This window comes from Thermothelomyces thermophilus, chromosome 1, assembly GCF_000226095.1.
Source record: "Thermothelomyces thermophilus ATCC 42464 chromosome 1, complete sequence".
Taxonomy (NCBI): domain Eukaryota; kingdom Fungi; phylum Ascomycota; class Sordariomycetes; order Sordariales; family Chaetomiaceae; genus Thermothelomyces; species Thermothelomyces thermophilus.
Window position 1 is genome coordinate 6,914,147 of NC_016472.1, and position 138,621 is coordinate 7,052,767.

At 46.8% G+C, this 138,621-nt stretch overlaps 18 protein-coding genes and 1 non-coding gene across 19 annotated transcripts; 10 read left to right on the plus strand and 9 right to left on the minus strand.

Annotated features, from left to right (window-relative positions):
- Positions 1-479: 479 nt before the first annotated feature.
- Positions 480-2,901, plus strand: MYCTH_2313964 (uncharacterized protein). Its single transcript, XM_003659986.1, has 2 exons — positions 480-756; positions 849-2,901. The coding sequence occupies exons 1-2, from the start codon at positions 529-531 to the stop codon at positions 1,812-1,814; spliced, it is 1,194 nt and encodes a 397-aa protein (XP_003660034.1). The 5' UTR covers positions 480-528; the 3' UTR covers positions 1,815-2,901.
- Positions 2,902-7,577: 4,676 nt separating this feature from the next.
- MYCTH_2297808 (uncharacterized protein) lies at positions 7,578-10,291 on the minus strand. Its single transcript, XM_003659987.1, has 3 exons — positions 10,149-10,291; positions 8,186-10,055; positions 7,578-7,926 (listed from the first exon to the last, which is right to left on the minus strand). Exons 2-3 carry the CDS (start codon positions 9,926-9,928, stop codon positions 7,606-7,608), a joined length of 2,064 nt encoding a protein of 687 aa, XP_003660035.1. The 5' UTR covers positions 9,929-10,055; positions 10,149-10,291; the 3' UTR covers positions 7,578-7,605.
- A 1,100-nt stretch (positions 10,292-11,391) lies between these two features.
- MYCTH_2297809 (uncharacterized protein) lies at positions 11,392-12,527 on the minus strand. The gene is made up of 2 exons (XM_003659988.1): positions 11,815-12,527; positions 11,392-11,730 (listed from the first exon to the last, which is right to left on the minus strand). Exons 1-2 carry the CDS (start codon positions 12,315-12,317, stop codon positions 11,625-11,627), a joined length of 609 nt encoding a protein of 202 aa, XP_003660036.1. The 5' UTR covers positions 12,318-12,527; the 3' UTR covers positions 11,392-11,624.
- Positions 12,528-13,465: 938 nt separating this feature from the next.
- MYCTH_2297811 (uncharacterized protein) lies at positions 13,466-15,768 on the plus strand. The gene is made up of 2 exons (XM_003659989.1): positions 13,466-14,045; positions 14,165-15,768. The coding sequence occupies exons 1-2, from the start codon at positions 13,739-13,741 to the stop codon at positions 15,556-15,558; spliced, it is 1,701 nt and encodes a 566-aa protein (XP_003660037.1). The 5' UTR covers positions 13,466-13,738; the 3' UTR covers positions 15,559-15,768.
- Positions 15,769-15,875: 107 nt separating this feature from the next.
- On the plus strand, positions 15,876-15,946 carry MYCTH_t15. The gene has a single exon. It is a non-coding gene; the product is annotated as a tRNA-Gly (tRNA).
- Positions 15,947-16,380: 434 nt separating this feature from the next.
- Positions 16,381-22,105, minus strand: MYCTH_2297813 (uncharacterized protein). The gene is made up of 2 exons (XM_003659990.1): positions 18,291-22,105; positions 16,381-18,230 (listed from the first exon to the last, which is right to left on the minus strand). Exons 1-2 carry the CDS (start codon positions 21,990-21,992, stop codon positions 16,572-16,574), a joined length of 5,361 nt encoding a protein of 1,786 aa, XP_003660038.1. The 5' UTR covers positions 21,993-22,105; the 3' UTR covers positions 16,381-16,571.
- A 1,265-nt stretch (positions 22,106-23,370) lies between these two features.
- MYCTH_2297816 (uncharacterized protein) lies at positions 23,371-24,784 on the plus strand. Its single transcript, XM_003659991.1, has 5 exons — positions 23,371-23,827; positions 24,074-24,253; positions 24,330-24,481; positions 24,536-24,632; positions 24,692-24,784. Exons 1-5 carry the CDS (start codon positions 23,815-23,817, stop codon positions 24,712-24,714), a joined length of 465 nt encoding a protein of 154 aa, XP_003660039.1. The 5' UTR covers positions 23,371-23,814; the 3' UTR covers positions 24,715-24,784.
- A 1,016-nt stretch (positions 24,785-25,800) lies between these two features.
- On the plus strand, positions 25,801-29,180 carry MYCTH_2297818 (uncharacterized protein). Its single transcript, XM_003659992.1, has 2 exons — positions 25,801-26,321; positions 26,410-29,180. The coding sequence occupies exons 1-2, from the start codon at positions 26,111-26,113 to the stop codon at positions 28,848-28,850; spliced, it is 2,652 nt and encodes an 883-aa protein (XP_003660040.1). The 5' UTR covers positions 25,801-26,110; the 3' UTR covers positions 28,851-29,180.
- A 555-nt stretch (positions 29,181-29,735) lies between these two features.
- MYCTH_2297820 (uncharacterized protein) lies at positions 29,736-31,609 on the plus strand. Its single transcript, XM_003659993.1, has 5 exons — positions 29,736-29,914; positions 30,099-30,129; positions 30,187-30,470; positions 30,550-30,933; positions 31,051-31,609. Exons 1-5 carry the CDS (start codon positions 29,876-29,878, stop codon positions 31,282-31,284), a joined length of 972 nt encoding a protein of 323 aa, XP_003660041.1. The 5' UTR covers positions 29,736-29,875; the 3' UTR covers positions 31,285-31,609.
- A 1-nt stretch (position 31,610) lies between these two features.
- On the minus strand, positions 31,611-33,704 carry MYCTH_2297823 (uncharacterized protein). The gene is made up of 2 exons (XM_003659994.1): positions 32,203-33,704; positions 31,611-32,117 (listed from the first exon to the last, which is right to left on the minus strand). The coding sequence occupies exons 1-2, from the start codon at positions 33,384-33,386 to the stop codon at positions 31,736-31,738; spliced, it is 1,566 nt and encodes a 521-aa protein (XP_003660042.1). The 5' UTR covers positions 33,387-33,704; the 3' UTR covers positions 31,611-31,735.
- A 21-nt stretch (positions 33,705-33,725) lies between these two features.
- Positions 33,726-34,780, minus strand: MYCTH_2297826 (uncharacterized protein). Its single transcript, XM_003659995.1, has 2 exons — positions 34,612-34,780; positions 33,726-34,539 (listed from the first exon to the last, which is right to left on the minus strand). Exons 1-2 carry the CDS (start codon positions 34,634-34,636, stop codon positions 34,154-34,156), a joined length of 411 nt encoding a protein of 136 aa, XP_003660043.1. The 5' UTR covers positions 34,637-34,780; the 3' UTR covers positions 33,726-34,153.
- A 417-nt stretch (positions 34,781-35,197) lies between these two features.
- MYCTH_2297828 (uncharacterized protein) lies at positions 35,198-37,925 on the plus strand. Its single transcript, XM_003659996.1, has 5 exons — positions 35,198-35,417; positions 35,488-35,567; positions 35,631-35,726; positions 35,839-36,134; positions 36,199-37,925. Exons 1-5 carry the CDS (start codon positions 35,386-35,388, stop codon positions 37,633-37,635), a joined length of 1,941 nt encoding a protein of 646 aa, XP_003660044.1. The 5' UTR covers positions 35,198-35,385; the 3' UTR covers positions 37,636-37,925.
- A 583-nt stretch (positions 37,926-38,508) lies between these two features.
- MYCTH_2123711 (uncharacterized protein) lies at positions 38,509-39,181 on the minus strand (the record flags this gene model as incomplete). The annotated part of the gene is made up of 3 exons (XM_003659997.1): positions 38,509-38,664; positions 38,729-38,768; positions 38,838-39,181. The coding sequence occupies 3 exons, from the start codon at positions 39,179-39,181 to the stop codon at positions 38,509-38,511; spliced, it is 540 nt and encodes a 179-aa protein (XP_003660045.1).
- Positions 39,182-39,994: 813 nt separating this feature from the next.
- MYCTH_2297831 (uncharacterized protein) lies at positions 39,995-41,775 on the plus strand. The gene has a single exon (XM_003659998.1). It carries the CDS (start codon positions 40,265-40,267, stop codon positions 41,501-41,503), a length of 1,239 nt encoding a protein of 412 aa, XP_003660046.1. The 5' UTR covers positions 39,995-40,264; the 3' UTR covers positions 41,504-41,775.
- MYCTH_2137349 (uncharacterized protein) lies at positions 41,687-44,274 on the minus strand (the record flags this gene model as incomplete). The annotated part of the gene is made up of 3 exons (XM_003659999.1): positions 41,687-42,821; positions 42,874-43,121; positions 43,682-44,274. 3 exons carry the CDS (start codon positions 44,272-44,274, stop codon positions 42,091-42,093), a joined length of 1,572 nt encoding a protein of 523 aa, XP_003660047.1. The 3' UTR covers positions 41,687-42,090.
- A 2,514-nt stretch (positions 44,275-46,788) lies between these two features.
- Positions 46,789-48,649, plus strand: MYCTH_2297835 (uncharacterized protein). The gene is made up of 2 exons (XM_003660000.1): positions 46,789-47,538; positions 47,612-48,649. Exons 1-2 carry the CDS (start codon positions 46,818-46,820, stop codon positions 48,514-48,516), a joined length of 1,626 nt encoding a protein of 541 aa, XP_003660048.1. The 5' UTR covers positions 46,789-46,817; the 3' UTR covers positions 48,517-48,649.
- A 1,657-nt stretch (positions 48,650-50,306) lies between these two features.
- MYCTH_2076935 (uncharacterized protein) lies at positions 50,307-56,147 on the plus strand (the record flags this gene model as incomplete). The annotated part of the gene is made up of 4 exons (XM_003660001.1): positions 50,307-50,348; positions 50,557-50,735; positions 50,886-55,322; positions 55,446-56,147. The coding sequence occupies 4 exons, from the start codon at positions 50,307-50,309 to the stop codon at positions 55,861-55,863; spliced, it is 5,076 nt and encodes a 1,691-aa protein (XP_003660049.1). The 3' UTR covers positions 55,864-56,147.
- Positions 56,148-56,440: 293 nt separating this feature from the next.
- MYCTH_2297839 (uncharacterized protein) lies at positions 56,441-58,739 on the minus strand. Its single transcript, XM_003660002.1, has 3 exons — positions 58,212-58,739; positions 57,953-58,146; positions 56,441-57,897 (listed from the first exon to the last, which is right to left on the minus strand). Exons 1-3 carry the CDS (start codon positions 58,318-58,320, stop codon positions 56,566-56,568), a joined length of 1,635 nt encoding a protein of 544 aa, XP_003660050.1. The 5' UTR covers positions 58,321-58,739; the 3' UTR covers positions 56,441-56,565.
- A 16,750-nt stretch (positions 58,740-75,489) lies between these two features.
- Positions 75,490-76,334, minus strand: MYCTH_2297841 (uncharacterized protein). The gene is made up of 2 exons (XM_003660003.1): positions 76,287-76,334; positions 75,490-76,207 (listed from the first exon to the last, which is right to left on the minus strand). Exon 2 carries the CDS (start codon positions 75,941-75,943, stop codon positions 75,590-75,592), a length of 354 nt encoding a protein of 117 aa, XP_003660051.1. The 5' UTR covers positions 75,944-76,207; positions 76,287-76,334; the 3' UTR covers positions 75,490-75,589.
- Between the last annotated feature and the right edge of the window lie 62,287 nt (positions 76,335-138,621).

Here is a 138,621-nt window from a genome sequence, read left to right on the forward strand (position 1 = left end):
GCGGGTACACTAGTGTAGTGTAGGCGCGCTCTCGGACATGACCAACAGGCCGACCCGTTGATACCACCACGACTCGCGCGGCGACAAGACCCCAGCTCCGAGCCATTCGATTTTCCCCAACGGTTGCTCCGTATCAGCACTACCGAGAGCGAGCAGGCACAGAGGCGCACTGCATGCTTTGTAACTACCCTCGCCAAACGATCCCCCTTCCTTCCTCCACTCCTCCCCAGGACCCCATGCCCCTTGTCGTCCTGTCAACAACCTGCTTGTCCTCTTGGCTGCCCCAGTATTATTAATCGCCCCAGAATAGTTACTCCTGCGGCTTACACTATTATGCGCTCGCGCAGCTTCTGGTGAAAACGGAGTTGCCTACGATACGCCCTGTTTCCGTCAGCCACCCTTGTACTTGTTGTACTTGTTGTACATATATGCATTGGCCCCCTCCATGCGCGCTCGCTCTCACTTACATGCCTACCTCTCACTACACCTGCTATTGCTTCCTTCCCACCTGCCCCTCCCATGACGATGATGGACAGCCTACCTACCCCTCCAAACGAGGAGCATACCAGACCTCAGGGGTCGAAGCGGCCCCATGCAGCATCCAAGCCTATCAAGACAGTACATCGGACACTGAAGCGGACGAGTACACATAGCCACCCTCCGTCACCAGCCAAGGAAAGCCATTCGCAGCACAGCGATGGGAGGCATAAGCGAGTATGGAAGGCCTGCGAGAGGTGTCGCATGAAAAAGACAAAGGTAACCGGGCTCGCTCTTATATATACTTTTGTATTTGTACACCTTGGGGATTGTCACTGGCCGTAATCTCCCTTACTGACACGCAATGTTAGTGCGATGGAGAATTTCCTTGCAAGAGGTGTAAAGACGACGGGTTAATATGCACGGCTGGGACTCGAAAGAAGACCGAGTACAAACAACTACCGCCGGGGTACGCCGAGGTGCTGGAAAACACGCAGTTTGTCCTGATTGCCACGGTCCAGAAGCTCTACTCGATGGTGCGGAACGGAGAGCCCTGGGACCTGGGGGAGCCCGAATTGAACGACCGTGGTCAACCTGTCATTCACAACGTTGCCGCCAAACTCGGCTGTTTACGACCCAACAGCGACCTGGATCTTCCCGTTCATTCCATCTTCCCCGAGGATGAGGCCGGGATGGCGGAGCTGGCTCGGCAATTGCAGGAGCACGCTGCGGCATCATCAGCGTCATCGTCATCGTCATCATCATCATCGTCGTCGTCGGCATCAGCCGGCGACGCATCGCAGAACAGCAGCGGTAGCAATAGCAGCTCCGGGCAAGAGACCGAGTCTAATACCGCCTGCAACCGGACAGATCGAGCCAGTTCCTCTGCCGCCTCAGACGCCGAGCATTCGGATTTCGATCTCGAACCCGACTACCGCAGGGCCGCGTTCGGCACCGCCAGCGCCGTCAGCTTGTCGCCCGCCAGCCTCAGCTACCCCGACTTTGACCTCTCCCCGCCGCCCGCGGCGCCGTCGGACGGGTTCCCGCCGAGCCAGCAGTCTCCCACCGTCCCCGCGGCTCCGAACAACTTCCAGTGGATGAGCCGGCCGTCGTCGATGGATTTCACGACCCAGCAATTGTGGATGGCGAGTCAAGGTTTCGTGGGCACGGACATGATCTCCTCGGGAGTCCTGGGATCTAACTACACGGCCAAGCCCACCGGCTTCTCGTCCTCCTGTCGGAACCCCGAAGTTATGATGGGAATGGGCGACCCCATGATATTCTCCGGGTTCGAAGAAGACAGTTTACGACCACTCTTTTCCAATACAAACATTTAGGGCTTCGAATTTCTCTCTCTCTTTTTTTTTCCTTCTTCTTCTTCTTCTTCCTTTTTTATTCCCCTCTTGGGTTTATGAAACCTGGGAGTCAACAGGAGGATGGGACCGTGATTTGCTTTGCTCTTGTTTTACGTTCGGGAGGCGTTATTGGCGCAGGCGTACGGAAAGACCGGTGAGGATCTCAAACACAACACGGGGCGTCCCAGGAGCGGTTTGGCTTGACCCATTGGACTGTACAATTAGAGGCATGAGCTGGGTTGAGTGGTGTGAGCACTTTGCGTCTGAATGCGCGTGACCAGCGGAAGGGGTGATAGGAGAACGGCTGACTTGACAAAGCCGTCACTGCCGTTAATGCCAAAATTCATCAAAAACCGCTGCTTCCTCTCGTCTCTCCCATACGGCGGACCTCACATGTCTTTCTTCGACGACGACGACGACGACGACGACGACGACGACGATGACGATGTGCACCCCTGCCTCAGCCCTACGGCTACAACGATGCGTAACCTGGCGGCGGCCCAGCCCAGGTGCATGACGACAGCATTATTGTTCAATTCATGATGGATGCACACAAAACTCACAACCCCGCTCCTACTAGATTTGGAATACAGGAAACAAGGGGAACCAGCGAGAAGTCGTCGGTGACTTCGCCCATCGCACAACTCAAATCCACAGCCCCACCGAAAAAAAACGGACAAGATAACGGGCCGAGCGTGCGTTTGAGACCCATCAGGTTCCTCCGTAACGCGCCGAAAAGTGCCCGAATCCACGGAGCTGGGTTTACGGATTAGTGATTTCTGGCTGCTCCGAGGCTGCCTTGCTTTTCCGTTTTGTCCAACAGTTTTCGCCGATGTCCCTCGGAAACAGGTCAGATGTGGATTTGGCCATGATTCATAATCCGGACTCTCGCATTTCTCAGCTGACAGCGGGAGAAGTCGGGTCTTTGTTTATATATTTTTTTCTTTGGTCATATGGGTTTTTTTTCGCCCCATAGTCCTAGTATAGATAGATATATATATAGGGGGAAGAGGGAAGAAACGAGGAAGAAGCATGCATACCAATTGACATGGGCGTTACGGAGTGCCTCAAAACGTATCGGAACGGTCAACGAGACGGATCAACAGAGGAGCCAAGAGCACCGTCTCGGATCTTTTCTGAAAAACAGCCACCAATCTCTCCGGGATTGCGACGGATTTGATTGTCGACAAGGACGCAGTTTTGCCTCCCCATTTGGGGATCATCTCGGTGTCAGCCAAGAGGCGTCGTCATGCTCGGCGAGGGGCCACATGCCGTAATCTCAGCAGCCCAAAATACGCGATACGCGGAATGTAAAACGCGGGGTTGGCTCGGTCGGAGTTTTCTGGGTTTCATGGCCAAACCTTGGGGGAGCAGTGCAGCCAACCAGGCGGGCCATAAGGCGTGAGACAACCCCCGAAGCGGTGGCCGACTCCATGCAAGACAAAACATCGAAGAATGTGTGTTCCCATCATAATATCACCAATAGAAAATATCCCAATGGACTTCCCGAGGCGCGGCTTTGTGTTCATGGGGTCAGGCGGATTCCGCCCTTCGAATAGGACGGAGGAACGTGCCCTCACGATCGGGATTTTCTGGACCCCGAGTCCCGGCGCCGTGAATGCTCCGCGGGCCTCCGGGGCCTGGATCGTCCCGCAATATTGGGGTAACCTCTTTACCGTAGTTATGTCCGTACTGCGTCCCACCCACCGCGGTCGAATCCAGGGCAAAAGAGTATGTATGTACATCGCTCTTCTACAAAAAAACCAATCGTACGGTCAATAGTGCAGTAGTCTCGTCTATGCTGCATAAAGATGTGGAACTAGAGACAAAAGAGCAGAGAGGAACACGAAACGGGGCGCAGCACATGCCCGCTTGAGACCACCTGATGAAGAAAGACGGCCCGGTTTTCTGGTCGCTAAACGGAACGGAACGACAGAGGCTAAGCGCCTGCAATTGGACCCTGACCAAACCGGGGTGGAATGAGGGAGGGAAGGGGGTGAGGAAGGGGGGTGGGTGGTTGGTCATACTTCGTACGGCTGACTACGCAGTACCAAGGTCTGTGAACAAGTAAGGTAGCTAGCTGTAACTAGGTCCCTGCGAAGGTCGCTGTCTGCAGTAAGATTTTGGCCAGGGAGAGCATGACTCCAGAGACGGCGCTCAGCAGCACTGACTTGGTGTGGGAAGCTCACACACACCCACCCCCCCACCAAAAAAAAAAAAACAAAAAACCGGCGCCAAGTTGCTGACGGAACCCGGGCTAAGTCCGGCGAGTTAAGTCCGTTGGTCATGATGAATCATCGCCGAGGTCCATTCCCATCTGAAAGCAAGGGGGAAGAAAAGAAGGAATGGGGTGGGAACAGATATCCCAGCCAGTCATAGTCACGAATCGTTTTTGCCCAGCGGGAAAAGCCATACCAACTATCGCCGAAAAAAAAGGTGGGCAGATCTCGGCGGGCGGGCTGCTTTAACGCCGATTGAGCATTTGGAGCTTTCTGGCCGCGCGCCCGATTCCCGTTTCGAAACGAAAGAGAGGGCTTTTTTTTTAAAAAAAAAAAAAAAAATCCTTGGAGAATCCACCTTCAGGTCGAGGGAAGGCGATTGGAGGGAAAGCTCTTGGCTGCGACAAGTTCCAAGATGCAAATTGTACGGAGGACTCCATACGGAGTACTTGAACCGACATTCTTTTTGCGCGAGAGGAACCCCTGGTGGATCCCCCGCGGGTTGCCAACAACCCACTGGAAGGCGGAACTCGCTCCGGGACGGGCCAAGAAAACGTGCATCGCCCGAGGGCACGGCGCCGATTGAAAAGCCAAGCCGGCTAGCTCTCGGCCGAGCTTGGAACGATGTACAAGTTCTCCACTGCTCTCTCGATAACCGAAAGCGAGGCAAGCGAAGGTAGTTTTCTTTTTTCCGAATAGAAGACGCACCCTCGCACCCACACACACGCTCGCTCTCTCTCTCTCTCTCTGTGTGTGCGTGTGTGTGTGTGTGTGTCTGTGCCTTGCTTCTTTTTCGTCCTTTCCTCGATTTTGGGTCGTAATATGAGGAAGCTCTTACCGGGAGAAGAAAGGAAGGCAGGAAGGAAGGAAATAGAATGAAGCCATTGCCTGACGAGGGCGAGTGTCACTTTCCCTCTCAACGTGCGAGTTCGTCAAGAGACAGGCCTCGTGCCACAGCTGACGCCTCCCCGAATACCGTAAAAATAAGGTACTACCTTCTCCTACCCGATTGGGGAAATCGATCGTCTCTGTGGAGTCCCGACGTTGCTAGGTACAACGGCGGTTGGTGAAGCGGCAAGACGTCGCAGCCCGCTGCAGGGTTAGGCATATTCTGTATACATGCTGCGGTACGAAGGCACACTACACTACAAGATGAATGTATGGACAATACTCTATAGGTGGCATGTATGTACTGCGTAAGGTATATCTATGTGCCTCATGCATTCCAACCAACGTCGTTGCCAAGGTCTTGTTATGCGGAGCTGCCCTTCAGGATCTCATTGAGAGACGAAATACACATTGTGCTGCCCCTGAGCGGGAATATCGCGGAGCGGCATGCAAGCTACGCAGTATGTAAATCTGCGGTGACACAACACTAGCGCATAACCACCTGTGAGCAGCCCATGATGCTCTCCCAATGTGTAGAATTCTTTGGCTCATCCCTGAGAGAACGCTACCTGTTGATTGACCGCCCAGAGGTGGGGAAGATGCAGCTTACCTCACCTGACCTTGAGTGGGTTTCGAAACAATATCCGGGAAGCAACCCTCGCACTTGCCCCCTCTCTTCCCAACCCAATCACAAATCGACCTTCCCGTTCATGGCGGCTGTGCGCGCCAAGTCGCCATATGTAATCCGTACAGCCGTACGTACATACATAGTTACATAATATATCAGAGAAGAAGAAAAAATTAAAAAAATAACCAAGTTCTACAATTTGTCAGCGCACGCCTCTCTTTATTCCGGCTGACTAAACATCTACTCAAGAGCCGCGTGCTCTTCTTTTTCCCCGTTCTCGACTCTTTCGAAGCCAGAAGCGGACAAACTTATTTCCCTCCCAACGTCTTCTCCTAAACTTACTAAACTACTAAACTATCCGTAGTTATAATAAGTCCCTGTTTTACTGTGTAGGAGGCAGTGGAGGCCGGGTGAATGTCTCGGGCCAGCACCACCCGCAGGGACCGAAACACACAATACTCTTACACAAGCGCACAGAGGGAAAACCAAATCAAAATACCGGGTTTATTGGTCCATGTACTGAAAGTTTCTGCCCTTGTATGTATGTACACGCAAGTACCTCACTTATCATAACAGTGCCTGTGTCGGAGCCCGAAACCCGAAACATGCATACATACTACATGCAGCTGGGCGTTCCAGTTTGCAGGGTTATCAAGGATCGACTTTCGGGATCCATTCTATAGTGTATGTACGCGTACGAATGAAGGCGAGCGAGGCCGAGAGAGGTGTGAGAGTGTGCATGCTTGCGAGTGTTGTTACGGAGTTAGTGCCATCTGTAACCTGTACTTGGTCAGTGTACATTTATATACTGTACATACGTAGTGTTCTGCGCAGGTGTCATGACCGAACAAAGCCAAACCTACATACGGAGGGTCGGGAGAGGTCTTGATGAGATCAGACGAAAGAAGGACCAGCCGTGTGGACGGGGGGAAGAAACAAGAAACGTCCATCTCAGCTCGGGTACCTTTCAGGCTCGTAGTTACGAGCAGACGGGCCGACAGCAGTCTCGATCATTGTCAGCAGGATCGACCCTGATCATTCCTATACTACTCTACTTCGTCCTCTTATCTCGGGAGTAGACTTAAGAAATGACCACCCCTGGCGTATGCATCCCTTGAAAAGCCAAAGAAGATGGAGGGGATCTGCTCAGTGAGATGAGGCTATATCGCTCGAGAAAAAAAAAATGCGTCTCGCGGCTTTGCCCCGGAGCAAGCAGACGCCCGTAATATGGGTTCGCATACGCGCTCCTCTTGCGCGTCCGAGAGAAGTGCCCGTCTGTCGGGAGGGCTGCCTCATCACATCCCGCTTATTAGCGATCCAAGGGCCATGTTGCTGGTGTGAAACCACCTCTCCCCCCGGGCTGATGGAGGGGCCCAGGGTCTCAGTCTCCGACGATTGCTGACCAGCTGGATGAGTGTACGCATTGCTGAATTGCGAGTATGTATGTCCCGTACAGCATATCCCGGTACAAAGAGGGACGGATAACAGTTCGGGCGGAAGGGGGAAAGGCATTTTGAAACACTCTGTAAAGAGATCCGCGTCGTTGGTGGGGTCATGCGTCGAGTTGGTGTCTGATATTGATATAAGAGCAACGGATGGGGCCTAACAAGGAAACGAATCTCATCCGACGCCACCAACAGAGGTCGAAGACAAGTTCTCACGATTAGAGACGACTGACCATGTTCTCAACCGAACCAGATGGGCCTAGGCAGTCCGTTATCAATTACCGTCCCTTTTTCTGGAGATCCACAACCACTACAAATACCACCGAAAATCGGGGATACGCATCCAGATGGAGGATTGATAGATGAAAGAAAGGAAAGCAAAGAAGGCCGAAAGAGCCATGTCCCAACCTCCATTCACTCGACCGATCCAAGCAGACGACTCCGAGCCTCATATACCCGAAACCCATTCAAAACACACACCTCAACCGGCAAGGCGCCAAAAAGCGCAAAGAAAAAAAAGGGAGAAAGGAGAGGGTGAGAGTGAAAAAAGAAAAGAGAGAGAAGCTAGCATGGATCAAGGTTTGGAAAGAGGACTACCGATGAATATCCACCCTCTCGACCTGCCTCACATCGTCCGGCATCCGCACGATGCACAGGGCGACGCAGAACTCCCCCCACTCGCCGCGGGTCGCCTCCCGCACGGCGTCCTGCAGCTCGCGGCCGTAGTGCTCGCGGTAGGCGCGCTTGACGAGCGCCATGTGCTGGGCATCCCAGTGGTACCGGACGAGCCGCGAGATGAGCAGCTCGCGGCGGAGCTCGTCGCGGCGCGAGGCCGTCAGGGCGTGGTGCAGCAGCATGGCGTCGCGCATCGGTTTGTTGATGACGCCGTTGAGGATGTGCGCGAGCACTTCGCCCTGTTTGGCGGGGAAAAGGGAGCGTGGGGCGGTTAGTGCATGATGCTAAAAGCGGAAAGAGTAGGGGAGGGGAAGGGGGGAACGGGATGTAGGGCGAGGAGGGAGGAGGATGGGGAGAAGTGAGGAAGGAGGTGAAAGCAACAAAGAACGAACGGGGAAGAAAAGAGGGGGAAAAAAGAAAGAAAGGAAGAAAAGAAGGAGGGAAGGGGAAAAGAGTGAAAGAAGAAAAGAGAATGGGAAGAAGAAAAAAAAGACTTACGACCAGGTTCCCGCTCTTCTTGAGGGCGTCCTTTGCGAAATTGGCACCCCTGTACTTGTCCTTGTACTCCCTCAGGACCTCCCTCAGGTGGGCGTCGCTGCGCTGGGTGACGATGGAGATCATGAGGCTCTCGCCGCCCTTCTCGCTGCGGACGGCGTGGTGCAGCTGGCGGACGTCGTCGTCGACCAGGTCGTAGTCGATGCGCAGCGGGCGGCCGTACGCGTCCACCTCCTCCATGCGCTGCTCGTCGAGCACCATGAGGACGGCCTTCTTGAACTTGTCCTCCTTGAGCTCGGTGCGCATGCACTTGGTCAGGCTGTTGGCGTACTTCTTGTCTCTGAAGCCCTCCTTGATGCGCCGGATCTCGTCGTTGGTGCGGCCCATGAGCGCCTCGATCAGCAGCTCGCGCCGCGTCTTGTCGCCGTGGTACCAGAAGTTGGCCCAGTATGCCTCCGACTCCCACCGGCCGAGCGCCGTCGCGTAGCACACCTTCATCAGGTTCGGGTCCTCGTCCTTGAGGCGGGCGCGGATGTGCTTGGCAATGTTGACGCCCTTGCGCTCGGCGCCCGTCTTGACGATGCGCTTGTACTCGGCGCGCAGTTCCATCACCTGCTCGTGGGTGAGCCCCGGCAGGATCTCGATCAGGGGTTCCGTGTCGGGCGCGCGCCTCTCGCCCTTGAGCGCCTTGGCGAGGCGGGCGGCATCGTCGGCCGGGTCGTTGAAGCGGGCGCGGCGGGCGCGGCGCTTGTCGCCCGCGCGCTCGTCGTCCGAGGCGATGGGCGAGAGTGCCTCGAGGATCTGCGGGTCGGCGGTCGGGGGAAGCATCGGGGAGGGCATGGGGGACAGGGACTGCCAGGTGCCGTGGTAGGCCTCCAGCAGCGGGGACACCGGGGCGGCCGAGACGGAGAGGCCGGCAGCGGGGCGAGGGGTGTCGACGCTCAGGGTCGACATGCGCGCCGTCGGTGGCATGGGGGACCGTGACCGGTCGCGCTTCATGGCCGACTTGATCGGCGAGGGCGGATCGGGGCTCGGGGAGCGGCCGGGGCCCCCACCCGGCCCGTGGACGTCCAGATGGGTCGCGTTATACCGGAGCTCCTCCGGTGGCTTGGCGTACTCCCACGGCTTCGGCTGGGCGTATCCATAGCTCTCCGGGCGCGGGGACGGAGGGGCTTCGTACTTGGAAGGGCCGGGGAGCTTGCCGTAGGCCAGGTCTTCCTCTAGCTTCTCCTTCTTGCGGCGGCGCTCGCGCTCCTTTTCCGACTCGCGGTCCTTGCCCGCCGGGAGGGAGTCGCGTGACTGGCGGGAGGGTGACCCGGGCTCGACCGTCACGATCTTGGCGGCGTACTTGGGAGGCAGGTACAGGTCCGGGCGCTGGCGGCCCCTGTCGCGGTCCGAGTCGCTTTCCCGGTCGCGCGGCCCGTCCCTCTCGTAGCCGTAGTCGACCTCGCGCCGCGCCTGGGCGTAAGGGTCGTCGCGGTCGTCGGCCGGCTTCCCGCGCGGTGGTGGATAGTAGCCCGCAGCGGCGTCGGTACCGGCCGGCCATCTCGACAGGCGCTCATACTCGTAGGCCGCAGAGGCCGGGTCCCCCCGCAACGAGTCGGTGGAGCCCGGGTACGGAACCTCGACCACGTTGGGCGAGGCACGGGTACGGCTTCGGTCGCGCCCCCCGTCCTCATCTGCCCCGCGACGCCCGGGAGAGCGGGAGCGGCCACGACGGCTGCCGTCGTCCACCTGCAGCGACATATCGCGTAGCTACCTTATTCTGGCAGGTTTGTGGTATTTGTCTACAGCCCAGCTGCCAGCCGAATCCGAAGTGACTTCTCAGCCGCAGCGTTTGCTTGTTGTGCTTCGGAATGCGGGGTGTCCCAAACTGTTAATCCTTCCACTCAATCTCAGGCTCAGGGCTTGGCCAAGTTTTGTTGAGGAGGGGCTGGAGGGGCTTAAAGAAAACACACAAACATACACCAAAAGAAGAAGAAGAAAAAAAGAAAAAGAGCAAAGAACCAAGACAGCACTGGATGCCGATTGACGACAGGACGTCTTATGATGCTTGAAAACGTCTTCGAGCCCAGGGCAAGAACTGTGGTCTTTTTAAGCTTTTGCTAGGAACAATCACGACGTGCCACACCGGAAAGGCCGAGCAGGGCATGAAGGCGCGGGGCTCGAAACCCCTGCGCATGATTGAGGCTGGGGCTGGGGAAGCTACACTGTAGTCAGTGGCTTTGGAAGGTATGTAATCCGTATGTACCTTGCAATGCTAGCTCAGAGGTAGCTGCACAAGGCCCTCTTTCCCGTGTTTCACTGGCAGAAGGCGGGCCCAAGCCTATACTTCCGCTGTTGCCTGCCACGGGTCAAGTTGAAATAGCCAGTCGGGCCCTCCCCCCCCCCCACCCCAATTGGGACGATTTGTTGGACGGAGCACAAGAACGCGTGCTACACCTACGAGCCAGGTACGGCTTCGTCCGGAAAGCCAAGACCAAGAAGGATGCTCTCTTCTGTCGTACTCCGCTCTTCAGCCACGCTCGGGTCCCGCTCCCGTGCTTCTTCCCGCCGGCGACATGGCGCGCGAAAAGCCGAGAGAGCATCGGGCTTAGCTCACCCCTCTTGGCGGCGTACCCGATGTGGGTATTCTCCTTCTTGGCGCGCAGACCGCTCCGCGAAAAGCTCCATGCGCTCCCGGTCCCGTGTCTGGTGGAGAGCGGGGCCGATGGGTTACCCGGCCAGCCTTGTTCTGCAAGCCACGACCCCGTGAATCGCTGCGGCGGCCGGCTGATTACACATCTCCGGTCCAAGGATTGTCGAGAGATTGGTCGACGACGGATTCCGCAATGCTGGGTAATTGATTGTCGCTCGTTGAGGTCATGGGCGTGTCATCGCTGGTCCCGAAGGGAGCTGCCGCTTTTGGTCGACTTGGGTGGGCTGACTTTCATAGCAAACACGCTTTCCGAATTCAGATGGATGACTGTTCAATGAGAACAAGTTCGCCCGGTTTTTTTTAACTCGAGTACTTCGTGCGGATTGTCAGTTCTCGATCATGGACACGGCATGCCCCAGAGACGAGATGGAATCGGAGGGATCACAGTCCCTCACCTTGAAAAGTCATTCTTCGTTGCAGTTAGCCGTTTTGTCAGCTGTGCCACGACCGCGATGGTACCTGAAAAAAGATTTATTTGCCCTGCAACTCCTGGCCTGTTTCCTGGTGATTCCATAATTCTCCCGCACAAAGAAAGTCCTCCAAGAGCCGACCCGCTTCCTCCGCGATGCAAGTGCTACGTGGACAATGAACCGTGCGGTATTAAAAAAGTCAAACCCAATCTTATCCCGGACAACATTCGAGGCGCGTCAGATAATGAGATCGCGGATGCCAGGCGCAGCCGAGTTGAAGTGGGCGTTAGCGTCGCCGTCTGTTACCGGTAGCTCGCTGCGAATTTGGAACGCTTCACACACGACGCTTTTCGTTTTGGGCGTGACTTCCGTCGTCTTGCGTATCCCGAAATGAAACTTGCGACGGGCTGGCGCTTGATTCTAGTCGAATGGCTCCTTTCCTGGAAGGCAGAACACGGAACATTGGTTAGCCTCAAAGAGATGTTTTTTTCCACGGAACTAGGGAAAAAAAAAGGAAGGCGTACCTCCTGAAGAGGCTCTTCCACATCTCCATCACTACGACCACCAGAATGAAGGCAGCTACCAAGCAGACAACGAGCACGTCATTGTGCTCACGAGGGGACAAAGCCTGATGGCACGGAATGGCAGACTCGGAGGTTTCAGTGGTTTGTGATTCGAAAAGCTCAGGGGTATTAGGGTCGTCTTGGGCCGGGTGAGGCACAAATACGGCGTCGGTCTCTGGTTCCTCCGGTCTCTCTGCGGGCGGTGGTGGCCGGTGTCTCGAAAGAGGAGGGAGGACATTGGGCTGGGCCACTTTGGCTGGAGGCAGCTCGTGGGGATTGAAGCCTTGTTGTGGTTCCGCCTTCTCGACGGTCTGGCTTCCTTGGGCAAACCAGGGTTCTGGCGCGAAACGATTGATTGCGTGGTCCAGAGCTTCGCCACCAGGCCCCGGAAGGAACCTGGATACTGGCGCGCATATCGCGAGTGGCGCGACGCCGAGCGTGAGACACAGGCAGCTCGCCTTCATCGTAGCGCGTTAGTTACTGCTCCTCTATAGGGCCCGACAGCACAGTGTCGATGCTGAACGAAGAGCGGCGGAAGCTGTGGTGGGAGGCTGTTGTGGAAAAGGAGATGTATGGTACATAACAAGACGAGATACCCGACCAATGGATAGCAGAATGGGATACCGTGGATGATGATGGCTTTGTACTCAAAAGGTTATGATGGAACAGGAGAAAGAACCGCCGATCCGATGATCTCATGCTTCGCAGGTCAACATAATAAGTAAAGTACCGACCGGCTAAGGGGCATCCGGCAGCTCTGACTCGCCGCCGATTGGGCTTGGTCTCCATAAGCCGAACGGGGAAGGACCACGTACGGATCATGTATGTACATACATAGGTAATTACTACGCTTGACAATTGGGAAAGAAGCTGCTGCTGCGGTTGTCAGGGGCACTTCAGCTGTTGTTACACAAGAAGACCCAATTGGGTAGGCCGATTCGTGCCTGGCTACGGAGTACACTAAGCCCCTGTCTTGATGTGCCAAGATAAGCATATATGAGTCAGTCGGCGTCTCGACCAGCGACTCGACCGGCGACGTGCAATATGTGTGCGCGTGCACATGCAAGGCAGTGCTCACTGTATACTACTGTTCAAAAGCGTATTTATGTCCGGACAGACATGAGCTGGAGCAAGATTGGGCTCACCATTATTAGTTCAGGTTGTTTTCGTCGGCCTACGGATTTCTCCGTTCCTCCATGCACCCCAGGACTTCTGCCAGCACCTCTCTGCGGAAATGCTACGTAAGCTCCAGCGCCGGTGAGAGAGTCGCCCGCAACGGGCGATCGTAGTACATACGTCATGAGGGCTGGGGTTGGGGAAAGCTGTGTGTGCTGATGCTCGCGCAAACTAAATGCGGAAGCTGTCTGCCTTCGGTTCTGTTGTCCATCTGCGCGCTGATTTGGGGTCAAACGGATCACCGTTGCCCTGACCTTGATTTTGTCAGAAATGCCTCCTCTAACATGGCGGACCGCGAGTTGAGGTTAATCTGGATAATACGACCTCCAGACTTCAGTCAAATATGTCATGTGGTATACCATAGTATAGTAGTGAGAGCTCCAACACTCGGCCGTTTTCAGTTGGTATGTGCCGTGGGTTGATGCAGGATCGGAAGCTGAGGGCCCACTAAAGCAGCGGGGCTGCCCAACCCATGCCAGTGCTAAGAATTGGCCTGCGCGTGTTCGAAGCTTGTTTTCCTCGAAACATGGAGTGCGCTTCACGTCAGGGGTGCGGAGTAGTCGTTAGCCACAACTCACACCCAAACACGCGCACACACACACGCACTGCAACTGCAGCTGCAAGTTGGGAAACGGGCGGTATCCGTGTGCCATCCCGACATCTCTATTCCGACAGAGCGCTGTTCATGGAGCACCATCCTAGTTGATCCATGGCCCCTCCCTCGGGTCTCCATCAATCGGCCATCCCCTCCGATTCCGAGACGCCGTTCCCGCCGCTGGTCCGATCGTCGACCGTGCCCGCCGGTCTCAGGTCACGCCGCGCCGACCCGTCGCATCTGTCGCCCGAAGACGCCTACGCACCCTTCTCCCCGCCGCACCGCCTCGCGAGTCTCGACAGAGGGGTGAATGCCTCCGGTGCAGAGTCACGCCGAGGCCGCATTAGGCACAAGGATCCCAATCGAAGCCGGAGCAGGCGCCGGAAGCGCTTCCAGAAGCTGCTCTGGGTGAAGCAGTCATGTGCGCAACGCCCCGCCGCTTCTTTCTTTCGCTCTCTTTTTTTTTCTTTTCTTTTTTTTTTTTTTTTTTTAATCCTGAGCGGTCGGACTACGAGGTGTGCTGACGTCTCCATGGAACAGACCCGGACAACTACACCGACCAAGCAACCTTTCTCGAAAACCTCCAGCGCAATCCCCGCGTCCGGCCATACGACTTCTGGCCTCTAGTAGCCGACTCGACCGTCATCGTGCAGCACGTCTGCTCCGTCATAATTTTCGTAGTATGCTTCGTGGGCATATTCCAAGAGCGCGTCAGCCCTGTTTCGGTGGTCGGATGGAGCAGCTTTGCGACATTCCTCGGCTGGTTGCTGTGGGACTGGTGGGTCACCAAGGAGTCGACAAGCGGCCTAGGCGATGAGGATGCCAGGGCGCGCATGATGCGGGATGGACGAGCGTACAGGGAAGACCGCTCGCCGCGGCCGCAGGACTCGTCCGGCCTCGACCAGCCGGTGCCCAACCCCAACACTGCGAGCAACTCGAGCGTCTCGAACCTCCCATCCGCGGCGAGTTCGACCTCAAACCTCCTCCAAGACCACTCACACCACCAACAACCACAACAACCACAACGACCCTCCCTCTCGGTGAGTGGCGCTAGCGGCGGCAGCAACAGCAACAGCAGCAACAGCGGCAGCAGCAGCAGCAGTAACAGCGGCCTCCTCATCCCGGGCCATCCCCACTCGCGCTCCGTCAGCTCCGTCGCCTCCCAGGCCAGCGCCGCGACCACCGCCGCCGCTCGCCTCGGCCCCGATGGCCCGGATAACCACAGCCATGCCGGCGATCCGGCTCCATCTCCTCCCCTGGCCCGCAATGGCCGCGCCTACGTCCGCCTCGGCACCATCAAGTCGGCCATCCTCATCTACTTCACCCTCCTGGGCCTCTCCCCCATCCTCAAGTCCCTCACCCGCTCGACCTCCTCCGACAGCATCTGGGCCATGTCCTTCTGGCTGCTCGCCATCAACGTCTTCTTCTTCGACTACTCGGGCAGCAGCTGGGCCGCCGGCGGCGTGGTTGCCGGGACGCACGGCGGCGGCGGGAGGAGCGGCAGCAGCAAGCGGATGCCCGTGGCGTCGCTGTCGACCAACGCCGCGCTGATGGCGTCCACGGTGCTGGCGAGCCGGCTGCCCAGCACCGGCCAGGTGTTCAGCCTGACGCTGTTCAGCATCGAGGTCTTCGGCCTGTTCCCCGTCTTCCGCCAGTACGCGCGCCACCGCAGCTGGCGGTACCACGTCGCGCTGACCGTGCTGCTCGTCCTCGGCGCCGGCGCCGGCGTCGGCATGATCCTGGGCGACGGGAAGGGCTGGCCGTGGAAGAAGGGGCTCCTGGGCATGCTGGTCGGCTGTCTGATCGCCGCCCTGGCCATGGGCGGGTGCAGCTGGTGGCTGATAGGGCTGCAGAAGTACAAGAACGAGATATACGGGCCCTGGGATCCGGCGAGGCCCATTATAATAAGTCGGAGGCATTGGGATGACGAGTAAGGCTGGTCGTGGTAGTTTTTGCTTTCTTGTGAAAACAAAGCTATCTATCCTTCTTCTATCTTGCGTGTGCTGGATCCTAGCTATAATTGGAGTATGGAGCATGTTGAGTGCATCGGTGTCAAGTCGTCCACTTCCCCCCCCCTCCCCCCCCGCCGATCTCGTCCCAAGGACTCATATTTATTCGAGTCACCTGCCTATGGCGAATGGCGGTCTTCCCTTTCAACAAGGGGTTCTCAATAAAATTCGGTTCGGGGCAAAGTCGAGCTCCCCGTTGTTAAACCCCCCATCAGACAGGATTTTACAACCATCACAACACAGCGTCAGTGGTTTAGTGGTAAAATCCATCGTTGCCATCGATGGGCCCCGCGTTCGATTCGCGGCTGACGCACTACGTTCACCATATTTTTCTTCCTCCCTTTTTTTCCCCCATAATATATATACTCCGTCGATGTCATATTTGCCGGATCAATAAGAGAGCAGTCAAGTCTAGGAACCATCCACTTGAAACCATACGCTGCAGGGTAACAAAATCCCACTGCTCACTGACTTCTGTCCAGCAAGTGACCGGAACGCTGCACCCGACTAACATACACCAACGATCAACCAAACTAGGATCGCGCCAAAGGAGATAACATAGGGGAATCGTGAAATCACTGCCGCATCAGAAAAAAAAAAAGACCAAGGACCCCGTATCATCAACCGAGCAACCGCGTAAGAAGCAGGAGTAATGAGGATTGAAGAAAGAAACAGACAAAAAAATTATGAAATCCCTCTCAATCGACTCAACAACCGTCTTTCCAAGACAACAAACGGAAACCTCAATCCTCCAACAAGATTGAGCTTCCACATCTCGTAAATCAAAGGAGTACCGTCATCGCCAACCCAACTGTTGGCCTTGTTGTCATCACTGTCATCATCACTGCTGTGCTCACTTCACCTTCTTCCCATGGTGTTGTAGTTCATTCGCCCGTCACGATCATGACCATTTCCTCTCCATAATCCCCGTCTCAGCATCATTCCGCGTGTCCGTCATTCAACAACATCTCTAGCACGATCTGCCCGCCGGGCACCTCCGGATGGCTCATGCAGATCTTGACCGTGCCCTTGGAATCCTGCTGCGCCCCCGTGGGAGGCTGTAGCCCGGCCAAGCCGGCACCACCACCACCGACCCCGCCAGCGGCAGTCCCCGTGGGACCGCGGAACCCGAAATCTAGACAGCGCACATCGCGCCCGGCAATGATCTGCCGCAGGCGACCGTTCTCGGCATTACGCACCTCGACGTAGTCGTCGTTGAACAGCACGAGATATTGGCCAAACATCGTGGCTGCTTTCGCCTTCTTCTGCTTGCCCGAGTACTCCATGATGAGGGTGCGGCTGATCTCGCCGTGCTTGTCCACGTAAACGGCGCAGTCGTCGTAGGTGAGCAGGAACTCCTGATCGTTCAGCTTGAACATGCCGAGCGGGTGTGGCTCCTTGATGCGCGAGGCGATGTTGGCGATGGCGGCCTGGCCGAGATCGCGCGGAATAGATTGTGTGACCTTCTTGTCGAGCGTGAGCAGTTCGAAGCCCTTGGCAGTCGCGACTGCGATGTAGTTCTGGAAGAGATTGAGCGAGAAGCACTCAGTCGGAATGTAGAAGGCATCGTAGTCCCGGAAGGACTCGGTCGTCCCGCCCGAGCCTCCGCGGCGGCTACCGAAGAGGCGAGATCGCTTTTCGCTCGCCTTTTGGAACACTGGCTCGAGGACTCTGAACGTGTTATGCATACCCTCCTTGCGCTTGTAGAAGACGAGCATCCTGTCCTTCATGCGGGCCGTCGCAAAGAAGGCCACGTCCTTGGCAAGACGTTGCGGCGCGCGGCGCGGACTGTCGTGCGCCGGTGCAGGGAAATTCGATACCGGCGCAATCACGTCGAGCGGGTACGAAATCAGCGATCGATCCGCGATAAGGAGGCAGACAGAGAACTCCTCCAGGACGGCAATCTGCGTAACTCTGTTGATCTGAACCGACCGTGTCCAACCCCTAGGGTTCGACACCTCAGATATGTAAACGCCATAATCGGTCCCAATGGCGATGAGAGACTTGCCAAACGCCGTGAAACCGCAGGCGCAGTTCACCATCGCCCGACACACCGGAGGCGGGCCTCTCCCCGGGCCGTACACCTGCTCCATCTCGCGGATCGCTCTGTCCAAAGGCGTGCCCCTGATCGACACGCTGGGCTGCCTTCCCAAGAGTGACGCCGAGTCATACGCGAACGCGCTGTCCGCAATGACGCGCAGGCGGAACGGCTCGGCGTTTTGTGCATGGAGCGCTCTGGCATGCCTGGTCTTGGCCTCGATTATGGCCGAACACCAAGCGGCGCGCTCTTGAGCCGACGATGCATAAAGCGTATAGATATCGTGACCAAGATGCTTGATCCTGAACGGATAAATAATCTTGCCGTCATCGGCCCCTGCCGATGTGAGCCGCGATACCGTATTGAGAGAACTCATGGACGGTCCGGTTGCGGTATGTTCAATTCCGGGCCGGTCGCCTCCATTCGAGTTCACCTTGTTAAGCTGTGTCCCGGAACCGGTTGCCGCTGTGGTTCGAGCCAAAGGGGCCGTCAAGCCCTTCTGCTTGGCGACCGGGTCGTCGTTCATGCTCTCGAGGAAGAGCAGGGGCATGGGGATGGGCTGGATCATTCGGCCGTCAGCATCGTCAGACAAACCTCTGAAACCTTGGTGTACACGTACCTCCTTGGACACATCATATTTCTTATCGGTCCTCCCGTCCTTTGAGGGTACTGCCTTGGCAAGAATGAAGTAGTGGTCAAAGAGTAGGGCATGGGTGTCAACCCAGCGGACACCTTTCGAGCCCTGTCTTTGCAGGTCGCCCTGCTTGAGCAGCTCTCGGCCAAGGTGGTCGAGATTGAGGACGGACTGGAAGCCAGGTCGCAGAACCAGCATGGACTGCAGCTCGAGCAGCTCAACCTTCCTTGTCATCTCCGCTACTTTCTCATCGCACTCGTGGGTGACCTTCTTGATCTCTTCCAGAGCTCGCTCGAGATTCGTCTTCTCCTCGCTCTCCCCAGGCATGTTCTTCTTGACCGTTTCGAGAAGGAGACCGTATCTTTGAAGCCTGGTGATGGGCGCCTTGACAAACGTTGTCCACTCCAGACGTTTGGAGCGTTTGTGGTCTCGGACCACATCGAGGAACTGGCGGAAGAGCAGGTTTCTGGCCGCCTCTTTCCTGATTAGATACGAGGCATACGGAAACGACGAGCAGTACTCGATATAGATCGGTCTGGCTTTTCGAATCCACTCTCTGAACAAGTCGCTAAATCCGACGATCCACGGGCCTTGTTCTTGTTGGCGGTATTTGAGCTGAGCGAGCAGATGCTCCTTGTTGATTTGCTGGACAGCATCCACCTTGCCGAACACAGCGTCGATGAATTTCTCCATCCGGTTTTCCGCGATGATGGGCGGCTGCCACGCCCGGAGCCAGTCGCGATATAGCAGACGAAGAACGTCGAGCTGGCCCATGTATTCCTCCTCTCCTGTTACGATCTCATGCAGGACATTCTGCCGCTCGACCTCCTTCTTGGGCTTCGACTGGATCTCCTCCTTGGTCACGCCATGGAAGGTGGCCCAGTCCAAGACGACAACGTCCTCTTCGGACATCATATTGTCGAGATTTACCTTCTTGAGGGTCCTGCCACAGGTGTGAGAATAACACCTCACCGGTATGCCGTTGTCGTGCAACCTGGGCGCCATCCCCTCGTCCTCATGCAACTTGGGCGCGAAGCACCCAGAGCCGGTGAGCTGCACCAGCACACCGGAGAGCTGTCCTGCGCCGAACTTGACCCATTCTTCCTCGGGAATCAGAATGCCGGTGGCGAACATACAATCGACCACCCTCGCACTTAGCAACTCCGCATCGGCAACGTTCATGGTCGGCACCTTGGCACAGAAGAGCTTAAGAACGCCTTCTTCAATCGTCTTCCTCTTCAGATCCGGTTCGCCCTCCGCCATTTCGCGAATCCAGGATGTGATGCCACTCAAAGCCCAGGGCTCCGCACAGCGCTTGAAATCCGCGGCCGTGAGTTTCGAAGGCACAAACTTCCTCTTCCGACCGGTGGGCAACGTGATCATATCATAAGCGGCCAGTGAGGACGGCGTTCCAGTATCATAGCTCTCGTATGGTGCCGCGGCGCCGTGCTGGTAGGAGTGTGCATGCGGTTGGGACATATGCTTGAGCGCTCGCCTCCGCTCCTCAGTAGCATCTGTTCGGGACCGCGCAGGCGCCTGGACCGGGGGTGTGGTGCTGTGGTTCGAAAGCGATATTGACCTCTCGACGGGAGGTTGGGCGGAATGTTGACCTTGGTAGAGGACAGGTGTGTCGGGCGGGTAAGGGAGCCTCGAGTCTGCGCTCAGGGAGTAGTTGTGCTGGTAACCAGACCTGACAGAAGGTTGTGGTGAAACCTGCGAGCCGCCATCTGCAGTCTGAGAGGGGAGGGCAGGCAACGGACGGTGTGAGAGGCCTGGGTGCCAGAACATTTGATCATAAGGGTATTCCTCCTTGGGGGGAGAATCGCTCCCGCTGTGCCGAGAATGGAGGGATGCTCGCTCATCGCCGTCGTCGAAGCTCAAGCGACGAGTCTGAGGAGGGAGAAGGCCGCCCGTGCCTCCGTAATCGACCGACACATCAGAGAAAGGCGGGTACTCGGCTCCCTGACCCTGAGGCATCGGCAGCGGACGAGGGGCGTCCTGGCTCTGGGTAATTGCCGGTGGGGAACCGACCTCGTTGCCATACTGCAGATTCCCGGCGTAGCCGCCTCCGTACATGCCGAGATCCATTCCGCCGAACTCGTTGCCTGTACTCACCTGCTCCTCAGGAGGCTCGGGAAGCGGCGAGTGCGACCGGAGCGGCTGGTGAGAATGTTGCTGCGCTGACTGCTGAGACGGCGACTGGTGCGGTTGCTGCTGCTGCTGCGGCGGCGGCGGCGGCGGGGAGGCGAGTGGTTCCATATATGCCGGAAATGTGATTCCACCAAACCTTCGATCGTCCATATCGTCTCTCATCGCCAGCAGACCAGCTGCACCTTCTGGGTCGCTTTCTTCAGAATCCCAGGTGTAGGTGGTGTTGGTGGAGACCACGGTGTTATTGAAGGCGGACGAGGCATTTGACGGGTACCGGTTCACGCCCGTGTCGGAAGTCGTCCTCGACGAGGTAGAATTGTACCGATGCGCCTTGTCCAGAAGATCATCCGAGGCGGCACCATTGGCGGTCTGGGGCCGCTGGGTGTGCGTTATACCCAAATCGGAGACAATGTCCTGAATCAAGCTCTCTTGAGCCACCTGGAAATCAGTCTCGCCGCCACCATTGATTGTCCAGTCTGATTCCTCCGGCAAGTCATCCATCGGGCGACTGGGAAGCGGCGCATTTGTCGGATGCCTCTGGACCTGAGGCGATGCCTGGGAATGAGTTGGGGGAGACGGCAGCGGCGACGGCTGAGAGTTGGATCGAGACACCCGGTTAGAGAAAGAGTTCGGGTCTGGAGAGTAGGCGGGCCCAACGGGCATCAGGGAGTGCACAGGGTACGGTGTATGCGCGGTAGGCGCAGAGTATGCTGGGCTCGACCCGGCCGTGACACCGTTGCTAGCATACGACGACCCGGAGTATTGTTGACCACCATACGATGTGGGATATGGCGATTCGTACTGAGGCGAGACGGCGGACGGCGCTGCTGCGGGTGCATATTGCGGACTGTGCAGCGCAGGCTCATATCGTTGCGGGGCCGAAGGCGTGGTCGCCGAAGAGGGTTGTGATCCGCCGGCGCCATAAGTTGACGGCGGCTGAGGGACGTATGCTGTGGATACGTGAGGAACGGCAGGTGTGGTATAGTTTCCGTAGCCATAGTTGTTGTACCCGCCGGTGGATTGCCTGTGGGAAAGGGCCGAGTTGGTGTTCGCGTATGCTGCGGGGTTGTATACCGGGGGCGTGTAGGTCGTCGGGGGGGAAGTGTAAATTGGGCTCGTGGACGGTGTTTGCCGCAAGTTCTGTGCGGGGTGGTACGGGAGTGAAGTCGACTGCGAGCGAGCAAAGGCCTGGGGGTTGTATGTCGAATGCGACGGGGGAGGGGGCGGGACCTGGTATTGACGCTGGTAGGTAGCTGCTGCTGCGTTGTGAGAGACGTAGCTCGCCCGGTTAGCGGCCGGCTGGCTCTCAGCAGTCGGTCCAGTTATGAAGAGCTCCTCGTCGGCCCTGCCTGTGCTACCCGTGTATGACCGTTGGGGTCGAGTGTTGGGCTGTTCGAAGTAGTTGGCATCATCGCCGCTGTTGAAGCTCAGTCGCCGCGCGGGGTATCCGGCAGGCTCCTGTGGAGGGGTGGCAACAGAATATTGCGCTGGCGGCACATGGCCGTACCGGCGCGAGTCATCGCTGCGAAAGGACATGTCGCGCTGGCTGGTGGCAGAGAGCCGTGCTCTGCAAAATAGAGATTGTGTGCTTCACGGAAGCGACAAGGCAGGTGCGCAACTTTGTCGGTTGATCGTGGGTAACTAGCCTAGTCACCCCACCGGCGATCGCGTGGGCCAGGGCGGCTCAAGAATCAATCGTCCGCCCTCGTGCGTGGTCCCTCGCGGACAAAGAACACGGTGTGCGCTCGAAGGATCGTCAAGACATGGATGTAGTAGGTTTTCGCTGTCGGAAGAGGAGCCGACACAGGGTGCGGTCGCGGGTGGGTAAGGCAGGTGCCCGCAGGGTCGAGTGGAGCACGAAGGGACCTAAGAAGTCGCCCGTTTCAGGCACATCGGAAACCCTGCAACGACGCCTCTTCCAAGACTCTTCTTGCGGATGTCTGCACTCGAGTCGTAAAAAAGCCAATCAAACTGCCAAACTCTGTCGTGAAATGGAAGCGAACAAACGAATCGTCGTATGGAGATTCTCCGACGTCAGTTCTGCAGTATTTTGGGATGAGTGGGTGATAGTGGTTTGTGATAGTGGTTTGTGAGAGGGCGAGAGGACCAGGCTGTGAGTGGCAGCCACAACGTTGGCTACCTTCTTACCCTGGGCTACAACACTAGCGTGGGCGGACTGGGGCCCCGCGCAACTTGCGGCACCGTGGCCAAACACGGTAACCGACAACACTCCGTAAAAGAAAAGCATAAGTTATAGTACTATGTACAGCCAAGGCAGGCAGCAAGTTTGTCAATGGACCTGGAGCAGGGTCGCATGGAATCCACCGAATGAAACAACAAAATGGTCGGAGATGGAGGTTCTCGAGTATGATTAGAGTCGCCCCATAGGCTACCAAAGCTTTTTACAAATAAAGTACTCTGTATCAGAGGTGCGGCGAGTTTGTTGTGCTCTTGGACTGGCAAACTAGGCGTTTCGGTTGGATCGGCATCCATGGGTTGAATATGCCGGCGTCGGGTGAGTGAAGAAGCGCTAAATTCGACACGTCCGCCCTGCACATCCGTCCGTTCATACATACCATGCGCCGTAATGCCCTGCAGGTCGAGTCGGCCAGCTTCTTCTTGCCTGGAGCCGAGGCTGCGCAGAGCCCGACCAGTTCAGAGCTGGAACGATATTTCTATCGTTAACGTTTTCAATCCTTGAAGGAGCTGAGCTTCGCTGATAGCCGGAAAACGGTACCCCGCCAGACGAAGAGCAAATCACGCAATGGTCTTGCATCGTGAGAGAAAGTAGGTATGTACAGAACATACATCATAAGTCCGGCTTATCTCACAACGATCTTCGTGTACCGCTTCCACTTCACCCCGCTCCCGTCTCGCTGAGCAAGGGTCTCCATCGTTGCGAGGGAGATCAAGGGACCTAATACGAAGAAGTAAAATGTACGGATTATTTTTTTAAAAAATCCAAGACAAGACGGTGGTTTATGAGTATATGAATGAATGGCTTTAAAGCCTTGCTTCCAAACAATTTTTCGCTCATGGCACAACACGCTGGATGCCCAGGCTTCAGGTTCTCTCCCGTGTTCTTGAGTGGTTTCTAATTTGGTTGAACCCCTGGCGTTCGTATGACCGCATGCGGTGCGGGGTCGTTGAGTTCGGCGTTGCGAATCTTCGTCATAATTCCGCCCCACCGCGTAACAGCGAGCAAACCCTCGGAACCCGAGCACGCAAAGGAAGCTTTATCAGGAGCTCTTCTCAGAGGTTCCCACTTGTTCTCTCACACATCTCGCCCGCCTTCTCGACGACTTCTCGGAAACACAACCGTCTAAAACTAAATACCAACTCGCACACTACCGTCACAATGGTCAAGGCTGGTAAGTCAAACATCTTTCTCGATCTGCCCCGCCATCTGCGGATGCCCCACGGTTCTGGTCGAGGCATGTCCCGTATGGGAGGGGTTAAAAGAGCTCATCCCAACCTCGACTCGCAACCTTGATGGACACTCCAAAAACCACTGGACGAACCAATCCCCCGGATCCCTCGGCGACGGTACCCTGCATTGGACGTGCAGGCGGGATTGGAGCAAATAGACGAGCCATTGCTAACATGTACGCGTCCAGTCGCTGTCGTCCGGGGTGACTCCAAGGTCACCGGCACCGTCGTCTTCGAGCAGGAGTCCGAGTCCGCCCCTACCAAGATTACCTGGGACATCAGCGGCCATGATCCCAACGCCAAGCGTGGCTTCCACATCCACACCTTCGGTGACAACACCAACGGGTGCACCTCGGCCGGCCCGCACTGTATGTGCTCCGAGCAGTCCCTCGGCCTCGTTGGCCGTCTGCCAGGATACGGACAGCTGCTGAAGCTCTTTTACAGTCAACCCCCACGGCAAGAACCACGGCGCCCCGACCGACGAGAACCGCCACGTCGGTGACCTCGGCAACATTGAGACTGATGCCCAAGGCAACTCCAAGGGCTCTGTGACGGACAGTCTCATCAAGCTGATCGGCCCCGAGAGCGTCATCGGCGTATGTCTCACAAAAAATGACGTTTCGAGCAGCAAAGTACTAACAGATAGCCAGCGCACCGTCGTTGTCCACGCCGGCACCGATGATCTCGGCAAGGGCGGCAACGAGGAGTCGCTCAAGACCGGCAACGCCGGCCCGCGCCCTGCGTGCGGTAGGACACCTACTACCTTCCCTTGTGTCTTGATGTCAGGGCTGACCAAAATCTCTCAGGCGTCATCGGCATCTCGCAGTAAACAAGTCGAGATTAGTTCCAACCCAAGAGTGAGAGGAGGAACCGCAACCGTTAGGGGGGAATCAACTCGAGCTTTTCCGCATGCTGGGTGGGAGGTACGAGGCTCTCTGACTGCGGCAACATCTCTTTTACTCTTTGGCCTTAAATAAATCCAAAAACGTACACACGTTCCAAGGTGATTATCGTGCAGTTGTACGATTGCGTAGTAGTGACCATGGACCGGTGCAAGTCGCCGAAAGACGGAGCGTGCGGGGTAGCTGTGTCTCCTCGACCAGAGCCCACAGTGCGCGGTAGTTGGTGGCCCGCGGCTCTCCACGGCTGGCTGACAGCCCACCTAAAAATACTGGTTCCCATGCATCAGTACTTCGTCGTTCGCATGTTGCCGTGAGAAGATAAATGCCATGATCTACTCAACGGTCCTGGAAAAAAATGGAGAATTGAGATCTAATTTCACTTTCTCCCCACAGTACACTACTGAATGAGCGTACTTGCGACATGCGGGGCTTCCGTAACAATTCAATGCAGCAGGGAAGAGCGGCAAAACTCAGGTACTTAAGTAGTTTGCCAACAATGATTCCACTCTACGAATGCAAATACGTCGAATAGTGCCGCCAGATGCAATGCGCTTGTCAAAATGTAAGCTACGGGGATCTGTGAGCTGCTGAGTCACGGTATGAATCTTCTGCAAGTATACCACGAAATACATACATCCAGTACTGCGCATATCCGGTGTTAAACATGCCATTTTCGGACTTGTGGGGCCAGCCCAGTTCTGGCCTGATGCCCGCTGGAGACCCCCTGAACGTTTCCCTGGGGAAAGCTGTTCCCCACAGACAGCTGCGAACCAATCCAAATTCGACCTGAAAGCTGTCAAAATGCCAATTGCTGGCCTTACCTAGATCCAAGCTCCTGTGTCTCCTTAACTGCTTCAACATACCGCTACTCTCTCCTTTCCCGTCGTCGTCTCCCGCTATATCACGGTACGTATGCAATCTTTGCTCTGTGATGACCGTTCTGCATTTCAAACCCTTCCCCTGTTTACCACAGCCCGCGAAAGTGCTGCCAAACCTCGGTCACTCTGTGTATCTTACAGTGACTGGAGGACATCGGATCAACATGTCGTTGAGCTCGCTCACTATGGCCAGCGGCAGATGATGCGGAGTTCCCTACACCTCGAGGTTTTTCGATTCAGCTGTTTTTTTTAAAAAAAATCACCCTCAAACACGCAAGCCTGGCATGATTATGTTACTTTTGAGCTCAGGCAAAGAGTCGGCACTGGATGGACAGCGGTGTGTTTGAGGAACTGAGCTAACGAGAGTGGATCAGAGGCGGCTCCCATACACTATATATATACCTACCTAAACCTACTCCCCTAGGGCCGGCCTTCGCTCAACACAATGTCTCTCCTTGCCAACGTCAAGTCGGTTCTGAGCGGAGACACGCTCGTGCTCACCAGTCCTAACAATCCTGCGGCGGAGCGGACGCTCTCGCTGGCTTACGTCTCCGCCCCTCGTCTGAGCAAGGACGGCGATGAACCGTATGCTTTTCAATCGCGCGAGTTTCTCAGGGCCTTGACGGTCGGGAAGCAGATCAAATTCAGCGTCTCGTGTGAGTGACAATTCCATTCAGGGTTCCGTGCCGGCCGAGGTCCGGTACTCTCGCCAAAGCTCCAGTGGCATGCTCACCTATTCCATAGACACAATTCCCAACTCTGGCCGGGAATATGGGACGGCTCTCCTCCAGGACGGGACGCAACTTCCGGACGCGGCGGTCCAGGCGGGCTGGGTCAAGGTCAGGGACGATGCTGGTCGAAAGGAGGAGTCCGAGGACATCCTCGCCAAGATCGACACGTTGCGCAGCTTGGAGGCACAAGCAAAGGAGCAAGGCAAGGGATTGCACGCCGGACCCGGCGGCGTTATCGAAGTCCAGAATGATCTCGGCGGGCCGGAGTTCATGAACCAGTGGAAGGGCAAGACGGTAGATGGCATCATCGAGCGCGTGATCAGCGGTGACCGACTGCTGGTCCGCCTGCTCCTTACGGAGAAGAAGCATTGGCAGGTCATGACGCTCATCGCTGGCATCAGGGCGCCTTCAACCGAGCGTGTGAACCAGTCGAACGGGCAAACGCAGCCCGCAGAGGAGTTTGGCAACGAAGCCCGCGCGTTCGTGGAGCAGCGCCTGCTCCAGCGGCCGGTCAAGGTCAAGATCGTCGGTGCGAGCCCCCAGGGACAGCTCGTCGGCGCCATTCTTCACCCTCGGGGAAACATTGCCGAGTTCCTCTTGAAGGAAGGCCTGGCTCGCTGCAACGACTTCCACTCTACCATGCTCGGAGCCGACATGGCTCCCCTTCGCGCCGCCGAGAAGGAGGCCCAGGCCGCCCGCCGTCGCCTGCACAAGGCATTCGTGGCCAAGTCTACGGAGAGCAAGGACCACGATGCGACCGTCACCAAGATTATTGGAGCCGATACAATCATTGTGCGGAACAAGGCCGGCGTCGAGAAGCGCATCAGCTTGAGCAGTGTCCGGGGACCTCGTGCTGGAGAGCCCTCTGAGGCTCCTTTTAGAGACGACGCGAAGGAGTTCTTGCGCAAGAGGCTGATCGGCAAGCATGTCCGCATCTCGGTCGATGGGAGCAAGCCTGCGAGCGATGAGTTCGAAGCCCGCGAGGTCGCCACCGTCACTCATAACGGCAAGAACATTGGTCTTCAGCTCGTCCAGGAGGGCTACTGCTCCGTCATCAGGCACCGCAAGGACGACACCGACAGGGCTCCCAACTACGATGAGCTGCTGGCAGCTCAGGAAGCCGCAAAGGAACAGAAGAAGGGGATGTGGTCCGGCAAGCCGCCCAAGGTCAAGCAGTACATCGACGTGTCGGAGAGCCTGCAAAAGGCCAAGCTGCAACTGTCGACACTGTCGCGGCAGCGCAAGGTTCCGGGCATTGTCGACTTCTGCAAGTCCGGGTCTCGCTTTACCATCCTGGTGCCTCGCGAGAGTGCCAAGCTGACGCTGGTCCTCGCCGGTATCCGCGCGCCCCGGGCTGGTCGGACCCCTCAGGAGAAGGGAGAGCCATTCGGACAGGAGGCCTTGGATCTGGCTAACAGGCGCTGCAATCAGAGAGATTGCGAGATTGACGTCCACGACATTGACAAGGTGGGCGGCTTCATCGGCGACCTGTATGTGAACCGGGAGAGCTTCGCCAAGGTCCTCGTCGAGGAAGGGCTGGCCACCGTTCACAAGTACTCGGCCGAGAAGTCGGGCAACGCTGCCGAGCTGCTGGCAGCGCAGGACCGCGCAAAGCAGGCCAGGAAGGGCCTGTGGCACGATTGGGACCCATCCCAGGATGTCGAGGAGGAAGGCGAGACCACCACCGCCGGCGAGGCCGCCGCGGACGCTTCGGTGACCATCGACAAGAAACCAGAGGACTACCGCGACGTCATCGTCACCAACATCGACTCCAACGGCAGGATCAAGGTCCAGGAGATCGGCAAGGGCACGGACGCACTCGAGACCCTAATGGAGGAGTTCAGGCAGTTCCATCTGAACCCGACCAACAGCGCCACCATCAAGGACGTGCCCAAGGCCGGCGACTACGTGGCCGCCCAGTTCACCGAGGACGGGGAGTGGTACAGAGCCCGCATCCGGTCCAACGACCGCGCGGCCAAGGTGGCCGAGGTCGTGTATATCGACTACGGCAACTCGGAGAAGCAGCCGTGGTCCAAGCTCCGGCCGCTCAACCAGCCCCAGTTCACGGTCCAGAGGCTGAAGCCGCAGGCCGTCGACACGCAGCTGTCATTCGTGCAGCTCCCGGCGTCGCCCGACTACCTCGGCGACGCCATCAACTACCTGTACGAGCTCACCGAGGGCAAGCGGCTGGTGGCCAGCTTCGACTACGTCGACAGCAAGGAGGGCGTCAGCTACGTGACCCTGTATGACGGCAAGCCGGAGGGCAACAACTCCAGCGAGTCGATTAACCGCAGCGTGGTGCTGGAAGGCCATGCCCTGGTAGCGCGCAAGCTGAAGGCGTGGGAGCGTAGCAAGGTCTTTGAGCCGGTCCTCAAGAGCCTCCGGGAGGCTGAGGCCGAGGCCAAGGAGGGGCGCCGCGGCATCTGGGAGTATGGCGATATCACGGAGGACTGAAGCAGTGCAGGTGGTGATTCGTGTGACTGCGGATATGACGAGCATGATATCCCGCATCATCAGGAGAGCGAGTATCTCCGGGAGGAGCGGAACCGGTGGATAGGAAAGGGACAGGAACTTGAGTAAAACCGCGCCGCGTGTTCTAAGTTTGCGCGCTTACAAAACCTTGTGTAATCGCATGACCTTGCAACCGTTGTCCATAGCATTGGGGCAAGATGATGAGGAAGAAGAAGAAGAAGAAAAAAAAGCAATATTGCAGTCCGCGTATCATGGACAAACTCGTGATCAGTTGTGTTGGGGGCATCGGATACGTAATGCGAAGCAAGGGAGCGTTCTCCGCGGCGCGGCGCGGAGGCGCTTGGTGGACCACATTCTGCTTTCCCGGCTATTTGAAAGGCGGGTGGACCCGTCACCATTGCCCCCAATCAGGGCAAGGGATGTGGCGCGCTCTGGGTGACAAGCTTGGTTGGCGCGGATGAGTAAAGGAGCTCCAAGCTCCTGATGAATCTTCGAGACGGGACCCGGCATCGGCCAAACGTCGGAGTTCAATCGGGCGATGCGCGGGGGTTGCAGTGCACGAGGAAAAAGATGGCTTGACCTGTTTGTATGATCAGCAAGCACCTGTATGGGTTTTGAAGAAAGGGTGAACGAAAAAGTCGCTTCTTGTTTTCTTTGGATTTACTGTAGTGATCGGACTTTATTACAGACGGAGAGGACGGACCAAAGAATGGTTTCTCACTCATAACAGCATCGAGTTGGGCCCCGCTGCCGGCGGCGGGGCATTGCGGCAAGGAGGGGCAGAGAGGCCAGGGGAACAAGGGTGTTAACGTTATGACGAGAGTGTCGCCCCACGTTCCAGGAAGGCGAGAGATATTATCCGTCGACCCTCTTGGTCCCCCCCATTTATTCTTCCAGCAACAACAAACAAACCTGCAAACCGCGAAAATTTCCTACGCCTAGTCCTAGGTCCAAAAGCTTCACGCCTTTATACCCGTTGTCTTTTCGCCGATTCACTTTTGCCCATCATGGCCAACTCGCTCGAGCAACTCAAGGCTACCGGCACGGTATGTCGATGACTTCAACTACCCCACCAAACCCCTCGTTGGGGAAGAAAAGTGGCCGATGGCGCCCATCGTGCTGGAACGGCTGGAATGACCAGCGCGGCGTCGTCGGGTTGTCGCGAAGTTGCCGGTCGGTGAATTTTTAGTTGTACAAAACCTTTTGCTGACACTGCTGTCCGTCGAATAGGTCGTTGTTAGCGACTCCGGTGACTTTGCCTGTTAGTCTGCCCATCCGAAACCCCTCTTGTCGAGCGACCTCTGCTCACAGTCCGTAGCCATCGGCAAGTACAAGCCCCAGGATGCCACCACCAACCCGTCCCTGATCCTCGCCGCAACAAAGAAGCCCGAGTATGCGGGGCTCTTGGACATTGCTGTCGCCAAGGCCAAGGCCGAGGGCGGCTCGATCGACCAGCAGGTTGACTCGGCCCTGGACCACCTGCTCGTCCAATTCGGCAAGAAGATCCTTGAGATCATCCCCGGCAAGGTCTCCACCGAGGTCGATGCCGCTTTCTCCTTCAGCACAAAGGACTCGGTTGACAAGGCGCTTCACATCATCAAGGTATGTTTCCGATCCCCGGCTCCCCTTTCCCGGACCGTTCGCGTGGACGCGTGCCTGTGCTGACTTCGTCATCCCACAGCTCTACGAGAAGGAGGGTATCAGCAAGGACCGTGTCTTGATCAAGATCGCCTCGACATGGGAGGGTATCAAGGCGGCCGAGATCCTGCAGCGGGACCACGGCGTCAACTGCAACCTGACGCTCATGTTCTCGATCGTCCAGGCCATCGCCGCCGCCGAGGCTGGTGCCTACCTCATCTCCCCCTTCGTTGGCCGTATCCTTGACTGGTTCAAGGCGGCCACCAAGAAGGACTACACCAAGGAGGAGGATCCGGGTGTTGCCAGCGTCAAGAACATCTTCAACTACTACAAGAAGTTCGGCTACAAGACCATCGTCATGGGTGCCTCCTTCCGCAACACCGGCGAGATCACCGAGCTGGCCGGCTGCGACTACCTGACCATCTCTGTACGTTTGCCACTGAGTTCTTCCCCCGGCCCCCCCAACACACACACACACACACACACCAAACACCAAAACAGCGCTTGTCTCGGTGTGCTCCGGTGATGCTAACTCCATCAACAGCCCAGCCTTCTTGAGGAGCTCATCAACTCGACCGAGCCCGTTCCCAAGAAGCTCGATGCCGCCGCCGCCAGCGCGCTCGACATCCAGAAGAGGACGTACATCAACGAGGAGGCCAACTTCCGCTTCGACTTCAACGAGGACCAGATGGCCGTCGAGAAGCTTCGGGAAGGCATCAGCAAGTTTGCGGCCGACGCCGTCACCCTCAAGGGTCTCATCAGGGCCAAGCTGGAGTAAATGGTTTCGGTCCAGGAGACGGACAGATTGTGGTAATGGATATTTGATGACTAGTCTAGAATGGGCCGGACTGCTTGGGCATGCGCTCGAAACAAAAAAAATGGGTTATCGTTAAAGCAAGAATGCTCAGTCTTTTCGGTTTGGGTGATGGGACACACGAGCAAGCCCGCCGATATATACACACACACACACAGTCGGAATAAACTCGGTAAATCCAATTTGTAAACAAACCTCATTTTGATTGTACAGTGCACCAGGAGTCCGAGAAGCACCTTCCTCCTCTCCTTCACCAATCTAGTGAAGCATTCAGGCACGTATGCCATGTAACTCACATCACCGCCGCGCTGTCGACCATGCCTAGCCCTGCAACATACGCGACGGGGCCCCCCTCGTCTTTTCTGGTCTCTATTTGTTTTTTGTTTTGAATCGTTTTCCCTGAAAACCCCTCCGCCTAAACAACATCTGCGCAATCTACTTGTTCAATCCTGTGTTTTATTCCATCGGCCCCGGATTCAATAACCAACGCGGTAAGCTGCCTGCCGTGGCCGCACCCCGAGTCGAGACCGAAGGCGTACCGGATGCCTTTCTTCGCACCCTGGTCTTCCGCTTTGTCCTCGTCTTCGGCCGCATCGTTTACGTGGTCTTTCCCGTTCTTGTCCTTATGTTTGTTCTTCTTGTTCTTCTTCTTCTTCTTCTTCTTGGATGATGACGGGGAACCGGAGTAGGGGGAGATGTCGACTACAGGGTCAACTTGCAGTCCTGCTTTGGCGTCGTGGCCGTAGACGGCTACGGTGCGAGGGGCTGTGGGGGGCAGGTTGTTCTGATAGCGGTTCCTGAAGAGATTCATACTTGATTAGGGACTGGGAAGGAAAAAAAAAAAAAAAACAGGAGGGAAAGAGAGGTAAAGGGAGCGCTTACCAGGCGTGGCTCCATGGCTCGCCGCCATGGCGGTCGGTGGGGATGGCGACCGCGGCCCGAACGCTGGCGGGATCAGTCTCGTCCATGTCGGTTTCCGTCTCGTCGATTTCCGATTCTGGTTCATCACGAGCATGGCGTCTCCCGTCTTTGTCCTTGTTTTTCTTCCCCTTGCCCACGCGCGGGTATATTAGACTCCGCATGTTCATCACCGCCCAGGGGTCCTGCTTCTCTGGTGGCAGGCCGGGAACCAGACCGCCGTGGATCACGACTAGCGTGCTGGCGTTCCATGGGGGTGAGGTCGCGCCCGGAATGTTCCCGACGCGGAGGATCAGCGGGAGTGACCGGATCCAGGCGAGCTGGGAGCGGGTTAGGGAACGGGCGACTCGGCGAGCGTTGGCCTTGCGCCGGGTCTTGGTCTCTGCCTTGCCATCCGCTCCCTCTTTCCCGCCCACTTCGTCTTGTTCATCATCCTCTTCGGTCGCCGGCCCCGGCGTCGACTCGCCATCGACCGAGAACCGGCCAATCTCCCGGGCGGTCGCTAGCACCTTGTCGTCCTGGTTGCCCCTCACAGCACTCGCTCCGATCTCCATGGCCAGCTCGACCACGCCCTTGCTATCGGGTCCCTTGGTGACCATGTCACCAGCGAGGATAAGGTGGTCCCCGTTTCTGTGGTCAAACCCAATCTTGCGCAGAAGGGCCTCGAGCGCCGCACGGTGCCCATGCACGTCGCCAACGATGACCAACCTCTTTCCATTCGTCCTGTCCTCTCCGTCTCCCAGCGACGGCGGTGGGTGAGACGGGACGTGCTCTCGGGGAAGATCCGCGATGAGCAGCGGCGGGTCATCCCTGAAGGACGGATGCTTGTTTGTGCCGTATTCCATCGCGAGCTCGCCGAACTTTTTGGCCTTTTCCCGCTCGATCAGATCGAGCAGGACCTGGGCTTCTGAGGGACCTTGGTGGTGTTGGTGGGGCGATGTAGCAGCACCTGGGCCCGCAGACGTCATCCGGCTTCTGTCGGTCGAAGCGCCGAACGGCCGCACGCTGGTGAAGTGTCGCAAGACCGGCAAGTGGGAGGCGAAGAGACACAGTGTCAGGAATGCTAGGCCGGCGATGAGCAAGATTAGGGGCCGACTTGGTCCCCGGCGATGGCGAGGGAAGAGCTGGGCGATTGACTGTGGCGCCATCAAGAAGACTAGGATGCGTCTTAATAGATCAATTAGGTCGTGCAGCCCAGATCAACCGTCACAGTATCCAGTTTCAGAGAGCAAGCTTGCCGCATGGTCACACGGCTGTTGTGATGGTTGCGGTTGTTGTTCGCTTCGCTTTTTGCCGATTCGAGGTCAGAGTGTTAAGTTGTTGCACATGGGGAAGTCTGACGTGGCAAGGGCCGAAGCTTAAGAGTTCTCTTAACACGCTTGACGTATACGGAAGGCATCCAAAATGCAATGACCCAGAATTCCGCGAGTCGGTACCGGTCCTACAGTCCACATGGTGCGGCCAGGTGATCCGCGAACGTACTAAACTTGGAGTTGCAGCAAACATGGGTTTCATTTAATGTATGCAACAAAACGAGTTGGTCTGGGGGACTTCGGCCATCCCTCGTTATCGATCCGTTCTCGAATGGCAATTCTTGTCTTGATTTCCCGGACTCGACACCATGACCCGCCCCAGTCGTCCCTTACCCGAGCATTTATGGACCTCTTTGGGTCACGAACAGGAAGTTCTCAAAATCCATCCAGCAGGCCAAACGGGATCTTGATTGAGCCGGAGGCAAGAAACACTTGCATCCCAGCCAGCTTCACTGCACGCCATGCCTTTGACCACTTGGTATGGTGTTGGTGTAAAGTTCGTACATGTACAGTATCATACAGAAGAATCAGGTTACCTTGAACGCTCTCGAACGCTCTCTCACGCTCTCGCCCGGCTCAAGTCGTCGGAACCGCCGTCCTTGTCATGACTTGGTCGACTTGTCGGCCGATGCCGCCGTAACCGCCGCCCTGTATTTTTGGTTCTCCAGTTCTCTCCAGTCCTGCGGCTCCTTCTCGTTGCCATCTGTCTCGCCCCGCGTCCCCGCAAAAGCCGACTTGCCGGCGTACAGCTGGTACCCCTCGCCCGTCTTTTCGGTCTGCTCGAGCTGGCGGAAGGCGACGGGCTGGTTGCCGCGGAAGCGCTTGCGCATGTCGATCATGCCGCGACGGCACTCGCCAAAGCCCTTCTTGAGCTGCTGGCACTTGAGCGGGAGGGTGTTGACGAGCGGCTCGCGCAGGCACTCAGCGGCCGTGTGGCGATGGACCATGACACATTCGGACTCTTGGAGGCATTGCGCCAGCGCGGCTCCTTGGAGGAGGCGTTAGCCTTTGCCTGGCAATCGCAGAGAAGGGGGGCCGGGGATGACGGGTGGGCGCGTACTTATTTCTTTACATGAGCTCGGCATCTTGTCTGCTGTGGATGCTGCGTTTTGATTCTCGAGATTCCAAACCAACTATCGAGTACAGTAGGAGTGACTTGAAGAGCAGCCGGGGGCGCAAAGTGGCACGAGCTCCGGGGGGGACTCCAGTACGTTACAGCCGTAATTAGTTACTTCGTAAGTTCCTTACGCATCCCATAAACATCTGGCATACAAACGTGTTCAAACACATCAGTTTCTACGGGAGTCGGTCACAGAACGACGGTCAGTGCTTCGTATGCTAGGTACCTGGAGCAAGTATTGCTCAAATTACGTTCGATAGTTACCTTATCTATTTCGCTCTATTTATCCTTTCTCTTGCAAAGATGTAAGAATCGAGGAACCGAAGGCAGACATGTTAAATACTCGGAAATACATGTAACTAGAGTACGGAGTAACTACTCCGACACTCGGTGCGAACCTTCTTGCAAGCTGCTGAAGTTCAACCAATCAACAGGGCAGGGATCAGAAGGGCGGCGCAGCAGACCAACAGTTTCGCATGTGACAGGTGATGTCACAAGGGACCCGAGCGTTTCAACCGCCCTTTTTGGAAACGCCATCCCCCCATCCGCGCCCTCCTTCCCGAGACGACTTTGGAAACATTCACGAGTTCTGACATAGGCTACCTCATCAATTGTAACTGTCTTAGCATCATATCGGTGCCATATCTCCCGCCTAGTTTTGGACACTCCAGGCGTCAATGACGGGGTAGACAGAATACCTCGTGAGCTGCCAAGATGCCTGTCCCCTTTCTGGGGCGCCTCAACGTGTGAGACCCGCATCGATGTGTGCTTTGGTGCTTTGATTTCCCAGAACGCGTGCTAACCCCAAACCAACAGCACCGAATATGCTGCCCTCGTCGGATCCTTCCTTCTCGTAGGCCTTGAGGCCTTCGTCCGCATTTTCACGCTCGCGCTACGTGAGCACCCGCCCCTGACCATCAACAACGCCCCGCCCCGCTCGCCCGTCTAACAGCATGCAGCGCCGTGGCTACTCGACCTATGCTACAGGATATCCCGTCGCTTGTTTAATAAGTTGACCAGTCCTGCGCAGAAGAGGGCAGAGCGGAGAAGGAGGTGTAAGTATCCGGCACTGGCGCCCCGGCAGAGAGAGAAAGAGCGAGAGAGATGAAGAGACGAGAGTCTCCCACAATGGTACAGACACATGAATGCTGATCCAGGCCAACCCAGCCATCTCCACGACGATCCGGAACGCTTCTGATTTTGTCGACCTCTGCGCTGCCTTTGGATACACAGCTGAGGAACACATCGTGCAGACCAAGGATGGGTACTTGCTGGGACTCCACCGGCTGGCGTGGAAGAAGGGGGAGGAGCATGTCCGAGCGAACCGCGGCCCCAAGAGCGTCAAGAAAAGGGTCGTCTACCTACATCATGGGCTCCTGATGAACAGCGAGGTCTGGGTCTGCCTGACCGACGAGCAGCGGACCTTGCCGTTCCGCCTGGTCGAGAAGGGATTTGATGTCTGGGTAGGTCTCTCGTGACCGGGGGCCAGAGAAGAGGGATGCTGAGCAGCCACGCTGACCATGGCAGTTTGGAAACAACCGCGGCAACAAGTACTCCAAGAAGTCCATCCATTCGTCGCCTAACTCCGTCAAATTCTGGAACTTCTCCATCGATGAGTTCGCCTTCCACGACATTCCCGACAGCATCAACTACATCCTCGAGACCACTGGCCAGGAGTCGCTATCCTACATCGGGTTCTCCCAAGGCACTGCTCAGGCCTTTGCAAGCCTGGCGGTCCACCCGAGGCTCAACGATCAAATCAATGTCTTCATCGCTCTCGCTCCCGCCATGTCCCCGGCCGGCCTCTCCAACGGGGTGGTTGACGCGCTCGTCAAAGCCTCCCCGCAGGTCCTTTTCCTGCTCTTTGGCCGCCGCTCCATCCTCAGCTCCGCCACCATGTGGGAGTCTCTGCTCTACCCGCCGCTCTTTGCCAAGCTCATCGATCTGGGTCTGTCCTTCCTCTTCAACTGGCGCACCCATAACATCAGCATGTCCCAGAAGCTCGCCGCCTACCCTCACCTCTACTCCTTCACCAGCACCAAGTCGGTCGTCCACTGGTTCCAGATCATCCGCACCAAGTCATTCCAGATGTACGACGACGACGTCCCACCCTTATCCCCCTTCTCCTCGGCCGGCAGCAGGAAGTACACCAAGGTGGCTAGGTACCCGACCCGCAACATCCGCACGCCCATCGTGCTCGTCTACGGCGGCAGCGACTCGCTCGTCGACATCAAGGCCATGCTGCGCGAGCTGCCGCCCCAGACCATCGCCGCCGAGATACCCCACTACGAGCATCTCGACTTCCTGTGGGCACGCGACGTGCACGAGCAGGTCTTCAGGCACGTCTTTGACGCGCTCGAGAGCTTCACGGGGCCGGAGCACACACGCGAGGAGTACGCGCGGTATCAGTTAGCCAGGCAGAATTCGGATTTGGCGGCACGCGCGGGTGCGAGTGGCGGCGGGCACGGTGGTAGTGCCGTCGGGAAGAACACGCGGGCGCATGTGGCAAGAGGAAGCGACGTGGCGGATAGCGACGTCAGCACGGCCGTGGGCGGGTGTAGCACCCATGAGGAGGAAGAGGAGGAGGAGGAGGAAGAGGAGGAGGATGACGAAGAGAACGAGAGCGAGGTGGGCGGTGGCACTACCTTAGCAGGCAGAGCTGCCGGGGCCAGGGTCGGAGCGGGTACGGAGACAGGGGACAGCTCCGGCTCGCCCCTGCGATCGCCTAGCCATGCCGGCGGGCAGAGCCCGTTGAGGGCCGTCGCCCCGCGACTGGGCGACGCGCCGCCGGTGGCGGATGCGAACGTCGCTGTGGAGCGGCCGGAGGATGCCGCGCCCCCGGCCGCGGCGAGCTTACCGCGCGTCACGGTGGCGGCACCCCTCGTTTCCCAGAAGGGGAGCAGTCAGCTGAGTCCGGATTCGATGAGGGACGGGAAGGGCATCAGTCTGGGGGCTAGTATGTGATCACTGCAAGCCGGCTGCCTGCTTTCATCTCTGGCCATTTGTTTTGTTCTGTCTATTTTTTCTAGTCTGTTTGGGGTGAATATATTTACTGACTCTGTCTGAATCGTGACAGGCAAAGCGGTGGGCGGCGTGACTACCGGGGGGGTTGAGGTCGGCAGATTGAAGGGATCGTCAGGAGGTGCGGCCGCGGCCGCGGCCGTCAGGAGCCCTGCCGGCGCCCGGAGGCATTCTGTCCGTGCCAAGAAGTAGAGAGTCGAATGGAGGGAGGGACTGGGTGTTTTGAGACCTGTTCACATCCGGCCGTGCTGCACGAACTGGTGTAGATGAGTAAGAGGACCGTGGGAGAGAGACGCTATATTGGGTTATGAGTTAGGTTGAACAAGGAGTGTTTTGCGCACGGGGCAAGATGCGCTTTCTAATAATTTATAGCTTTGCTTTTCAACGGACTTTTTTGTGGTCCCGATTGTAACCTCTGTTTCTCTGTCTGAGATGTTGGTTAGGGCGTGGTTTGTGGCTGGCGAGGCAGTCAAGAAGAACATCAATGGCCGGGGGATGCCGCAGTCCCGGTTGTAGACGTGGATGGAAGTTGTGGTGAAATACCTGGCTGCACACTGCGCTCTGAAAAGTACATGCAATCTCTCCCGGTCTTGCTATCGCATCGCTAAGGTCGATCCCACGAATTGGCAGTGCATACCCAAACGCTCCCTGCATGATTATCCCAGGCATGCATGCACATTCCAAAACATTCACCAATTTGAACGCGCGTCCCTGTATGTCCAGGGGCTTGGTTTAGTGGCCGACATTTACTCCCTGGGCAGCATGTCTTGCCCTGAGTCTCTTATGTTCCCTCCTCCTCGCTGTTCATGTCGTCTATCAGGCGTCATCCCACTCGCTCCATTCGTCGTCGGCGTCCTCCGAGGAATTTTGTCGCTCGATAGGCTCCAAATCTATCCATGGATGCTGGAGGCGGTCTGAAAACATGGGCAGCTCAGGGGTCGATTCCCTCAGCTTGAAAGAGAGCAAATCAATCTGTTAAAAACGCACCGTCAGCGTCGTCCGGTTTGTTTCGTCCCGCCAACTCCAACTCTCGCACCTTCCTCTTGAGGGAAGCCGCCAAGCGCTGCTCCTTTGTCCTCGGTAGGTCCAGAAACTTCCTCTAGATTGGGTTTCCATGCGGAGTGGAGAAGTCGTTGAAGAACGACCGCAGCCGCAGCTCCGTCGGCCCCGGGAGCTGAGCGAGTGCGTGGTGCCAAGACGCAGGGAACTCGCCCTTCGTCCATGCCATGGCCGCGATGGTTGCAGGGACGATCCCCTCGAGATCGGAGCCGCCAGCCAGGATTCTGATCTTAACTCTTACGACGACGTCGTTGTCGTCGAAGTACTTTCTGTCCCACGGCCAATCGACGATGAGCTGTTTCGCTTCTTCTCGGATGTGTTCCTTCCAATGGGAGGCGATCCGCTGACAGACCTCTTCCTTGTCGCAAAAGATGCGGTTCGGTCTTAGTTTCGTTGAAGAATGATAATCCTGCCTTCGCTCGAGGGGCATAATGTGTACAAGGGGACTAATGGGTGGAAAATAGTTTGCTGAGTTGGGGGTGAAACAGAGTTCGTTGGACACAGCATGCTATATATGACGCGGATAATTGGGAGTATTAATTAGCCTCCAGGTCAGAATAGCTAACGTTGAGGGCGCCATAAAAGGTAAACTGTGCACCACGGTTGTCTTGTCTTTCCACATTGAAAACCGAGTAACCTCGGCTCCTTCCCTCGAAGCAATTCGAGGGAAAGCATGGTTTGCTGGAAGGACCCCAGTAAGTGGTCGGGTACTGCACCCAGGCTCATCGAGGCATAGGTGTTCCGAATTAGGCAACCGATGTGTCCGCAAAATAGTTCCTTGCGCCTTGCGGCCTCAAGACAGTCCTGCCACCTGCAGCATCGGTAGGCCAGTATAACGAGCCATAGAAAACGCTTCTAAGAACTCGAGCCTCTTCAGAAAATTGAGTGTGTGTTTCGGTTGGCGTCGTCGACATGCTTTTTCAGGTTGATGACTTGGGCCATATGCGCTCCACTTTAGTTTCGGTTACTGGAGGCCCCCGTTAAACTCAAAGCGAGGTGAACCGAGACGACGCTCGAAGCACAACGCAGCACACGACATAATTGATGTACGAAACCTGCTCTACAGAATCAAGCAAAACCTATCGTTTATCTCGATCAATATGGCGGACTGGGGCAAAAATAAACCTTGAGCGGACCCTGCCTGTGCACATATTCTTCAGGAGAAATGTTGTAACCATGTATCCGAAAAAAAAGGACCCCGATTAAGTGTACGCCAATCTCGGTTTTAGCGGATCCTCCGTTCCGGGAACTTAACCACCACAACAAGCACTTTTCCAGCTCGGGTTATTGATTTAGACTGACAAAGACGTAGTTATATGTGAGAGAAACGCTGGAACTCATATTACAGAGAGAGAACCATGTGAAATCACAAGGCATCAGCACCGGTTCGGGACCGCGCGAGGCACATTCGATTTCCCACAAAACTTCTTCACTCTCTCTACCCGCTCATCTCTCATCTCACACTCAACCCCCTTGTCATCATATCTCGCTCACTCACACGCCAAACTACATGATGACATCCACGCCATTAAGTACGGTCGCCAAGGAGGCCGCAAAGAACGCCGCTGCCTTCACGGCGGGCCGCGCCGCCTTCAAGCCGCGCTTGACCTACGACGTGTCCCCCAACATCCCGCGCTCCTTCTTCCTCGGCCACCACCACGCCGGCCTTGCCCGCATGCGCCAGACCCTGTCCACCATCGGCCTGATCATCGAGTGCCGCGACTTCCGGGTACCCATCACCTCCTGGAACCCGCTCCTCGAGCAGTCCCTGGCCGCCTCGTCCGCCTCCGAGCGCGCCCGCATCATCGTCTACACCCACCGCGACCTGGGGCCCGACGACCACCCCCCCGTGTCCGTCTCCTCCACCGCCGCCCGCCACCTCCGCGACTTCCACCTGCGGCACAACCACGCCGTCGAGGTGCTCTTCACCGGCACCGGCCCTTCCTACAAGTCCCCGACCGGCGCCCTCCTCTCCGCCGTCAAGCGCGTCGCCCGCGAGCGCGACAGCCTGACGGGGCTGCGCGCCCTCGTCGTCGGCATGCCCAACGCCGGCAAGTCGACGCTGCTCAACGCGCTGCGCCGGCGCAGCGGCATCGGCAGGCCCGCCGCCGCCGCCGCCGCCCCCAAGGTGGCCCGCACCGGCGCCAACCCGGGCGTCACGCGCAAGCTGAGCTCGCCCGTGCGAATCGTGCCGCCCGAGACGCCCGACGACCCGTCGCTGCGCGGCGTCGGCGAGGGCGTCTTCGTCGTCGACACCCCGGGCGTCTTCATCCCGTACGTCTCCGACCCGGAGAAGATGCTCAAGCTGGCGCTGGTGGGCTGCGTCCGCGACGGCATCCTGCCGCGCGAGACGCTGGCCGACTACCTGCTGTACCGGCTGAACCTGGACTACGGCACCGGCACCGGCGCCGGCGGCGAGCCCGCGTACGTCGCCCGGCTGGGCATGGACGGGCCGACCAACGACGTGACCGAGTTCCTCGAGGCCGTCGCGAGGCGCCTCGGCAAGTTGGCCAAGGGAGGCCGGGCCAACTACGACGCGGCGGCCGAGTGGGCGGTGCAGGAATGGAGGAGCGGCGGGCTCGGGAAGGCCCTCTTGGACGAGGTCACTCCCGAGTCGCTGGCGGCGGCCATGGAGGAGGCCAGGGAGACGGCGTTGAGCATGAATCAGGCCAGGAAGAAGGACAAACAGGCTAGGAAGGCGAGGAACGAAGCCAAGAGATTGGGTATCTCGGACGCTGATGAAGGGGATTAGATTAGCAAGCAAGCAAGCAAGGGGAAGAGCGGGATCTGCGGAGGCTCACTTTCTTGCGTACTATTATGGATGTAATATTAAAAATTGGATTCTGTTCGGCCCGGGTTGAATGAAAGCTTGGCCACATACAAGCTTCAAAGATGGCTCCCATGACGGACGGACAAGCCTCTTTTCTTCGCGACTCAGTATGAAAGCAGTTTATTAGCCCCCCCCCCCTGTGAATACAGATCGGAAACCAAAGTAAAAACGGCCAAGACGAAAAAGGATATCCCTTAGCATATTTCTCGACCGAAGCGCCGCCTCTCGCAAGGTATATATTATCAAGCCGTACCATCATGTCCGTGACAACCGCCAACCCATATCGTAGTAACCCTTCCCGCTCCTATCCCAACCTGCGATAGCCCCTGGCCGAGCTCGATCGGGATGCCGTTCGCTGGAAGAACGAGCAGTGAAGAGAAGAAAGAGCTGAGAACACCTTGACGCCCGTCCCATGCCCCAATACCATTAACGCCATCAAAATGCAGACCACAATACCATCCATTTCATGTATACAACGAGCCACAAACGCCGACGGTCTTGTACCCGCATCATTGGGCGTACTGTTGTTGCCACTTGACCAACCGCCGAGTCAAACTGTCCATCATCTCCATGCAGCCGAGCTCGTTGAAGTCCTTTTCCGGGGCAGAGTTCTCCCCTTCTCCTAGTGCTAGCACAGGCGGGTTGTTGGCTGCGCCCTCCGACGGGGCCGCGGGCTTCTCCGCGGCCGTCGAGGAATTGCCATTAGTGCCGTTTACACTTGCCGTGCCTGGTGCTGAAAGCGACTCGCCCGCTAGCTCCAGCTGCGTCCGCGAGATAAAGTCCAGCAGTGCCGCCGCTCTCCGCTTCATGTCGTTCATGGTGATCTTGCTGCTCATTCCGCCTTTTGATTTGGCGTTTGTCTTGCCACCACTCTCTCCACCTGTTTTCCCGCTGCCCTGCGCCCCGTGATCATCTTTCTGAATGTCCCGCGACTGTGACCGTGCGGGCGAGTCGTCGTCGTGTCCATCGCGGTCTCGTGTGTACTGATTGCGGCCCTTCTTTTTGTGCGATCTCTTTTTATCTGCCTTTGTCTGAACGGTAATTGTAGGAGGTGTATCCGGCGCCGGGTTTGAAGCAGCCGGTGGCTCCGTTGTTGCTGGTGACCGGGCGGCGTCCGTGGCGGTGGCAGTGGCAGTGGCAGTGGCAGCGGCAGCGGCCGCATTCGAGCCCCCAGAGGCCTGTGCCGATTTGTTTGTAGCTGCTCGGGTCGCCAAAGGTACTTCTTCGGAAGGATCCGAGTCTGTCTCTGTGTGAGTGCTAGGTAATTCTTATCTGAGCTTGACAACGCTTACCATCTCCTCGCCGACGATCGCCTTTGCCCTTCCGTTTATTCGCAGACTCGACCCGCTGCCGCTCTTTCTCCTCTTTCTCCGACACCTTTTCGAGTCGCAAATTCCGCCCGGCCGCTGCACTCCGCGACTTTGATTTCGTTGCCCCGTTGCGCCCAGTAGTTCCGGCCTCATCGGAGTCGTCGGCATTGTCCGATAACGGCGATGCTGACCGGGAGGTCGTCTTCTGTCGTTTCGTATTCTCTGGCTTGCTTTTTCAGGTTGTCAGCAACGTAGCATGGCCCGGAGTGACGGACCAACATACTCTTGGCTATCGCTTCTTCCCCGTTTGGGCCGTCGATTTCCGCTCTCATTTGACTCCATGTGAGCATCCTCCTTGCTGGCCTCAATTGCCCTCCTCAGAGCCTCCGCTTCGTCATATCCAGCTTCTCTACTATTCAACGTGGACCGCCTCTTGGAGGTAGTCGCCGAAGACCCGCGCCCGTTCCTGGTGTCCTTTTCTTTGGTCGGTGAGCGAATCGCTTCCTTATTCAGAGACGCCGACCGCGACGAAGTCCGGGCGTGTCGTTTTAAAGGAAGGTAGTGAGAATATACGCTTCTGCGAGCCATATCGTTAGCGCACCAAATTGGCGATAAAGATAGGCCAGGAGTCAGGAGTAAGGGTAGCCGCATGAGACATGATCGTCAGTGCACCGCCCAAGCGGTCCAAACAGCCAAGGGTTCGGCCCCAAGCACCACGCGACTCCCCAAACCCTAGAACCAACAAACGCGAATTTCCAAACTCTAGAACCAACAGGGAAAGAGTACTCACCCGTTGCTTGCTGTCCAAAGCTTGTGCAAATCCTGTCGGCACTGCTCGCAGAAGTATTCCTCGGGACTCGATTCCTCTGTCATGATTCCGACGCAGCCGCCGTGTTGCCAAACTTTGCAGATGTCGCACTGGACAAACAATCCAGCGGTGTCATCGGTCACGTCGGCCGAGAAGAACGGCTCAAGGCCATAGGCATGTTTGGAACCGTGCTTGGAGTCTTCGTCGAAGGGCGGAGGGCCTTGATACTCTTCGTTCCCGCAAACGCAGCGGACGGCCTCGTCCTCCTCCTGGACATCGTCATCGCCGTTGGCCATATCAATTGCTTCGGCCTTGCTCCCCGCTCTTTCCCTCTCTTCGACTTGACCTCGGGTGCGCCGGCGGGTTCCGAATGGATCCTCGGCTGTAATGGTGTCCTCTGGAGGTTCGGAGGAAAGCGATCCTGTAGATGTGGACTTCTGTGGCGAACCGCCTTTATTGAAGTATCGAGAGCTACGCTCGGAGCGCCCCGAGGTGGTCGAGGTAGTAGAGGAGTTTTGCGACTGCGATTGATTTGTTCGCGCCCTTGAAGACCGCCTCGGGTCCGTCGCTGCCATTGTCCGCAGCAAGCGCTACGTGAACAATGACAGAAGAAACGGTGTGATATGAAGTAGTCGCAGCAATCGAGTGGTTCTGTCCGATCGGCTAGTGAGCTGAAAGGACCCTAGGAAGTGATGACTGATCAAGAAGTGTTTTCGAGTTGAAAATTATAAGTGGGATGATTGACGCTTTCGATCCCGGATTCGCCGGAAGAGACAACCTGGTGTCACAAGAAGAGGCGAGCCTGAGACCTTCGGTCTCAAGCGGGCCGGGAACACGCGGACACGGCGCCTGGACAGGGAGAACCTGCCGGGAAGGGTCTCGAACCAATGGCTTGATGGTATCCCTTTGTAGTATATTGTCTCGGTAAAGGTTTGTGCCCGGCGTTCGAAGTCGCGCGTTGGCTGTCGTTGGATGGAGAAGGGACGAGGCAGGCCAGTTCGAGCGTCGCGGCGGCGCGGGTCGCCTCGACTTGACGCGGCAGCGAAAACCCGGTGCAGTGAATGCTGCTAGGATGTCGCACTATCGTCAATCGCAGGAAGTTCAATTGGCAGCTAAGGTTGGACGCCGGCGGCGGTACGAGACTGGTTGCGACACCGGCGGAAGCGAACGAAAGAGGGAGCGTGACGAGGACGATGCTGGGACGAGCGCCACGGCGTCAGAGTTTGGATGTCTGCACAAGGCTCGCAGCGTATCTTTGCAAAAAGTAGGCTCTGATCATGACTGGGACTATTGCAGAGGGAAGAATCCGGCCGAACGATCGGAAATTCGAAGTGGTGGTGGGATGGTGGAGGGGGGAGCGGACCGGGTCAGTGAGGTAACGAGCGGGAACGCTTTGGATCCAGCACCAACACGCCTTTTCTCGAAGCGTGCTTGCAGCGACCAATTTTTAGCAGATGCGCCGAGGTGGGAACAGCGGCTCGTGCGGGGCTAACACAGGTAACGTAAGGTAGTTAGTGGGACCGCAGTGTATGTAGCTCCATGCTCCCAGGCAGTGCAGGTTATCGGCTGGTACAGTGTGAACTCTACGCGTAGGTAACACGAGACGGACGTGACTGCCCAGGTTCCCTGCCTCGAAACTCGGCCTCAACAACAAGCGAAGCATGACGGCGAGTCGATTAGGACAAAGCGAATTTCGACTCCGTATTCTGAAGTTGGAAAGCCTGGTGGAATGTGAAAAGTCTGTGCCGAAAAGCCCTAATGGCGCGAAGTTTGACTCTTTGAATACTCCTATCTTGTTGACTGTCTGGCATCGGCTCCTCGGGCAATATTGAAGCGAGAGACAATCTCCCCTGCTGATTAACTCTCCACTATCGCGACAGCTTACTTGTGTTTGTAAGTACGCTGCGGTACATACCTGCTCTGTAGATACGATGATACACTGTACCATTCTGTCGAGCGGGAGCTGGCCTGCACAGTGAACCCAGGGGGTTCCACCAGTAACTTAGTGGCCGTCAGGGGTCCCGGGAGAACCTCGGGCTCAGTGGTCGGGCCGCGCTTTTAACGAGGGGTCGGAAAGACGGCTTATGTAATTCCCTTCGTTCATCGAGTTGCCAGCGCTAGACCAGTGTTCCTCCTCCATCACAAGAAACTACCCGCCGTCAAAGCCACAGAGCTCGTGATTCGAATTCCAACACTCTAGCTCTTTGAGTTGGTTTGCAGGATATCCGCTAGGCTGTCAGACCCCTTTCAAGGCAATTTGACTCGAAAATCGTGCGGAACCTCATTTTGAACGAAAAGGTGGGTGCTTCTCCGCCTACCGACCCAAACTCGGGCCGGGCCCTAGATCCCAGCTTTGCGGAGGCCCAGCTGTCCGATCCGGCCACCTCACCGCATCCGCGGGCAAGAGGGGTATTTCCACGAACGGACGGTCCGGCGCTTCGCCTGCCACACTCTCGAGGGTTTATAGTGCCCTTTGAATAGTACGAGCCTAATGGGATAGCGTTACTAACGCACCGTCTGGAGAAAAGCCGCCGCCAGCCCAGTCCATACCCCGACAGAGAGTCCTGCCAACATTCTCGAGCCGATCTAATTCCCATTTTGCAGCGCACCGAACTTGTGCTTGCTTGTTGACGACGTAAGGCTGCACGCTTTGCGCCTGGGCCGGTGCAGTCGCAGCAGCCCCGGCCATTCCGTGGGGGAAGACTCGCAGTTTTGGTGTTGCCAGTCTGCCTGCTGCCTTGAGCTTCTTTGGGTACTATGAAGTTCCGATGTGTACGTTCACTTCTGCACCTTCCCCTCCGCCCTCTGTTTCCTAGAAACCGCCTTTTGCACATCGGAGAGCACAGCCTGTGTTCCTCCCCTTTCACCCTTCCACAACATGCCGGCGAGTACACATTATCGCTCCGGATCATCGGTCACCATGGCAGGAGGCACTTGTCCACTTGACAGGACGCACCTGTCAGGAGCCGTGCAGAGCGAACCTGCCCTCTCTATCGCTCCTAAATATCTGGCGATGCTCACTGCCTCTCTTGTTTTGGTTTCCGCCATTCTCAGCGTCGGGTTGAAGCTAACACAGGGTGACTCAGCACCCGAGCTAGAACCCGATCAGGCTCTCAAGATGGCTACCGAATCGGTATCGTCTCTTTTTCCCAACAGACCCATCCGGCCGCTGCCAAAGCGACGGCTTAGAGAGCGGCTGTCCCCCGAAGTTGCCGAGTCGATCCAGTACCCACCTCTGCCACAAAGCTCGACTTCACTGTTCTCTTTCCCATACCCACTGCCAGAAGAGTCTCCTGAAGCTGGCCGATCAGCCGTCCGTGACGCTGGGTCCCATCACGAACAGCGCAAGCCACAAAGCAACGATGTGGTGAACGACCGGAAGGCGGAGGATACTGCGCTGAAACAAGGCACAACTGGCCGACCAGCTTTACAACACACCAGGCTTGTCACGCGCCCGAAGCCGGAGCATGGGCGGTATGCGGATGCACTTCCGCTATCCTCGACCGCGTCCTCGGCCGACGGATACGATCCTTTCGAAAACACTAATAACAAGAAAAGGAAGATTCCGACTGCCGGGGACTCCGCACCAAGCGGAGGACAGGTTTCCAACGATTCTGGGACTGGAACGGGCTCGCTTGCGGCTTGTGCTCAATCTGCGGAAGGTCATGGCGAGGATTCGATTGCCCCATCTGCGTCTGGGAGTCTCGCGTCCAGTGCCCATAACATTCCTGGGCCGGGCCGAGGAAGGTTTGGCCGGCCTAGGAGCGGTAAAAACCCACTGCGACCCCTCTACGACTCGACTAATAGCTGGGCCGGGAGGACCGCCAAACCGCGCGCAGGTCAGTGGACAAGCGGAAGCAGTATGTGGATTGGCGTGAGGGCGTGACATTAAGTGGCTGACAGTTTCCAAAGGCGAGAGCACTGGCATCATCTCGAATGCCATCGCCAACGCGGAAAAACTTCCACCGCACCATGGACAAGAGAATATCAGCCTCCTACACCAGCCATTGCCCAACAAGCGTAGCCCGGCCTCGACGCAGTTCACATTCACGTGTGATTCGCAGGTACCTGGATCGTTGGCTTGGCCCGGTTCCGATCGGAAGATGGCGATGCCGCAACACCAAGGAGCCACAGTGAGCCAAGGGAAAGAAAACTGGTCTCGTACGTCACAATCGGCCCAACATGGGCATCCAGCGCCAGCGATGCCACAGGCGGCAGACGCGGCCAAAGAAGGTCCGTCGAGAGGTGGGACTGGCGGGCAGAGTCAACACACAGCGCCGCCCCAGAAGGCTTCCCGCCGAAGTGCAACGAAGGAGTACTTAGCTGCGGCTAGGGCGCGTCGCCGGGAAACGCAGCTGTACAACAAGCGCCACCCGCCGAAACCCGAAGACATGTGGATCTGCCACTTTTGCGAATATGAGTGGATTTTCGGGCACCCGCCGGAGGCCCTGGTTCGGGCGTACGAGATCAAAGAGCGGAAACAGCGCCAGCTGGAAGAACAGCGGCGGGCCCAGTGGGAGAGGATGAAGAAGGGAAAGCACAAGGGAAGAAAGAACAGCAAGCTGCCAGCCAAAAACAGCCACGCGGGCCATGATTCGCATCACCATGCGGACGGCGGCGGAGGAGCTCATGGCGGGCACTACGACCACGGAGATCAAGGAGACGAGTACTACGACGACGAATACTACGAGGACGAGGAGTACGATGCCGAAGAGGAGGTGGCTATTGAACACGGCCCGGGAAGTCTGGGACGGCATGACGGTACTCCAGCCCACTTTGGCGACAGTTCTGCAATCCATGATGGTGGGGGGACCTAGTCAGATCCTGCTCTGGTGGTTCTGCTCCGGCGTTAGGCCAATCCTCCCACATACCTCTTCCCATCTCCCGCGGGCCAGAGCGTTGACAGGCTAAAATGTGACAGCACACATCTGGCTAGCAGACGGGTGGGCATGGTCAATGATGGGCAAGGCGGGGCCAAATGGAGGGGCAAATTGCTCGTGTCTCGATCAGCCTATGGTGATAACCCTCCTTGGCTGGATACTGGAAAGATGACGATTTTGTCGAAGACGGGATCGATCTCGAGATGACATGTTCAGAACGGAGGCGGCTGAGTCGGGCTGGGCCTTTGTTGGGCCACTTATACGGCCATCTGCGACATCTCGAGAATACCAGCTTTCGACAGAAGATGTTGCGGGTTCAGGTCACCAACATCAATCCTCTGTCCTCTTTAGCGTTAGAGCAAACCTATTCCCTAACTCCTCTCATCACAGCAAAACAGTGCAGCTCGGAGTCTGCGGCCGCCGAGCGTTCGCCCGCTCACCAACCTGTTGACCCTGGCTGTTCTCTTGTGGCCGTGGACAGCTAGCCAGTACCGTAGTTGTACAGCGAAAATGACGAGACTTTTCATGACGCGATAGTATCCATTGCCTTTCGCGCTCCTCAACCAGTCCTTTACCATAGTAGTGTACAATTGCGGGCAACCTCTGTGTGGGTCGGCAAAAACTGGGCACATGTTCCGCTCATTGCGTCATAGCCGGCCACTGTGGATTCTGGCTTGTAGTGTAAGAGCATGCGGCGTGTTCCCGACTCCTACGGTACATACGGTATGTAAATTTACCTGACAATGCTGTTGGGCGTCCTGTAACCTGAATCATGCGTGCAATGCAGGGGATCACCAGAAGCAAGGTAACACGACAACTCGATGCCGGTATGTACTGCGTTGGGTTTTTCCATGTATCATGGTGAACACGTTGGGCGGGGAGGTGGATACCTTAACTTCTGCTTCCCTACTAGTAGGGCTCTCTGCACCGGGTATCAGCCGGTCATTCCTAAACCTAATCACCAATGGTCGCGTTTCGGCGATTTGGTTAGAGAGGAACAGTTCAGACGGACACGCGGCAGTCGGCTGAGAGGCTGATGAGATCAAGCGAGGTCTTGGTTGCATAAAAGGGGTCTCGACAAGTCTGTAAGCCTCGGTGCCGCTAAACAAGATCGACCACATAGGTATTTGTATGTACATACATACAAAGTAGTTACATACATACGAGTAACTACGGCTTATACATTTTTTGAAATGCTTCTGTGTGCGCTTCCTCGATGGCGCCAAATGGGGGAGGAGACCCAACTCGTTTGGAATGGTAGATGACGTATTGATACCGGTAACTAATCAGCGTTCGTGTACTGTATGTATGTACATACAGTACATGCAGGTACGATAGTACGATACCGTTTCCTCGACTCCTGCGCGCGTTCCCTACGTAAACCGCCCCCTTCAACTTCCTGCAAAGCAGGCAGTGCACCGTCTCCACCCGCGACTGATCGACGGACTGCCGTGCGCGGCGACCTGGTCGACAAAACAGCAGGGGACCTTTGGCTGTGTGGTTTGAACGTCCTCCCCCCCATCCTTCGCCCAGCCCGTCTCCGGCGAACTTTGGCATCTCGCAGAAAAAAAAAAAAAAAAAAAAAAAAAAGTGTCGCAAAGTCAATTTCGTCGTCGCGCAAGTCGCTCAAGGCATCCTGCATCGTGCATCCAACAAATCATCCTTATGACCCCCACAAGTAAAGTCGCCCACTACATGCCCGGGTCGGCCGAGTATCATCTGCAAGGATGTTTGGCTCCCGCTCCCGCAGGCATCGCGCATTGAACCCGGTATGTCGTCATTGCACCTTGACCCGTTCCTTTGGAAAGCTTCTTGTCATGGGAGACGGGTGCTTGCGGTGTTGAATTTCCGGTCCCGAGCGCCGATCTTGTCGCATAAATCGCATAACATCACTCTGCTACCCACCCCGGTGTCCACCACAGTTCCGTCGCGAATGTTTGGCCTGCTAATGTGTGAATAATGCCACTCGTTGGACAGCCTCTCACAGCGGCAACCGCAAACCCCGAAGCTGCTACCGCCGCCGCCACCGTTTTCAGACGCCATGAGTCGAATTCTTCCTTGTCGGCCTCTGCCGCGGCCGCTGCCCTCCGCGCGCGGCCGACCACGCCAACTCGCGTAGCCGATGTCCAGACGAAACGGACGATGCGACGGAGCGCGTCCGTTGCTTCGACGCGCACTGCGCCAGAGCGGACCCGAGACGCGACAGGACTGCGCAGGCATAGCAGTAGCGGCTCAATGGCCGAGCGAACATTCCGAACTCCTAGCCCGAACCGCCCCGGGAGCAGCGCCTCGGGTCAACAGCGCAGCCTGTCTCTCGACGACGATCCGCCCCCGCCCGTCCCGGCGCTGCCCCGAGATATGGATGCTGTGACATCGGGGCAGGCCGGTCGGTTTACCAACAACATCCGCATGAGTAGTACCCCGGTGCGGCTCGCCTCCCAGAAGCTTGCTTCAGGGGATGCGCCATCCTGGTTTGGCGCCGCGAGGCTGGGAGACCTTGGGAGTGTGCGCAGGACAGATCCGGCAATGGCTAGCCCCCCGTCGAGCCCGCTGCCGGTGGTGGCGCGGGAGGAGGATCAGCCGGAGGGAGTACGGCCGGGCAGTCAGGCCTCTTCCATCAATTTCTCCTACCCGACGCGGACGAGGCGGGGTTCTACCACCGTCTTGCCAGCCGCCGAGGCGAGCTCAACTACCCAGGCATCATCTCAGACGGACCCGGCGCCGGTAGCACTTCGAGACCATCAACTATCAACAACACGGACGACCAAACATCCACCGCCAACGAGGCAATCCGCCGCGCCATCGACAAGAGGACAGCCCAACCCCACTTCCGCAGACCAGGAGCTGGTGTACGATGCGAATTCGCGGAGGATGGTACGGCAGGCAGATCTGCTCGCGGTTGAACATGCTCAGCAAGCTCTGTTGTCCGGCATCTCATCGCAACCGACAGGGCCCAAGAAGAAGAGAACTCCGCAGAGGGCTGGTTCGCATCTGGCTGCGGGTACAATGAGCCGCGCCGACGCCGAAACATGTCGCACTTCCTCCGCCGCGAAAGCCCAGCCCTCGAACCTTGCGTCCCAGGATCAGCCGCAGCCTTCTGCGCGACCACGACAGCCAAAGGGACCAGGCCGGCCCCAGGGCAGCCAAAGGGATGCTGAGGAATATCCGGAAGACTTGGTCGCGGGTCCTCCAAACCCGATAACAGAGAAGAAGCTCGGGCAGCCGCCCGCCGAAAAGGCCGTCGATCAGGCCCGTACCAGTTCTCGGGCTGTCACCAGTCCGGCGGCCTCGGTTGTTCCAGACGGGGCACAGTTCTTCGTGAGGAGACAGCCTTCTGTGATTCAGGAGAAGCAAGAACCAGAAGAGGCCAAAGGCGAAGAGAGAGGCCAGGCGATCACCCTAGATGCTCTTGATGCGGTACCGTCGTCGCGGCAGAGAGCGCAGACCGGGGTTGTTGCTGTTGCTCAGGAAGCTCGCGTACCCATGACGCCGCCGCAAAATGTCAGCGCGGCGACGAGGCGCCCTTTTGGACATCACTCAGCCAGCCAAGTCGACCAGAATGCCAGGCTTGACCTGGTTGATATCTCCAACGACAGGAAGCCCCTGTCCGACGCGACGGAGCAGGGGAGGGTTGCGCACGCCTTGCGTCAGCGGACGCATTCCAACAGCCCTATCCGGCAGGCCCATTTCGGCCCTGTGCAGGATAGTCTGACGGTCAAGCACTCCCCTCCGCCCCGATCGAGCTCGCCGCGCAAGTCGGCTATGAAACAAACCAACCCGCCCGAGTGCACATCGCCCTCTGACGACACTTCGGAGATCTCCGGGAGCGCCGGCCAAGAGGCCCCTGTGTCACGCAAGAAGTCTGTACGGGTTAGCTTTGATGACAACGCTAAAGAGGGGGCGGATGGACCGGCCTCTATCAACCAGAATGGCTCGCCGTTGACCACCAGGCCGCCGTGTTCGGACCGCCACAGTTGGCTGGGCAACAATGCCCGCAATCATGTATCGGCGCCATTTGACGATGACTTTGTGATGATGCCGCGGCCAGCTCTGCCCAGTTTTGGCAGCGTGAGAGGCAGGAAGCCTCGCGACACGGGCACAGAGGAACTCGAGCGACCACTCGTCCGGCCCAAAGGAGAGACGAGATATTCTGCACCAACACCGCTGCTTCCCAGCCCGCCGCTGGGCGCAAGTAGCGATCACGCCCTCGGCACAGTCTTGTCCACAGATGCTGCAGGGGCCGAGAAAACGAGCGGGATCCCCCAAGACACTCTGCAGCATAGGGAGCCATTGCCGCCCATCGTTACCAGCGTGGAAGGCACAGGCTACTTTAGTGACACTTCTGATACCAGCTCATTGCTCAGTTCCGAGTTCGATCCGCATCCAGCCACTCCACCGAGGCAAGTGGCAGAACCGCGCTCCGAACCGCCGGCAGGTCTGCCAACCGAGGAGCACAAAGCACCCGCCGAGAACTCAACGACAGGTCCGGGGAGCGAAGTGGTCTCGCCTCCGGTCGTCGCCTCCGTGCGGCGGCAGGACGCGTTGGAGGGGAAGCCGCAGATACCCGAGATATCCATTTCGCAGCCGACACCTCCTGGCACAGGGAATGGCTCATCTGTGCAATATTTTATGGATCTTCCCGGAGGGTTTCCCAATGATGATTCGGGCCAGTCAGTTCCCTCAGCCGACAAGGACAACTCGGGCGACGCAACCGTCATCGACCCGGCTGAGACCACTCAGCAAGATGAGCACCTTGAACGCACGCCTCAACCCCCTGCAGCGGAGAGTTCGAGCGATTCAGATAGCGAGATCTACAGCGATGCTTACGAAGACCTCTCAGAAATCGAAGGCGAAGGGTTTCAGTCACTCGATGCCGTCTTGGAAAGCCCACTTCAGCAAAGCCCTCGTCCAGCTTCCCAGCCTGAACGGGTCCCCAAAGAAGCCCCAACCCAGGTCTCGACAGAAGCTCCAAACCAGGCAGCCCCGGGAGGAATGCCTCAACCCCAAACAGGAGCTCCTTCGGCAACAACCGCCGTCCAGTCACCGCCCGCACCGGACCCTCAGGACGACGATTGGGGAAAAGCAAAGGCATTCTGGAGAAGCCTCACGGCCGAGAAACGTGCCTTGCTGGAGAAGGAGGCCTTGGAAGAGGCAGGAACCAAAGGAGAGAAAGAAGAGGAACAACCCGAGACGAGACCGGAGAAGGAGACGGTCGAGCGGAGAGATTCTGAACGGAAAGCGTTGGCCGCCCAGATGGCGCAGCAAATGATGGCACAACAAAAACCAGTGAGGCAAGCGGACCCAGACCGCACCTATATGATCAAGCCCGGCGAGCGGTGGGCAGGAGAGGGTGATCTGGCAATTCCAGCCATGCGGAAGAGCATGCGTGACGAACCGTGCCAGGAGACTCCAGTCGCCCCTATCGCAGGGTCGCGTCTACGGAAGTCAATGCGTGCGAACGGTCTGAACGCGAGCAACCATGAGAACCGACCAACGGAAGCACGAACACCATCCAAGCGACCGGAGTCATACCCCGCCGCCCTCGCTGTTCCTGCTCCAAAGACAGGAGGACATCGCAGGTCGGCGACACAAGTAGAGGTTATCCAACCCTCTCTCGGGAGACGGAGTTCTACGGGGAGCGAAAGCAGCTTTAAACGGTCGCGGTCCAGCAGGAAGCAGGGTTTCGGATTTCGTCAGTCTCTGAGACCAACATCCCCCCCGTCAACCGTAAGCGAGGATCATGCCGCCAAGAGGTTCTCGTTGAGGGCCCCGTCCCCCGGGAGCTCCGTCTCTTCCCCAGCGTCTCGAATGCGCACTACGCTACGTGGCCCCTCCACCGGAAAACAAACGTCGTCTCATGGTATCCGATTGCCCAGCTTCAGCCTTCCGTACGGCGGGGCCAAGAAGAGTGGTCGAAAGGGTCCTAAACGGGAAGTACGCCCGAGCCGGCTAGCCGATTCAAGCGATGAAGAAGGGGACGATGCTGCCTTCGGATCAGGCTTCCGGAGTCGCTTCGAGGACTCGAGCGATGACGACGAACCTGTCGTGCCGATCCCCGCCTCGCGTGCATATCCAGTCTCCGGCAACCGACACCTGCGCAAGGAAAGCTCCGTCGCGAGCACCGCCCTGCCGGAGGAGCTGGAAGAGAGCAGTGAAGGATCCCAAGGCCCCAGCGGGGGAGCAGCGATACAGGAGGAGCGCCATGGCAATGCCGCCGCCTGCCCAACGTCGCCGAACGGCACAGCGAGGAACACCCTCCGCCGCGCCCGCTCCGGAAAGGGTCAACTGCTCCCCGCCTCGAATCACCCGCCCTCCTCCGCCCTTCCCTCCCAACCCAATGGCGACAGCAAGAACGAAGCCCCCCGCAGCTCGCGACGGAAGAGCATCCTCTGGTCGGTCCTGCGGCCCCTCCGCCGCAGGCGGGACAGCGGCACCACCACCACCACTACTACCACTACTACTACTACTAACAAGATCGTCCGGCCCGAGATCAGCGAGAGCGCGGCGCGGCGGGATACCAGGCTGGAACGCAGCGTCGACGAGCTCGAGACGATCCGGAGACGCGGCCAGGGGGGCGACGACGACGACGACGACGACGACGACTTCGACTTGGAGGAGACGGAGAACGAGCGCGAGGACGGGCATGATGGGGCGGCGCTGCCGTCGTCGCGCAGGAGCCCGCGGTTGCAGAAGCGCTGGAGCAGCAGCGGTCGTCGCGCTTCGTGGGTCGGCGTGCCGTCCAAGTCGGCCGCGGCCCCCTCGGACGCAGGCGGCCCTGTGCCGCCCCATGCTCCTCCTTCATCTACTTCTTCCCCCCATCCTCCTGTAGGCGTTGGTAATGGTAATGATGGTGGTGGTGGTGCCAGTGGTGGTGCCGGCGCCGACACCGGCGCCGGTGTCGCCGCAATCGACATGCTCATAAACGGCGATGGGGATGATGGGGGTGTCGGCGCCTTCGGCCCTGCGCAGCATCAGCAGCTGGCGAAGCGCGCCACCGGCAGCTCATTATCTGGTAGCCTGGGTACCAGGACGCTCTGCGGCGGCGGCGGCGGCGGCGGCGGGGGGTTCTTTCATCTCCACCCCCGGCGAAGAGCCGCATCTATGGGCATGGACGTTGGCAGTGGCGGTGGTCGTGTTGGTCGTGTTGGTGATGGTGGTGGTGGTGGTGGCGGTGGAGGAAGTGTGGATGGGTCTGTTTTGGAGGGCAGCCTGGCGGGCGCGTCTTCAACGACGAGAAGGAAGAGACTCGGCGCGTTGAGGAAGATGCTGCGCCTTAATGATTAACTCGGGGTAATGGAAGACTGGAGTCAGCTCTTGTCTGGCGCAGGGACAAAGGGAAAAGTTTAAATCGTGAGTTGCGCGGTAGGGAAGAGGTGGAGCTCGCGACAGTTAAATCGCCCGGAACTTCAATCTCGACAGGAGATACAACACCATTCAGGCAAGAAATCGTTTTAGCACGCGTATATACCCCATTGTTGGAAAGGAAAGTCTGGATCTCATCTGTCTTGCGGGAGAGAGCTGTCGACATGAATTTTTACACCATCAACAATTGCAAATCAGTTTGCAAGAATGCTGTGGGGCTTGCATATGAATGTGCCTGGGTAAACGTATATACTAATTGCCCTGTCCATCAAAATGTGCAAGTGTTTGGGCTGTCGGGATGTAGGATTCAGGGCCATCTTGGAACATAGACTGCTCATCTTATATCGTCTCCTTCTCGCGGAAGGATCGCCCATTCAACCTTTTTGACAAGTAAGGGAAGGCTTGAGAAAGGACCTAGGCCGTTCATATGCCCCTAAGACGCCGAATGCTATGCAGATGATATGATTACTTGAAATGTCGGTGAGTGCCCTTGCACATCATGCCCGAAAATGCTGCCCGAATGACTCCAGTTCCCTACAAAACGCGTTGGGTGTTCAAAACACCGACTGCCCTACCGTATGTTGCGTATGGTGCAAATCGCCTCAGTATGGCTGAGATGTGCATCTACTTGTCTTCGCCCTTTCGAGGCTTGCCACCGCGCGCCAAGAGCAGAGTAAGCTCGCTCTTTGACCGTCCGAAGGGAATCGCCGGCACGGGACTGGGAGGCGTCGGCTTGAGTTGCTGGTCAAGCATCGAAGATGACGGTCGTGAGCCGAGCATGACCCGATCAGGTATGTCCCTCGCCTCGGGAACAGCGGGATCTGACGTCACCATCTCCGAGTCAAACTGGCCTCGGGCGGTTGCGGTGACCATTGCCACACTACTTGTGGGCTGCGACGGGAGAAGTGCAACGCCAGGCTCTCGAGCCCGATGTGGGCGGTCTGAATTGCTCGAACGTGAACGAACCATGAGAGGTGCTGCATACCCAAATGCCTGGTCTGCCACGAATCCCGCGACTGGCGGAGGAGCGGCTCGGGGAGGGGCCGCTGAACGTTGTTGGAAGGTTTCTTGCCGGCCTTCGGCAGCCTCATGGTATACAACGCTATCCCTAACATCCCATGTTGATCTCCGTTGCGGGCTAGGTGGATGCGATTGCTGCTCTGTTTCAGCTTGGTCGGACTGCCCCCCGGCCTCAACGGTGACAGTCTGAGAAGTGGACCGCTTGATGGCTCCTGGATTTGCTCGGCGCTTTCCGGCAGTTTTAATGCTTAGGCCGGAATCGCTGGTTTGCGATGACGATGACCCCTGCCCAGACATCTGAGGGGGGTTTGGAGTTGATCGCTTAGATGTTGAGCGCTTAGAAGCCGTGCCCAGGCCCGCCACCACTCGCTGATTCGAATCTGACCCTGTGGACGATTGTGAGCTTGGTCTGCGGATCAGAACAGGCCGCCGCTTAGATGCTGCAGTGGTCGCCACAACCTTCTTTCCGAGAGTGGGTGCAGGCTTCTCGCCCGCTGGGAGAGGAACCGGTGGAGGTGGCATGTCTGCCGCGGGCGCGACTGCGGGTTGCTTCCTTCCTGTCGTCTCGGTGAGGTTCGACGCAGGAGGAGAGCTCGCGGAAGCAGTGTTTTGTCTCTGCTTTACCGACAAGGGCAGCGGTGGGGGAGGCATTTCCGAAGTGGTTACCGAGGCCGTGCTTGATGATACGGCTTCGCCATCATGTACGGCTTCTTCACCAGAAGCGGGCGGCGAGGCGAATCGTGCAGTGGGTCGAGGACCCGATGACGACGGCCCCCTCGACTTCTTCAGAATTGGGTGCGGCGGTGGTGGCCTCGAGGAAGAAGGTGTCAACCCCTTCTTTCCGCCCGAAGAGGCAGATCCTTGGTCTGAAGCATCGCGTAGGGATGGGGTCGACTCGTTGCCGTGACCTTCAGCTCTGTGACTTGGGCCAGGCGCCTGAAAGCAGCCGAATTAGCATTCGCATGCCACCACAGACTGCACAACAGCGTACCTTTGGCCGCTTGAACCGGTCGGCAGGTGAAGGTAACGGAACGACTGTCGGACCGTTCGAAAACTCCTCGAAGAGCCTGGCAAGCTCTGGACCACTGAGGTTTCGTAACCTGGCACTTCCCCAGACGTGCCACCAGAAGTTTTCAAGGCGGAATGCGCTAGGGTCGAACAACCTTCGGAATGTAGTTGTGTAAACTGGTAAGCGAGTTAGTTCAGCTATTCGAGCGGAGTATATCTGTAACGAAATCAATAGGAATTACCATTCCAGTATTGTCTAATCTTCTCAGGGGGGACTACGGGATAGCTCGCTATTTCAGCGTAGATTTCTTTGGTGTTTTCGAAAAAGCCTACGGGCATCACCGCGCCCATTTTGGATGTGGTCGCCCTTGGGTTGGCAAGTCGCGGCGGTCTAGCAGACAGTCGGCACTTCGTGGATGCCGCGAGACCATGGCTTGCGCAGAGCTCCAGGCAGTTCGGTCCCACTCGTTTTCCGTGCCTTACGGAAAGGCACGCATGAGGTGAGATAAGGCGCCTTCTAGCCGGAGAACCCTCAAAAGAGGGATTTTAAAATCACAGATGATAGAGGTTCGGTGTAGTATCAGGTCTTGGTGATAGTTAGTCTCTCACCAAAAAAACAGTACTGGCTCGCAGAATGCTCCGCCAATGGGATGAATGGTTTCTTAGGTGTGTGAGGGTGTGAGGTAGGATATGGGGCCTTCAGCTGGAGGGAAAGGGTGGGGTGAGGTATGTAGAGGGCCTGGCAGACCCGACCACGGTGACGTGGTCGCCGTCTGGGCGTAGGGCCCAGGACGCGGAGGAGTGAAGAGGGTCTCTCTGCCATGGAGGTTGGAGGTGACTCTTGTCGCAAACAGGCCAGCAAGCCGGCAACCTGGATGGATAGCTCCGATGACAAGAATGCAAACCCACGAAGCTCCTGCCCGCCGCGCGACTTGCTTCTTATCCCGTTGTGCCAACCAAAGGCACCAACCATCATCGTCTGGGCTTTCTGTGTCGTGCCGCTCAGGTTGGGTACAGGAAGGAGGGGAGGGGGCTGTCAGACACTTACAAAGCACCACACGCCGTTCAAAGGCTCTTGGGGCCCGACGGCGGGCTGGGACGAGTGGAGAATTCTTCTTCACCGCCGCCCTTCTAAACCCTAATCTGTCGGCCCCAGATCCGGCCCACTGTCCTGGGCCCAAGATGACGAGAAAATATAGGGAAGTTGTTGCCCAACACGGAAGAGTGAGTGTTCGAGCTTGTTTGGCGGATTCGATTCAATCCGAGAGGAGACAGCGAAAAGACCGGAGTTTGCCGAGTTCATGCGCGGCGGTGTTTGAGGGAGGCGCGCCCTGCAAAAAGAAACGGCCACCTCGGGCCAGGAGCGATCCAGCCAGCCGACCTCGCCAGAGGAAGGAGCGGTGGAAAGGAGCAAATGAATGGCTGACCAAAGTGCTGGCCGCTACTGGCTGCCTGGCTGCTCGAGAAGGCGCGAAGTGAAGAATTCAAGACAATTTCACTCCCGGACGTAAATTGCCAAACGGATGTGGAAGGCAACGTATGTGCAACCTTCCCGTTCCCCTGCTGACCGGTGATGGCTAGGTACAGGGACCAGGGTGTTGCGAAGCACTTCCTGATTAGCGTTGGTGGGGGGTTCCTGGGCCTTGGTGTTTGTGGGGTGTCTCGAATGCCACTCACTCGGGCAGTTGTCACGCGGCGATGTGGCTCCAGGGGGATTGATTTGATAAAAACGCATGCCCATCACGACCGTGACAATTCCATTCTCCCCCGGCTCTAACGCTTCTACTCGTAACAGGCCGATAAAAACGCGCGTGCTCAGCCTCTTGTCCGCCCCAGCTGCGGCGTTGCGAATTGGGCAGGTGCCTCCGGAACCGATTCGCAGCTGCTTACTTTGAGTTCGCGCAAGAATCACGAACTCGGACGAGAAGGGACGAGACGGCAAGGAGCGCCTGGTCGGCTACCTCCGGATGATGACCAATTTGCTTGGCTTGAGGTTACTACTCGCTCGGTAGAAATCTGGGAATCGTCTCATTACTCTTGGAACCTAGAGCCAACGTGATCTCTCGTTTCTTTCTTTTTCTTTTTGCCTCCGTCCGCAAGTTCCGTCCTCTGTGCCGACTCTAGCATGGGACCATGCTATCTCCGCAAGGCGAGACAATGACGAACATCACCTGACGGGGTCAATGCAGGCACGTGGATTGAAGGTGACACTGGAGCCAAGCCCTCCTCGGCCGTCCGCGTGGAAGGTCACAGACAACCCGCCCTACACTACTCGCGGGCACATTGCACCTTTGGCTGCAAACTTTAGCTTAGGTATGTTCCTACCTAAGTGCGTATCAAGAGTGTATGTGCCTACGAATCCACATCACACGGTTACGGATTTGGCTGCCTTTTGACCCCGCACACAACGCCTCTTTTTCCCATCTGCGAAACGTTGGGTTGCTACACTAAGGTGGTATGCCGTTGCTTCTGGAAGGACCCTTTCTGTCCGATTCCGCGCCGAATAGCAACAATCGTCGCGGCTGGTGAAACGGGGTCGCGCCGCCCCCACGTCCAACCTCCTCCTGGAACACGGGCTGGAGGCTCTTCCATCCAGCTGTTGGTCAGCCCGAGCATGACGTGAGCAAGGGACGAAGAAGCCAAAGGCCGCCCCATCACCGCAGTGCGGTTGCCAACGAGCCTGGCCTGTCGAATTGGGTCCTGGTGAGAGAGCTTCCCCATGACCCTGCCGACCGGGCCAACCCCGGATTTCAACAGACGTAACTCCGTAACATGGGTATCTTGGCTCAGCTCGTCAACTATCAGAATAGATCAATTCGTTCAAGTGCAAACCCAAGGTCTTTGCTCAGCTCCACAACGAGATAGGGAGTGACCACAAGCGCCTGAAGACTTCCTCGGCCAGCCAGCCGGCCCCCAGACGTTACCGTCACACCACACCAATGAACGACAATCTCGCCGCGTGCACGGAGTGTTGCTCAAACACTGGAGGCCGCTAAGTGCATTCTATACGCAAGAGCCCGAGCCGACCACTTGCCAGGCTGTCAGAAGCTGTGGAGCTTCTAAGAGTATTAGCCACATACGTGCCACAGCATATGAGGCGTCGTTACCAACGCTTTGGCCAGTTCCTTTGTCTATAAATATCAGTCGTTTTGTCTCCTTTATAGATAGTTTCAATAAGACGCTGTTTCCTTCGTACAGCCACCCACTACAGACACTGCTTTCAACGCTCCCGGAGCTCCTATTACGTTCGGCAGTTATAAGCCCGGCGCCTTGACTGCTCCTCTGCCGACGTATCTTTAATATTAGTGGTAGCTTCTTTCTTCGGTTACGAATTCTCTTACCCTGCTTCTATATATATTCGACGATATATCTATCTATTATATCTAAGACCCTAGTTAACACTTCTATATGCCTTATAGGGCCTAGTTCTTAGAACTTGTAATATATTAAACTATAGTTATAGGCTAAATTCGCCGGTATATAGGGATTCGTTAACCCTAACGGTGACTACGAGCTAGATCTAGAAGTTCCGTAGCGCCTAACCTATAAGCAAGCCAGAGATAACCTTATCCTAGCTTCTTAGGAGCAGCTCTAAAAAGGATTATCGCCCTTGATATCTATAGATTTAATGCCTTCTGACGTAGCCATTATAGCCAAATTCGTGTAACTATAAGATTCCTTTTATAAAGATATCGCGTATACTATAGACGTTAGCAAGTAGATAGGATAGCTATAATACTAGCTAGCGTATACTATAGATCCTAAACTCTACAAAGCTACGAAAGCATATAGAAAGAAGGATGTTAACCTTATTAGGGGGATTATCTAAGCGCTTCGCTCTATACTTACGCTATCTGTCGTAACGCTCTATACGATAGTTATAGCGTAATATATAACTAGTCTTAACGTAGCTAAGCGTTTAGGAGTTAATCTATAACGCTAGATTCGTAACTTTAATATCGCCTTCTAGCAGGCTATCTAATATAATATCCTAGAAGTATAAGGCGTATAAGGACTTTATACCTTTCTTGATACTATCGCTATATATATCCTACTAACCTAGGTAGTAAATAAGAGGATAGAAATCGAGCTTGCTAATGGTATAGGATAACTACTTCTAGAGCTTAGTACTCTTGTTATAATAGCCAAGATCCTAATTAATAATAATACGTAACCTAGAGTCTCTCGGAAGTATAGAATCTTTTCGATAACTTATATACTAACACTTCCTATAGCTTAAAAGAGTGGTAAGGAGAGAGGTAGAGACTCGTGTAGAGACTTTTATAGTAGTTAACGGTATAATATAAGATGTCCTTACAAGCGTCTAAAATATCTATAGGATCTAGTAGACTATTATATACTTAAGTAAGCTGTCTACGGTAACGAGCAACGCTTATACCTTTCCGATAAAGAGTATAAGAGGATTTGCTAAGAGCTTAATAAGCCGAAGTAGGCTAGACTGAAAAATTAACTTATTACTAAGTAAAGGGAGCTATCCTATTCTAGGTAGTTAGGGGTAGGATACCTTAGTTCCCTTAATACGTTAATTATTAGCTTTTAACTACTTGGTAAGCTTTTAACTTACTATAGGGCATTTAGTATAGTTACTTTATAATATTATCCTCTTTTAGAAAGCACTTTACTAGACTTATATAGTATGACCTACTTAGTTAATAATAAGAAGTTCTTTTTACCTAGGACGTTTATTAAGGTAGATAATTCTAAGTTTGTCAAAGTAGGTACGACGACCTTTCCTATTAATAGGAGGGGCACTTAGGTAATCGAGAACGTTCTAGATAGACTATATAGACCGTATACTAAGAGCCTAACGTTTAAAGATATCACTATCGTCGAAGGATTCTATATTAATATTATCTTAGAAGCTCTATTGCTTAAGGTAGGCGTTTAGTACTATAGCTTAGATTACTCTCTATATTTCGGAATATTAGAAGATAACGTTATACTTCGTAAGTTAGAATACAAGTATAATCTTACCTTCCTTAAATACAAGCCACTTTCCTACTACTTAAGCTTCCTAAACTATATCTTAACTAGTAAAGCAGGTATCATAAATGTTCATATATCCTTATAGAACGTATTTACTATATATAATAGAAGGTCCCGGACGCGAGTATTACCTACCATAAAAGAGGATACTAAGGATCTTTAGCATTTAAGAGCTGGCTACCTTGGACTAGAAGCGTTAAAAGCGCTTATCAATAACACTAGAAACGTCTATATTAAGGAGATAGTATATATTAAGTATAAGAGCTATACTTGTACTTATATAAGTAAGGTTATCTCTAGGAAAATACTACCTAAGTAGAAGTCTACGTACCTATTCTAGCAAGTAGCCTAAGATCCATTCGACTACCCTAAAGCGATTAATAGATTGCGATAGCTACTTATGATTATTAATAAGTATAGTAGGAAGCTCTTCCCTTTCCTCTTAACGATAAAGTCATTAGACTAGATTATAAGAGTTATCTAGAATTTCAAGAGCCAGGTAAGACGTTAATATAGGCTTGCTATCTATAAGATTAAGTAGGATAACGATACTATGACGATTAGTTTAGTAAGGCGTATACTAATACGCTACCGGACTTAGGCCATAGAAAGCAGTATTAATCTTGAACTCTTACCTTTATATACCTATAAGCCTAACGGACTAGTAGAGTAAGTAGGGCAAGAGCTAATCTTACGCTTAATTAAGATACTTAATAGCGTAAATCTACCTATAAAGCTCTAGTCAGAAAGCATACAAGTAGTAGCGTACTTATACGCGATAAGCCTAAGCCGTGCTTACTCGTTTAGAACTCCTAACGAAGTGCTTTATAGCTAGTTTAAATAGTATTTTCGCTAATACAAACCTAGCTTAACAATTACGTTAACTAGCGACTTATATCTAGACTAGAGTAGCGTCTTTATATATAGATGCCAGGCGTATATCCTCTATAAGGATAGGGAAGCTAAGCCGCATATAAAGGACTTTAAGGTGCTACTACGTAGGCTAACAGGGTATCTCATAGGATATTATACGTCTAACATCTATCACGTTTAGATATCCAAGCTTGATAGGGTCATTATAACTTGTAACGTTCGCTTCGATAAAAAGACTTTCTACCGTCTAGGCGAAGAGTAGCCAACAGAGTTATTACTAGCGGTAAGGAGCTAGGAAGTCAATTAGTTTGATCTTGGCAAAGATTCCTAGGATACCGATTTTCTCTAGAAAGCATTATAATAGACCTAGCAACTAGTGGAAGACTCTATTATAGTAGCTTAGCTACCTCTATCGTAAGAGAGTCTAGCGATAGACTAATCTCTTTAATAGGGTTAAGACTTGGGGGTAAGGGAGCTCTTTAATATATAGCCTATAAGCGAGCAATTAGCTCTAGAGACTCTTATAATAGAGACATAAGCAATAGACGAACTTACTAAATAGATAGAGAGCTTTAGAGGACTCTTGACCTTTGAATATATATCTAAGCCCTTAGTAACTTGCCCTATGCCGGCTAGTAAAGGGGATGTCTATTAGGAAGTAGGAGGGTTTAAATTAGGGCCTCCCTAGTCGCTAGCTAGCTAACTAGACGCTAGGGAGAGTAGGGGAGCTGCCGAATCTAGCAAAGGAATACCTTCTATAGAAGAGTAGAGTACGTATAGTATAATAGAAGAGCTAGAAGCTAGAGACGGTACTACCGATATATTATATCTAGCTAGGCTAGAGGAGTAGAGCGTTAAGCAAAGTCCGGATTAGCTAACGTATCCTCTAGAAGGTAGAAGCGAAGGAGAAGCTACTTAGTAACCTTCTACAAGGAGAGGCAGAGGTAGGAAGAGGGCTTACAAGCCTAGGGACTCCATCTGGTCAAGTAAACGGCTATAAAACAAAGAGAAGGTTAATTACCACTACTCTTTTATCTATATAATCAAGGAACTCTAGCGATAGTTCTATAAGACTTACCTACCTAATTAATAGGAAGCTTACCTAGAAGACTAGAGTATAAGAACAATATATACGGTGTTCGCTACTTGTGACGAACCCAACTCAGACTTCTTCTAAAAGGGTCCAGACGGAGGTAGATTAAGCGTGACAAGTAGGCAGGTCGTCTAAGGGATTCGGTAAAGCCAAAGGGTTCACAACAACACTAGAGTTATCTCTTACAGTAATTAGCAATGCTTGGTATAAGTACTGTGATTATGATTATTACCACTGGTAAACTCCCAGAGTCCACCAGAACGAGTAACTAGCTATCTAATATACTTATCTGGTTTCCTCATTCCTAAGTGTTCTCCCCTAGATTCCGATCGTGTGATCGCTACTACAATCCTTCGATCATTGTTCGGGTGCTCGCCTTAATCGAAGTGCGATTACTGCGATCACTTCCTGATTGGTCCTTAGGTCTTGCGGTTCCTAATTGGTTCCGTGTACCTTGTCAGGTTGCCTTATACGGTCGAATCGTGACACGATGCCCCTCCCCTAGGTCTTTTGTCCTCGAAAGACTTAGGTCCTTTTCAAATAATACTAATACTTCCCCCCCCTACTTGTATATAGTTATATTCTTTAGTCCTCCCCCTTTTCTCTTTCTTTTATAATATTATTAAGATGATTGATCGTATAAGAAAGAAGTTAAAGTCTAAGCCTACTACGTTAACTCTTTGTACTAACCATCTCCTAGCCGCGATTCTTTCCTTAGATAATCTTTTAACGATATGTCCTTGTACGCTATACAAGTCTAAAGGCCTTAGTTTGTACGAGGTTTCGAAAAGCGATTCTTCTTGATATATAGAGTACGTTCGTAACAAGCGTTTAAATTATAACGTTCTTAGCGTTTCTCCTACTTAGCTTCGGTCTATTACGGCTTAGTATTAAAAACTTAAGGATAAGCTTATAACTACTAAGGAGCAGGTCCTTCGTCTCTAGAAACAGAAGCGAATGTGGTTTAAGAAGATAATAAGGGCTATCGCTCGGGGTATTAACAGTGTAGAGGAGTTAGAGCAAGTAGAACGTAAGGAGGCTAAAGCGGCGGCAGTAGCGGAGGCTTCTAGGGTTACTACGCCTTCTTTGACCCTATCTCGCTTGTCCGCCGATTTCGGACAGCTTTAGGATTCTATATATCCTAAAGTTCCTTAGGTTAGTTTCGAGTCTGTTGCTTTTAGTCGGTTAGGGTTCCTCTAGTAGAACTGCTAAAGTTTCTTAGGGTAACTTAGGTTCTTAACTAGTTCCTATAAGTTATCTTCTAATCTGAAATCAAGCCATTTAACTAGATATTATAGTTCCCTATTAATAATATATAAATCTAGAATTTCTTCGATATTCTATTCTTCTTCCTCGTCTTCTACTTCGATATATATAGCAACCTTAGCGTTTTTCGGTGCTAGTTCGAGAAGTGAAATATAAAAAACATCTGTCTATAGTCATATAGATGATGGTAACGATAGTCGGTAGTTAGATGTCGAAATTCGTTCTTTGATAACGAAGGGTCTGACCTTCTTAAAGTCTAGCTTCGCGCTTAGTCATTTAGTTCGTAAGTTTCGTACGATTAGGTAGACTTTGTCTCCCCCCTCTAGGCGAGGTCCCTCGAGCCTATGTTTGTTGTAGTAATTCTTCATTCTGGTTTTAATAAACTCGAGTTCCTTCTTGAGCTTCTTATATAGTGCGTACATTTGTTCTGCTTTGACTACTGCTCTCGGCACTATGACCTCTAGTCCTTGCCTAAGGTCTGCTTTATATCTATAGTTTATAAAGAACGGTGTGACTTTAGTCGTTTCTATTGGCGTTATATTATAGGCAAGTTATGCTATTAGTAATAGCATGACCTAGTTATCTTACTAGTAATTGATGTAAGAGCGGAGGTATTACTTAATAACTTGGTTTAGTCGTTCCGTTTGTCTGTTAGTCTGTAGGTAATATGCCATTAATAGCTTGCTATTAATGCCTAATCGTTATATTAACGCTTGCTAGAACTTTGATACGAATTTAGTGTCTCTGTCGGTAATCTATTCTCGCGGCTAAGCATGTACTAATACAACTTACCGATAGATCACGTCTACTAGCTGTTTAGCTATCTAGGACTCCTTATAGGGAAAGAAGTATACCTATTTGGTTAGGCGATCTACTATAGTGAGAATACTATCGTAAGTCACTCCTATAGCTATGTCCTTGGATTCTAGTAGCTTCGTAATGAAGTCTATCGTGACCAAGCTCCATGGTTTGTCAGCTATTAGCAGTGGCTAAAGTAGCCTATACGGCTTATATCGTGCCGTTTTGCTTCGATTACAGGTATCGTAGTTCCGTATAACTTCCTTAACTTGTGCCGTTAACTATAGAAAGTCGTAGTGTTTCTTAACTTGTGCGACAGTCTTTATAACTCCTTTATGTCCTCCGAGTTTCGACTTATAGAGTTCTCGAATCATTTGCAGCTATTAATCCCTATCGTAGATATATACTTTGCCTTAGTACTAGAGTTTCCTATCTCTTTCTTTTACTTTATTAGGTACTACTAGTCTAGGTGTTACTTAATACTGTGCCTCGTTGATCCTTTCCTCTTGAAAGATTACGTAGTATTCTAAGAACGAGTCAAGTAGATCATCTTCTATAGGTGTCTATATTTCGTGATATAGCGTTCCGTCTGTTCGTTCTTTGAATAACGGTAGTATTGTTCCCGTTCGTCCTTTTATATGATCCGTTCGTTGACTTAAGATATCTGCTCGTACGTTCTCTTTGCCCTTCTTATAGCGGATCTCGAAGTTAAATTCCACAAGGAATTCTACCTATTATATTTGTCGTCCGTTAAGCTCCTTTATCGTCGTGAAGTATCGCAAATTCTTGTGATCTATATACACTTGTACTAGTTTAATTGTACTACTAAGGTATAGTCGCTATTCCTTAAAAGCTTTGATAATTATAAGTAGTTCCTTATTATAAATCGGATAATTGAGACGTGGTCTGTCAAGCTTCTTTGAAAAGAAGGCTATAGGATGTAGCTTCCTTTGTTCGTCTTATTATCCTAATTGTCCTCCGATGGCATAGTCTAAAGCATCCGTTTCCACCTTAAATAGCTTCTTAGGGTCTAATAGTACTAGTACTAGATCTTTAGTAATGGTGTCACGGATTTACGCAAATGCTTACTCGTGTTGCTCTTCCCATTGGAATTTAGCGTTCTTCTTGGTAAGTTTATATAAAGGTCGTACAATCGCTCTAAAGTTCCTAATAAACATTCGGTAGAAGTTCGTAAATCCGATGAAGCTTTGTACGTCTATAACTGATGTCGGTCGTAGCTAATTCTTAATGGCTTTAACCTTTAAAGGTTCTATCCGAATTTGTCCTAGGGATATTTCGTATCCTAAAAAGACTATCTTCTTGATATAGAATTTGCTCTTTTCCTTGTTAACTGATAGCTTATATACGTATAGTGTATCTAGTACTGCTTTTATATACTTTCGGTATTTGTCTATTGTCTTAGAGAAGATAAGTATATTGTTAAGATAATATACTGTAAATTTGTCAAGAAAGGGTCAGATAGCTTGATTAATTAAGGCTTAGAACGTTACTAGCGTGTTTGTAAGTCTAAATAGTATAACAAGGTACTTATAGTAGCTATAGGGTATCCTAAAGGCCGTTTTCCACTTGTTGCCTTCTTTGATCTATATATAGTTATAGGCCGATAGCAAGTTAAGACGCGTAAAATATTAGGCTCTTACTAACTAATCTTAGAGCTATAAGATTAATAGTAATAGGTATCGGTTTTTCACGGTCTGTTTGTTAAGTTACTAGTAGTCGACGTATAACTATAGCTTTCTATCTTTCTTAGGCACAAATAGGATTAGGTAGCCTGCTAGCGATATCGACAGGCAGATATATCCTCTTCGAAGGTTCTCCTCTAAATATCGCTTAAGTTCTTCGTTCTATATCTAGCTTGTATAGTAAATCTTGAAGAACTTTAGTCGTGCTCCTTCCTTAAGCTTAATCTCGTGATCCTATAGGCCGTGTTCTGGTAGCCCTTCTAGATATTTCGGTTCAAATGCTAGGTGTCCCTCGTACTCCTTTGGTACTTCCCTAGTCTTGTCTCGTCTCTCGGTTTTCTAATAATATACGAACTTGGTTCTATCTATAGCGATACTAGCGATTTCTCCTATCTTAACCTACTACTCTAATTGTAGTGCTCTACATTCGTTAACGGAGAGAACAGCTATCGGCGATTTAGCTCGTTCCTCCTATCGCGATATTGATATCGTTATACCGCCTCTTCCAGAGTCTGTAGTGGTCTGCCTGCTACTATCCGTCTCTTACGGTAGATTGTCACGATTTGGCTGCATAAGGCGACCCGGCAAGGCGCACAGAACCAATCAGGAACCACAAGACCTAAGGACCAATCAGGAAGTGATCGCAGTGATCGCACTTCGATCAAGACGAGCACTTGGGTAACGATCGCAGGATCGCAGCAGCGATCGCACGATCAAGACTCAAGGGGGAAAGGACAAGGAAATTGTATATAGTCACTCGTTCTGGCGAACTCTGGGAGTTCACCAGTGGTAACAATCACAATCACAGTACTCATACCAAGCATTGCTGATTACTGTGAGAGACAACTCTAAGTGTTGTTGTGAACCCTTTGGCTTCACCGAATCCCTCAGACGACCTGCCTGCTTGTCCCGCTCACCCACCTCCGTCTGGACCCTTTCAGAAGCAGTCTGAGTTGGGTTCGTCACACGTTGTTACCACTCCCTTTGTTCTGTCATGGTTCAGAACGGAGGTGACTTCGACCTCGACATCGACATGGCTACCAACGTCACGGCCGAACAGCTGCTCGCTCAGCTTGGTCAACTCCAGCAGCGGATCCAGGAGTTGGACCAGAGAGACAAGGCTGCTCAAGCTCGAATCAAGGAACTCGAGAACCGCGAAAAGTACTCGCAGAAGTTGGTCAACGAAGCCTACGCCAAAATCGAAGCGCTCGAGACCGCCAAGGCGAGCCGCATCAAGATCGAACCACCTGGTAAATACGGAGGAACCAAGGAGGATCTCGCAGGATTCCTGACAAACCTCCGATCCTACTTCCGGCTCAATGACGACAAGTTTCCGGACGACAAAGCCAAAGTCCTCTACGCAGCCACGAGACTAGAGGGCAAGGCACTCAGATGGTTCGAGCCTACGTGGAACGACTATCTCACGGAGGAAGACGAAGACGATCGAGACGCGTTTACACGGGCAGTCTTCCGATCTTACGACCGTTTCGAAGAAGAGCTTCGGAAAGTTTTTGGCGACAAAGACGAGAAGATTCATGCGCAAGAAAGACTCGCCAATCTCCGACAGACCAAGTCAGCAGCCTCCTACGCCGCACAGTTCAGACAGGACATGCTCAAGTCTCAGCTTAACGACGAGGCGTTGATGCAACTGTTCTACAACGGCTTGAAGGAAAAGGTCAAGGACGAGCTGTACAAGTACGATCGGCCTGAGACTCTGGATGAATACATCGCGCAGGCCATCAGGATCGATGATCGACTCTACGCACGAGAGCAGCAGAAACGAGGTCGAATGAACGGAACCACGGTTAAGGCCAACGACAAGAAAAAGCGAGCGTACGTTAGTACCTCGTACGGGACGCACCCCGGAGCCATGGATGTGGACGCAGCGCAGAAGCAGGACCAGAAGAAGGCGACCAAAGACAAGTCCAATGTTACCTGCTACAACTGCGGAAAGAAAGGGCATTACAAGCGAGAATGCCGGAGCCCGAAGAAAGAATGGAAGCCAGTCCCTGGAAAAGAAATCGCGGACATCGACGAAACCACCAAGAACGTCACCGAAGTAGCAGCCACGAGCTACGAAGACAAGGACAGTGACACGGACAGTCTCGGACACGACGGCAACGGTGAAGACGAACAAGCACCGTACTCCGAACTGGTCACTGTGGACCCAGAGACAGGTCTTGCCGAATGGGACATGGCAGGAGAGTATGCGCCGCCAATTTCGATTCTCCCAATCTTGAGGCAGTGGGGTTTCACAGTCACGCAGAGGCGGGATGGATCGTGGACAACCGACACCCAAGGAATCGAAAGACCCGGACCCAATGCTCTATTCCTCCAGGAACGAATCGAATGGTACCGCAACGAAGTTTTCCGACTCAACACGGAACTGCGCGAACGGGATGGGCGCTTGACTCGACTCGCCCAGCAGAGCGATGAGATGAAGGACGAAATGAGGGAACTCCGACGTATCGTGGAAACCATCAAAGGGGAACAGCCTGTGACATATGATGGGCCCGATAGCTACGCCGAGCACTTTGACGATCAGCAACTCAGCCACGACGTACGGAACCCCGAGTACCAGTTCATGCGCGCGAACCGCGGAAAAGATGAGCGTACGTGGGAAAGCTACTGGAAGAAACACTCCTATGTCAGCACTGGAGTACCTACGGTCCACGTACAGTGGGAAGGATTCGGGAAAGAGTTCCAATACCTTCCAGGCGACGCCACGCGACTGCACCCTCGACACGAGGCACATGCGCAAGTGCCCTGGTTCCAGTGTGTGGCACACGAATGCCGATACCACTTCCGCGACAAATTCGAAAACAATCACTGGCCGACCCGACAGGAAAACAGGGACGGAGGCTTGTGCCCTGTGGAATGGGTCTACGATGCAGGAAACAGAGCGGCCGAATTGCTTTGGAAGATCGAAGCCCGCGATCTAGAAAGCATCACGATAGTTCCAAGACGAGCCTGGCCTAGGCACTGCGGAACGGGACGAGACACATGGGACTCGTGCTGGAGCAACGATTGCCTCTATCACGCGGACGAAAAGAAATTGCGAATTCGGGAGCTTCAGATGAAGCTATGGCACGCACGACGGAAAGCAGAACGGACCCAATGGTGGGAAGCCGCAAGCACTCAATGGCTCACGGAAATGAGCACGATCGACGAAGCCGCTATCAGCCGAACAACCGAAGAGGTCAGCACTGACCTGGGAAACGGGTCAGGGCCCTTCGAGGGGCCCGGAAACCATTAACGCCCGCGCAGCGGCGAGTGGTAGCGCAGTACAGGAGGAACTGGCGCAAGAGACCACTATACCGAGACCTCCCGGCAGAAACATGGGAAATCGCCGCAATCTTTGGACGACGGCGGCAAGACAAGCGGCTGTGGATAACAGCACAGTGGAAACAGCACGAAATGCTCGCACTAGTGGACAGTGGAGCAGAGATGAATCTGATTTCGCCGACACTTGTGAATCAGCTGCGGATACCCTGGAGAATGAAGCGGAAGCATGGCATAGTCAAAGGGCCATTTCCGACGCAATGGGTACGCAGGGAGACCGAACCGATCGACATCACTGTGGCAGGGAAGACCACAGCAGTCGTATTCAGCATCGTGGACATGGGCAACGACAAAGACATGATATTGGGGTTACCATGGCATGAAGATTACGACCCGGACATCAGCTGGAAGAACGGTGGCCACCTGCGACCCCGAATGGAGTCGTATTCGACCAGCGAGATGGGGAGCGCGCAAGGATCGCGAGCGGACGATGCTCAGAGAAAGGCATGTCCTACGGATCCACCGCAAGAGACGGACAGTGGCAGGCAGACCACTACGGACTCTGGAAGAAGCGGCATAACGATACCGACGTTGCGACAGGAGGAACGAGCTGAACCGCCGATAGCTGTTCTCTCCGTTGACGAATGCGGAGCACTGCAACTGGAGCAGTGGGTTGAGACAGAAGAAATCGCCAGCATCGCCATGGACGGAACCAAGTTCGCATACTACCAGAAAACCGAGAGACGGGACAAGACTGGGGAAGTACCGAAGGAATACGAAGGACACCCAGCATTCGAACCGAAGCATCTGGAAGGATTACCAGAACACGGCCCATGGGATCACGAGATCAAGCTCAAGGAAGGAGCACGACTGAAGTTCTTCAAGATTTACCACACGAGCCAGACACAGAACGAAGAACTTAAGCGATATTTGGAGGAGAACCTTCGAAGAGGACATATCCGCCCGTCGACATCGCCAGCAGGCTACCCAATCCTGTTTGTGCCCAAGAAAGACGGAAAGCTACGGTTATGTGTCGACTATCGGCAACTCAACGAACAGACCGTGAAAAATCGATACCCGTTACCGCTGATCTCACGGCTCCGAGATCAGTTGGCAGGAGCCCAATATTTCACGCGTCTTGACTTGCCATCGGCCTACAACCACATACGGATCAAAGAAGGCGACGAGTGGAAAACGGCCTTTAGGACACCTTATGGCCACTACGAGTACCTCGTCATGCCATTTGGACTTACGAACGCGCCGGCAACGTTCCAAGCCCTGATTGATCAAGCTATCCGACCCTTTCTCGACAAATTTGCGGTATGTTATCTCGACGATATACTCATCTTCTCCAAGACGATGGACGAACACCGGAAGCACGTAAAAGCAGTGCTGGACGCGCTGCACGCGTACAAGCTATCAGTCAACAAGGGAAAGAGCGAATTCCACGTCAGGAAAACGGTGTTTCTGGGATACGAGATATCCCCAGGACAAATCCGGATGGAACCTTCAAAGGTTGAAGCTATCAAGAATTGGCCACGACCGACGTCAGTCACGGAAGTACGAAGCTTCATCGGATTTGCAAACTTCTACCGGATGTTCCTCAGGAACTTTGGAGCGATCGCACGACCTTTGCACGAACTTACCAAGAAGAACGCTGAATTCCAATGGGAAGAGCAACACGAGCAGGCATTTACGCAGATTCGCGACGCCATCACCGAGGATCCAGTACTGGTACTGCCAGACCCCAAGAAGCCATTCGAGGTAGAAACGGACGCTTCAGACTACGCCATCGGAGGACAATTGGGACAACGAGACGAACAAGGGAAGCTACATCCTGTAGCCTTCTTTTCAAAGAAGCTCGATGGACCACGTCTCAATTATCCGATCCACGACAAGGAACTACTTGCGATTGTCGAAGCTTTCAAGGAATGGCGACCATACCTCAGCGGCACGATTGAACCGGTACAAGTATATACGGATCACAAGAATTTGCGATACTTCACGACGACGAAGGAACTCAACGGACGACAAATACGATGGGCAGAATTCCTCGCGGAATTCAACTTTGAGATCCGCTACAAGAAGGGCAAAGAGAACGCACGAGCGGACATCTTAAGTCGACGAACGGATCACACGGAAGGACGAACGGGAACGACACCACCGTTGTTCAAGGAACGGACAGACGGAACGCTGCATCACGAGACGCAGACACCCGTGGAAGATGATCCACTTGACTCGTTCCTCGAATGCTGCGCAATCTTTCGAGAAGAAAGGATCAACGAGGCACAGTATCAAGCAGCACCCGGACCAGTGGTACCTGACGGAGTAGAAGAGAAAGATGGGAAACTCTGGTACCGAGGCAAAGCGTACATCCACGACAAAGGTCAACAGCTGCGGATGATTCGAGAACTCCACGAGTCGAAACTCGGAGGACACAAAGGAGTTACGAAGACTGTCGCACAAGTCAAGAAACACTACGACTTTCCACAGTTGACGACACGAGTTAAGGAAGTCGTACGGAACTGCGACATCTGCAATCGGAGCAAAACGGCACGACACAAGCCGTACGGGCTACTTCAGCCACTACCAACAGCTGACAAACCATGGAGTTCAGTTACGATGGACTTCATTACGAAGCTGCCAGAATCCAAGGACACGGCCACAGGAGTGACCTACGACAGTATTCTTACTGTAGTAGATCGCCTGACTAAGTGGGCATACTTCTTTCCCTACAAGGAGTCCTGGACAGCGGAACAGTTGGCAGACGTGATCTATCGGCAAGTTGCATCAGTGCATGCTTGGCCGCAAGAATGGATCACCGACAGAGACACCAAGTTCGCATCGAAGTTCTGGCAAGCGTTAATGCAACGATTGGGCGTTAACAGCAAGCTGTCAACGGCATATCACCCACAGACTGACGGACAAACGGAGCGACTAAACCAAGTTGTTGAGCAGTACCTCCGCTCTTACGTCAACTACCAGCAAAACGACTGGGTCATGCTGTTACCAACAGCACAACTCGCCTACAACACGACGCCGACAGAAACGACCAAAGTCACACCGTTCTTCGCGAACTACGGATATGAAGCAGACCTTAGGCAAGGACCAGAGGTCACAGTGCCAAGAGCAGCAGTCAAAGCAGAACAGATGCACGCACTGCACGAGAAGCTCAAGAAGGAACTCGAGTTTGTCAAGACCAGAATGAAGAACTACTACGACAAACACAGGCTCGAGGGACCTCGCCTAGAGAGGGGAGATAAAGTCTACCTGATCGCACGAAACTTACGAACCAAACGACCAAGCACGAAGCTGGACTTCAAGAAGGTCGGACCCTTCGTTATCAAAGAACGAATTTCGACATCCAACTACCGACTATCGTTACCGTCATCTATGCGACTACGGACGGATGTTTTTCATATTTCACTTCTCGAACCAGCACCGAAGAACGCCAAAATCGCCACGAACACCGAAGCGGAAGACGAAGAAGAAGAATGGGACGTCGAAGAAATTCTGGATTCACGCATCATCAACGGAGAACTGCAGTACCTGGTCAAATGGCTTGATTTTGGGCCAGAAGACAACTCATGGGAACCAGTTAAGAACCTGAGTTGCCCCGAGAAACTTCAGCAGTTCCACCAGAGGAACCCTGACCGACCGAAAGCGACGAACCCGAAACCAACCCGAAATCGGCCAGCAAGGACGGATCCAAAGGAACTTCAGGATACACGGCATCCCAAAGCTGTCCGAAATCGGCGGACAGGCGAGATGGGGTCGAAGAAGACGCAGTAACCCCAGAAGCTTCCGCTGCCACCGCCGCCGCAGCCTCCTCACGTTCCACTCGCTCCAACTCCTCCACACTGTCGATACCCCGAGCGATAGCCCTCATCATCTTCTCAAACCACATTCGCTTCTGTTTCCGGAGACGAAGGACCCGCTCCTCAGCAGCCATAAGCTCATCCTCAAGTTTTTGATGCTGAGCCGCAATAGACCGAAGCTGAGCAGGAGAAACGCCAAGAACGTCACAATTCGAACGCTTGTTGCGAACGCACTCTGCGCATCGAGAAGAATCGCTTTTCGAAACCTCGCACGAACTAAGGCCTTTGGACTCGCACGGCGTACAAGGACGCATCGTTAAAAGATTATCCGAGGAGAGAATCGCGGCCAGGAGATGGTTGGCACGAAGAGTCGACGCAGCAGGTTTAGATTTCGACTTCTTTCTCACACGATCAGCCATCTCGACAACATCGTGGGAAGGCAAAGGAAGGAAGAAACTGGGAAACGCAATTACGTACAGACAGGGGATGATGGCGCTATTTGAAACGGACCGGAGTCTTTCGAGGACGAAAGACCTGAAGGAGGGGCATCGTGTCACGATTTGGCTGCATAAGGCGACCCGGCAAGGCGCACAGAACCAATCAGGAACCACAAGACCTAAGGACCAATCAGGAAGTGATCGCAGTGATCGCACTTCGATCAAGACGAGCACTTGGGTAACGATCGCAGGATCGCAGCAGCGATCGCACGATCAAGACTCAAGGGGGAAAGGACAAGGAAATTGTATATAGTCACTCGTTCTGGCGAACTCTGGGAGTTCACCAGTGGTAACAATCACAATCACAGTACTCATACCAAGCATTGCTGATTACTGTGAGAGACAACTCTAAGTGTTGTTGTGAACCCTTTGGCTTCACCGAATCCCTCAGACGACCTGCCTGCTTGTCCCGCTCACCCACCTCCGTCTGGACCCTTTCAGAAGCAGTCTGAGTTGGGTTCGTCACATAGATCCGTAAGATATACCTTTCCTTGAGCATTGTCTGCTCGCGATCTTTGCGTACTTCCTATCTTGCTAGTCGAATACAACTCCGTTTAGGGTTATAAGTGGCTACTATTCTTCTAGCTAATATCTAGGTTGTAATCTTTATACTATAGTAACCTTAATATTATATCTTTATCGTTACCTATGTCTACAATACTAAATATAACTACTATAGTCTTCCCTACTATAGTAATGTTAATCGGTTTAGTCTCTCTATATACCTATTACGTCGGAAATGGCCCTTTGACTATGCTATACTTCCGCTTCATTCTCTAGGGTATCCGTAGCTAATTTACAAGCGTCGGCGAAATCAGGTTTATCTCTGCTCTACTATCTACTAGTACGAGCATTTCGTACTATTTTTACTATGCTATTATCTATAATCGCTTGTCTTACTACTGTCGTCTAAAGATTGTAGCGATTTCCTATATTTCTGCTAGGAGGTCTCGGTATAGTGGTCTCTTATGCTAGTTCCTCCTATACTACGCTACCACTTGCCGTTACACAGGCGTTAATAGTTTCCGGGCCCCTCGAAGGGCCCTGACCTATTTCCCAAGTCAGTGCTAACCTCTCTAGTTATTTGGCTAATAGCGGCTTTATCGATCGTACTCATTTCCATAAGCCATTAGGTGCTTACGGCTTCCTACCATTAGGTCCGTTCTACTTTCCGTTATACGTACTATAGCTTCATCTAAAGCTCCCGAATTTGCAATTTCTTTTCGTCTACGTAATAGAGGCAGTCGTTACTCTAGCACGAGTCCTACGTGTCTCGTCTGGTTCCGTAGTACCTAGGCTAGGCTCGTCTTAGAACTATTATAATGCTTTCTAGATCGCGGGCTTCGATCTTCTAGAGCAATTTGGCCGCTCTATTTCCTATATCATAGACCTATTCTATAGGGCGTAAGCTTCTATCCTTATTTCCTTATTAGGTCGGCTAGTGATTATTTTTGAATTTGTCGCGGAAGTGGTATTAGTATTTGTATGCTATACACTGGAACTAGGGCACTTGCGTATATACCTTGTGTCGAGGGTATAGTCATATAGCATCGCCTAGGAGGTATTGGAATTCTTTCCTAGATCCTTCCCATTGTACGTAGATCGTAGGTACTCTAGTGCTAATATAAGAGTGTTTCTTCTAGTAGCTTTCCTACGTACGCTCGTCTTTTCTACGGTTCGTACGTATAAACTAGTATTCTAGGTTCCATATGTCGTTACTAAGTTACTAGCCGTCAAGATACTTGGTGTAGCTGTTAGGCCTATTATATATTATAGGCTGTCCTCCTTTAATGGTTTCTATAATACGTTAGAGTTCCTTTATTTCGTCCCTCATTCTATCGCTTTGCTAGGTAAGTCAAATTAAGCGTTTATCCCGTTTGTATAGTTCCATGTTAAGCCGGAAAACTTCGTTATAGTACTATTCGATTCGTTCCTAGAGGAATAGAATATTAGGTCTAGGTCTTTCGATTCCTTAGGTGTCGGTCGTCTACGATCTATCCTGCCTCTACGTGACTATGAAACCCTACTGCCTTAAGGCTAGGAGAATCGAAACTAGCGGTGTATATTCTCCTACTATGTCCTATTTAGCAAGACCTATCTCTAGGTTTATAGTGACCAGTTCGGAGTATAGTGCTTGTTTATCTTTATTATTACCGTCGTATCTAAGACTATCTGTATTACTGCCCTTGTCTTTGTAGCTCGTGGCTACTACTTTGGTGACGTTCTTAGTAGTTTTGTCGATGTCTATGATTTCTTTTCTAGGGACTAGCTTCTACTCTTTCTTTAGGCTTTAGCATTCTTGCTTATAGTGCCCTTTCTTTCTGTAGTTATAGTAGGTAACATTAGACTTGTCTTTGGTCGTCTTCTTCCGGTCCTGCTTTTACGCTATATCTATAACTATAGCTCTAGGGTACATCCCGTATGAAGTACTAACGTACGTTCGCTTTTTCTTGTCGTTGGCCTTGACTATGGTTCTGTTTATTTGACCTTGTTTTTACTACTCTTGTATATAGAGTCAATTATCGATCCTAATAGCCTATATAATATATTTGTCTAGAGTCTTAGGCCAATTATACTTATATAGCTTATCTTTAACCTTTTCCTTTAGGCTATTATAGAACAATTGTATCAATGCTTTATTATTAAGCTAAGACTTGAGTATATCTTGTCTAAACTATATAATATAGGAGGCTACTAACTTAGTCTATCGGAGATTAGCAAGTCTTTCTTATATATAAATCTTCTTGTCTTTGTCGCCAAAAACTTTCTAAAGCTCTTCTTCGAAACGGTCGTAAGATCGGAAGACTACCTATATAAACACGTCTCGATCGTCTTCGTCTTCCTCTATAAGATAGTCGTTCTATATAGGCTTGAACTATCTAAGTACCTTGCCCTCTAGTCTTATAGCTATATAAAGGACTTTAGCTTTATCGTCTAGAAACTTGTCGTTATTAAGCTAGAAGTAGGATCGGAGGTTTGTTAGGAATCCTATAAGATCCTCTTTAGTTCCTCTATATTTGCTAGGTAGTTCAATCTTGATGCGCTTCGCTTTGGCGCCCTCGAGTGCCTCGATTTTGGCGTAGGCCTTGTTAACTAACTTCTATAAGTACTTTTCGCGGTTCTCGAGTTCCTTGATTCGAGCTTGAGCAGCCTTGTCTCTCTAGTCTAACTCCTAGATCTGCTGCTAGAGTTAACTAAGCTAAGTAAGCAGCTATTTGGCTGTGACGTTAGTAGCTATGTCGATGTCGAGGTCGAAGTCACCTCCGTTCTGAACCATAATAGAACAAAGGGAGTGGTAATAACGTATGACGAACCTAACTTAGACTTCTTCTAAAAGGGTCTAGACGGAGGTAGATTGAGCGTGACAAGTAGGCAGGTCGTCTAAGGGATTTGGTAAAGCCAAAGGGTTTATAATAATACTAGAGTTATCTCTTATAGTAATTAGCAATGCTTGGTGTGAGTACTGTGATTGTGATTGTTACTACTGGTAAACTCCTAGAGTTTACTAGAACGAGTGACTAGCTATCTAATATACTTGTCTGGTTTCCTTATTCCTAAGTGTTCTCCCCTAGATTCTGATTGTATAATCGCTACTACGATCCTTCGATCATTGTTCGGGTGCTTGCCTTGATCGAAGTGCGATTACTGCGATTACTTCCTGATTGGTCCTTAGGTCTTGTGGTTCCTAATTGGTTCCGTGTGCCTTGTCAGGTCGCCTTATATGGTCGAATCGTGACACTACTACTATATAATAGAAGGATACTATATGCCTAAAAATAGCCCTAAATAAGCCGTGTTAGTATATTAACGATCTTACTCGTGTTCCTACTAACTAGCAAGACCTATATAACTACCTGTTAGGATAACAGTTTAAAGATATAGCTTATAAGAAGATATATAACTTAGAGAGCAAGGGAACATAGAAGATCGTACCACGCAAACAGGCAAAAGCGCGACCTATCCCCTTAAAATAGGTCTTCGTATATAAGTTTAATAAGGACGGTTTCTTAGGAAAATACAAAGCAAGGATCTATATACAAAGAGATCTATAAGACATTAACTTAGTAGAAAGTATATATGTAGCTACTCTAGTAGTATATTTATTCTATATAATAATAGTAATCATTATATACTTTAACTTAGAAGTTAAGTAGTTTAATATAGTATAAGCGTTCCTTAATACCAAATAACCGGAAGACAATCCTATTGTCTACAAATTACTAGAAGGATTTAAGTAGCTAGGGAAATATATAGAGTTGCAAAGATGTTACAAACGCAAGCCAACCCGCGCCTACGGCCGGGCCACAGCAGCTAGAAGGCCTACGCCCAGGCACCAATAGGCATAACCCTACTATAACGGGCACGATCAGGGCACGGCTAGGGAAAGGGGATAGCCGATCCGTAATATAAGATATATCTATTAGCCTATAGATCCGAAAGGGAGGTTTTCCTCCCTAAGGATTAGTCTATATAATTACAATTTGAGTAGGATAAGAATAGGTAGCTATTAACCCTAAAACGATTAACTCTCCCTACTCCTATGATTAATGCGAACCTGCTTAGAAAGGCCTTCGTAATAATACTACCTCTCTTGATAACTAGCCTAATAGTAGGCTGCCGTAACAGTTTCTAATCCTTCCTACCCTTTATTAATCGAGATGGTATTATCATTTAGTCGTTTAATGCCTATAGGACTAGAGGAAGAACCTTTAAGCTAAAGCGAGACCCTTTTAGCCTAGTATTAGCTACGAAACTATTCTAAACCCCTTCTTTATATCCCGATACCCCCTAACTCGGAGCCTTTAATATAAGGCCCTAACCGTAAAGAGCTTGTCTAGAATTTAGAAGGCTAGGTTAAGGAGCTAGAAAGGCTATAATAGCTATAAGACTAGGAAAAATTTCTACTAGAAAAGCTAGGATTACTAGACTATATAAAGGCCTTAAAACGACCTTAATTACCTACTAAATCTTCTAATTCTAATGATTTAGAATACTATTCTAAAGCTATTAAGGTTATTAATCTAATTTAATTTACTAATATAATAACCTATTAGTAATAGTAAGAGTAGCTTTAAGATTTATAATATACTTTTTAAGGAAACCTTAAGTAGTTTAAAACATTATAGAATCGTATTCTATTTATACTTAATTATATAGACAAGTAACCCTAAAACCGCTAATATAACTATTATTGGAATATACTATCTTGTCACGGAAATATACATGCAAGATGCCGCCTAAGCCGCCTCCCCTAACAAGCCAATAGGACAGCAGGCACGAACGGACCAATCAGAAAAGGATCACACTTAGCAAAGTGATCTATACACTATAGGATCACTACCATAGCCGTAATCCAGACAGCAAAGGATCACTAGATAAAGAGTAATCCTAGGATTATATATATATATAGATAGTTACTCGTTATAGTAGACTCTAGGAGTTTACTAGTAATAGCAACCTACAATTATAGTACTTATACCAAGCATCGCTAGCTACTATAAGAGATAACTCTAGTGTTGTTATAAACCCTTTAGCTTTACCAAATCCCTTAGACGACCTATATACCTGCCCTACTTAACCTACCTTTGTCTAAACCCTTTTAGAAGAAGTCTAAGTTAGGTTTATTACACGTTGCTATTACTCCCTTTATTCTATTATAGTTTAGGACGAAGGTAATTTCGACCTTAATATTGATATAGCTACTAATGTTATAGCTAAATAGCTATTTGCCTAGCTTGATTAACTCTAGTAGCAAATCTAAGAGTTAGACTAAAGAGATAAGGCTATTTAAGCTCGAATTAAGGAACTCGAGAACGGCGAAAAGCACTTATAGAAACTGGTTAACGAGGCCTATACTAAAATTAAGGCGCTCGAGACTGCCAAAGCGAGCCATATCAAGATCGAACTACCTAGCAAATACGGAGGAACTAAGGAGGATCTTATAAGATTCCTAACGAACCTCTGATCCTACTTCTAGCTTAATAATAACAAGTTTCTAGACGATAAAGCTAAAGTCCTCTATATAGCTACGAGACTAGAGGGTAAGGCACTTAGATAGTTCGAGCCTACGTAGAACGACTATCTTACTAAAGAAGACAAAGATAACCGAGATGCGTTTATATAGGTAGTCTTTCGATCCTATGACTGTTTTAAAGAAGAGCTTCGGAAGGTCTTTAGCGATAAAGATAAGAAGATTTACGTATAAGAAAGACTTGCTAATCTCTAATAGACTAAGTTAGTAGCTTCCTATACTATATAGTTTAGATAGAATATACTTAAGTCTTAGCTTAACGATAAGGCGTTAATATAACTATTCTATAATGGCTTGAAGGAAAAGGTTAAAGATAAACTATATAAGTACAATTAGCCTAAGACTCTAGATAAATATATTATATAGGCTATTAGAATCGACGATCGGCTCTATATATAGGAGTAATGGAAACGAGGTTAAATAAATGGAACTATAATTAAGGCTAACGACAAGAAAAAGCGAGCGTATATTAGTACCTTATATAGGATATACCCTAGAGCTATAGATATAGATATAGCGTAGAAGTAAGATCGGAAGAAGATAACTAAAGACAAGTCTAATGTTACCTATTATAACTACGGAAAGAAAGGATATTATAAATAAGAATATCGAAGCCCGAAGAGAGATTAGAAACTAGTCCCTAAGAAGGAAATTACAGTTATTAATAAAACTACTAAAGATATTATCGAAGTAGCGGCTACAAGCTATAAAGATAAGGATAGTAGTATAGATAGTCTTAGATACGATAGTAATAGTAAAGACAAACAAGTACTATACTCCAAACTAGTCACTATAGACCTAGAGATAGGTCTTGCCAAATAGGATATAGTAGGAGAGTATATACTACTAATTTCGATTCTTCTAGCCTTGAGGTAGTAGGATTTTATAATTATATAGAGGCGGGATAGATCGTAGATAACCGACACCTAAGGAATCGAAAGACCCGGACCTAATTTTTTATTCCTCTAGGAACGAATCGAATAGTATTATAACAAAGTTTTCCGGCTTAATACGGAACTACGCGAATAGGATAGACGCTTAACTCGACTTGCCTAGTAAAGCGATAAGATAAGGGATAAGATAAGAGAACTTTGACATATTGTAAAAACTATCAAAGGAGAATAGCCTATAATATATAATAGGCCCGATAGCTATATTAAATGCTTTGACGATTAGTAACTTAACTATAATATATAGAATCCAGAGTACTAGTTTATATATACGAACTACGGAAAAGACGAACGTATATAGGAAAGCTACTAGAAGAAACATTCCTACCTTAGTATTAAGGTATCTATAGTTTACATATAGTAAGAAGGATTTAGGAAAGAGTTCTAATACCTCCTAGGCAACGCTATACAACTATACCCTCGACATGAGGTATATATACAAGTATATAACGAACCTAACTCAGACTTCTTCTAAAAGGGTTCAGACAAAGGTAGATTAAGCAGGACAAGTAGGCAGGTCGTCTAAGGAATTCGGTAAAGCCAAAGGGTTCATAACAACACTAGAGTTATCTCTTATAGTAATCAGCAATACTTAGTATAAGTACTATGATTGTAATTATTACCACTAGTGAACTCTTAGAGTCTACCTAACAAGTGACTAGCTAGCTATATATATACAATTGTCTGTCCCTCTTTAATAGTTATTACTAGTACTATTTCTCCTTTTACTCTGTAATTCCGTATTATCGACGGTAATATATTATTATCACTAATGAAGACCTTAGTCTTAGCGGTAATAATCTTCTGATTAGTCTGTCAAGTAATTAGCTATCAGAATGTCCTATATCCTAGCTATAGCCTGCCAGGCCATTGTCACGGAAATATACATACAGGATGCCGCCTAAGCCGCCTCCCTAACAGGCCAATAGAATAGCAGGAATGATAGGCCAATCAGGATAGGATCATACTTAGCAAGAAATGATCCTAGCAGAGGATCACTAGCTTACGATATAAGCTAGGTAAGCTAATACAGAGGATTACCATAACTATTAGTAATCCTAGGATTATATATACATATAGATAGTCACTCGTTATAGTAGACTCTAGGAATTTACTAGTAATAGTAACCTAACCTATAATTATAATACTTATACTAAGTATCGCTAACTACCATAAGAGATAACTCTAGTGTTATTATAAACTCTTTAACTTCACCAAATCCCTTAGACAACCTATACGCTTGTCCTACTTAATTTACCTCTGTCTAAACCCTTTTAGAAGAAGTCTAAGTTAGGTTCGTCATACATTGCTATCACTCCCTTTGTTCTATCATGGCTTAGAACGGAGGTGATTTCGACCTCGACATCGACATAGCTACTAACGTTACAGCCGAATAGCTGCTTACCTAGCTCGGTTAACTCTAGTAGCAGATCCAGGAGTTAGACTAGAGAGATAAGGTTGCTTAAGCTTAGATTAAGGAACTCGAGAATAGCGAAAAGCACTTATAGAAGCTAGTTAACAAGGCCTACACCAAAATCAAGGCACTCGAAGGCGCCAAAGCGAGTCGTATTAAGATCAAACTACCTAGCAAATACGGAGGAACTAAGGAGGATCTTATAGGATTCTTAACGAACCTCTAATCTTACTTCTAGCTTAATGACGACAAGTTTCTAGATGACAAAGTTAAAGTCCTCTATATAGCTATAAGACTAGAGGGCAAGGTACTTAGATAGTTTAAGCCTATGTAAAATGACTATCTTACTAAGGAAGATAAAGATAACCAAGACGTATTTATGTAAGTAGTCTTTTGATCTTATAACCGTTTTAAAGAAGAGCTTTAGAAGGTTTTTAGCGACAAAGATAAGAAGATTTATATGTAAGAAAGACTTGCTAATCTCCGATAGACTAAGTTAATAGCCTCTTATATTATATAGTTTAGATAGGACATACTTAAGTCTTAGCTTAATGATAAGGCATTAATATAACTATTCTATAATAGCTTGAAGGAAAATGTGACGAACCTAACTTAGACTTCTTCTAAAAGGGTTTAGACGAAGGTAGGTTAAGTAAGACAAGTATATAAGTTATCTAAGGGATTTAGTAAAGCTAAAGGGTTTATAATAATACTAGAGTTATCTCTTATAATAGTTAACGATACTTAGTATAAGTATTATAATTATAAGTTACTATTACTAGTAAACTCCTAGAGTCTACTATAACGAGTAGCTATTTATATATATATATACTTCTACTGATCGCTTATAGTCCCCTTCTATCCTGCCTTTAGATTGCCTTTAGTAGCTAGCTATCCTCCGCTATCTTTCCCTTTTTAGCAATCGTTTACCTATAGTAGCCTGCGCTCCTTAGCGATCTGGTGTTAGCCTTGCTTCGTGCCCTTCTTGATTAGTAGCTTATTTAGCCTCCTATACGCTACCGGGTCGTAGTATATAGTTAGCTCGTAATACGATACCCCCTCTTTAGGACTTTCGACCCGAAAGCTTCTTATAACTTGTTTTAAATACTATTAATACCCCCTTTTTCTAGTAGGTAACGTCCTTCTTCCGCTAACTTCCTTTCGTTATAGCTAATCGTATTCCTAGAAATCGTCGCGATCTTAAACGCAAACAATATATCATTACGATTAAGATTAAGCAAGAGGGTTACAAGGTTACTATACCTTATAAGTATTATTAGAATACGAAGCTATAAAAGCGTTATATAATAATAAAGGGTTTAAACAAGTGTTAAAACTATATTTATATAGGCAAGAAGTATAGTAGTCTAAACGTTACAGATACCTATAGGTTCCTTGTTATTTTTCTTTATAGTCTTAGGTTACTAACTATCTTAGTCCTTTCAAATTTGTTAGAGTAGGAGAAGGTTTTAAGAGAGATTACTAAGACCAAGGTACTACTTGCTTAGACGCTAAGCCGTTTAAGTCGATTACGTCATTTATAGCAATCCCTACGCGATCGTAGTGCTAAAGTTTTTCGTTATAGTATAGCTCGTCTAGAGGAGGAGGAAGAACTAGATACTCCTCCGCCGATATCGGAGACGTAGACCTTCGCGGGTTGGGCTTAGGCGTTAGGTGCTTTTGACGTACTCGATTAGGAGTTGATTAGGTTAGATCCTAGTCTTAATTCTAGTATGTTCTCCTCTTTTTCTATTAGGAAATAGGCTTTAGAGCCGGTTCTTATAGCTAGTTAGGATTCTATTAGTAGAACTACTCTAGTTTCTTAGGGTAATTTAGGTTCTTAATAGGTTCCTATAAGTTATCTTCTAGTCCGAAATTAAGCTATTTAACTAGGTACTATAGTTCTCTATTAATAATATATAAATCTAGAATTTCTTTAACGTCCTATTCTTCCTCTTTATCCTCTACTTTAATGTATATGACAACCTTAGCATTCTTTAGTACTAGTTCGAGAAGTAAAATATAAAAAACATCTGTCTGTAGTCGTATAGATGATGGTAATGATAATTAGTAGTTAGATGTCGAGATTCGTTCTTTGATAACGAAGGGTCTAACCTTCTTAAAGTCTAGCTTTATACTTAGTTATTTGGTTCGCAGGTTTTATATAATTAGGTAGACTTTGTCTCCCTTCTCTAAACAAGGTCCCTTAAGCCTATATTTGTTATAGTAGTTCTTTATTCTAGTCCTAACAAACTCGAGTTCCTTTTTAAGCTTCTTATATAGTATATATATTTGTTCCGCTTTGACTATTGCTCTTAGCACCGTAACCTCTAGTCCTTGTCTAAGGTCTGCTTTGTATCTATAGTTCGTAAAGAACGGTATAACTTTGGTCGTTTCTATTAGCGTTATATTATAGGCAAGTTATACTGTTAGCAATAGTATAACCTAGTCATCTTACTAGTAGTTAACGTAAGAATAGAGGTACTACTCGACAACTTAGTTTAGTTACTCCGTTTGTCTGTTAGTCTATGGGTAATATGCTGTTAATAGCTTATTACTAACGCCTAATCGTTATATTAACGCTTGTTAGAATTTCGATACGAACTTGGTATCTCTATCGATAATCTATTCTTACGGCTAGGCGTACACTAATGCAACTTGCTAATAGATCACGTCTGCTAACTGTTTAGCTATCTAGGACTCCTTATATAGGAAGAAGTATACCCATTTAGTCAGGCGATTTACTATAGTAAGAATACTATTATAGGTTACTCCTATAGCTATATCCTTAGATTCTAGTAGCTTTATAATAAAGTCTATTATAACTAAACTCTATAGTTTGTTAGCTATTAATAGTGGCTAGAGTAGCCTATATAGCTTATGCTATGCCGTTTTGCTTCGACTATAGATGTTGTAGTTCTATATAACTTCCTTAACTTATACCGTTAACTATAGAAAGTCGTAGTATTTCTTAACTTATACGATAGTCTTCATAACTCCTTTATATCCTCCAAGTTTCGATTTGTAGAGTTCTCGAATCATTCGTAGCTATTAATCCCTATTATAGATATATACTTTACCTTGGTACTAGAGTTCCCTATCTTTTTCTTCTACTCCGTTAGGTACTACTAGTCTAGGTGCTACTTAGTATTATATCTTGTTAATCCTTTCTTCCCGAAAGATTATATAACATTCTAGGAACGAGTCAAATAGATTATCTTCTACAGGTATCTATATTTTATAATATAGCGTTCTGTCTATTCGTTCCTTAAATAACGGTAGCGTTATTTCCGTTCGTCCTTCTATATAATCTATTCGTCAGCTTAAGGCATCCGCTTGTACGTTCTCTTTGCCCTTCTTGTAGCGGATCTCGAAATTAAATTCTATAAGGAATTCTACCTATCGTATTTGTCATCCGTTAAGCTCCTTTGTTATCGTAAAGTATCGTAAATTCTTATAATCTATATATACTTGTACTAGTTTAGTCGTACTACTAAGGTATAGTCGCCATTCCTTAAAAGCTTCGATAATTGTAAGTAGTTCTTTGTTATAGATTAGATAATTAAGATATAGTCTATCGAGCTTCTTAAAAAAGAAGGCTATAGGATATAGCTTCCCTTGTTTATTTCGTTATCCTAACTGTCTTCCGATGGTGTAGTCTAAAGCGTCTGTTTCTACCTTAAATGGCTTCTTAGGGTCTAGTAGCACTAGTACTAGATCTTTAATAATAGCGTTACAGATCTATATAAATGCTTGCTTATATTGCTCTTCCTATTGGAATTTAGCGTTCTTCTTAGTAAGTTCGTATAAGGGTTATACGATCGCTCTAAAGTTCTTAATAAACATCTAGTAGAAGTTTGTAAATCCGATGAAACTTTATACTTCCGTGACTAACATCAGTCGTAGCCAATTCTTGATAGCTTTAACCTTTAAAGGTTCTATCCGAATTTATCCTAGGGATATCTTGTATCCTAAAAACACCGTTTTCCTAATATAGAATTTACTCTTTTCCTTGTTAACTAATAGCTTATATATATATAATATATCTAGTACTACTTTTATATACTTCTAGTATTTATCTATCGTCTTAGAGAAGATAAGTATATTGTCAAGATAATATACCGTAAATTTGTTAAGAAAGGGTTAGATAGCTTGATCAATTAGGGCTTAGAACGTTACTAGCGCGTTCGTAAGTCTAAATAGCATGATAAGATACTTACAGTGGCTATAGGATATCCTAAAGGCCGTTTTCTACTCGTTGCCTTCTTTAATCTATATATAGTTATAGGCTAATGGCAAGTCAAGACGTGTAAAATATTAGGCTCCTGCTAACTAATCTTAAAACTATAAGATTAGCGGTAATAGGTATTAGTTTTTCACGGTCTATTTATTAAGTTACCGATAGTCGACATATAACTATAGCTTTCTATCTTTCTTAGGCATAAACAGGATTAGGTAGCCTACTAGTAATGTCGATAGGCAGATATATCCTCTTTAAAGGTTCTCCTCCAAATATCGCTTAAGTTCTTCGTTCTAAGTCTAGCTTATATAGTAGATCTTAAAGAACTTTAGTTATATTCCTTCCTTAAGCTTGATCTCGTAATCCTATAGGCTATATTCTAGTAATCCCTCTAGATGCTTTGGTTCAAATACTAGGTATCCTTCGTATTTCTTTGGTACTTTCCTAGTCTTATCTCGTCTCTCGGTTCTCTAATAGTATACAAACTTGGTTCCGTCCATAGCGATGCTAGCGATTTCTTCTGTCTTAACCTACTACTCTAGTTATAGTGCTCCGCATTCGTCAACGGAGAGAATAGCTATTAGCGGTTTAGCTTATTCCTCCTATCGTAACGTCAGTGTCATTATGCTACTTCTTCTAGAGTCTATAGTAGTCTGCCTACTACTGTCTATCTCTTGCGGTAGATCTATAAGATATGCCTTCCCCTAAGCATCGTCTACTTGTAATCCTTATATACTCCCTATCTCACTAGTTAAATATAACTCCGTTCGGGGTTATAGATAGCTACTATTCTTCTAGCTAATGTCTAGGTCGTAATCTTCATGCTATAGTAATCCTAATATTATATCTTTATCATTACCTATATCTATAATACTAAATATAACTACTATAGTCTTCCTTACTATAGTAATATCGATTAGTTTAGTCTCCCTATATACCTATTATATCGGAAATAGCCCTTTGACTATACTATACTTCTACTTTATTCCCTAGGGTATCTGTAGCTAATTTACAAGTGTTAGCAAAATCAGGTTTATCTCTACTCTACTATCTACTAGTACAAGCATTTCATACTGTTTCTATTGTACTATTATCCATAATCGCTTATCTTGCCGCCGTCGTCTAAAGATTATAGCGATTTCCTATATTTCTACCGGGAGGTCTCGATATAGTAGTCTCTTACGCTAGTTCCTCCTATACTACGCTACCACTTTCCGCTATATAGGCATTAATGATTTTCGGGCCCCTCGAAAGGCCCTAACCCGTTTCCTAGGTCAGTACTAACCTCTCTAGTTATCTAGCTAATAACGGCTTCATTAATCGTACCTATTTCCACGAGCTATTAAATACTTATAGCTTCCTACTATTAGGTCTGTTCTACTTTCCGTTATATATACTATAACTTCATCTAAAGTTCCTAAATTCGTAATTTCTTTTCGTCTACGTAATAGAGGTAATCGTTGCTCTAGTACGAGTCCTATATGTCTCGTCCTATTCCGTAGTACCTAGGCCAGGCTCGTTTTAGAACTACCGTAATACCTTCTAGATCACGGGCTTCGATTTTCTAAAGTAATTCGGCCGCTCTGTTTTCTATATCATAGACCTATTCCATAGGATAGAGGCTTCTGTTCTCATTTCCTTGTTAGGTCGGCTAGTAATTGTTTTCAAATTTGTCGTAAAAGTGGTATTAGCATTTATATAACACATACTAGAACTAGGGCACTTATATATATGCCTTGTATTATAGGTATAGTCGCGTAGCGTTACCTAGAAGGTATTAGAATTCTTTTCCAAATCCTTCCCACTATATATAGACCATAGGTACTCTAATATTAAGGTAGGAGTATTTCTTCTAGTAGTTTTCCTACGTACGTCTGTCTTTTCTATAGTTTATATATATAAACTGGTACTCTAGGTTCCGTACGTTATAGCTAAGTTACTAATCATTAAAATACTTAACGTAGCTATTAGGCCTATTATATATTACAGGCTATTCCCCTTTAATAGTTTCTACGATACGTTAGAGTTCCCTTATCTCGTCCCTTATCTTATCGCTCTACTAGGCAAGTCGAATCAAGCGTCTATCCCGTTCGTATAGTTCCGTGTTAAGCTAGAAAACTTCGTTATAGTACCATTCGATTTGTTCCTAGAGGAATAGAACATTAGGTCTAGGTCTTTCGATTCCTTAGGTATCGGTTGTCTACGATCTATCTTACCTCTAGGTAACTATAAAACCCTACTACCTTAAGGCTAGGAGAATCGAAATTAGTAGTATATATTCTCTTGCCGTATCCTATTTAGCAAGACCTATCTCTAAATCTATAGTGACTAGTTCGGAGTACGGTGCTTGTTTGTCTTTACTATTACTATCGCGTCTAAGACTATCCGTATCGCTATCCCCATTTTCGTAACTTGTAGCTATTACCTTGATAATATTCTTAGTAGTTTTATTAATAGCTATAATTTTCTTTCTAGGGACTAGTTTCTAGTCTTTCTTCGGACTTCGATATTCTTATTTATAGTGTTCTTTCTTTCTATAGTTATAGTAGGTAACGTTAGACTTGTCTTTAGTCGTCTTCTTCTTATCCTACTTCTATGCTATATCTATATTTATAGCTCTAGGATATATCCTATACGAGGTGCTAATATATACTTGTTTTTTCTTATTGTTAGCCTTAACTATGGTTCTATTTATCTAACCTTGTTTTTACTACTCTTATATATAAAGTTGATTATTAATCCTAATAGCCTATATAATATATTTGTCTAAGGTCTTAGGCTAGTTATACTAATATAGTTTATCTTTAACCTTTTCCTTTAGGCTATTATAGAATAGTTATATTAATGTCTTATTATTAAGCTAAGACTTAAATATATCCTATCTAAACTATATAGTATAGGAGGCTACTAACTTAGTCTATTAGAGACTAGCAAGTCTTTCTTATATATAAATCTTCTTGTCTTTGTCGCCAAAAACCTTCTAAAGCTCTTCTTTAAAACAGTTATAAGATCAAAAGACTACCTATATAAACGTGTCTTAGTCGTCTTTATCTTCCTTAGTAAGATAGTTATTCTACATAGGCTCGAACTATCTAACTGCCTTACCCTCTAGTCTTATAGCTATATAAAGGACTTTAGCTTTATTATCCAGAAACTTATCGTCATTAAGCCAAAAGTAAGATCAGAGGTTTATTAGAAATCTTACAAGATCCTCCTTAGTTCCTCTATATTTATTAGGTAGTTCGATCTTGATGTGGCTTGCTTAGGCGCCTTCGAGTACCTTGATTTTGGCGTAGGCCTCGTTAACTAGCTTTTACAAGTGCTTTTTACCATTCTCGAGTTCCTTAATCCGAGCTTAAGTAGCCTTATCTCTCTAGTCTAACTCCTAGATCTGCTAATAGAGTTGACTAAGCTAGGTAAGCAGCTATTCGGCCGTAACGTTAGTAGTTATATCGATATCGTGGTCGAAATTACCTTTGTCCTAAACTATAATAGAACAAAGGGAGTAATAGTAACGTATAACGAACCTAACTTAGACTTCTTCTAAAAGGGTTTAGACGAAGGTAGGTTAAGTGGGACAAGTATATAGGTCGTCTAAGGGATTTGGTAAAGCTAAAGGGTTTATAATAATATTAGAGTTGTCTCTTATAATAGTTAATACTACTTAGTATAAGTACTATAATTGTAAGTTACTATTACTAGTAAACTCCTAGAGTCTACTATAACGAGTGGCTATCTGTATGTATATATATTTCTGCTAATTACTTGTAATCCCCTTCTATCCTGCCCTTAGATTGCCTTTAGTAGCTAGCTATTCTCTGCTATCTTTCCCTTTTTGGCAATCGTTTGCCTGTAGTAGCCCGTGCTCCCTAGCGATCCCGTATTAGCCTCGCTTTATACCCTTCTTGATTAGTGGCTCATTTAGCCTCCTATGCCCTACTAGGTCGCAGTATATAGTTGGCTCGTAATAGAAAAGGTCAAAGACAAGCTATATAAGTATAACTAGCCTAAGACCCTAGATAAATACATTATATAGGCTATTAGGATCAATGATTAACTCTATATACGAGAGTAGTAAAAACAAGGTCGGATAAACGGAACCACAGTCAAGGCTAACGACAAGAAAAAACGGGCATACGTTAGTACCTCGTATAGGACATATCCTAGAGCTATAGATATAGATGTAGCATAGAAGTAGGACTAGAAGAAGACAACTAAAGACAAGTCTAATGTTACCTACTATAACTATAGAAAGAAAGGACATTATAAACAAGAATGCTAAAGCCTAAAGAAAGAGTGGAAAATAGTCCCTAGAAAGGAAATTACAGTTATTAACAAAACTACTAAGGATGTTATCAAAGTAATAGCTATAAGTTATAAAGATAGGGATAGTAATACAGATAATCTCAGATATAATAGCGATAGTAAAGACAAACAAGCACCGTACTCCGAATTAGTCACTATAGACCTAGAGATAGGTCTTACCAAATAGGATATAGTAAGAGAGTATATACTACTAATTTCGATTCTTCTAGCCTTAAGGCAGTAGGGTTTTATAGTTATATAGAAGCAAGATAGATCGTAGATAACCGACACCTAAGGAATCGAAAGACCCGGACCTAATATTCTATTCCTCTAGGAATAAATCGAATAGTATCGTAATGAAGTTTTCTAGCTTAATATAGAACTATATAAACGGGATAGATGCCTAATTCGACTTGCCTAGTAAAGTAATAAGATAAGGGACAAGATAAAGGAACTCTAATATATTATAAAAACTATTAGAGGGGAACGGTCTTGTGACGAACCCAACTCAGACTGCTTCTAAAAGGGTCCAGACGGAGGTAGATTAAGCGGGACAAGCAGGCAGGTCGTCTAAGGGATTCGGTGAAGCCAAAGGGTTCACAACAACACTAGGGTTATCTCTCACAGTAATCAGCAATGCTTAGTATAAGTACTATAATTATGATTGTTACCACTGGTAAACTCCCAGAGTCCACCATAACGAGTGACTATCTACATATATATATAATCCTAGTGATCACTCCTAATTACGGTAATTGTAAGTGATCGTATAGTGGTAATTACCCTGATCGCTAGTAAGCGTAGTGATCACTGTACTTCCCATGTTGTAATTAGTCCTTCTGTTCCTTCGGCTTGATTGGCCCGTTTGTGCCGGTAGCCTAGGCAGCATCTGTATATATATTTCCGTGATACGATGCCCTCCCTCCGAGGCTTTCGACCCGAAAGCCCTCTTTTTAGGCCGTCTCAAATAGCGCTAACATCCCTCGCGTTCCTTATACGTGTTTTTCTCCTTAGTCCTCGTTGCCCTTCGTACTATTAATCATGCCGTCTAACGCGCGCAGATCCCTAGCGTCTATTCGTCGTAAGCGTTTAGCTTAGTTTATTTCCGATTACAGGTTTGTAATAATGGCGTGTTCCTATTACATAGAGCACAACCGAGTGTACAAGATGATTGAAAAATCTCGTCGCTACGAGGCTTACGTACGTTAGGGTCGTGCTTACGATGGTTCTAGCGTTCTAGTTTCTTCTTGTAAGTTCCTATTTTCTTACGAGGGCACGTCTCTAATCGCAATATAGTAGATCGTATTATACGCGAGCAATGTCGTTTAAAGGCTAAAGAGAAAGAGGCTGAAGCCTTGCTACGGGAATATTAACGCAAAGCTTCTAAGGCGTTGGCCCGTCTGACTTGGGTTTGTAAATAACGAGAGTTCCTAGTAGAGAAGGGGGTAGATATAGTCGCTCGGGGTTTGTCGAATCTAGACGAATTAGAGGCGGTAGAATAGTAGGAATCGGGGGCTATTATATAACTTAATGGTGGCGTTAACGTTATTAACTAGGGCGCTATTTTTGGTTCTATCCTAGGTTTGCCTTTGGCCGATCTAGGTTCTGCCGATAGAACTATTCTAGTTTCTTAGGGCAGTTTAAGTTCTTAATTAGTTCCTATAAGTTATCTTCTAATCTAAAATTAAGCCATTTGACTAGGTATTACAGTTCCCTATTAATAATATATAAATCTAGAATTTCTTTAACGTCCTATTCTTCTTCCTCGTCTTTTACTTCAATATATATAGTAACCTTAACATTTTTCGGTACTGGTTCGAGAAGCGAAATATAAAAAACATCCGTCTGTAGTCATATAGATGACGGTAACGATAGTCGGTAGTTAGATATCGAAATTTGTTCTTTAATAATGAAGGGTCTGACCTTCTTAAAGTCTAGCTTCGTACTTGGTCGTTTGGTTCGCAGGTTTCGTGCAATCAGGTAGACTTTGTCTCCCCTCTCTAGGCAAGGTCCTTCGAGCCTATGTTTATCGTAGTGGTTCTTCATTCTAGTCCTAACAAACTCGAGTTCCTTTTTAAGCTTTTCATGTAGTACATACATTTGTTCCGCTTTAACTGCTGCTCTCGGCACTATAACCTCTAGTCCTTGCCTAAGGTCTGCTTTATATCTGTAGTTCGCGAAGAACGGTATAACTTTGGTCGTTTCTATCGGCGTCGTATTGTAGGCAAGTTGTGCTATTAGTAACAGCATGACCTAGTCGTCTTGCTAGTAATTAACGTAAGAGCGGAGGTATTGCTTAATAACTTGGTTTAATCGTTCCGTTTGTCCGTCAGTCTACGGGTGATATGCTATTAACAGTTTACTATTGACGCCTAATCGTCGTATTAACGCTTGCCAGAACTTCGATACGAACTTAGTATCTCTATCGGTGATCTATTCTTATAGCTAAGCATGTACTAATGTAACTTGCCGATAGATTACGTCTGCTAGCTGTTTAGCTATCTAGGACTCCTTATAGGGAAAGAAGTATGCCCATTTAGTCAGGTAATCTACTATAGTAAGAATACTATCGTAGATTACTCCTGTGGCCGTGTCCTTAGATTCTAGCAGCTTTGTAATAAAGTCCATCGTAACTAAACTCTATAGTTTGTTAGCTATTAGCAGTAGCTAAAGTAGCCTATACGGCTTGTATCGTGCCGTTTTGCTTCGATTACAAATGTCGCAGTTCCGTACGACTTCCTTAACCTGTGCCGTTAACTATAGAAAGTCGTAGTGTTTCTTGACTTGTGCGACAGTCTTCGTAACTCCTTTATATCCTCCGAGTTTCGACTCGTAGAGTTCTCGAATCATCCGTAGCTATTGATCCTAGTTATAGATATATGCTTTGCCTTGGTACTAGAGTTTCCTATCTCTTTCTTCCATTCCGTTAGGTACCACTAGTCTAGGTGCTACTTAATACTATATCTCGTTAATCCTTTCTTCTCGAAAGATTATATAATACTCTAGGAACAAGTTAAGTAGATTATCTTCTACGGGTATCTACGTTTTATAATGTAGCATTCCATCTGTCTGTTCCTTAAATAACGGTAGTATCGTTCCCGTTCGTCCTTCCATATGATCCGTTTGTCGGCTTAAGATATCCGCTCGTACATTCTCTTTACCCTTCTTATAGCGGATCTCGAAGTTGAATTCCGCGAGGAATTCTGCCCATTGTATTTGTTGTCTATTGAGTTCCTTCGTTATTATAAAGTATTATAGGTTCTTATAATCTATATATACTTGTACTAGTTTAATCGTATTACTAAGATATGGTTACCATTCCTTAAAAGCTTCGATAATCGCAAGTAGTTCCTTGTCGTAAATCAGATAATTAAGACGTGGTCCGTCGAGCTTCTTTAAAAAGAAGGCTATAGGATGTAGCTTCCCTTATTCGTCTCATTGTCTCAATTGTCCTCCGATAGCGTAGTCTAAAGCGTCCGTTTCTACCTCGAATGGCTTCTTAGGGTCTGGCAGTACTAGTACTAGATCTTTAGTAATAGCGTTACAGATCTATATAAATACTTACTCGTGTCGCTCTTCCTATTAGAATTTAGCGTTCTTCTTGGTAAGTTCGTATAAAGGTCGTACGATCGCTCTAAAGTTCCTAATAAACATTTGGTAGAAGTTTACAAATCTGATAAAGCTTCGTATTTCCATAACTAACGTCGGTCGTAGCCAATTCTTGATAGCTTTAACCTTTAAAGGTTCTATCTAGATTTGTCCTAGGGATATCTTATATCCTAAAAAGACTGTCTTCCTAATATAGAATTCGCTCTTTTCCTTATTAACTAATAGCTTATATATATATAGTATGTCTAGTACTACTTCTACGTGCTTCCGGTGTTTATCTATCGTCTTAGAGAAGATAAGTATGTCGTCGAGATAATATACCGTAAATTTGTCGAGAAAGGGTTAGATAGCTTGATCAATTAGGGCTTAGAACGTTGCTAACGCGTTTATAAGTCCAAATGGTATGACGAGGTACTTATAGTAGCTATAGGGTGTCCTAAAGGCTGTTTTCCACTTATCGCCTTCTTTGATCTATATATAGTTATAGGCCGATAGCAAGTCAAGATACGTAAAATATTAGGCTCTTGCTAACTAATCTCGGAGCCGTAAGATTAGCGGTAACGGGTATCGATTTTTTATAATCTGTTCGTTAAGTTGCCAATAGTTAACATATAACTATAGCTTTCCGTCTTTCTTAGGTACAAATAGGATTAGGTAGCCTGCTAGCGATGTCGACAGGTAGATATGTCCTCTTCGAAGGTTCTCCTCCAAATATTATTTAAGTTCTTCGTTCTATATCTAGCTTATATAGTAAATCTTAAAGAACTTTAGTCATGCCCCTTCCTTAAGCTTGATCTCGTAATCCTATAGGCCGTATTCTAGTAATCCTTCTAGATGCTTTGGTTCGAATGCTAGGTATCCTTTATATTCCCTCGGTACTTCCCTAGTCTTGTCTTGTCTCTCGGTTTTCTGATAGTATATAAACTTGGTTCTGTCTATAGCGATACTAGCGATTTCTCCTATCTTAACCTATTACTCCTATTATAGTGCTCCGCATTCGTTAACGGAGAGAACAGCTATCAGCGATTTAGCTCGTTCCTCCTGTCGTGATATCGATGTTATTGTGCCGCCTCTTCTAGAGTCTGTAGTGGTCCACCTACCATTGTCTATCTCTTGTGGTAGATCCGTAGGATATGCCTTTCTCTAAGTATTGTCTGTTCGCGATCCTTGCGCGCTCCCTATCTTGCTAGTTAAATACGACTCCGTTCGGGGTTATAGGTAGCTACTATTCTTCTAGCTAATGTCCGGGTCGTAATCTTTATACTATGGTAACCCTAATATTATATCTTTATTGTTACCTATATCTATAATACTAAATACGATTACTATAGTCTTCCCTACTATAGTAATATCGATCGGTTTGGTCTCCTTATATACCTATTATATCAGAAATAGCCCTTTGACTATGCCATGCTTCTGCTTCATTCTCTAGGGTATCTGTAGCTGATTTACAAGCGTCGGTAAAATCAGGTTTATCTCTACTCTACTATCTACTAGTACAAGCATTTCGTACTGTTTCCATTACACTATTATCTATAGTCGCTTGTCCTGCCGTTATCGTCTAAAGATTATAGCGATTTCCTATATTTCTGCTAGGAGGTCTCGATATAGTAGTCTCTTACACTAGTTCCTCCTATACTATGCTACCACTCGCCACTATACGGGCGTTAATAGTTTCCGGGCCCCTCGAAGGGCCCTAACCTGTTTCCTAGGTCAGTGCTAACCTCTTCGGTTATTCGGCTAATAGTGGCTTCGTCGATCGTACTCATTTCCGTAAGCCATTAAGTGCTTGCGGCTTCCTACCATTAGGTCCGTTCTGCTTTCCATCGTACGTGCTATAGCTTCGTCTGAAGCTCTCGAATTCGCAATTTCTTTTCGTCCGCGTGATAGAGGCAATCATTGCTCTAATACGAGTCCTATGTGTCTCGTCCGGTTCCGTAGTACCTAGGCTAGGCTCGTCTTAGAACTATTGTAATGCCTTCTAGATCGCGGGCTTCGATCTTCTAGAGCAATTCGGCCGCTCTGTTTCCTACATTATAGACCTATTCTATAGGGTATAAGCTTCCGTCTTCATTCCCTTGTCAGGTTAGCTAGTAATTGTTTTCGAATTTGTTATAGAAGTGATATCGGCATTTATATGCCATACACTAGAACCAGGGCACTTACGTATATGCCTTGTATTAAGGGTATAGTTGCGTAGCGTCGCCTAGGAGGTATTAGAATTCTTTCCCAAATCCTTCCTACTATATATAGGCCGTAGGTACTCTAGTGCTAATATAGGAGTATTTCTTCTAATAGCTTTCCTACGTACGCTCGTCTTTTCCGTAGTTTACGTATATAAATTAGTATTCTAGGTTCTATACGTCGTTACTAAGTTACTAATCATCAAGATACTTAGTATAGCTATTAGGCCTATTATATATTATAGGCTATTCTCCTTTAAGGGCTTCTACGATACGTTAGAGTTCCCTTATCTCGTCCTTTATCTTATCGCTCTACTAGGCAAGTCAAGTCAAGTGCCTATCCTGTTCGTATAGTTCCGTATTAAGTCAGAAAACTTCGTTACAGTACCATTCGATTTATTCCTAGAAGAATAGAACATTAGGTCTAGGTCTTTCGATTCCTTAGGTATCGGTTGTCCACGATCTATCCCGCCTCTACGTAACTGTGAAACCCTATTGCCTCAAGGCTAGGAGAATCGAAATTGGCGGTATATACTCTCCTGCCGTGTCCTATTTGGCAAGACCTGTCTCTAGGTCCGTAGTAACCAGTTCGGAGTACGGTGCTTGTTCGTCTTTACCGTTGCTGTCGTGTCCGAGACTGTCTATATTACTATCCTTGTCTTTGTAGCTTGTAGCCGCTACTTTGATAATGTCCTTAGTAGTTTCGTTAATAGCTATAATTTCCTTTCTAGGGGCTGGTTTCTATTCTTTCTTTAGGCTTTGGCATTCTTGCTTATAGTGCCCTTTCTTTCTATAGTTATAGTAAGTAACATTGGACTTGTCTTTGGTCGTCTTTTTCCGGTCCGGCTTCTACGCTACGTTTATATCTATAGCTCCGGGGTACGTCCTGTATAAGGTACTAACGTATGCTCGCTTTTTCTTGTTATTAGCCTTAACTATAGTTCCGTTCATTTGACCTCGTTTCTGTTACTCTCGTATATAGAGTCGATTATCGATCCTAATAGCCTGTACGATATATTTATCTAGAGTCTTAGGCTAATCATACTTATATAGCTCGTCCTTAACCTTTTCCTTTAGGCCATTATAGAACAATTATATTAACGCCTTATCATTAAGCTAAGACTTAAGTATATCCTGTCTAAACTATATAGTATAGGAGGTTGCTAACTTAGTCTATCGGAGATTAGCAAGTCTTTCTTATATATAAATCTTCTTGTCTTTGTCGCTAAAAACTTTCTAAAGTTCTTCTTCGAAACGGTTGTAAGATCGGAAGACTATCTATATAAACGTGCCTTGGTTATCTTCGTCTTCCTCTATAAGATAGTCGTTCTATATAGGCTCGAACCATCTAAGTGCCTTGCCCTCTAGTCTCGTGGCTATATAGAGGACTTTAGCTTTATCGTCTGGAAACTTGTCGTCATTAAGCCAGAAGTAGGATCAGAGGTTTGTCAGGAATCCTATAAGATCCTCCTTGGTTCCTCCGTATTTGCTAGGTAGTTCGATCTTGATACGGCTTGCCTTGGCGGTCTCGAGCGCCTCGATTTTAGCGTAGGCCTCGTTAACTAACTTCTACGAGTACTTTTCGCGGTTCTCGAGTTCCTTAATTTGAGCTTAAGTAGCCTTATCTCTCTAGTCTAACTCCTAAATCCGCTACTAGAGTTAACCAAGCTAAGTAAGTAGCTATTCGGCTGTGACGTTAGTAACTATATCGATATCGAGGTCGAAGTTACCTCCGTTCTAAACCATAATAGAATAAAGGGAGTAGTAATAACGTGTAATGAACCTAACTTAGACTGCTTCTAAAAGGGTCTAGACGGAGGTAGATTAAGCGGGACAAGTAGGCAGGTCGTCTAAGGGATTCGGTAAAGCTAAAGGGTTTATAATAATACTAGGGTTGTCTCTTATAGTAATTAGCAATGCTTGGTATAAGTACTGTAATTGTGATTGTTACTACTAGTAAACTCCTAGAGTCTACTATAACGAGTGACTATCTATATATATATATAATCCTAGTGATTACTCCTGATTATAGTGATCGTAAGTGATCGCATAGTAGTGATCACCCTGATTACTAGTGAGCGTAGTGATTACTATACTTCTTATGTTGTAATTGGTCCTTCCGTTCCTTCGGCTTGATTGGCCTGTTTGTGCCGGTGGCCTAGGCGGCATCTGCATGCATATTTCCGTGACAGGTCTATAATATATAATAGGCCTAATAGCTACGCTAAGTATTTTAATGACTAGTAACTTAGCTATAACGTATAGAACCCTAAGTACCGGTTTATATATATAAACCATAGAAAAGATAAGTATACATAGGAAAGCTATTAGAGGAAATACTCCTACCTTAGCATTAGAGTATCTATAGTCTATATATAATGGGAAGGATTTAGGAAAGAGTTCTAATACCTCCTAGGTAACGCTATATGACTATACCCTCGACACGAGGCATATATACAAGTGCCCTAATTCTAGTGCGTGGTATATAAATGCCAATACTACTTTCGTAACAAATTTAAAAACAATCACTAGCCAACCTAATAAGGAAATGAGGACAGGAGCCTCTGCCCTATAGAATAGATCTATAATACAGGAAATAGAGCGGCCGAATTGCTCTAAAAGATCAAAGCCCGCGATCTAGAAGGCATTACAGTAGTTCTAAAACGAGCCTAGCCTAGGTACTATAGAATAGGACAAGATATATAGGACTTATGCTAGAGTAACGATTACCTCTACCATACAGACGAAAAGAAATCGCGGATCTAGGAACTTTAGATAAAGCTATAGCATATATGACGAAAAGCAGAACGGACCTAATGGTAGGAAGCTATAAGCACTCGATAGCTTATAGAAATAAGCACGATTGACGAAGCTACTATTAGCCGAACAACCGAAGAGGTTAGTACTAACCTAGGAAATAGGTTAGGGCCCTTCGAGGGGCCCGAAAACCATTAATGCCTGTATAGCAGCGAGTGATAGCGTAGTATAGGAGGAACTAGTGTAAGAGACCACTATATCAAGACCTCCTAGTAGAAATATAGGAAATCGCTATAATCTTTAGATGACGGTAGTAAGATAAGCGACTATAAATAATAATATAATAGAGATAGCACGAAATGCTTATACTAGTGGATAGTAGAGCAGAGATAAACCTGATTTCGCTAACGCTTATAAATTAGCTACAGATACCCTAGAGAATGAAGCAGAAGTATAGTATAGTCAAAGGGCCATTTCCGATGTAATAGGTATATAGGGAGATTAAACCGATCGATATTACTATAGTAAGGAAGACTATAGTAGTTATATTTAGCATTATAGATATAAGTAACGATAAAGATATAATATTAGGGTTATTATAGTATAAAGATTATAACTTGGACATTAGCTAGAAGAATAGTAGCTACTTATAACCCTAAACAGAATCGTATTCGACTAGTAAGATAGGGAGTATACAAGGATTATAAGCAGACGATACTTAAAGGAAGGCATATTCCATAGATCTACCGCAAGAGACGAATAGTGGCAGGCAGACCACTACGGACTCTAGAAGAAGTGGTATAACGACACCAACGTTATAATAGAAGGAACGAGCTAAACCGCTAATAGCTATTCTCTCTATTAACGAATGTAAAGCATTATAATTAGAGTAGTAGGTTAAGATAGGAGAAATCGCTAGCATCGCTATAGATAGAACCAAGTTTATATACTATTAGAAAGCCGAGAGACAAGACAAGACTAGGGAAGTACTAAAGGAATACGAAGGACACCTAGCATTCGAACCGAAGTATCTAGAAGGATTACTAGAGCACGGCCTATAGGATTACGAGATTAAGCTTAAGGAAGGAATATAACTAAAGTTCTTTAAGATTTACTATATAAGCTAGATATAGAACGAAGAACTTAAGCGATATTTAGAGGAAAACCTTTAAAGAGGATATATCTACCCATCGATATTGCTAGTAGGCTACCTAATCCTATTTATACCTAAGAAAGATAGAAAGCTATAGTTATATATTAACTATTAGTAACTTAACAAATAGACTATAAAAAACCGATAACTATTACTACTAATCTTATAGCTCTAAGATCAGTTAGTAAGAGCCTAATATTTTATATATCTTAACTTGCCATCGGCCTATAACTATATATAGATTAAAGAAGGCGACAAGTAGAAAACGGCCTTTAGGACACCCTATAGTCACTACAAGTACCTTATTATGCTATTCGGATTTACAAACGCGCCGGCAACATTCTAAGCCCTAATTAATCAAGCTATCTAACCCTTTCTCGACAAATTTGCAATATATTATCTCGATAATATACTTATCTTCTCTAAGATAATAGATAAATACTAGAAGCACGTAAGAGTAGTGCTAGACGTATTATACGCGTATAAGCTATTAGTTAATAAGGAAAAGAGCGAATTCCACGTTGGGAAAACAGTGTTTCTAGGATATAAGATATCCCTAGGACAAATCTAGATAGAACCTTCAAAGGTCGAAGCTATTAAGGATTAGCTATAACTAACGTCAGTTATAGAAGTACGAAGTTTCATCGGGTTTATAAACTTCTACCGGATGTTCATTAGGAACTTTAGAGCAATTATATAACCTTTATACAAACTTACCAAAAAGAACGCTAAATTCCAATGGGAAGAGTAATATAAGCAAGCATTTACGTAGATCTACGACGCCATTACTAAAGATCTAGTACTAGTGCTACTAGACCCTAAGAAGCCATTTAAGGTAGAAACGGACGCTTTAGACTACGCTATCGGAGGACAGTTAGGATAACAAGACGAACAAGGGAAGCTATATCCTATAGCCTTCTTTTTAAAGAAGCTTGATAGACTATATCTTAATTATCCAATCTATAATAAGGAACTACTTATAATTGTCGAAGCCTTTAAGGAATAGCGACTATACCTTAGCAGTACAATCGAACTAGTATAAGTATATATGGATTATAAGAATTTACAGTACTTTACGACGATAAAGGAGCTTAATAGACGACAAATATAATAAGTAGAATTCCTTATAGAATTTAATTTTAAGATCTGCTATAAGAAGAGCAAAGAGAATATATAAGCGGACGCCTTAAGCCGATAAATAGATTATACGGAAGGACAAATAGAAACAACGCTACCGTTATTTAAGGAACGAATAGACGGAACGCTATATTACAAAACATAGATACCTATAGAAGACGATCTACTTAACTTATTCCTAGAATGTTATATAATCTTTCGAGAAGAAAGGATTAACAAGGCATAGTATCAAGTAATACCCGGACTAGTAGTACCTAATAGAGTGAAAGAAAAAGATAGGAAACTCTAGTACCAAGGCAAAGCATATATCTACGACAAAGATCAATAGCTACAAATAATTCAAGAACTCTATAAGTCGAAACTCGGAGGATATAAAGGAGTTATAAAGACTATCGTATAAGTTAAGAAACACTATAACTTTCTATAGTTAACGGCACAAGTTAAGGAAGTTATACGGAGCTACAATATTTACAATCGAAGCAAAACGGCACGATATAAGCTATATGGGCCACTTTAGCCACTACTAATAGCTAATAAACTATAGAGTTTAGTTACAATAGACTTTATTACGAAACTGCTAGAATCTAAGGATATAGCTATAGAGGTAATCTATAATAGTATTCTCATTATAGTAGACCGCCTAACTAAATAGGTATACTTCTTTCCCCATAAGGAGTCTTAGACAGCGGAACAGCTAGTAGACGTAATCTATCGGCAAGTTACATTAGTATACGCTTAGCCGTAAGAATAGATTACCGACAGAGATACCAAGTTCGTATCGAAGTTCTAGCAAGCGTTAATGTAACAATTAGGCATTAATAGCAAGCTGTTAACAGCATATTACCTACAAACCGACGGACAAATAGAGTAACTAAACTAAGTTATCAAGCAGTACCTCTGTTCTTACGTTAACTACTAGTAAGATGACTAGGTTATACTATTACCAATAGTATAACTTGCCTATAATATAACGCTAATAGAAACGACCAAAGTTATACCATTCTTTATAAACTACAGATACAAAGTAGACCTTAGGCAAGGACTAGAGGTTATAATGCCAAGAGTAGTAGTCAAAGTAAAACAAATATATATACTATATAAGAAGCTTAAAAAGGAACTTAAGTTTATTAGAACCAGAATAAAGAACTACTATGACAAACATAGGCTCGAGGGACCTTGCCTAGAGAGGGGAGACAAAGTCTACTTAATTATACAAAACTTACGAACTAAACAACTAAGCACGAAGCTAGACCTTAAGAAGGTCGGACCCTTCGTTATCAAAGAACGAATCTCGACATCTAACTATCGACTATCGTTACCGTTATCTATATGACTATAGATAGACGTTTTTTATATTTCACTTCTCGAACTAGCGTCAAAGAACGTTAAAATCGCTACGAACATCGAAGTAAAGGACAAAGAAGAAGAATAGAACGTTAAAGAAATTCTAGATTTATATATTATTAATAGGGAACTGTAGTATCTAGTCAAATAGCTCGATTTTGGACTAGAGGATAACTTATAGGAACTAGTTAAGAATTTAAACTGCCCTAAGAAACTAGAACAGTTCTACCGCTAGAACCTAGATTGACTATAGGCACTAGCTTAGACAAAACGGCTAAGTCGGCCTCCGACAAATCTAGGCCTAAAGAGAACTAATTAAACAAGACATTAGCACCCTAGGACTATACATCACTAATAACGCGTACCTCAGAATCCTATACCCTCCGTTCTTCTACCTCTATTTCCTCTAGAGATTATATACCTTGACGAAATAGCTTGGAACCCTGCTCCTTTAAGAAACGTTTCTAGCGACAAAGACAAGCTAATCGACTGACAGCTATCTGAAGTTAAGTCTAAAGAACGAAAGGGGCCTCTTTAGTATCGGCCTCTTCTTATTCTATACGTTTCTATTTAGATATAATCTTCGTTACTATAAAAGATTAGCTATAAACATTAAGGCAATAAATAAGGCTATGAACAAGTAGACGCTATATTGGAACTATTATAAGAACGACCCTAACGTATACACTCGCTATAATGAGAAAAGCCTAACGCTATACGACAAGCTAAGTTCCACTTAAAATACTACAAACATAGTATAACGTCTACGCTAGAAGAATCAATAAAAGAAGCAAGCGTGGTACGCTATTAGGATTTTAAAGATCGATGCTTAGAGATACGATCTGCTATCTTGTTAGTCACTAGTAGTATAGAAAAAGGAAAAAATTACAAGGTATACGTAGAAAAGGACGTTAGCGCTATTTAAAACGGCCTAAGATAGGCTTTTAGGTAGAAAGCCTTAAAGGAGGGGCATCGTATCATAGAAATATATATATAGGACGCCGCCTAAGCCGCCTCCCTAACAGGCTAATAGGACAGTAGGAATGATAGGCTAATCAGGATAGGATCACACTTAGTAAGAAATGATCCTAGCAGAGGATCATTAGCTTACGATGTAAGCTAGGTAAGCTAGTACAGAGGATCACTACGACTATTAGTGATCCTAGGATTATATATATATATAGATAGTCACTCGTTATAGTAGACTCTAGGAGTTTACTAGTAATAGTAACCTAACCTATAATTATAGTACTTATACTAAGCATCGCTAACTACTATAAGAGATAACTCTAGTGTTGTTATAAACCCTTTGGCTTCACCGAATCCCTTAGATAACCTGTATACTTGTCCTGCTTAATTTACCTCCGTCTGAACCCTTTTAGAAGAAGTCTAAGTTGGGTTCGTCACAGCTATCTATATATTTATCTGTAACACGATGCCCCTCCTTTAAGGCTTTCGACCCGAAAGCCCTCTTAGGCCGTTTTAAATAGTGCTAATACCCTTTGCTTATAAGTACTACATTCTTCCTATTTCTACGTTATAGTTGCTATATTAATAAAATGCCGATAGAGAAACGGAAGTTATATTCTATACGTTACTATGCTTTCCTTGCTTAAAACATCGCTAAGAACGGTTTTATCGTTATACCTTGCTCTTGGTACGCGTTATAAGGCCTTGTCTATAAAATGATCGCGTATATAAAACGTTATAAGGCCTATATTTGTTAAGGTCGTTCTTACAATAGCTCTAGTATCTTACTTTCTTCCTATAAGCTCGTCTTTCCTTTTTTTTTTAAGTATAATTCCTAATATTTATTCTAATAGATCGTATTCTCTAGGAGTAGCATCGTATTAAGGATATTAAATATCGTGCTAAACTTAAGCTAGATAAATCCTAATGCCGTCTAGAAGAAGCCTAGTACGAGTTATCTGAAAAGCTTATATAGCTCTAGCGTCTTTATTAGTAGAAGGAGTTTTTAGTAAAGAAAGGTATTAATATAGTAGCGTGTAGTCTATTAACCTTAGACGAGTTAGAGGCAGTTAAGCGGCAAGAACGGTAAGAGGCGCCTACTATACCCTCGTTAGAGATTAATAATGCTATTAATACTATCGACTAAGGCGTTATCTTTAGTTCTATTCTAGGTTTTCCTTTAGTTAATCCAGGTTCTGCCTGTACTATTCTAGTTTCTTAAGGTAGTTTAAATTCTTAACTAGTTCCTATAAGTTATCCTCTAGTCCAAAATCAAGCCATTTAACTAAATACTATAGTTCCCTATTGATAGTACGTAAATCTAGAATTTCTTTGACGTCCTATTCTTCCTCCTCGTCTTTTGCTTCGATATATATAGCAACCTTAGCGTTTTTCGATGCTGGTTCGAGAAGTAAAATATGAAAAATATCCGTCTGTAGTCGTATAGATGATAATAACGATAGTCGGTAGTTAGATATCGAAATTCGTTCTTTGATAACAAAGGGTCCGACCTTCTTAAAGTCTAGCTTCGTGCTTAATCGTTTAGTTCGCAGGTTTTGTATAATTAGGTAGACTTTGTCTCCCCTCTCTAGGCAAGGTCCCTTAAGCCTATATTTGTCGTAGTAGTTCTTTATTCTGGTCCTGACAAACTTAAGTTCCTTTTTAAGCTTTTTATATAATATGTATATCTGTTCTACTTTAACTACTACTCTTAGCACTATAACCTCTAGTCCTTACCTAAGGTTTGCTTTATATCTGTAGTTCGCGAAGAACGGTATAACTTTAGTTGTTTCTATTAGCATTATATTATAAGCGAGTTATGCTATTAGTAATAGTATGACCTAGTCGTCTTGCTAGGTAGTTAAGGTAAGAATGGAGATACTACTTGATAACTTAGTTTAGTCGCTCCGTTTGTCCGTTAGTCTATAGGTAATATGCTATTAATAGCTTGCTATTAACGCCTAATCGTTATATTAACACTTGCTAGAACTTCGACGCGAACTTAGTATCTCTGTTGGTAATCTATTCTTATAGCTAAGCATATACTAATGTAACTTGCCGATAGATCATATCTACTAACTGTTTAGCTATCTAAGACTCCTTATAAGGAAAGAAGTATACTTATTTAGTTAGGCAATCTACTATAGTAAGAATATTATTATAGATTACTCCTATAGCTATATCCTTAGATTCTAGTAGCTTTATAATAAAGTCTATTATAACCAAGCTCTATAGTTTATCAGCTATTAGTAGTAGCTAAAGTAGCCTATATAGCTTATATTATACTATTTTGCTTCGATTATAAATGTCGTAGTTCTGTATAACTTCCTTAACTTATACCGTTAACTATAGAAAGTCGTAGTGTTTCTTAACTTATGCAATAGTCTTTGTAACTCCTTTATATCCTCCGAGTTTCATGTCACGATTCGACCGCATAAGGCAACCTGACAAGGCACACAGAACCAATCAGGAACCACAAGACCTAAGGACCAATCAGGAAGTGATCGTAGTAATCGCACTTCGATCAAGGCAAGCACCCGAACAATAATCGAAGGATCGTAGCAGCGATCACACAATCGGAATCTAGGGGAGAACACTTAGGAATAAGGAAACCAGACAAGTATATTAGATAGCTAGTCACTCGTTCTAGTAGACTCTAGGAGTTTACTAGTGGTAATAATTATAATTATAATACTTATACTAAGCATTGCTAATTACTATAAGAGATAACTCTAGTATTATTATAAACCCTTTAGCTTCACCAAATCCCTTAGACAACCTACCTACTTATCACGCTTAATCTACCTCTATCTAGACCCTTTTAGAAGAAGTCTAAGTTAGGTTCGTCACACGTTATTACCACTCCCTTTGTTCTGTTATAGTTTAGAACGGAGGTGACTTTGACCTCGACATCGACATAGCTACCAACGTTACGGCCGAATAGCTGCTCGCTTAGCTTAGTTAACTCTAGTAGCGGATCTAGGAGTTAGACCAGAGAGACAAGGCTGCTTAAGCTCGAATCAAGGAACTCGAGAACCGCGAAAAGTACTTACAGAAGTTAGTTAACGAGGCCTACGCCAAAATCGAGGCACTCGAGGGCGCCAAAGCGAAGCGTATTAAGATTGAACTACCTGGTAAATATAGAAGAACTAAGGAGGATCTTATAAGATTCCTAACAAACCTCTAATCCTACTTCCGGCTTAATAATGACAAGTTTCCGGACGACAAAGCTAAAGTCCTCTATATAGCTACAAGACTAGAGGGCAAGGCACTTAGATGGTTCGAGCCTATGTAGAACGACTATCTTACGGAGGAAGACGAAGACGATCGAGACGCGTTTACATAGGCAGTCTTCCGATCTTACAACCGTTTTAAAGAAGAGCTTTGGAAAGTTTTTAGCGATAAAGACGAGAAGATTTATACGTAAGAAAGACTTGCTAATCTCTAATAGACCAAGTTAGTAGCCTCTTATACCGTATAGTTTAGATAGGACATGCTTAAGTCTTAGCTTAATAATAAGGCATTAATACAATTGTTCTATAATAGCCTAAAGGAAAAGGTTAAGGACAAGCTATATAAGTACGATCGGCCTAAAACTCTAGACAAATATATCGTGTAGGCTATTAGGATTGATAATCGACTCTACATACAAGAGTAGTAGAAACAAGGTCGAATAAACGGAACTATAGTCAAGGCTAACGACAAGAAAAAGCGAACGTACGTCAGTACTTCGTATAGGACGTACCCTAGAGCTATAGATATAGATGTAGTATAGAAGCAGGACTAGAAGAAGATAACTAAAGACAAGTCCAATGTTACCTACTATAACTGCGGAAAGAAAGGGCACTATAAGCAAGAATGCTAAAGCCCGAAGAAAGAGTAAAAGCTAGTCCCTAGAAAAGAAATCATAGATATTAACAAAACCACTAAGAACGTCACTAAAGTAGTAGCCACAAGCTACGAAGACAAGGGCAGTGACACGGATAGTCTTAGATACGACGGCAACAGTAAAGACGAACAAGCACCGTACTCCGAACTAATCACTATAAACCCAGAGACAGGTCTTGCCGAATAGGATATAATAGGAGAATATACACTGCTAGTTTTGATTCTCCTAGCCTTGAGGTAGTAGGGTTTTATAGTCACGTAGAGGCAGGATAGATCGTAGATAACCGACATCTAAGGAATTAAAAGACCCGGACCTAATATTCTATTCCTCTAGGAACAAATCGAATAGTACCATAACGAAGTTTTCTAGCTTAATATAGAACTATATAAATAGGATAAACGCTTAATTCGACTTACCTAGTAGAGTGATAGAATGAGGGACAAAATAAGGGAACTCTGACATATTGTAGAAACTATTAAAGGAAGACAGCCTATGATATATAATAGGCCTAATAGCTACGCCAAGTATCTTGACGGCTAGCAACTTAATAACGACATATGGAACCTAGAATACTAGTTTATGCGCGCGAACCGCGGAAAAGACGAGCATACGTAGGAAAGCTACTAGAAGAAACACTCCTATATTAGCACTAGAGTACCTACGATCTACGTACAATAGGAAGGATTCGGGAAAGAATTCCAATGCCTCCCAGGCAACGCTACGTAACTATACCCTTAATATAAGGCATATACGTAAGTGCCCTAGTTCTAGTGTATGGCATACAAATGCCGATACCACTTCCGCGACAAATTCGAAAATAATCACTAGCCGACCCGACAAGGAAATGAGGACAGAAGCTTACGCCCTATAGAATAGGTCTACGATATAGGAAATAGAGCGGCCGAATTGCTCTAGAAGATCGAAGCCCGTAATCTAGAAAGTATTATAATAGTTCTAAGACAAGCCTAGCCTAGGCACTACAGAACCGGACGAGACACGTAGGACTTGTGCTAGAGCAACGACTACCTCTATTACGCGGATAAAAAGAAATTACGAATTCGGGAGCTTTAGATGAAGCTATAGCATATACGACGGAAAGTAGAACGGACCTAATAGTAGGAAGCCGTAAGCACCTAATGGCTTATAGAAATGAGTACGATCGACAAAGCTGCTATTAGCCAAACAACTAGAGAGGTTAGCACTGACCTAGGAAACGGGTCAGGGCCCTTCGAGGGGCCCGGAAACCATTAACGCCCGCGTAGCAGCAAGTGGTAGCGTAGTATAGGAGGAACTAGCGTAAGAGACCACTATATCGAGACCTCCTAGCAGAAACATAGGAAATCGCCGCAATCTTTAGACGACGGCAGCAAGATAAGCAATTGTAGATAATAGCATAGTAGAAATAGCACGAAATGCTTATACTAGTAGATAGTAGAGCAGAGATAAACCTAATTTCGCTAACGCTTGTAAATTAGCTACAGATACCCTAGAGAATGAAGCGGAAGTATAGTATAGTTAAAGGGCCATTTCTGACGTAATAGGTACGTAGAAAGACCAAACTAATCGACATTACTATAGCAAGGAAGACTATAGTAGTTATATTTAGCATTATAAACATAGGTAACGATAAAGACATAATATTAGGGTTACTATAGTATAAAGATTACGACCTAGACATTAGCTAGAAGAATAGTAGCTACCTACGACCCTAAACAGAGTCGTATTCGACTAGCAAGATAGGGAGCACGCAAGGATCGCGAGCAGACAATGCTCAAGGAAAGGCATATCCTACGGATCTACCGCAAGAGACGGACAGTAGCAGGCAGACCACTATAGACTCTAGAAGAGGTAGCACAATAACATCGATATCACGACAGGAGGAACAAGCTAAATCGCCAATAGCTATTCTCTCTGTTAACGAATGTGGAGCACTGCAATTAGAGCAATAGGTTAAGATAGGAGAAATCGCTAGTATCGCCATAGACGGAACCAAGTTTATATATTATTAGAAAACCGAGAGACGAGACAAGACTAGGGAAGTACTAAAGGAGTACGAGGGACACCTAGCATTCGAACCGAAATATCTAGAAGGGCTACCAGAATACAGCCCATAGGATTACGAGATCAAGCTTAAGGAAGGAGCATGACTGAAGTTCTTTAAGATTTACTATATAAGCTAGATATAGAACGAAGAACTTAAGCGATATTTGGAGGAGAACCTTTAAAGAGGATATATTTGCCTGTTGACATTGCTAGTAGGCTACCTAATCCTGTTTATACCTAAGAAAGATAGAAAGCTATAGTTATATATCGACTACTAGTAACTTAACAAATAGACCGTGAAAAACCGATACCTGTTACCGCTAATCTTATGGCTCCGAGATCAGTTAGCAGGAGCCTAATATTTTACACGTCTTAACTTGCTATCGGCCTATAACTATATATAGATCAAAGAAGACGACGAGTAGAAAACGGCCTTTAGGACACCCTATAGCCACTATAAGTACCTCATCATGCCATTCGGACTTACGAACGCGCTAATAACGTTCTAAGCCCTAATTAATTAAGCTATCCGACCCTTTCTCGACAAATTTATAGTATATTATCTTGACAATATACTTATCTTCTCTAAGACAATAGACAAATACCAAAAGTATATAAAAGTAGTACTAGACGCGCTATATATATACAAGCTATTAGTTAACAAGGAAAAGAGCGAATTCCATATTAGGAAGATAGTCTTTTTAGGATATAAAATATCCCTAGGACAAATTCGGATAGAACCTTTAAAGGTTAAAGCTATCAAGAATTAGCTACGACCGACGTCAGTTATAGACGTACGAAGCTTTATCGGATTTACGAACTTCTACCGAATGTTCATCAGGAACTTTAGAGCGATCGTACAACCTTTACACGAACTTACCAAGAAGAACGCTAAATTCTAATAGGAAGAGCGACATAAGCAAGCATTTATGTAAATCCGTAACGCCATTACTAAAGATCTAGTACTAGTACTACTAGACCCTAAGAAGCTATTCGAGGTAGAAATAGATGCTTTAGACTACGCCATCAGAGGATAATTAGGATAATAAGACGAACAAGGGAAGCTACATCCTGTAGCCTTCTTTTTAAAGAAGCTTGATAGACCATGTCTTAATTATCCAATTTATAACAAGGAACTACTTATAATTATCGAAGCTTTTAAGGAATAGCGACTATACCTTAGCGGTATAATTAAACTAGTACAAGTGTATACAGATCACAAGAATTTACGATACTTTACGATGACGAAGGAGCTTAATAGACGACAAATACAATAGGCAGAATTCCTTGTGGAATTCAACTTCGAGATCTGCTATAAGAAGGGCAAAGAGAACGTACGAGCGGATATCTTAAGTCGACGAACGGATTATATAAAAGGACAAACAGGAACAATACCACCGTTATTTAAAGAACGAACAGACGGAACACTATATTATAAAACGTAGATACCTATAGAAGATAATCTACTTAACTCGTTCCTAGAATGCTACGTAATCTTTCGAGAGGAAAGGATTAACGAGGTATAGTATCAAGTAACACCTAGACTAGTAGTACCTAATGGAGTAAAAGAAAGAGATAGGAAACTCTAGTACTAAGGCAAAGTATATATCTATAATGGGGATTAATAGCTACGAATGATTCGAGAACTCTATAAGTCGAAACTCGGAGGACACAAAGGAGTTACGAAGACTATCGCACAAGTTAAGAAACACTACGACTTTCTATAGTTAACGGCACGAGTTAAGGAAGTCGTACGGAACTATAACACCTACAATCGAAGCAAAACGGCACGACATAAGCCATATAGGCTACTTTAGCCACTGCTAATAGCTAACAAACTATAGAGCTTAGTTACGATAGACTTCATTACGAAGCTACTAGAATCTAAGGACATAGCTATAGGAGTAACCTATAATAGTATTCTCACTATAGTAGATTACCTAACCAAATAGGTATACTTCTTTCCTTATAAGGAGTCCTAGATAGCTAAATAGCTAGCAAACGTAATCTATTAGCAAGTTATATTAGTATACGCTTGGCCGCGAGAATAGATCACCGATAGAGACACCAAATTTGTATTGAAGTTCTAGCAAGCGTTAATGTAACGATTAGGCGTTAATAGCAAGCTATTAACAGCATATCACCCGTAGACCGACAGACAAACAGAGCGACTAAACCAAGTTATTAAACAATACCTCCGCTCTTACGTCAATTACTAGTAAGACGACTAGGTTATACTATTACCAATAGTATAACTTGCCTATAATACGATACCGACAGAAATGACCAAAGTTACACCGTTCTTCGCAAACTACAGATATAAAGCAGACCTTAGGCAAGGACCAGAGGTCATAGTGCCGAGAGCAGCAGTCAAAGCAGAACAGATGTACACACTATATGAGAAGCTTAAAAAGGAACTCGAGTTTGTCAAAACTAGAATAAAGAATTACTACGACAAACATAGGCTCGAGGGACCTTGCCTAGAGAAGGGAGACAAAGTCTACCTAATCGTACGAAACTTACGAACTAAATGACCAAGCGTAAAGCTAGACTTTAAGAAGGTCGGACCCTTTGTTATCAAAGAACGAATTTCGACATCTAACTACCGACTATCGTTACCGTCATCTATACGACTATAGATAGATGTTTTTTATATTTTACTTCTCGAACTAGTACCGAAAAACGCTAAGGTTACTATATATATCGAAGCAAAAGACAAGGAAGAAGAATAGGACATTAAAGAAATTCTAGATTCACGCATTATCAATAGGGAACTATAATATCTAGTTAAATAGCTTGATTTCGGACTAGAAGATAACTTATAGGAACTAGTTAAGAACCTAAGTTACCCCGAGAAACTTTAGCAGTTCTACTAGAGGAACCCTGACCGACCGAAAGCGACAGACCCGAAACCAACCTAAAATCAGCTAGCAAGGACAGATCCAAAGGAACTTCAAGATATATAGAATCCTAAAGCTATCCGAAATCGGCAGACAAGCGAGATAGGGTCAAAGAAGGCATAGTAACCCTAGAAGCCTCCGCTGCCGCCGCCGTTTCAGCCTCCTCACGTTCTACTCGCTCTAACTCCTCTATATTGTCAATACCCCAAGCGATAGCCCTTATTATCTTCTTAAAATATATTTGCTTCTATTTCCGGAGACAAAGGACCTGCTCCTTAGTAGCTATAAGCTTATCCTTAAGTTTTTAATGCTAAGCTATAATAGACTAAAGCTAAGTAGGAGAAACGCTAAGAACGTTATAATTCGAACGCTTATTACAAATATACTCTACATATCGAGAAGAATCGCTTTTCGAAACCTTGTATAAACTAAGGCCTTTAGACTCGTACAGCGTACAAGGACGTATCGTTAAAAGATTATCCGAGGAAAGAATCGTGGCTAGGAGATAGTTAGCACGAAGAGTCGACGTAGCAGGCTTAGACTTCGACTTCTTTCTTACACGATTAGTCATCTTGACGACATTATAAAAGAAAGAGAAAAGGGGGGGGACTAAGGAATATAACTATATATAAGCAGGGGGGGGAAGTGTTAGTGTTATTTGAAAAGGACCTAAGTCTTTCGAGGACGAAAGACCTGGGGGAGGGGCATCGTGTCACGATTCGACTATATAAAGTAACCTAACAAGGTATACGGAACCAATCAGGAACCGTAAGACCTAAGGACCAATCAGGAAGTGATCGTAGTAATCGTACTTCGATTAAGGCAAGCACCCGAACAATGATCGAAGGATCGTAGCAGCAATCACACGATCGGAATCTAGGGGAGAATACTTAGGAATGAGGAAACTAGACAAGTATATTAGATAGCTAGTCACTCGTTCTGGTGGACTCTAGGAGTTCACCAGTGGTAATAATCACAATTATAGTACTTATACCAAGCATTGCTAATTACTGTGAGAGACAACTCTAGTGTTGTTATAAACCCTTTGGCTTCACCGAATCCCTCAGACGACCTGCCTGCTTGTCACGCTCAATCTACCTCTGTCTGGACCCTTTTAGAAGAAGTCTGAGTTGGGTTCGTCACATTTCGACTCGTAGAGTTCTCGAATCATCCGTAGCTATTAATCTCTATTATAGATATATACTTTGCCTTAATACTAGAGTTTTCTATCTCTTTCTTTTACTCTATTAGATACTAGTAGTCTGGGTGCTATTTAATATTATACCTTGTTAATTCTTTTTTCTCGAAAGATTGTATAGCATTTTAGGAACGAGTTAAGTAGATCATCTTCTATAGGTGTTTACGTTTCGTAATATAATGTTCCGTCTGTTCGTTCCTTAAACAACGGTAGTATTGTTTCCGTTTGTCCTTCTATATAATCTATTTGTTAGCTTAAGATATCTACTCGTACGTTTTCTTTACCCTTCTTATAATAGATCTTAAAGTTAAATTCTATAAGGAATTCTACCTATCGTATTTATCGTCTATTAAGCTCTTTTATTATTATAAAGTATCGTAAATTCTTATAATCTATATATACTTGTACCAGTTTAATTATACTGCTAAGGTATAGTCGCTATTCCTTAAAAGCTTTAATAATCGTAAGTAGTTCCTTGTTATAGATTGGATAATTAAGATGTAATCTATCGAGCTTCTTTGAAAAGAAGGCTATAGGATATAGCTTTCCTTGTTCGTCTCGTTATCCTAATTATCCTCTAATAGCATAGTCTAAAGCATCCGTTTCTACCTCGAATAGCTTCTTAGGGTCTAGCAGTACTAGTACTAGATCTTTAGTAATGGCGTTACAGATCTATATAAATGCTTGCTCGTATTGCTCTTCCTATTAGAATTTAGCGTTCTTCTTAGTAAGTTTATATAAAGGTTGTATAATCGCTCTAAAGTTCCTAATAAACATTTGGTAGAAGTTTGCAAATCTGATAAAGCTTTATATTTCTATGACTGACGTTAGTCATAGCCACTCCTTGATAGCTTTGACCTTTGAAGGTTCTATCTAGATTTGTCCTAGGGATATTTTGTATCCTAGAAATACCGTTTTCCTAACATAGAATTCGCTCTTTTCCTTATTAACTAATAATTTATACGCGTGTAGCACGTCTAGCACTACTTTCACGTACTTCTAGTGTTTGTTTATCGTCTTAAAAAAGATAAGTATATTGTCGAGATAATATATTACAAATTTGTCGAGAAAGGGTCAGATAGCTTGATCAATCAGGGCTTAGAACATTACTAGCGCGTTTGTAAGTCCGAATGGCATAATAAGGTACTTGTAGTAGCTATAAGGTGTCCTAAAGGCCGTTTTCTACTCGTTACCTTCTTTGATCTATATATAGTTATAGGCCGAAGTCAACATATAACCGTAGCTTTCTATCTTTCTTAGGTATAAATAGGATTAGGTAGCCTGCTAGCGATATTAATAGGCAGATATATCCTCTTTAAAGATTCTCCTCTAAATATCGCTTAAGTTCTTTATTCTATATCTAGCTCGTATAGTAAATCTTAAAGAACTTTAGTTATACTCCTTCCTTAAGCTTGATCTTGTAATCCTATAGGCCGTATTCTAGTAATCCTTCTAGATACTTCGGTTCAAATGCTAGGTGTCCTTCGTATTCTTTCGGTACTTCCCTAGTCTTATCTTGTCTCTCGGTTTTCTAATAGTATATAAACTTGGTTCTGTCTATAGCGATGCTAGTAATTTCTCCTGTCTTAGCCTACTACTCTAATTATAGTGCTCTACATTCGTCGATAGAGAGAACAGCTATTAGCGATTTAGCTTGTTCCTCTTATTATAATGTTAGTATTATTATACCGCTTCTTCTAGAGTCTGTAGTAGTCTGCCTACCACCATCTATCTCTTACAGTAGATCTATAAGATATGCCTTCCCTTGAGCATTGTCTGCTTACGATCTTTATATGCTCCCTATCTCGCTAGTCAAATATAACTCTGTTTAGAGTTATAGGTAGCTACTATTCTTTTAGCTAATGTCTAGGTCGTAATCTTTATACTATAGTAACTCTAATATTACGTCTTTGTCGTTACCTATATCTATAATACTAAATATAACTACTATAGTCTTCCTTACTATAGTAATATTAATTAGTTTAGTCTCCTTATATACCTATTATATTAGAAATAGCCCTTTGATTATACTATACTTCTGCTTTATTCTCTAAGGTATCTATAGCTAATTTATAAGCGTCGGCGAAATCAGGTTTATCTCTGCTCTACTATCTACTAGTACAAGCATTTCGTACTATTTCCATTGTATTGTTATCTATAGTCGCTTATCTTGCCGCTGTCATCTAAAGATTATAGCGATTTCCTATATTTCTGCCGGGAGGTCTCGATATAGTAGTCCCTCGTGCTAGTTCCTCCTATACTACGCTACCATTCGCTGCTATACGGGCGTTAATGGTTTCCAGGCCCCTCGAAGGGCCCTAACCTGTTTCTTAGGTTAGTGCTAACCTCTTTGGTTGTTCGGCTAATAGCGGCTTCGTTAATTGTGCTCATTTCTGTAAGCTATTAAGTGCTTACGGCTTCCTACTATTAAGTCCATTCTACTTTTCGTCGTATATACTATAGCTTCATCTAAAGCTCCCGAATTCGCGATTTCTTTTCGTCTATATAATAGAGATAGTCGTTACTCTAGCACAAGTCCTATATACCTTATCCTATTCTATAGTACCTAGGCTAGGCTTATCTTAGAACTATCGTAATGCCTCCTGGATTGTAGGCTTTAATCTTCTAGAGCAATTTAGCTACTCTATTTCCTATATCGTAGACCTATTCTATAGGGCAGAGGCTTCTATCCTTATTTTCCTATTAGGTTAGCTAGTAATTGTTTTCGAATTTATTATAGAAGTAATATCAGCATTTATATGCCATATACTAGAACTAGGGCACTTACATATATACCTTGTATTAGGGGTATAATCGTATAGCGTTACCTAGGAGGTATTAAAATTCTTTCCTAAATGTAACGAACCTAACTCAGACTTCTTCTAAAAGGGTTCAGACAGAGGTAGGTAAAGCAGGACAAGTGTACAGGTCGTCTAAGGGATTTGGTAAAGCCAAAGGGTTCATAATAACACTAGAGTTGTCTCCTTACAATGTTAGAGTAATTACGAGTTATGATTGCTATCACTAGTAAACTCCTAGAGTCCACTATAACGAATGACTATCTATATATATATATAATCCTAGTGATTACTCCTGATTACGGTGATCGTGAGTGATCGTATGGTGGTGATCACCCTGATCGCTAGTGAGCATAGTGATCGCTATACTTCCTATGTTGTAATTGGTCCTTTCGTTCCTCTGACTTGATTGGCCCGTTTGTACCGGTAGCTTAGGTGGCATCTGTATATATATTTCCGTGATACGATGCCCTCCCTCCGAGGCTTTCGACCCGAAAGCCTTCTTTAGGTCGTTTCAAATAGTACTAATATCCCTCGCGCTTCTTATATATGTTTTTCTCCTTAGCCTCTTATTACCCTTTGTACTATTAATTATATTATCTAATGTATATAGATCCCTAGTATCTATCTATCGTAAGCGTTTAGCTTAGTTTATTTCCGATTATAGGTTTATAGTAATAGCGTATTCCTATTACATAGAGTATAACCGAGTATATAAAATGATTAAAAAATCTTATCACTATAAGGCTTACGTATGTTAAGGTTATGCTTACGATGGTTCTAGCATTCTAGTTTCTTCTTATAAGTTCCCGTTTCCTTATAAGGGTATGTCTCTGATCGTAACGTAGTAGATCGTATCATACGTAAGTAACGTCGTTTAAAGGCTAAAGAGAAAGAGGCTAAAGCCTTATTATAAGAATATTAACGTAAAGCTTCTAAGGCGTTAGCCTGTCTGACTTGGGTTCGTAAATAACGAGAGTTCCTAGTAAAGAAGGGGGTAAATATAGTTATATAGGGTCTATTAAATCTAAACGAATTAGAGGTAATAGAATAGTAGAAATCGAGGGCTATCGTATAACTTAATAGTAGCATTAACGTTATTAACTAGGGCGCTATTTTCGGTTCTATCCTAGGTTTACCTTTAGCCGATCCGGGTTCTGCTAATAGAACTTTTCTAATTTTCTAAGGTAGTTTAAGTTCTTAACTAGTTCTTATAAGTTATCTTCTAGTCTGAAATCAAGCTATTTGACCAGATACTACAGTTCCCTATTAATAATACGTAAATTGTAACGAACCCAGCTCAGATTTCTTCTGAAAGGGTTCAGACAGAGGTAAATTAAGCGGGACAAGCGTACAGGTCGTCTAAGGGATTCGGTAAAGCCAAAAGGTTCACAACAACACTAGAGTTGTCTCCCACAATGGTCAGTGATGCTTAGTATAAATACCGGTAATTGTAGGTTAGGTTGCTATCACTAGTGAACTCCCAGAGTCCACCATAACGAGTAACTAGCTAGCTATATATACACAATTATCTGTCCCTTCTTTAATAGTTATTACTAGTACCATTTCTCCTTTCACTCCGTAATTCCGCGTTATCGACGGTAATATGTTATTATCACTAGTGAAGACCTTAGTCTTGGCAATAATAATCTTCTAATTGGTCCGTCAAGTGATTGGCTGTCGGAATGTCCTATGTCCTAGCTGTAGCCTGCCGGGCCGTCTATATGCTTATCTATGACACGATGCCCTTCCTTCAAGGCTTTCGACCCGAAAGCCCTCTTAGGCTGTTTCAAATAGCACTAATAACCCTTCGCTTGTAAGTACTATATTCTTCCTGTTTCTGCGTTGTGGTCGCCATGTTGACAAAATGCTAATAGAGAAACGGAAGTTGTATTCTATACGTTACCGTGCTTCCCTTGCTTAGAACATTGCTAAGAACAGTTTTATCGTTATGCCTTGCTCTTGGTATACGTCGTAAGGCCTTGTCTGTAAAATGATCGCGCGTACAAAGCGTTACGAAGCCTACGTTTGTCGAGGTTGTTCTTATAATAGCTCTAGTATACCGCTTTCTTCCTATAAGCACGTCTCCCCTTTTTTTTTTTAAATGTAATTCCTAATGTTTGTTCTAGTAGATCGTATTCTCTAGAAGCAACATCATATTAAGGATGCTAAATGTCGTGCCGAACTTAAGCTAGATAAATCTTAACGCTATCTAGAAGAAGCCTAGCACGAGTTATCTAAAAAGCTTACACGGCTCTAGTGTCTTCGTTAGTAGAAGGAGTTTTTAGTAGAGAAAGGTACCAATATAGTAGCGTGTAGTCTATTGACCTTAGACAAGTTAGAGGAGATTAAGTGGCAAGAGCGGTAAGAGGCGCCTACTATACCTTTGTCATAGATTAATGATACTATCGATGCTATTAACTAGGGCGCCGTCTTTAGTTCTATCCTAGGTTTTTCTTTAGTCGATCTAGGTTCTGCCGGTAGAACTGTTCTAGTTTCTTAAGGCAGTTTAAATTCTTAATTAGTTCCTATAAGTTGTCCTCTAGTCTAAAATTAAGCCATTTGACCAGATACTATAGTTCCCCGTTGATAATATATAAATCTAGAATTTCTTTAATGTCCTATTCTTTCTCTTCGTCCTCTACTTCGATGTTTGTAGCGATTTTGGCGTTCTTTAGCGCTGGTTCGAGAAGTAAAATATAAAAAACATCCGTCTGTAATCGTATAGATGACGGTAACGATAGTCGGTAGTTAGATGTCGAAATTCGTTCTTTGATAACAAAGGGTCTGATCTTCTTGAAGTCTAGCTTCGTGCTTGGTCGTTTAGTTTGTAAGTTTTGTATAACTAGGTAGACTTTGTCTCCCCTCTCTAGGTAAGGTCCCTCGAGCCTATGTTTGTTATAGTAGTTCTTTATTCTGGTTCTGACAAACTCAAGTTCGTTTTTAAGCTTCTTATATAGTACGTACATTTATTCTACTTTGACTACTGCTCTCGGCACTATGACCTCTAGTCCTTGCCTAAGGTCTACTTTATATCTGTAGTTTACGAAGAACGGTGTAACTTTAGTCGTTTCCGTTGGTATTGTATTATAAGCAAGTTATACTATTGGTAATAGCATGACCTAGTCATCTTACTAGTAGTTGACGTAAGAACGAAGATACTGTTTGACAACTTGGTTTAGTCGCTCTATTTATCTGTTAGTCTATAGGTAATATGCCGTTAATAGCTTGCTATTGACGCCTAATCGTTGTATTAACGCTTGCTAGAACTTCGATACGAACTTAGTGTCTCTATCGGTGATCTATTCCTATAGCTAAGCGTACACTAATACGACTTGCCAATAGATTATATCTACTAGCTATTTAGCTGTCTAGGACTCCCTTATGGCCATGTCCTTAGATTCTAGCAGCTTTGTAATGAAGTCTATCGTAACTAAACTCTATAGTTTGTCGGCTATTAGTAGTGGCTAAAGTAGCCTATACGGCTTATATCGTGCCGTTTTGCTTCGATTATAGATGTCATAGCTCCGTATGACTTCCTTAACTCGTGTCGTTAACTATGGAAAGTCGTAGTATTTCTTGACTTGTGCGATAGTCTTCGTAACTCCTTTATATCCTCTAAGTTTCGACTCGTAGAGTTCTCAAATCATTCGTAGCTATTGATCTTTGTCGTAGATATACACTTTACCTCGGTACTAGAGTTTCCTATCTTTTTCTTTCACTTCATTAGGTACTACTAGTCCGGGTATTGCTTGATACTGTGCCCTGTTAATCCTTTCTTCTCGAAAGATTACGTAGCATTCTAGGAACGAGTCGAGTAGATCGTCTTCTACAGGTGTCTACGTTTCGTAATATAGCGTTCCGTCTATTTGTTCCTTAAATAACGGTGGCGTTATTTCCGTTTGTCCTTCCGTATGATCCGTTTGTCGGCTTAAGGCGTCTACTTATACGTTCTCTTTGCCTTTCTTATAGCAGATCTCAAAATTGAATTCCGTAAGGAATTCTACCTATTATACTTGTCATCTATTAAGCTCCTTTATCGTCATAAAATATCGTAAATTCTTGTAATCCGTATATACTTATACTAGTTTAATTATACTACTAAGGTATAGTTACCATTCCTTAAAAGCTTCGACAATTGTAAGTAGTTCCTTATTATAGATCGGATAATTAAGACGTAGTCTATCAAGCTTCTTTAAGAAGAAGGTTATAGGATATAGCTTCCCTTGTTTGTCTCGTTATCCTAATTGTCCTCTAATAGCGTAATCTGAAGCGTCCGTTTCCACCTTAAATAGCTTCTTAGGGTCTAGTAGCACTAGTACTAGATCTTTAGTAATGGCGTCGCGGATCTACGTAAATGCTTACTTGTATTACTCTTCCTATCGGAATTTAGCGTTCTTCTTAGTAAGTTCGTACAAAGGTTGTACGATCGCTCCAAAGTTCCTAATGAACATCTAGTAGAAGTTCGTAAACCTGATGAAACTTTGTACTTCCGTGACTGACGTCGGTCGTAGCTAATCCTTGATGGCTTCGACTTTTAAAGGTTCTATCTGGATTTGTCCTAGGGATATCTTATATCTTAAAAATACCATCTTCCTAATGTAGAATTCGCTCTTTTCCTTGTTAACTAATAGCTTATATACGTATAACGTATCTAGCACTGCTCTTACGTACTTCCGGTGTTTGTCTATCGTTTTAGAGAAGATAAGTATATTATCAAGATAATATACCGTAAATTTGTCGAGAAAGGATCGGATAGCTTGATTAATCAGGGCTTAGAACATTGCTAGCGCGTTTGTAAGTCCAAATGGCATGACGAGGTACTCGTAGTAGCTATAGAGTATCCTAAAGGCCGTTTTCTACTCGTTGCCTTCTTTGATCTATATATAGTTATAGGCCGATAGTAAGTCAAGACGTATGAAATATTAGGCTCCTGCTAACTGATCTTAGAGCCATAAGATCAGTAGTAACAGGTATCGGTTTTTCATAGTCTATTTGTTAAGTTACTAATAGTTAACATATAACCGTAGCTTTCTATCTTTCTTAGGCATAAACAGGATTAGATAGCCTGCTAGCGATATCAACAGGCAGATATATCCTCTTCGAAGGTTCTCCTCTAAGTATCGCTTAAGTTCTTCGTTCTATATCTAGCTCATATAGTAAATCTTAAAGAACTTTAATCGTACTCCTTCTTTAAGCTTGATCTCGTGATCCTATAGGCCGTGTTCTAGTAATCCTTCTAGATGCTTTGGTTCGAATGCTAGGTATCCTTTGTATTCCTTCGGTACTTTCCTAGTCTCGTTTCGTTTCTTAATTTTCTAATAGTATACAAACTTAGTTCCGTCTATAGTAATGCTAGCGATTTCTCCTATCTTAACCTACTACTCTAGTTATAGTGCTCTACATTCGTCAACAGAGAGAACAGCTATCGGCGGTTTAGCTCGTTCCTCCTATCGTAACGTTGGTATCGTTATACTGCTTCTTCTAGAGTCCGTAGTAGTCTGCCTACCACTGTCCGTCTCTTACAGTAGATCTGTAGGACATGCCTTCCCCTGAGCATTGTCTACTCGCGATCCTTGCGCGCTTCCTATCTCGCTAGTCGAATACAACTCTATTTAGGGTTATAGGTAGCTACTATTCTTCTAGCTAATGTCTAGGTCGTAATCTTTATACTATGGTAATCCTAATATTATATCTTTGTCGTTGCCTATATCTATAATGCTAAATACAACTATTGTAGTTTTCCCTGCCATAGTGATATCGATTGGTTTAGTCTCCCTATATACCTATTATATTAGAAATAGCCCTTTGACTATGCTATGCTTCCGCTTCATTCTCTAGGGTATCTATAGGTAATTTACAAGCGTTGGTAAAATTAGGTTTATCTCTACTCCACTATCCACTAGTACGAGCATTTCGTGCTGTTTCTATTATGCTATTGTCTATAATCGCTTATCTTGCTGCCGTCATCTAAAGATTATAGTAATTTCCTATGTTTCTGCTAGGAGGTCTCGATATAGTGGTCTTTTACACTAGTTCCTCCTATACTACGCTACTACTTGCCACTATATAGGCATTGATGGTTTTTAGGCCCCTCGAAGGGCCCTGACCCGTTTCCTAGGTTAGTACTAACCTCTTTAGTTATTTGGCTAATAGTAGCTTCGTCGATCGTGCTCATTTCTATAAGCCATTGAGTGCTTGTAGCTTCCTACCATTAGGTCCGTTCTGCTTTTCGTCGTACGTGCTATAGCTTTATCCGAAGCTCCTAGATCCGCGATTTCTTTTCGTCTGTATGGTAGAGGCAGTCATTACTCCGGCACAAGTCCTATATGTCTCGTCCTATTCTATAGTGCCTAGGCTAGGCTCGTTTTAGTACTACTGTGATGCCTTCTAGGTCACAGGCTTCGATCTTCTAGAGCAATTCGGCCGCTCTGTTTCCTATATCATAGACCTATTCCACAGGGTAGAGGCTTCCGTCCTCATTTCCTTATCAGGTCGGCTAGTGATTGTTTTCGAATTTGTCGCGAAAGTGGTATCGGCATTTGTATAACACACACTAGAACTAGGGCACTTGTATATATGCCTCGTGTCGCGGGTATAGTTACGTGGCGTTGCCTAGAAGGTATTAGAACTCTTTTCCAAATCCTTCCCACTGTATATAGGCTGTAGGTACTCTAATGCTAAGGTAGGAGTGTTTCTTCTAGTAGTCTTCCCACGTACACTTATCTTTTTTACAGTTCGTGTGTATAAACTAGTACTCGGGGTTCTATACGTCATAGCTAAGTTGCTAATCGTCAAAATACTTGGCGTAGCTATTAAGCCTATTATACGTTATAGGCTGTTCCCCTTTGATAGTTTCTACAATATATCAGAGTTCCCTTATCTCGTCCCTCATTCTATCGTTCTACTAGGTAAGTCGAATCAAGCGTTCATCCCGTTCGTGTAGTTCCGTGTTAAGCCGGAAAACTTCGTTACAGTACCATTCGATTCGTTCCTAAAGGAATAGAACATTAGGTCTAGGTCTTTCGATTCCTTAGGTATCGGTCGTCTACGATCTATCCCGCCTCTAGGTAACTATAAAACCCTACTGCCTCAAGGCTAGGAGAATCGAAATTAGTGGTATATACTCTCCTGCTATATCCTATTTGGCAAGACCTATTTCTAGATCTATAGTAACCAGTTCGGAGTACGGTGCTTATTCGTCTTTACCGTTGCCGTCGTGTCCGAGACTGTCTGTATCGCTGCCCCTGTCTTTGTAGCTTGTAGCCGCTACTTCGATAATATCCTTGGTGGTTTTGTTAATAGCCGTAATTTCCTTTCTAGGGACTAGTTTCTAGTCTTTCTTCGGGCTTTGATATTCTTGTCTATAGTGTCCTTTCTTTCCGTAGTTATAGTAGGTAACGTTAGACTTGTCTTTAGTTATTTTCTTCTTGTCCTGCTTCTATGCTGTGTCTATATCTATAGCTCTAGGATACGTCTTATGCGATATGCTAATGTATACTCGTTTTTTCTTATCATTAGCCTTGACTATGGTTCTGTTCGTCTGACCTTGTTTCTGCTACTCTCGTATATAGAGTCGATTATCGATTCTAATAGCTTATGTAATATATTTGTCTAGAGTCTTAGGCCGGTCGTACTTATATAGTTTGTCTTTAACCTTTTCCTTTAAGCCATTATAGAACAGTTATATTAATGCCTTATCGTTAAGCTAAGACTTAAGTATGTCCTATCTGAACTATATAGTATAGGAGGCTACTGACTTAGTCTGTCGGAGATTGGCAAGTCTTTCTTATATATAAATCTTCTTATCTTTGTTACTAAAAACCTTCCGAAGCTCTTCTTCAAACCGGTTGTAGGACTAAAAGACTACCTATATAAACGTGTCTTGGTCGTCTTTATCTTCCTTAGTAAGATAGTCGTTCTACGTAAGCTCGAACCATCTAAGTGCCTTGCCCTCTAGTCTTATAGCTACATAGAGGACTTTAGCTTTATCGTCTAGAAACTTATCATCATTAAGCTAGAAGTAGGATCAGAGGTTCGTCAGGAATCCTACAAGATCCTCCTTAGTTCCTCTATATTTACCAGGTAGTTCGATCTTAATATAGCTTGCTTTAGCGCCCTCGAGTGCCTTGATTTTAGCATAGGCCTCGTTAACTAGCTTCTACAAGTGCTTTTCGCCGTTTTCGAGTTCTTTAATCCGAGCTTATATAACCTTGTCTCTCTAGTCTAACTCCTAAATCTGCCGCTAGAGTTAACCGAGCTAGGCGAGCAGCTGTTCGGCCGTAACGTTAGTAGCCATGTTAATGTCGAGGTCGAAATCACCTCCGTTCTGAGCTATGACAGAACAAAGGGAGTGATAGCAACGTGTGACGAACCTAGCTCAGACTTCTTCTAAAAGGGTTCAGACGGAGGTAAATTAAGCGGGACAAGCGTATAGGTCGTCTAAGGGATTTAATAAAGCCAAAAGGTTTATAATAATACTAGAGTTGTCTCTTACAATGGTTAGTGATACTTAGTATAAATACCGGTAATTATAGGTTAGGTTATTATTACTAGTAAACTCTTAGAGTCTACTATAACGAGTGACTAGCTAGCTATATATATATAATTATCTGTCCCTTCTTTAATAGTTATCACTAGTACCATTTCTCCTTTCACTCCGTGATTCCGCGTTATCGACGGTAACATGTTATTATCACTAGTGAAGACCTTAGTCTTGGCAGTAATAATCTTCTGATTGGTCTGTCAAGTGATTGGCTATCGGAATGTCCTGCGTCCTGGCTGCAGCCTGCCGGGCCGTCTATATGCTTATCCGTGACATAAATCTAGAATTTCTTTAACGTCCTATTCTTCTTCCTTGTCTTCTACTTTAATATATATAGCAACCTTAACATTTCTTGGTACTAGTTCGAGAAGTAAAATATAAAAAACATCTATCTATAAGCGTATAGATAATAGTAACGATAGTTAGTAGTTAGATGTCGAAATTCATTCTTTAATAACGAAGGGTCTAACCTTTTTAAAGTCTAGCTTTATACTTGGTTGTTTAGTTCGTAAGTTTTATACGATTAGGTAGACTTTGTCTCCCCTCTCTAGGCAAGGTCCCTCGAGCCTATATTTGTCATAGTAGTTCTTCATTCTAGTCTTGATAAACTCGAGTTCCTTTTTGAGTTTCTTATATAGTACGTACATCTGTTCTGCTTTGACTACTACTCTTAGTACTATAACCTCTAGTCCTTACCTAAGGTCTACTTCATATCTATAGTTTGTAAAGAACGGTATAACTTTGGTCGTTTCCGTTAGTATCGTATTATAAGCGAGTTATACTATTAGCAATAGCATGACCTAGTCATTTTGCTAGTAGTTAACGTAAGAACGGAGATACTACTCGATAACTTGGTTTAGTCGCTCCGTTTGTCCGTCAGTCTATAGGTAATATACCGTTAATAGCTTGCTATTAACGCCTAATCGTTACATTAACGCTTGCTAGAACTTTAATACGAACTTAGTATCTCTATTAGTGATCTATTCTTACGGCCAAGCATATACTAATATAACTTGCCGATAGATTACGTCTACTAGCTATTTAGCTATCTAGGATTCTTTATAGGGAAAGAAGTATACCCATTTAGTCAGGCGATCTACTATAGTAAGGATGCTATTATGGATTACTCCTATAGCTATATCCTTAGATTCTGGCAGCTTTGTAATGAAGTCTATCGTAACCGAGCTCTATAGTTTATCAGCTATTAGTAGTGGCTAAAGTAGCCTATACGGCTTATATCGTGCCGTTTTGCTTCGATTATAAATGTCGTAGTTCTATATAACTTCCTTAACTTGTACCATCAACTATAGAAAGTTATAGTATTTCTTAACTTATACGATAGTCTTTATAACTCCTTTATATCCTCCGAGTTTCGACTTATAGAGTTCTCGAATCATCTATAGCTATTAATCTTTATTATAGATATATACTTTGCCTCGGTACTAGAGTTTCCCATCTCTTTCTTCCACTCCGTTAGGTACTAATAGTCTAGGTACTACTTAATACTATATCTTATTAATCCTTTCTTCTCGAAAGATTACGTAATATTCTAGGAATAAGTTAAGTAGATCATCTTCTATAGGTATTTATATTTTATAATATAGTGTTCTATCTATTTGTTCCTTAAACAACGGTAGTATTATTTCCGTTTATCCTTCCGTATGATCCGTTCGTCGGCTTAAGATGTCCGCTCGTATGTTCTCTTTGCCCTTCTTATAGCGAATCTCAAAGTTAAATTCTACAAGGAATTCTGCCTATCGTATTTATCATCCGTTAAGCTCCTTTGTCATCGTAAAGTATCGTAAATTCTTATAATCTATATATATTTGTACCGGTTCAATTATACTACTAAGGTATAGTCGCTATTCCTTAAAAGCTTCGATAATCGTAAGTAGTTCCTTGTCATAGATCAGATAATTAAGACATAGTCCATCGAGCTTCTTTAAAAAGAAGGCTATAGGATATAGCTTTCCTTATCTGTCTCGTTATCCTAATTATCCTCTAATAGCGTAATCTAAAGCGTCCGTTTCTATCTCAAATAGTTTCTTAGAATCTAGTAATACTAGTACTAGATCTTCGGTAATAGCGTCGCGGATTTACGTAAATGCTTGCTTATATTACTCTTCCCATTGGAATTTAGCATTCTTCTTAGTAAGTTCGTACAAAGGTCGTACGATCGCTCTAAAGTTCCTAATGAACATTTGGTAGAAGTTTGTAAATCTAATAAAACTTCGTACTTCCGTAACTAACGTCAGCCGGGGCCAATTCTTAATAGCTTTAACCTTTAAAGGTTCTATCTAGATTTGTCCTAGGGATATTTTATATCCTAAAAGACTATCTTCCTAATATAGAATTCGCTTTTTTCCTTGTTAACTAATAGCTTATACACGTATAGCGTGTCTAGTATTACTTTTATATACTTCTAGTGTTTATCTATTATCTTAGAGAAGATAAGTATATTATCAAGATAACATACCGTAAATTTGTCGAGAAAGGGTTAGATAGCTTGATTAATTAGGGCTTAGAACGTTGCCAGCACGTTTATAAGTCCGAATAGTATAACGAGGTACTTATAATAGCTATAGGGTATCCTAAAGGCCGTTTTCTACTCGTTGCCTTCTTTGATCTATATATAGTTATAGGCCGATAGCAAGTCAAGATATATAAAATATTAGGCTCTTACTAACTAATCTCGGAGCCGTGAGATTAGTAGTAACAGGTATCGGTTTTTCATAGTCTATTCGTTAAATTGCTAATAGTTAACATATAACTATAGCTTTCCGTCTTTCTTAGGCACAAACAGGATTAGGTAGCCTACTAGCAATGTCAACAGGCAGATATATCCTCTTCGAAGGTTCTCCTCCAAATATCGCTTAAGTTCTTTATTCTATATCTAACTTATATAGTAAATCTTAAAGAACTTTAGTTATACTCCTTCCTTAAGCTTAATCTTATAATCCTATAGGCCGTATTCTAATAGTCCTTCTAGATATTTCGGTTCAAATGCTAGGTATCCTTCGTATTCCTTTGGTACTTCCCTAGTCTTGTCTCGTCTCTCGGTGTGACGAACCTAACTTAGACTTCTTCTGAAAGGGTTTAGACGAAGGTAGGTTAAGCGGGACAAGCGTACAGGTCGTCTAAGGGATTCGGTGAAGCCAAAGGGTTTATAATAACACTAGAGTTATCTCTTATAGTAGTTAACGATGCTTGGTATAAGTACTATAATTGTAAGTTACTATTACTAGTAAACTCCTAGAGTCCACCATAACGAGTAACTATCTATATATATATATACTTTTGCCGATCGCTCGTAGTCCCCTTCTATCCTACCCTTAGATCGCCTTTAATAGCTAGCTATCCTCTGCTATCTTTCCCTTTTTGGTAATCGTTCGCCCGTAGTAGCCTGCGCTCCCTAGCGATCCCGTGTTAGCCTTGCTTCGTGCCCTTCTTGATTAGTAGCTCATTTAGCCTCCTATGCCCTACTAGGTTGCGGTATATAGTTAGCTTGTGACACGATGCCCCCTCTTTAGGGCTTTTAATCTAAAAGCTTCTTATGACTTATTTTAAATACTACTAATACCCCCTTTTTCTAGTAGATAATATTCTTCTTCCGTTAACTTCCTTTCGTTATAGCTAATTATATTCCTAGGAATCGTCGCGATCTTAAATACAAATGACACGTTATTACAATTAAGATTAAGTAAGAGGGTTATAAGGTTACTATACCTTATAAGTATTATTAGAATATAAAGCCGCGAAAGTATTATATAATGATAGAAGGTTTAAATAAGTGTCAAAACTATATTTATATAGGTAAGAAGTATAGTAGTCCGAATATTATAGATGCCTATAGGTTCCTTATTATTTTTCTTTATAGTCTTAGGTTACTAACTATCTTAGTCCTTTCGAATTTGTTAGAGCAAGAGAAGGTTTCGAGAGAGATTGCTAAGACTAAGGTACTACTTGCTTAGACGCTAAGCCGTTTAAGTCAATTACGTCGTTTATAGCAATCTCTACACGATCGTAGTACTAAAGTTTTTCGTCGTGGCGTAGCTCGTCTAGAGAAGGAGGAAGAACTAGATACTCCTCTACCGATGTCGGAGACATAGACCCTTATAGGTTAGGCTTAGGTGTTAGGTGCTTTTAACGTGCTTAATTAGGAGTTAATCGGGTTAGATCCTAGTCCTAATTCTAGTAGGTTTCCCTTTTTTTCTATTAGGGAATAGGCTTTAGAGCTAGTTCTTATAGCTAGTTAGGATTCTATTAATAGAATTACTCTAGTTTTTTAAGGTAATTTAGGTTCTTAACGAGTTCCTATAAGTTATTTTCTAGTCTAAAATCAAGCTATTTAACTAGGTATTATAGTTCTCTATTAATAATATATGAATTTAGAATTTCTTTAATGTTCTATTCTTCTTCTTTATCCTTTACTTCGATATATATAGTAACCTTAGCGTTCTTTGGTGCTAGTTTAAGAAGTGAAATATGAAAAATATCTGTCTGTAGTCATATAGATAATAGTAATGATAGTTGGTAGTTAGATATCGAGATTTGTTCTTTAATAATAAAGGGTCTGACCTTCTTAAAGTCTAGCTTTGTATTTAGTCATTTAGTTTATAGGTTTCGTATAATCAGGTAGACTTTGTCTCCCCTCTCTAGGCAAGGTCCCTTAAGCCTATATTTATTATAGTAGTTCTTTATTCTAGTCCTAACAAACTCGAGTTCCTTTTTGAGCTTCTTGTATAGTATGTATATTTGTTCCACTTTGACTGCTGCTCTTAGCACCGTGACCTCTAGTCCTTGTTTAAGGTCTGCTTTATATCTATAGTTCGTAAAGAATAGTATGACTTCAGTCGTTTCTATCAGCGTTATATTATAGGCAAGTTATACTATTAGTAATAGCATAACCTAGTTATCTTGCTAGTAGTTAATGTAAGAACGGAGGTACTGCTTAATAACTTGGTTTAGTTACTCTATTTGTCTATTAGTCTATGGATAATATGCTATTAATAGCTTATTACTAACGCCTAATCGTTGTATTAACGCTTGCTAGAACTTCGATACAAACTTAGTGTCTCTATTAGTAATCTATTCTTATAGCTAGGCATACACTAATATAACTTGCCGATAGATCACGTTTACTAACTATTTAGCTATTTAGGACTCCTTATATAGGAAGAAATATACCTATTTAGTTAGGCGATCTACTATAGTAAGAATACTATTGTAGGTCACTCCTATAGCTATATCCTTAGATTCTAGTAGCTTCGTAATAAAGTCCATCGTAACTAAACTCTATAGTTTATCAGCCATTAACAGTAGCTAAAGTAGCCTATATAGCTTATACTATACCGTTTTGCTTTGACTATAGATATCGTAGTTCTATATGACTTCTTTAACTTATACCGTTAACTATAGAAAGTCGTAATGTTTCTTGACTTATACGATAGTCTTTATAACTCCTTTATATCCTCCGAGTTTTGATTCGTAAAGTTCTCGAATCATTTATAGCTATTAATCCCTGTCGTAGATATATACTTTGCCTCGGTACTAGAGTTTCCTATCTTTTCTTCTACTCCATTAGGTACTACTAGTCTAGGTGCTGCTTGGTACTATGTCTCGTTAATCCTTTCTTCCCGAAAGATTGCGTAACATTCTAGGAACGAGTCGAGTAGATCATCTTCTATAGATATCTATATTTCGTAATATAATGTTCTGTCTATTCGTTCTTTGAATAATGGTAACGTTGTTTCTGTTCGTCCTTCCGTATGATCTGTTTGTCGGCTTAAGGCATCTGCTTGTACGTTCTCTTTGCCCTTCTTATAGCAGATCTTGAAATTGAATTTTATAAGGAATTCTGCCTATCGTATTTATCGTCTGTTAAGCTCTTTCGTCGTTATAAAGTATTATAAATTCTTGTAATCTATATATACTTATACTAGTTCGATTATATTACTAAGGTATAGTCGCTATTCTATAAAAGCTTCGATAATTGTAAGTAATTCCTTATTATAGATTAGATAATTAAGATATAGTCTATTAAGCTTTTTTAAAAAGAAGGCTATAGGATATAGCTTCCCTTATTTATTTTGTTATCCTAACTATCTTCTGATAGCATAGTCTAAAGCGTCCGTTTCTACCTTAAATGGCTTCTTAGGGTCTAGTAGCACTAGTACTAGATCTTTAGTAATGGCATTATAAATCTATATAAATGCTTACTCGTGTTACTTTTCCCATTGGAATTTAGCATTCTTCTTAGTAAGTTCGTATAAGGGTCGTACGATCGCTCTAAAGTTCCTAATGAATATCTAGTAGAAGTTCGTAAATCCGATAAAACTTTATACTTCTATAACTAACGTCGGTCATAGCTAATTCTTGATAGCTTTAACCTTTAAAGGTTCTATCTAAATTTGTCCTAGGGATATCTCGTATCCTAAAAACACCATTTTCCTAATATGGAATTTACTCTTTTCCTTATTAACTAATAGCTTATATATATATAATACGTCTAGCACTACTTTTACGTACTTCTAGTATTTATCTATCATCTTAGGGAAGATAAGTATATTGTTAAGATAATATACCGTAAATTTATCGAGAAAGAGTCAGATAGCTTAATGAATTAGGGCTTAGAATGTTACTAGCGCGTTTATAAGTCTAAATAGCATGACGAGGTACTTGTAGTAGCTATAAGGTATTCTAAAGGCCGTTTTCTACTCGTCGCCTTCTTTAATCTATATATAGTTATAGGCCGATAGTAAGTCAAGACGTATAAAATATTAGGCTCCTACTAACTAATCTCGGAGCCGTGAGATTAGCGGTAACAGGTATCGGTTTTTCACGGTCTATTTATTAAGTTACTAATAGTCGATATATAACTATAGCTTTCCGTCTTTCTTAGGCATAAATAGGATTAGGTAGCCTACTAGTAATATAAATAGGCGAATATATTCTCTTTAAAGGTTTTCCTCTAAATATCGCTTAAGTTCTTCGTTCTAAGTCTAGCTTATATAGTAGATCTTAAAGAACTTTAGTTATACTCCTTCCTTGAGCTTGATCTCGTAATCTTATAGGCCGTATTCTAGTAATCCTTCTAGATGCTTCGGTTCGAATGCTAGGTGCCCTTCGTATTCCTTTGGTACTTTCCTAGTCTTGTCTTGTCTCTTGGTTCTCTAATAGTATATGAACTTGGTTCTATCTATAGCGATATTGGCGATTTCTTCTATCTTAACCTACTACTCTAATTATAGTGCTCTGTATTTGTTAACGGAGAGAACAGCTATCGGCGGTTTAGCTTGTTCCTCCTATCGTAACATCGGTATCATTATGCCGCTTCTTCTAGAGTCTATAGTAGTTTGCCTACTATTGTCTGTCTCTTATGGTAGATCTAAAAGATATGCCTTCCCCTAAGCATCGTCTACTTGTAATCCTTATATACTCCCTATCTTACTAGTTAAATATAACTTCGTTCGGGGTTATAGATAGCTACTATTCTCCTAGCTAATGTCTAGGTCGTAATCTTTATACTATAGTAACCCTAATATTATATCTTTATCGTTACCTATATCTATAATACTAAATATAACTACTATAGTCTTCCCTACTATAGTGATATTAATTGGTTCGGTCTTCTTATATACCCATTATATTGGAAATGGCCCTTTGACTATACCATACTTCCGCTTCATTCTCTAGGGTATCTATAGCTAATTTACAAGTATCGGCGAAATCAGGTTTATCTCTGCTCTACTATCTACTAGTACAAGCATTTCGTGCTATTTCTATTATGCTATTATCTATAATTGCTTATCTTACTGCCGTTATCTAAAGATTATAGCGATTTCCTATATTTCTACCAGGAGGTCTTAATATAGTAGTCTCTTATGCTAATTCCTCTTATACTACGCGACTACTCTCCGCTATATAGGCGTTAATGATTTTCGAGCCCCTTAAAGGGCTTTGACCCGTTTCCTAGGTCAGTGCTAACCTCTTTGGTTGTCTAGCTAATAACAGCTTCATCGATCGTACCTATTTCTACGAGCCATTGAATGCTTATAGCTTCCTACCATTAGGTCTGTTCTGCTTTCCGTCGTATATACTATAGCTTTATCTAAAGTTCCTAAATTCGCGATTTCTTTTCATCTATATAGTAGAGGCAATCGTTACTCTAGTACAAGTCCTATATATCTCGTCCTATTCTATAGTGCCTAGGCTAGGCTCGTTTTGGAACTACCGTAATGCCTTCTAGATTATAGGCTTTGATTTTCTAGAGCAATTCGGCCGCTCTGTTTCCTACATTATAGACCTATTCTATAGGGTAGAGGCTTCTGTCCTTATTTTCTTATTAGGTCGGCTAGTAATTATTTTCGAATTTATCGCGAAAGTGGTATCGGCATTTATATAATATATACTAGAACTAGGGCACTTATATATATACCTTATATTGTAGGTATAGTCATATAGCGTTGCCTAGAAGGTATTAGAATTCTTTTCCAAATCCTTCCTACTATACATAGACTATAGGTACTCTAATGCTAAGGTAAGAGTGTTTCTTCTAGTAGTTTTCCTACATACGTTCGTCTTTTCCACAGTTTATATATATAAACTAGTACTCTAGGTTCTATACATCATAGCTAAGTTACTAATCGTCAAAATACTTAGTATAGCTATTAGGCCCATTGTATATCATAGGCTATTCCCCTTTAATAGTTTCTACGATACGTCGGAGTTCCCTTATCTCGTCCCTTATCTTATTACTTTACTAGGCAAGTCAAATCAAGCGTCTATCCCATTTACACAGTTCCATATTAAGCCGGAAAACTTCGTTACGGTACTATTCGATTCGTTCTTAGAGGAATAGAACATTAGGTCCGGGTCTTTCGATTCCTTAGGTATCGGTCGTCTATAATCTATCCCGCCTCTAGGTAACTATAAAACCCTATTACTTTAAGGCTAGGAGAATCGAAATTGGTAGTATATATTCTCTTACTATATCCTATTTGGCAAGACCTGTCTCTAGGTCTATAATAACTAGTTCGGAGTATAGTACTTATTTGTCTTTACCGTCGCTATCGCGTCTAAGACTATCCGTATCGCTGTCCCTATTTTCGTAGCTTGTAGCCGCTACCTCGATGATATCCTTAGCAGTTTTGTTAATAGCTATAATTTCCTTTCTAGGGACTAGTTTCTAGTCTTTCTTTAGGCTTCGATATTCTTATTTATAGTGTCCTTTCTTTTTATAGTTATAGTAGGTAACGTTAGACTTGTCTTTAATTGTCTTCTTCTTATCTTACTTCTGTACTATATCTATATCTATAGCTCTAGGATATGTCCTATACGAGGTATTAACATATACTCGTTTTTTCTTATTATTAATCTTAACTATAGTTTTATTTATCTAACCTTATTTCCATTACTCTTGTATATAGAGTTAATTATCGATCCTAATAGCTTATATAATATATTTATCTAGGGTCTTAGGCTAGTTATACTTATATAGTTCGTCTTTAACCTTTTCCTTTAGGCTATTATAGAATAGTTATATTAACGCTTCGTCGTTAAGCTAAGACTTAAGTATGTCCTGTCTAAACTATATAGCATAAGAGGCTACTAACTTAGTCTATCGGAGACTAGCAAGTCTTTCTTATATATAAATCTTCTTATCTTTATCGCTAAAAACCTTCTAAAGCTCTTCTTTAAAACAGTTATAAGATCAAAAGACTACCTACGTAAACACATCTTAGTTATCTTCGTCTTCCTTAGTAAGATAGTCATTCTATATAGGCTCGAACTATCTAAGTGCCTTGCCCTCTAGTCTTGTAGCTATATAGAGGACTTTAGCTTTGTCGTCTAGAAACTTGTCTTCATTAAGCCGAAAGTAAGATCAGAGGTTTATTAGGAATCCTACAAGATCCTCCTTAGTTCCTCCGTATTTACTAGGTAGTTTAATCTTAATACGGCTTGCTTTAGTGCCTTCGAGTGCCTTGATTTTAGTATAGGCCTCGTTAACTAGCTTCCATAAGTGCTTTTTACCGTTCTTAAGTTCCTTAATCTAAGCTTAAGTAGCCTTATCTCTCTAGTCTAACTCCTAGATCTACTAATAGAGTTAACTAAGCTAGGTAAGCAGCTATTCGGCTATAACGTTAGTAGTCATATTAATATCGCGGTCGAAATTATCTTTGTCCTAAACTATAATAGAACAAAGGGAGTGATAGCAACGTGTAACGAACCTAACCTAGACTTCTTCTAAAAGGGTTTAGACGAAGGTAGGTTAAGTAAGACAAGCGTATAGGTTGTCTAAGGGATTTAATAAAGCCAAAGGGTTTATAGTAATACTAGAGTTATCTCTTATAGTAGTTAACAATGCTTAGTATAAGTACTGTAATTATAAGTTACTATCACTAGTAAACTCCTAGAGTCTACTATAATAAGTGGCTATCTATATATATATATACTTTTGCTAATCGCTTGTAGTCCCCTTTTATCCTGCCTTTAGATTGCCTTTAGTAGCTAGCTATCCTTTGCTATCTTTCCCTTTTTGGCAATCGTTTGCCTATAGTAGCCTACGCTCCCTAGCAATCCCGTGTTAGCCTTGCTTCGTGCCCTTCTTGATTAGTGGCTCATTTAGCCTCCTATACCCTACTAGGTCGCGGTATATGGTTGGCTCGTAACACTTGGTTTTCTAATAATATATAAACTTGGTTCTGTCTATAGTGATACTAGCGATTTCTCCTATCTTAACCTATTACTCCAATTATAGTGCTCTGTATTCGTTAACGGAGAGAACAGCTATTAGCAGTTTAGCTCGTTCCTTCCATCACGATATCGATATCGTTATACCGCCTCTTCTA

Coding starts and splice junctions, on each gene's coding strand:
- MYCTH_2297816 (XM_003659991.1), top strand. Junction 24,254..24,329: donor CACCTCGGCCGGCCCGCACT/GTATGTGCTCCG, acceptor GCTCTTTTACAG/TCAACCCCCACGGCAAGAAC. Junction 24,482..24,535: donor GCCCCGAGAGCGTCATCGGC/GTATGTCTCACA, acceptor ACAGATAGCCAG/CGCACCGTCGTTGTCCACGC.
- MYCTH_2297839 (XM_003660002.1), bottom strand. CDS start 58,320: ATGGGCGCGGTGATGCCCGTAGGCTTTTTCGAAAACACCAAAGAAATC. Junction 58,147..58,211: donor GATTAGACAATACTGGAATG/GTAATTCCTATT, acceptor CTCGCTTACCAG/TTTACACAACTACATTCCGA. Junction 57,898..57,952: donor ACCGGTTCAAGCGGCCAAAG/GTACGCTGTTGT, acceptor GGCTGCTTTCAG/GCGCCTGGCCCAAGTCACAG.
- MYCTH_2297818 (XM_003659992.1), top strand. CDS start 26,111: ATGTCTCTCCTTGCCAACGTCAAGTCGGTTCTGAGCGGAGACACGCTC. Junction 26,322..26,409: donor GATCAAATTCAGCGTCTCGT/GTGAGTGACAAT, acceptor CCTATTCCATAG/ACACAATTCCCAACTCTGGC.
- MYCTH_2297809 (XM_003659988.1), bottom strand. CDS start 12,317: ATGAAGGCGAGCTGCCTGTGTCTCACGCTCGGCGTCGCGCCACTCGCG. Junction 11,731..11,814: donor TGGAAGAGCCTCTTCAGGAG/GTACGCCTTCCT, acceptor TCTGCCTTCCAG/GAAAGGAGCCATTCGACTAG.
- MYCTH_2313964 (XM_003659986.1), top strand. CDS start 529: ATGGACAGCCTACCTACCCCTCCAAACGAGGAGCATACCAGACCTCAG. Junction 757..848: donor GTCGCATGAAAAAGACAAAG/GTAACCGGGCTC, acceptor ACGCAATGTTAG/TGCGATGGAGAATTTCCTTG.
- MYCTH_2297808 (XM_003659987.1), bottom strand. CDS start 9,928: ATGTCGCTGCAGGTGGACGACGGCAGCCGTCGTGGCCGCTCCCGCTCT. Junction 7,927..8,185: donor AGAAGAGCGGGAACCTGGTC/GTAAGTCTTTTT, acceptor CCCGCCAAACAG/GGCGAAGTGCTCGCGCACAT.
- MYCTH_2297835 (XM_003660000.1), top strand. CDS start 46,818: ATGGCTACCGAATCGGTATCGTCTCTTTTTCCCAACAGACCCATCCGG. Junction 47,539..47,611: donor GACCGCCAAACCGCGCGCAG/GTCAGTGGACAA, acceptor CAGTTTCCAAAG/GCGAGAGCACTGGCATCATC.
- MYCTH_2297823 (XM_003659994.1), bottom strand. CDS start 33,386: ATGGCGCCACAGTCAATCGCCCAGCTCTTCCCTCGCCATCGCCGGGGA. Junction 32,118..32,202: donor GAGCCATGGAGCCACGCCTG/GTAAGCGCTCCC, acceptor GAATCTCTTCAG/GAACCGCTATCAGAACAACC.
- MYCTH_2297813 (XM_003659990.1), bottom strand. CDS start 21,992: ATGTCCTTTCGCAGCGATGACTCGCGCCGGTACGGCCATGTGCCGCCA. Junction 18,231..18,290: donor AATATGATGTGTCCAAGGAG/GTACGTGTACAC, acceptor CGAATGATCCAG/CCCATCCCCATGCCCCTGCT.
- MYCTH_2297831 (XM_003659998.1), top strand. CDS start 40,265: ATGACATCCACGCCATTAAGTACGGTCGCCAAGGAGGCCGCAAAGAAC.
- MYCTH_2297841 (XM_003660003.1), bottom strand. CDS start 75,943: ATGGCTGCTGAGGAGCGGGTCCTTCGTCTCCGGAAACAGAAGCGAATG.
- MYCTH_2297820 (XM_003659993.1), top strand. CDS start 29,876: ATGGCCAACTCGCTCGAGCAACTCAAGGCTACCGGCACG. Junction 29,915..30,098: donor AACTCAAGGCTACCGGCACG/GTATGTCGATGA, acceptor TCCGTCGAATAG/GTCGTTGTTAGCGACTCCGG. Junction 30,934..31,050: donor GCGACTACCTGACCATCTCT/GTACGTTTGCCA, acceptor CTCCATCAACAG/CCCAGCCTTCTTGAGGAGCT.
- MYCTH_2297826 (XM_003659995.1), bottom strand. CDS start 34,636: ATGCCGAGCTCATGTAAAGAAATAA. Junction 34,540..34,611: donor GAGCTCATGTAAAGAAATAA/GTACGCGCCCAC, acceptor GCCTCCTCCAAG/GAGCCGCGCTGGCGCAATGC.
- MYCTH_2297828 (XM_003659996.1), top strand. CDS start 35,386: ATGCCTGTCCCCTTTCTGGGGCGCCTCAACGT. Junction 35,568..35,630: donor CATTTTCACGCTCGCGCTAC/GTGAGCACCCGC, acceptor AACAGCATGCAG/CGCCGTGGCTACTCGACCTA. Junction 36,135..36,198: donor AGAAGGGATTTGATGTCTGG/GTAGGTCTCTCG, acceptor TGACCATGGCAG/TTTGGAAACAACCGCGGCAA.
- MYCTH_2297811 (XM_003659989.1), top strand. CDS start 13,739: ATGGCCCCTCCCTCGGGTCTCCATCAATCGGCCATCCCCTCCGATTCC. Junction 14,046..14,164: donor GCTCTGGGTGAAGCAGTCAT/GTGCGCAACGCC, acceptor TCCATGGAACAG/ACCCGGACAACTACACCGAC.